The sequence below is a fragment of the Lacerta agilis genome, chromosome 11, assembly GCF_009819535.1.
Source record: "Lacerta agilis isolate rLacAgi1 chromosome 11, rLacAgi1.pri, whole genome shotgun sequence".
Classification (NCBI taxonomy): Eukaryota; Metazoa; Chordata; class Lepidosauria; order Squamata; family Lacertidae; genus Lacerta; species Lacerta agilis.
Genome location: NC_046322.1, coordinates 3,000,518 through 3,122,413, shown reverse-complemented (window position 1 = coordinate 3,122,413; position 121,896 = coordinate 3,000,518). Strand labels below are relative to the sequence as shown.

Genomic DNA, 121,896 nt, shown 5'->3' with positions numbered 1-121,896 from the left:
TAGTGAGGGAGTGGGGAGGGGTATTGCTCAGAAGGGTGGTGGGAATGGGTGATCAGCTGATAGGTGTGGAAAACCTGTTGACGACTCTTAACGGCTGTAACTATATTTAAGGATCTGGTGACTTCTGTTTCAGTGTATCTGAAGAAGTGTGCATGCACACGAAAGCTCATACCAGGAACAAACTCAGTTGGTCTCTAAGGTGCTACTAGAAAGAATTTTAGATTTTGTTTTGACTATGGCAGACCAACACGGCTACCCACCTGTAACTGGATATGGAGGCAGTGAGAGATTTTACTTTCTTGGGCTCCATGATCACTGCAGATGGTGACAGCAGTCACGAAATTAGAAGACGCCTGCTTCTTGGGAGAAAAGCGATGACAAACCTAGACAGCATCTTAAAAAGCAGAGACATCACCTTGCCGACAAAGGTCCCTATAGTTAAAGCTATGGTTTTCCCAGTAGTGATGTATGGAAGTGAGAGCTGGACATTAAAGAAGGCTGTTCTCCAATCAGAGCACTCTAAGGCCAGTGTTTCCCATTTGCCGGTGTTTTTACTACATTTTTAAAGATTTGCCTTGAGGGAGTCTTTAAACCTCTTGTTGACCACCAGCATTATGCTTTCCATGTTAAGTTCAGAATAGAGTAGTTGCTTTGAAAGACAATGTTTTATTTCCAAATATTTCAAGGTTAAGGTAAAAGGACCCCTGACAGTTAAGTCCAGTCACAAACGACTCTGGGGTTGCGGCGCTCATCTCGCCTTATTGGCCTAGGGAGCTGGCATACAGCTTCCAGGTCATGTGGCCAGCATGACTAAGCAGCTTCTGGCAAATGAGAGCAGCACACAGAAATGCCGTTTACTTTCCCGCTGGAGCAGTACCTATTTATCTACTTGCACATTGACGTGCTTTCGAACTGCTAGGTTGGCTGGAGCAGGGACCGAACGGGAGCTCACCCTGTCCCAGGGATTTGAACCGCCGACTTTCTGATCGACAAGCCCTAGGCTCTGTGGTTTCACCCACAGTGCCACCCGCGTCCCCTTTAGTTTCCTGTTAATTATATTGCTCTGAACGTGCACTTTATATCTGACTTTCTTTGGAAATATTTTGTTCTGCATTGTTTTATTTGAAGTTTTAATGCGTTGTAAACCGCTTTGAAATTTTTCTCCCTTTACAAATATAAAGCGGCATATCTTGCATTTGTTTAAAAAACAATAAAAGTTTGTATTTAAAAAAGCAGTATAGATGATGATAATAATAATAATAATAATAATAATAATAATAATAATAATAATAATAATAATAATAATAATAATTTCCTCCCTCCCCGTTTATGGCAACAAGCGGCCGCAGCCAGCAAACCGGAAGCGCCTCTCCAACACCTCGGCTCTCGCTCTTCCGCGTCGCGTCATCGGCGTCGTGACGCCACGCGTCGCCGCCGGCCGGAGAGGAGGGGGCGTGTGCGTGCGAGCTTGCGCGCATGCGCGTTGGGCGGGGAGACAAGATGGCGTCGCGCTGTTGCCGAGGCGGGTACGGAGAGGGGAGGCGGCTCGTCGTCGTCGTCGTCGCGGCCGCCGGGGACTTGTAGCTGGCAGAGCCGCGGGCGAGCGTGACGAGTACGAGTAGCAGCCGCAGCAGCCGTTATCCGGGGTGAGTAGGCCGGAGGCCGGGGCGGGGAGAGCGAAAGCGGCGGCGGCGGAGGTCGCCCCTCAGGTAGGGGGCGAGTGTCGGTGGGGCGACGCGCCTCTCTCCTCGCCGCTGAGGGGGGTGTGCGCGCGCGATTCCTTCTGCGCAGGCGCGCTCTGGCGGGCGGGGTTGGGGAGGCGAAAGATCCCCTCTCCCGGGTCCACTTAAGCAGGAAGGGATGAGCCCGGAATGCCTTCGCCGCGACCCTCGGGCGAACCTTTATCCCTGACAGGGGCTCGTGAGGGTGAGCTGGGTGGTCGCGAGAGCCCTCCTGGCTTGGAAGGTGCCGAGTTCGAGTTCTGGCCGACATCAAGATCGCTGCCCCCTCCCTCCCCGCCCCTGGGGTCTGAACGCCTGTGGCCCCAACTCCACCCTCGCGGCCCGGTTTGTCATCCTCAGGTGGCCCTCACTGAGCTTCATCTGTAGGTCTCAGGGCGGTTCACAGCATAGAAATACAAGATGAGAACACAAAAGGCATAATATATAAAAAACATAGCAAACCAACAACCCCCCCATACAATAGGAATAGGAAAGAGGCCAGCTAAGGAGTGTGTGGGGAGGGTGGGGTGAAAATTCGATCACTGAGGGGATCAGTTTTTCAAGGCCAAAGCAAAGTGGAGAGTTGTATGCATTTTTGTTCCGTTCTGTTCCATCCAGGCTGGCATTCCTTCTTGAATAGCAATAGGTGACTCATGTTCCTTTGGCTGACGGATGGGAATTGTAGGATTCAATCTACTTCACAGGGCTGTTGTAAGGAATGAAATGCTCCTGATTAGTCAGAGGCCTTCATGTTGCACGATTCTGCTGTGATCTTTAGAGCAGTCCTTAATGTAAGTGGGACCTACCAGCTCTTGGTTGTGTGAGTTGGAACAACTTGAGTGAGAGTTGCTTCCCTAAGGTGCCCTTGTGTGTTTGTGGCAGAGGGAGGGATAGAAGCAAACTGGTGATTTCCTGATTTGTAGCTCAGGCTCATCTTGGTGACTAGCATATTCCAGTTCTGGAAAAGATAGTGTATTTTGAGTGTTTTTGAACAGTGTAAGCTCTGTTTGAATGTGAGTCTGTTGGCTGTTGCAATGCAAATAGCAACAGAAGTTCCCTGTTCTGAAATCTCACCCTTGTTGGTTCTTGATAAGTAGTTTAAAGGAAACAACTCATTGGCCTCTGACTTGCATTTTGATAATGAGGGTGTACTTTGTAAGGATATTGGAGAGATTACCATACCGTTCTCAGAGCAGACTGTAGAGCAGGTGACTAAGGCTGCCTAACAGAGGAGGTGTTTATTTTATGGAGATATATTTGTCATATATATCCTGCCTTCTTCAAAATAGCTTAGAGCCGTAGACCAGTGTTTTAGCCCAGCTACATTTCCTTGAAGTAGAGAGTTCAAGTCTTGCTCCTTCCCTTTGTTGAGCTTAATTGCTGAATTGACTTGACTGTGTGGAACACAACACTGTCACTGTTTAATGTAGAGTACCAGTATTTCAAAATGTACATTTCTCTTGAAGTGAGGAACTGCATCATTTGACAGGCAATTTTTTTTGACTGGTTTGTTCAAAGCAAATATGTGTATTTATTTAGCAGTATATGCTCCTGGCTGTTTGAAAGGGTGGAGGGATAATCACTATCTAACTTGGTTGGCGTTGGACTTACAGAGCTTGTGTGTCTTGAGGGGGAAAAAATCACGTTTTTGACCGGTAAGATCCCAAAGTATATAAGCATTCTGTCATTTTAATGTGGAATCCTCTTCTCAAACATCCCAGGTGGAGTAGCTTCCTGTGTGAAAAATCTCTTGGGTCACTTTATTTATTGGAAACCTTGCTCCTGTTTCTGAAAATATTTATGAAAGGTTTGAAGAATGGGAGACTTCATTTTGTATGTGATATCCCCCAACTTTCATCCTTCAGTGATCCCCCTATATCTTGAGTAGAGCCTAGCATCACAATTTTATTACGTGCTTGGGAATAAGCACAGTTTTAACATGAGGTCTCCATGTAAAACATGCATGGGATTGTGCTGTAACTAATACAGTGGTACCTTGGGTTACGTACTTAATTGGTCCGGGGTGCCGTTCGTAACCCGAAAAGTATGTTACCCAAAAATCGTGCTTTGCTCAGAATGCACAGAACGTATGTGCGCCAAAAACACTTCCAGGTTACCAGAGTACGTAACCCGAAAATACATAACCTGAAGCGGTTGTAACCCGAGGTACGACTGTACTACTATTTCCCACTCGCTTCAGAATTGGGAACATAGGTCACCACCTTTCTCAGTACACTGTTGCAGGCTTTCATCCTGAAATCCTTCCGTCTTGTCTTTGGAATAGAATAATGCTTTCACTGTTCTCTGTAGGTAGTTTTGTCAGTTGTGTTTGCTAGGTATTCTGACTGGGAAGGGCTGCACAGAAAGGCCTTTTTCTGGCCTGGGGTGGATTCCAGTCAACTCAAAATACACATGTACTGTACTGTGAGAGACATGGATCCCAGCAGAAGTAAATAACTGTTTTCTAATCAATGTCCATTATCAGTGGAACAGTGTAGTGGTTAAAGTGTTGGGCTAGAACTGGGGAAACCCAGTTTCAAATCCTTGTTCTGGCCCTGAGCTCATTGAGAGAACCTGGGCAAGTCATACGCTCTCAGCCATACCTACCTCGCATAGGTGTTGTGAGCATAACCTTTGGGGGGCATGTGTGCTATCGTGAGCTCCCTCAAAGAAGAACAAGATTTAAAATTAAAAGACAAAAGAGAATTCAGGTGAGGAATGCTGTGCTCTGATTGGCTATAATAGGCTCTGTTCTTTTATTTTAACTTTTGAGTTTGCCTGAGGTGGGGAACTCTGTAGGTGATGACACCATTAATTAGTGTGCAGCTACAACTTCCTCTTACTGAGTCACAGTTACTTCATTTGGCGTGTTGTCTTCTCATGGGTTCCTTGCCAGTCCTTCAGACATAACCTTTTAAAAAATTAGCAGAGGTGATGATGAATGGGACTTTGTTTGGCACAATTAACATATAATATTAACAGGCTATATATGTACAGTATATTTAATTGATTGATTATTGCTGTTACATTCCATCTCTTACCAGAGGACCTCATGCTCACTTACATGGTACTTGCTCTCTCCATTTTATCCTCCCAACAACTCTGAGGTAGATTAGGCAAAAAGTGAGTTGCTTAAGGTCTCACAGAGAGCTGCAAGGCTGAATAGTGATTTGAACCTTGTGCTCTGAATCCTAGTCCAACACTGTAAACGCTGGAATACACTAGATTTCCAAACGATGGTTATTTGGAGGATAGTAAAGTCAGTGTTAGAAACTGGGATAGAAAAGCCAAGAGTCAAATGGCTTCTGGGAAATGGGTTGTGGGTGCCAAAACAGGATATCTAGTCCCCACTTTGGGGGTCTGCAACACTTTTTATTCATTATTTTGATAAGCATGAGTTAATATGCAATTCACTTTGGCATTGACACAAAAGTGTCATTGGTAACATTGGTAACATACTTCAGTTTTCAAAATACTCTACTCTTTATTGTTAAATTCCTTAGCATATTGTCTATCCTTAAAATATACTTTGAGGCTTCAAATCTCATACATTTCAGTAATCCTTGAGTGTCAGGCAGGTTCCAAAAATGGCACCCAGACGTTTTTAAGTGCTCACAAATGGAGAATCTTTTGGCGCAAAATGCGCCTGGCTCCCTGCTAATTTCAAGCCCTGAGTAAAGTTGGAGAAATGAATCTTCTCTTAAAACTAAGGTAGCACTTAGACCTGATGATAATGTGTGCAGCAATAACTTTTCACTTTACATTTATACAAGTTAGCCATGCAGATAAAGGGACGAAACACACTTGGTGATTCCAGCTAAGTCACACCTAGAGTAGACAAGTGCGTTGATTTCACTGGGTCTGTTCTGAGTATGACCCAATTTTATGCAAACATAAGATTCTTGCAAACTAAACAATGTACACTGCTTGCAATGCTGTTGCAATTTGATCTTCTGTAGAAAGTTTGGGGAATGCCGAGTATTTTGGCTTTCATTCTAAGGCTGGCATAATAAATAGCAAGCAAAAAATAATCTAAATCACGAGTGTTCTTTAACTTCAGATGTTAACATGTGTGCTGTCTTGTGACAGCTTTTGAAAGAAAATGCTGTCAGTGTTCTTCTGTGGGATGATACTTACTTTTAAAGATGTTGAGGAGCTTCAGGAATTAAAAGGACTCTGAACATTTTCAATCCTAACATTTTCAATCCTAACACTGAAGAAGGTATCTGAAGAATTGTGCATGCACACGAAAGCTCATACCAAGAACAAACCTAGTTGGTCTCTAAGGTGCTACTGGAAGGAATTTTTTTTATTTTTTTATTTTGTTTTGACTATGGCAGACCAACACGGCTACCTACCTGTAACTGAATCTTAACATTGTTTACCTGAAAGTAAGGTCTATTGGTGTTCAGGTGTAAATCTCCGTGATACCCTGGCAGCTAGGGCCTTTCCAGTTCTCCATGTGGGCAGTATTAAGTTGCATAGACATAGAGCAGGACATTAGAAACAGAGATGTAAAAATGTGTTCTTGTTGATGTTAAATCCTTGACCCGGTACAGAAAAAAAAAAAAAATCTAGCAGAGTGGGACTGGCTGATTGGTTAATGCTGGGTTATGTGAGTGGGTGCTCCCTGCTGCATTGAAATAGGCAGAGGTGCAACCTCTCCTGAAAAAACAAGCTATGGACCCCCTGGGTTGAAAGGTGGTGGAGCAGTTGCAGGCATTCTTGGAAGACACATATTATCTAGATCCTGCAGGGTTCAAAATGAGCAGGGAGCCAGGTGCATTTTGCCCCTAAAGATTATTATCCACTTGCGAGCACTTCAAAATGTCTGGGTGCCTTTTTTTGCACCTCAAGGATTACTGAAATGTACGTGATTTGAAGCCTCAAAGTATGTGTTAAGGATAGACAATATGTTAAGGAGTTTAACAATAAAGAGTACAGTGTTTTGAAAATTGAAGTATGTTACCAATACAGTGGTGCCTCGCTAGACGAAAATAATTCGTTCTGCGAGTATTTTCGTCTAGCGATTTTTTCGTCTAGCGAAGCACCAATGCAAATCGCGGTTTTCGCTAGACGGAAAAAAAATTTTCCCGTCTTGCGAGGCAGCCCCATAGACAAATTCGTCTTGCGGGGCAGCCTTTGCCTAACGAGGCATTCGTCTAGTGGGGCAAATTAAACATGTATTAACATTTTCTGCTAAAAATGTGATATTAACAATGAGTCACTTATGTGAATTAATTCATGCAATAATAATAAAAAAGTTGCTGACACCCCACCCCCACCCCCAGTGACAACTCAAAATTTTGTTTTGGCACCCACAACCCAGATCCCAGAAGCTATTGGGCTCCTAGCTTTTCTATCCCAGTTTCTACCCTGTTTCTCCTAAAATAAGACATGGCCATAAAATAAGCCATAGCAGGATTTCTATGCATTTGCGAAATATAAGCCGTTCCCCAAAAATAAGCCATACCCTGAAAATAAGCCATAGTGACGTGGTACCTCCCATTAAAACAGCCTGGAGAGGCGTGGCTATGCAGCGTACCGATGCAACACGGTTAAAATAAGACATCCCCTGAAAATAAGCCATACTGTGTTTTTTTGAGCGAAAAAAAATATAAGACGGTGTCTTATTTTAGGAGAAACACGGTAACACTGTTCAAAATAAGCCAGGTGTCCGGTGCATTTTGCACCTGACTATTGACCACTTGGATTTGATATCCCACTTTTCACTACCCAAAGGAGTCTCAAAGCGGCTAACATTCTCCTTTCCCTTCCTCCCCCACAACAAACACTCTGTGAGGTGAGTGGGGCTGAGAGACTTCAAAGAAGTGTGACTAGCCCAAGGTCACCCAGCAGCTGCATGTGGAGGAGTGGAGACACGAACCCGGTTCCCCAGATTACGAGTCTACCACTCTTAACCACTACACCACTGGGTGATGATGCCTGGATGCCAGGATGGTGCCTGACATCTCCACCATCTGGAGGTACATGCCTGGGGATCATTGCATCTTGACTGTTTTCACACACTAATAACACATCCTGTAGAATTCTATCAGTTATATTTTATATCACAATTAAGAAGTAGGAATAGACCAATATTTTTGTGGACTGTCCCTGGATCAAGTACAGTAACTTCTTTTTTAAGATCTCAAATCTCTTAACCTAGCTCAAGGTTGTCATCTCAACTAGCCAGATGTTTAACTTATAATTGATCACAGTCAGTACTAGTGATGTTAAATTCTCGATAATAATCTTTTGTAGAATATTAATGAGAATATTAGAGATTTTCATTTAAAATAGGAGAATACTCATTTTAATGCATTGAAAATGATATAATTAGTTAATATACATGCAGTTACAGGTGGGTAGCTGTGTTGGTCTGCCATAGTCGAAGCAAAATAGGAAATTCTTTCCAGTAGCACCTTAGAGACCAACTGAGTTTGTTCTTGGTATGAGCTTTCGTGTGCATGCACACTTCCTCAGATATACATGTTTATTCATGGGTAAACTTGTTCAGATGGCAACCAAAAACTGTACAGATACTTTTATTCAATGCGGTGAAGGTTTGATACAAGTAAATTCAGTAATAGACTATCTTGTGCTTCTAATAGCTCTAACACTTAATAACTGTTTGGTGACTACAACACAGCTTGATAAACAAAACTATATTCATGCATATAAAAAAGGAGCCATTAACATTAAATACCGGTATATTATCATATGATCATATATTTCAGTACTGTATGTTAGTCTCTGGTAAGTGGCACCTTCTACCATTGAATGGCACTGCCAAAACTGGCACTAAATAAAAATATAGAAACGTCAACTGTTTAAATCAAGGCCACCTCACATGCTGTTACACATAATTGTGTAGGCCTAGGTACTTTAAGTGTATAAAGCATTAAAACTAATTTCTGTTAACAAAAAATCACACTGTATGGCCATGGGTATAGAATTGCTAAGAATAAAATCATACCAAAATAGAAAAAGGCTATTGCATATAGTTGAAATATATACAAATTCAAATGTTCATCAAATTAAATGAATAGCATTTTTTAAACTAAAGAAAAAAATGTTTTCTGTAGCTCACATTTCAGAACTGCAAATGGTGAATGACACAATGCCCAGTAATGTAACTGGTTAAAAAAAATATTAATTACTTACACTGGCAATATCACAGCTTGACTTATTATTTACTAGATTTTTAAAATGTGGTTTGTAAAACTGGTTCTTACATTAGAATTTACAGTTTGTGGAGAATATTCTCTGGAGAATTTTCTGGCAGAGAATAGTCTCACCTCACAACACTAGTCAGTCCATCAATATGTCAACTAGACATTCCATTTTGGCGACTGTAACCAAGGAGCCATTTGGTGCCTAGCTTATATACAGTATTTGAGTTTTCAACACTGTTTGTGGGATCAGTTTCAGTTTATGCTGCCAGCTGAGCTTGATTCTCTCTTACATGGTTTATTGTTTTGTGCCATTTAGGTCATGACCCTTTGGGTGTAGCCCGTGTGTGTGTGTGTGTGTGTGTGTGTTTTCTCAAGGTAATAATCTTGCACATACTTTGAGAATGAGTTACTGAATCCAATGACAGACAGCAGTCACTTATTATGGTAGAAGACTGTTCTGCCCTGTAGCTGTGCTGTGTTAAAAATTGGACTTGCTTCTGCTGCCAGAAAGTCAGCCTGGATGAAGGCTGCATGGTTCTCTGACCCTTGTCCCCGTCATTGGAAGTGGGGGGGGGGGAGAGAAAGGCACAAATATTCTTTGTGTACAGAGAGAAGGCAGTGGATTGATAGGTGAACATCCTGTCTGTTCAACACCATCCTATGAGTAATTTGTATGAATGGGCAAAACTACCTTTTAATGATCTGGAAAATCTTTGGATGAATGAGAAGATGGATATTATTGCAGACTATCTTGGAGTCTTAAGTGTGAAGTACCTTTGTTACAAGGGGAACACAAGAAGACCGCAGCAGGGTTCGTTGTGCCTTATTGCAAATCTAAATTCCAGCTGCCTTTTAAAAAAAAAACTTTGGAAAAAAAACTTCTTCATGTGAGGTCACATCCTAAGCTTTCTGTTCCAGATTTATGTTGATTTTGATTGATAGCAGCATTCAACTCCTTTCTTGGGTATGCTTCCAGTCACTAGTAGACAACATTGGCACTGCAGCAGTATAATTGATAGTTGGAAAACTTTTTGTGTAGCCACAAGATTGAATTAATTTAGTCTCATGCTAGGTTCTTGAAGAAATTTGAATGAAGTTATTTGGGAGGATGTTGAATAGATTGTTATTCTGCTTTAAGCAGTTGCGATTGTTGTTGTTCAGTAGTGTCTGACTCTTTGTGACCCCATGGACCAGAGCACGCCAGGCACTTCTGCCTTCCACTGCCTCCCGCAGTTTGGTCAGACTCATGTTGGTAGCTTCAAGAACACTGTCCAACCATCTCGTCCTCTGTCACCCCTTCTCCTTGTGCCCTCAATCTTTCCCAACACCAGGATCTTTTCCAGGGAGTCTTCTCTTCTCATGAGGTGGCCAAAGTACTGGAGCCTCAACTTCAGGATCTGCCTTTCCAGTGAGCACTCAGGGCTGATTTCTTTAAGGATGGATAAGTTTGATCTTTTTGCAGTCCATGGGACTCTCAAGAGTCTCCTCCAGCACCATAATTCAAAAGCATCAATTCTTCGGCGATCAGTCTTCTTTATGGTCCAGCTCTCACTTCCATACATTACTACTGGGAAGACCAGTTACGATAGTGAGGTGAAATTTGCTGTGGGGTGGGGGCAGAAAGAATTCAGCTGTTCTACAAGAAAAACAAGCTTGGACAGTATATTGGAGCTGGTTTTCCTTATGCTTACCAAGAATGGCCTTGCATATTCAAATGTTTGAGAAAGTACAGCCCCATTAATTCTCCAAGTCACACAATCAGGGTTTCTTTCTTTACAGAATAGACAGAAGCTAAGGTCTCTTATTGAAACTACTGTTAGCAGTCATTTCTAGGTCATCTTTGTATCATGCAACATAACACAAACATGGAATAACTCTTGGAGATACGTAGTGCCCCAAAATTAGCTAGCTATTTTATCTGCTCATGAAATTTATAAACCACTTGTGTACAGCAAAAAGTATTCAATGCAAACGCTCTCTGTTATGCACTTACACATGTGAGTGCAAGTGCACACACAAGTAAGAACAATTAAGGAACAGTGAATTCATACAATAAAGCCCACAGGAATATTTTACTGAATTGTACTATTTTGCATTTATTCAGTGTACTTGGTACTGTTTACCATCCTGTTCAGGAGCTGATTTTGGTTCAATATCATGTTGGGGGGGGGGGCGACTGAGAATTAATGAGATAAGAGTTGCAAATCACATTGAAATGTTCTGTGGAAACCATGAATAGCCACAAACAACATGCTGGTGCTGGTGTACTGTATTGGCCATTCCAGTAAACTGCATATCATATTTGTCCAACAAAAGGACTTTTTATTTAACAGATTTATAAATAGCTTCACGGCCAAAGCTATTGAAACAGTGTACAATAAGATAAACTGCAAGTAATATACATTTTTAAAACAATTTTTAAAACAATAAAAACCATTGCTACAATTATAGAATTAATATTTCATTAAATGACTGGGTCACAGTTCTGGGAAGGGCTTCTTAAACCAAAATGTCTTCAGTAGCTGCCTAAACATCAAGATGCTAGGTGCTGGTCTGATTTTGGCTGGTAACTTGATTCCAGAGGCCTGGAGCTGCAACAATAAAACCCCAGCTTATAGTGCAAACCAAGTGCACCTCTGAGGCATGTGGTATTCTCAGCAGTGCCCCATCTGACAATATAGGGGCCAAAGTCATTTAGGTAACCTGATGCCAAGTTGTTTGCCTTGTACCCTTCATTTATTTAGGAGTAGAAATCCACTTAGCCAAGTGTTGTGCTTGGTTACCCAGTCTTAAGGGAAATACTGTTATTATATCACTACTGAGAACTTTGGGGGCTTATCTACTATGTAAGAGGCAGCTGTGCTGCAGTTTTTTCTTATTCTGGTCACCAATTTCCTGTGGAACAAACTTAAGAGTGGCTGGAACAGCACAGCCTTTGGTTCTCTAAGAACTCCAGTTGTCTGCACGTGGCCGTGAAGCATGGGATTTATTTTATGAAGTGAGCAGCCTATGGCACACTGGGCAGTTCAGTCAGATTGGAAACATTCAGTGGACAGGGATGGGAAGGAGGTGGCATGCAAGAACAGGGAAAGTATTAGCGGTGGCGCTGTGGGTTAAACCACAGAGCCTAGGGCTTGCCGATCAGAAGGTCGGCGGTTCGAATCCCCGCGACGGGGTGAGCTCCCGTTGCTCAGTCCCAGCTCCTGCCCACCTAGCAGTTCGAAAGCACGTCAAAGTGCAAGTAGATAAATAGGTCCCGCTCCGGCAGGAAGGTAAATGCCGTTTCTGTGCGCTACTCTGGTTCGCCAGAAGCGGTTTAGTCATGCTGGCCACATGACCTGGAAGCTGTACGCCGGCTCCCTCGGCCAGTAACGCGAGATGAGCGCCGCAACCCCAGAGTTGGACACAACTGAAACTAATGGTCAGGGGTCCCTTTACCTTTTTAATTGGCATCATTTTGGCCGGCAAAATCACCTTCCGCATGATGCCCACATCTTTTGTTGGGCCCTTTTGGAAAAAAGCTTACACAGATTACTTTCTATAGCAATAATAAAAGAGCCCTATGTGTTGAGACCCAATGTTTATCTGGTCCTGCGTTATTATTTTTTATTTTTTTACAACATCAGTTACCCAGCTATCATGCCTCTAGGAAGCTTACAAGTCAGGCATGAAAGCCACAGATCTCCCATAGCATTTGTGTCTCCTTCTGATATCTCCCTCTAGGTGGGTTACTGTTGCTTATTGGTGGATGAAATGTGCCTAGGCCCAACTATCGATAGTGTGATATCCAGGATCCTAGCCCTACTCAGCTCCATTTTGTAAATTGTTTGCACCTGATTTGTGTTTCCATTAAAATACTAAGGGAAAGAGGTCTGGTTAATTTAAGGGAACCGAGCATTAGCTTGTGATGATGTGTTTTGTCTGCTTAATTTTTTCTGATTTGCAAAAGCTGCTATAGCATGAAAGATAAAGGCTGGCGTATTATATACACCTCATTGAGGCTGAAGGTGAAAGATGGTAATTAGTATGGAATTGCATAGTTGCATGAAGACAATAAAAATGTATGACTTAATGTTCCCTGAACGAAATCCAATTACAGGTTAAACGTATAACAGAGAAACTGAAAATTAAATGCTCAATTTAATGTGTGAGAGAAATAGGCAAACCTATTTGGGCCTGCATGTGAGCAGGGAGAGATATACAGGTGGTAAAGGTAAAGGGACCCCTGACCATTAGGTCCAGTCATGTCCGACTCTGGGGTTGCAGCGCTCATCTCGCGTTACTGGCCATGGGAGCCGGCATACAGCTTCTGGGTCATGTGGGCAGCATGACAAAGCCGCTTCTGGCGAACCAGAGCAGCGCACGGAAACACCATTTACCTTCCCGCCGGAGTGGTACCTATTTATCTACTTGCACTTTGACGTGCTTTCGAATTGCTAGGTTGGCAGGAGCCAGGACTGAGCAACGGGAGCTCACCCCGTCACGGGGATTCGAACCACCGACCTTCTGATCAGCAAGCCCTAGGCTCTGTGGTTTAACCCACAGCACCACCCGTGTGGTACTTAAGGGCAAAATGAGGACTTCAACAACTGCAGGATTCCTCTCCCTGAATTTGCATCCAGCATACAAAGCAGGGTGGGGGTAAGAGAAGTTGCAGACAGATTACAGGTTAAAATCCACTCTCTTATCTGCCTCATTTCTCCGGAAGATCTCTTTCAGCCATTTAGTTTCACGTTGACCAGGAAACCAAGTATTGGCGCTATTCTAGAAGAATGCAACTGGGAGAAGAGTTACAGAGGGATAGTGGCAAGTGAGAAAAGGCTTAGAAGAGTGCTTCTCTCCAAGGACCCCAGGCCTTCTCCTTATTAGGTTTAAATATGCTCTTTTTTCATACAACTTTTGATTTATCTTTGTTGTCCCAAGTCTTCAGTAGAAGTACCACCAGGTTAGCCACCACAGATCTATGTATTAAAAATTCTATGGTTCATTTTCATTAGGTTTATCTTTATGAGATAAAGCCAATTTACTCCCTTTTACAGAACTGGGCTTTCCCATGGTCATGCAATGAGCTCATGGCAGAGGAAGGGCTTTTAAATCAGGGCTTGACCTGCTCTTAAGTCCTAACAAATCTACTTCAGGCATGCTGAAGTCACATTGTAGTCTAAAACATCTAGAGAGCTGCAGCTTGAGGAAGGCTGCTGTTCTTTCTAGACCACGCTGGCTGCCAAAAATACTGATTTGAATCAGGGTCCTAAGAGTAATGGTGAGGGATTTTGCATCCTTAGGAAATGCTTCACAAATGTTGTTGGTCTCCAACAGCATTATGTTCCATGTGACAGAGAGAGAGAAATTTGCAAGCACTCCATTTATATATACATGGATAGTCGCACCACTTGTCACAACAGAGATTTCTCCCCCTCTACCTTAAGGTCTGTGGTCAATGAAGTACAGCTGTTGTGACAATAGTGTGGAATAACAGGTACAGTCAATGAAAGATCAGATCAGAAGAATCTTTATTTGCAGTGTGGTGTAGTGGTTAAGAGCGGTAGACTCGTAATCTGGTGAACGGGATTCGCGTCTCCGCTCCTCCACATAGAGCTGCTGGGTGACCTTGGGCTAGTCACACTTCTCTGAAGTCTCTCAGCCCCACTCACCTCACAGAGTGTTTGTTGTGGGGGAGGAAGGGAAAGGAGAATGTTCGCCGCTTTGAGACTCCTTCGGGTAGTGATAAAGCGGGGTATCAAATCCAAACTCCTCCTCCTCTTCTTCTACTAGCCATAGCAGCAAAATTTTAAAAAAAATGTACTGAAGATAGTACAGAATATGTATACAAAATATATTTTAGAGGTTTACATCAATAATCAAATGATAGATCTTACTCTAATTGCCCCTGCTATATATATATATATATATATATATATATATATATATATATATATATATTGCAGTTTTTGCTCTCACTTGAAAGACAATCAATGATAGGTATTCTATAGTCCAAGTCCATGCTAAATTGGATCCGGTTTATAAGCAGTGCAATTTAGGAAAAATGGGGAAACTTGCTCCCCACCCTGTCCTGATTCATTCAGAACTGCCTAATTTCAGAGGAGTCTCCTGTTGAATCACTGTATAAGAATAGGTGTGGACATAACTCTGTTTCAGACTTGAATGTGTTGAGTCCTTTATACCAGAGAGAGTACTGTGTGTAGATGTGTTTGGGGTGTATTGGGTTTTTTAATCTTCATGTCCACTGTGGATTTATTTTAATTTATATTTATTAAAATTATATACCATCCTTCATCCAAAGATCAGAGGACAGCTTACAGCATAAAAATTTATTTGCTTAAAAGTGAATGTCTTTTGAGTTTACATTTTTGTCACTCGGGATATGGCAGGATAAAAACTAAAGAGTATATTCTTCTTTGCAGTAATACACAGAAAACAAAATGCCCAAAGGAATGCTGTGTCATTGTTCTGACACAGATTTCAATACAGTGGTCATTTCACATGACTTCACATTTTTCTTTCAGCTGAAGCCAAGTGGTTGTGCTTTGTTCATATCCCCAAAACTTTCGTTTTTTTGAGGGAGAGACTCCTTTTTCATAATCCCTGTTCAGTTCTAGCCTGTGTCATGCCCCAGTAATGTCAGGGACTTAACTCATCCTTTGATTTAGTTATGCCTCAAGTAATTTGGGGGAGGAGGGTGTTGCTGTTTCTATGTCAAAAATACTCTTCAGAATACAGTACCTTGGATTGCCTTTATGAGAAAGTGCCGCCGCCTCAGGTTTTCTGTTGCTGGTAAAGAATAGGAGCAGTTTCGTTGCAGCAGGATCTCCTCCAGGTAAGGCCAGGCCTTGAGTTACACAGATGTGTATGTGTGGAAACACTTTTGGAATACCCAGCACCTCTGTAAGATCAGATCAGTAGCACCCAGACTTGCAGATTTTGATCATACTGAAAGTGAAGCCTTCAGGCTTGACGTTTCCTCTTGTCTGCCTGGTGTAAGCTGTGTTGTGGAACTAGTACGTTTGTATACCCTTGGATGTTAGATTGTTGAAGGGGCAACAGACAGAACCTTGCTTTGCTGATAATTGATACTGACATTTGACAGTTTGTGGCGTAGAGGTTGTGCAGGGGAAAGGGCTGTTGGGTACAGATGGGGGGGGAGGTCTTGATAAACTGACACTTCATGGTTTCTTGCAGTCATTTCTGCTGGAGAAGCTGTGGATTTCCTGATTGTACACTAAAAGTTGTGCTAACATGCATGCACAAATAGCATAATTGGGTTCACAATATTTTTGGTGCAGAGTTTGGAGAGGACTGTAGTAAGGAATGGAGTAATAGCAATCTGAGCAGTCACAGTGACAAGTTGTTTCACAAACCTTCCATTGGCAAAGGAGGCACATTCTCCCCTCCCTGCCCACATAAGGCCCTCTCCTCAATTTTGTTTCTGATTCTCATAACCCATTTTTTAAAAAAACAAAAACTATGATAAGTAGGATCTAATTTTTGTGCCAGATCTCAGGTGTGTAGAGCACAGGGAACTCTGTTGATAAAGAAGGTTGTGTTACCTGTCACATTAAAAAAGCTGAACTAATATTTACAGGACGACTTCACTGGATGGAGAGTATGTGTTGGAGGTGTGATGATGCAAGGTCACTAATGCTGTTTCAAAATGTCTTTCAGATTCTAAATGGCTGCTCCGAAGTCAAGGTCCGACTTTCATGGTAAGTGAAATGTGTGTCCTTTGTTTCAGGTGTGGCAAGGGGAGGCTGTCTTTCTAGAGATAGGTTAGGGTGTTCCTAAGCATTTGGATAAGAAATATTGTGAAGGTATTCATGGAAGAGCTAGCTTCGTTGTTGTTTTTAAGCATTTACACACAACTTTTCAGGTATAAGGTGTCCCAAAGTGGTGTGCGTAATGTTGAAAATGAAACTGTGCCAACAAATAGATTTAAACAGCATTAAACAGAATAGCAGTATAAAGCTAAGTAAAGCCATTAGTCAGAATGAAGCATCTTGAAAAGTAAAGTTTAACTGGGTACTGTAATGATAACTGATGGTGACAATTCAGCTTCACAGGGGGTGAGTTCCAGAGGTTTGGCACCACAGCAAACAAGGCCCTTTTTTGGGTGGCCCCTACTTATAACAGAGTTGAGATCTGTAACATGAGATGTGGTGAGGATCTCTGGTCCCAATATAGTAGTATTGACTGGAAGGCATTCCCTTTTGACTAGGGACCTGACAATAGTAGGTTCAGTTTGGTCAGGGGTCAACCTAAAAATAAGCCATCTTCAGATAAGCAATTACGCTAGCCTTTAATGGGCAGCCTTAACTCGGAAGAAGAAAATGCAGCAGGTTGGAAGGCAGAGGAGAAAAACATGCTGTGCTCCACTTGGTGGTGGTGGGGTGATGGTTGTGCTTAGACACATAGCCCTTGTTGTGGTTTTCTATCCTGTGGCTCTTGCTGAACAGCACCCCCCCCCCATGTGATTTCAAGTTGACAATACAAAATTTCCACCTAAAGGAAGCTAATTATGACATAAGAGAGCTTTGCAGCAAGCACAGCTCTGGATAGTTCAAGCTGTGTCTCTGCATACAAAAGGAAGAAAAGACTGCAAGCTGAACGGCACAGATATCTTCCTTCTTTTGTCCTGCTTGTACAACGTACCAGGCATTCGCTGAGATAAATATTTTCCCCTTCAGTGAAAACACACACCTTCTGCCTCCCCGACTAATGTCTGTACTTTGCCTAATACCAAGTTTGAGTGATCGAATCCGCTAGCATATTAGAACTGCAAACCCATTCACTCTTCTGTTCTTCTGCCATAATTTGTTTGCTGGTTGATTTTAATCTGTTCGATTACCCGAGACCCTTTTAAATTTCTGAGATTGAACATGGGGTCTTCTTCTGCGAGCAAAGCACATGTTCTACCACTAATCTGTGCAGAAACTGGACTTATTGAGCTGTAGGACTCTTGTGATTGCTATCCTGTATCAGCTCTGCCAAGGGCAAATTCATTGGTGGGGGACGACTGTAACTGGAAACACCCTGAGAAGAAGGAATATGGCCATAACTGTCAACCTTTCCCCCTTTTTTGCGGGAAATTCCCTTATTATAGCATTGGGAAACAGCAGGGAGGGTTGACAGCTATGAATATGGCACATGTGCCTTTTATTTCAGGGACTTCCGCACCAGTTGTGCATTGTCACCTAGATGCATAATACTTGTTCAGGTGGCCTCTTTTGCACATAAAAAAAATCTGTACTAAGGTGATCACCGTGTATAAAAGGGGTGTGATGTAATTGACCAAGAGGAAGTAGAAAGGAGGAACTATTACTGTTCATTTTAGTGAAGTGCCCATAGTGCCAGATAGGTTCTTTGGGAAGTCTTCACACAAATGTCGCTCCTTTGTCCAAGAAGGTATTTCAGTTCTGAAGCGTTGTTGTTTTTCCCAGCAATAAGCATTATTACTTTGCGCCTTTGAGACCTAGCTTTCTCCCCTTTTTTGCATTCTCTTTGTTTTCTGTGCCTCCCTCCTCTGTTTTCCATAACTGACCAAGGCATACACTGCAAGTGCAGAGTATTGAGCAGTGCACACTGGAGATATTGAGTGGCTGCATGGCTATGGGGAAGGTGACTCTTGTGTTGGTTCTCCAGCATGTGAGTTTATGCAGGGTTACACAGGCCATTTAGATAGCAGCCAGTATGGGAGATTCCAAGAAGCTCAGAGCAGTTCCCACCTTGTTTTTCTTATTTCAGACCTGGACTTTGAATTGGGAAGCAGGTGCTCTCAGAGAGTAGACAGGATGGGGGCCAGATGTACCAATGGTCTAGCTTGGTGCAAAGCAGCTTAATACATCCAACATGCATGCACCTTACAAGCTGCATAATAAGGCCTGCTGATCCCCTGAATCTGTTGCTCTCCCCTTTGGTTCTCATTGGTTCTTCTTGTTTGCATAATACTGTACTATGAACTGTCCCTCCCCTGCCTGATAATATTGGACAGTGCGGCAATATGAAAAATAGACTTGGGATGCCAGCAGCTGTTGGAAGCAGGTGTGTGAGCTCAAGGTTCCTGGGAACCCCATTAAGCCCATCTCCCATCTATGGAGGCTGCTTAACTGAAGGCATCTGCTGCTATTATATAGGTGCCTAATACTATAAAACATGAACTTTCAAGCATGAAAATAGAAGGTGATTTCTAACTAAAACTGCTAGTGTGGTTATTTTTATCAGTGTTCAGGGAAATTGGGATGAAGGTTTTTGGAAGGCTTTTGCAGAGCCAGACACTGTGTCACATTTGAATTGAATATAAACCCCAACTTTCATTTGCTTTTCTGTTGATTTCAGACTTTAAAAGCCTTGCTGTTACTGGGGATATGGCCTAGAAAGGCGAAATGGGGTTGTATTGATTGACAAATGCAAGGTCACTGATGTGTTTCATTCCCTCTCATTAGGGACCTTCAGTTACCTCGATGACGTCCCGTTCAAGATAGGAGACAAGTTCAGAGCACCAGCCAAAGTTGGCTTGCCCATCGGCTTCTGTTTGCCTGACTCTCCACAGCTTGTAAGGGAAGCCCAGGTGAGATTTGCTTGTTTTGTACAGGGTTGCAATAGAAAGTCGTCTACAACTTGTGGAGGCTTCCTTCTGCGTAAGCATACTCTGGACTGTGCTTTTAGGTAACAGATTATTCTGCATTAACCTACTATCCACGATTAAAAGTGTTTCACTATGAACAACTAAAGCAGGCCCCTCTTTTGTTAATTGCACTGGAGCGACTGCTTCTGGTTCCCTTAAAATAGATTTGGGTAGTTTGTCAACACCTGCCCTGTGCCTGCTTTGATCCATCTCAAAGCCAAATAAGGAGAAGTAGGTTCTGAAGCAAGCTCAAGTCATCAATGCAACATCCACCTTTGTTAACCAACAGCAGAAAATTCTTATTGAAGATAAGGAAGAAGAACCGCTTCCCTTCCTTGGTTTAAGGGTGTTCTAAAAGTTGCTGGATAAAGGCTTTGTCTTCACAGCTGGTTGACATTGGCCTCACTTAACCTTTGCATACTGTAAGATAATACATTTAAGGGTTTTAATCCTGGTGAATGTTATCCAGTAACGCATGGGGAGTCTGCCTTATTATTTCTGTATAGTTTTTAAAAATATATCCTTGCGTGCTCTCAAGAAGCAAACAGCAATTTCAGGTCATTTGGAACTAACAACTCTGAAAGACCCTCTAGGTTTAAAAAATAAATTGTGGAGTAGTAAAAGGTTTTAAAAAGAGGGAATTATTTCTATTTAATAACTTAATATTTGGTTAATACTTAATAAAAGAGAAGTATACAATATTGAGTATAATTGATGATGATTATAATCAATAAATGATTGCATTTACTGGCAACCAGACTACTGCAAATCTGTGCTGATCCCAGCAGCTCTTATTTTTTCCTTAATGTATTTGACCATAAGGTTCCAGTTACGTAGCACTTCTTTATCACCCTCCTCCTTTTTTCCTAACATTGCTGTAGTTTAATCATTCCCACTTATCCCCATAATCTCATAATTAATTCTATTTTAGTTGGGCCTTGGCTTTTCTTCCAGTATGTGGCGTATAATATTCGGTTTGATTAGATTATTTAATTTCTGTGCCATTTAATATATTAACAAAATTAACAAAATATTACAGAAATACACAGTTGCATGTAAAATGTTACATTAATACAGTTACTAATACATATATAAATCAATATCAGTTCATTTTCCTTCTGACACACTCTTCCTCTCAGCCTCTGGGTTCTCACCCAGGTTTGAAACAAATTCTCAGCTCACCCATAAAAGTCTCACAACAAGAAGAGTTCCTGGAAACAACAGTCACCACCCTTGTATCTGTTTGTTTGTTTGTTTTCCACCCTTCACCCTAAGGCCACAGGGCAGGTTACAGCATTAAAAGCACAACATTTAAAACAGTTTAAAACCATGTACCATCTTTGGATGAACTATATAGCTTTCGTTGTATCAAAAAAGCAAACATTTTACAGGATTCATCTCATAGCTGTCAACTTTTCCCTTTTCTTGCGAGGAATCCTATTCGGAATAAGGGAATTTCCCTTAAAAAAGGGGATAGTTGACAGCTATGCTCATCCTGGATACAGTCTGTTTGCACGGTTGCCTTCGGACAAGAGATACAGAACAATTAAATCAAGAACGAATAGACTAAAAAACAGTTTTTATCGAAGAGTTATAACTACTTTAAATGCTGTAACCAAATGATATGATCTTGGGGAGTCGTGATGGATGGTATGTTTGTGTATGTGTGGCTGTAAATGTATAAATGCGTATATGTGGCTGTAAATGTGGGATGGCATTCAATTTCGTTGTACTATGTACAATGACAATAAAGTATCTATCTATCTAACCATTATTATTAGACTGTCTGTCAGTATGCTTTATATATACAGGTAAAACTCGAAAAATTAGAATAACGTGGAAAATTCCATTTATGTAAGCAGTTGTTTTCATTAGCTGCTGGAGTTTAATATATGAGATAGACTCAGGACATGCAAAGCGAGATATGTCAAGCCTTTGCTTGTTATAATTGTGATGATTATGGCATACAGCTGACGAGAACCCCAAAGTTGAAATTGTTAATTTGGGGTTCTCATTAGCTGTACGCCATAATCATCACAATTATAACAAATAAAGGCTTGACATATCTCGCTTTGCATGTCACGAGTCTTATCTCATATATTAGTTTCACCTGTATGTATTTATCATTCATTGATGTTCTGAAATTTGTTTTTAATGTTGTACACCCCCATGGGATATTTTGATATTTATTTGGTATATAAATGGAATGATGTAAGTCCTAAGAACATAAACCTCAAGTGTAAAGAGGTGCCCTTTCAGCATTCTCCAAAAGCAGGATATTGAAGGCGCAGGAGCATCTCTGTGTCTGGTACACTTAAAGTCTTCTGTGCTTCATGTTGGCTCTTGGTTCTGTGCAACATATCTTGACATCTCACGGCCCGTAATAGGTACAGGCAACTGTGGTGATTCTTCTCTCCCACCCTGGCCAAGCTGCCATGTTAGCATAGGCTAAAAAATTTTTGGGACAAACTGTGGAGTGCTCATCCTCAGTTTGATAGTAGGTCCCACATTGCTTATACACTTAGCCATGTCATTAGAGGTTACCTCTCTCTCTCTCCCCCCCCCCCATTCTTGAGAGAGTGTGACATTGCCAATTCTCCTTGGTGTCTCAGCAGCCTTTGGTGTCATTGCTCACAGTAGCCTTCTGAAAAGGTTCTTGAAATTGGAGGCATGGTTCCTCAGTAGTTCCATTCCTAATTTTGCAGGGTTTGATTTCCAAAGGAAGCTTTGGAGAAGATGTGTTTGCCAGCATAGTTCCTGCAGCTCTTTCTTACCTTGTTGTCTTGCGTTTTCCTCTCCCCGCAGTATGACTTCTCCTTGGAAAAGAGGACTATTGAGTGGGCTGAGAACATTAAACGAATTCAGGCTGCCCAGCAGGAGGCTGAGCAGAAGGCTGAGGAGGCCCTAGCAAATAAAAATGCAGCCTTCGAGGAGCAGAGGCAAGCAGGCTTCCCGGACAGCGGCTGCCCAGAGAACGCCGTGCCGCCTCCCATGAACCCCATCATGGCTAGCCTGCATCACAACTACATCCTCATTCCTACCCCTGCCAATAGCAGCACCGCAAAGCAGAAAGTTCTGAGTCCGCCCCATGCGAAGGCTGATTTCAACCCAGCAGATTTCGAGTGCGAGGAAGACCCCTTTGACAAACTGGAATTAAAAACACTCGACGATAAAGAGGAGCTGAAGAACATTCTGCAGCTCCATGTTGGTACTCCGGGGCCAATTGTGGCCCAACTTCTAGACAATAGCTTGCCCAAAGTAGCACCCGAGTCTGTATTACAAGACCAGGAGGTCTTGGCGTCCTTGGAAAGGGCCAGTTTGGACCTCAAGCCCCTTCACAAACCAAACGGTCTTATCGCTTTACCGCAGCTGGGGGGTTGTGAAAAGATGTCCCTGTCTTCCAAAGTGTCCCTCTCACCTGTGACGTCGGTGAGCAATATCAAGTCGCTCTCCTTCCCGAAGCTCGACTCGGACGAGGGCGACTTGCAGGCGGCAAAGCTGGCGAGCACGTTCCCCGGCACAGCCTGCCTTCGCAACGGCACCCTCCTCAGCTCGTTGCAGAGCAAAGCCAGCGAACTGAATGGGCATCATCTGGCTGGGCTCTCTGACCTCAGCGTGGATGGTGGCCCAGAGGCACAGACGTTGCCCCCCACGTCCAGACTGCCTTCCCTGCCCAGCTCAGTAGCATGTACAGATGAAGTCCCAGTGCTCACCACAGCCACGGTGGTAAGTTCCTGCGCAACTGAAAATGTTGCTTTGGGATTGGAGACCTTGATGTGGGCAGGGGAGGGAAAGGCTGGGTTGGGCCGCAGCTGGCTAAAATAACCCAAATCATAGTTACATGCCTTGTTGCCATTCTGTTGCTGTTGGGGTGATCAATGCGTTGTATTGCATGGGGGTCTACGGCAAGTCTTCTTTCCTGCACCTAATGCCCACAGGTTCCCTTATGTTCGGTATTTTTGTGTTTTTATACTGTAAACTGCCCTGTGATCTTAGAATGAAGGGTGTTATAAATACAATGCATAATAAATTGATGAAAGCAAGTGTTCCTGCTGCAAGGCATGCAAGTGTACACCCCTTCCCTCCAAGGCAGCTATTCGCCATTGATACTGCTTGGCTAGCTTAGTATTTTTGCAGAACAAGCTAGTGAGGGTTGCTCTGGTTCAGATTTAGTTGGCAGCGTGGCTGAATGTACAATCTGGTGCATTCCATGGCTTTCCCTGGGGATGGCTATGCAGTCTGTACCAGGGTGTGCGATGGATACAAATTTTTAGGAAGCTGGGCACCTTAAAGCCTAAAATACAGGCGTCCCACCCCCCCCCCAGTTATGCAGGGGTTACATTCCAGGCCCCCGTATGCATAAGTGAAAATCGAGTCAGTGGGTAGCATCCTCTTAAAAGCCTCTAAACACCTGTCTGTTCCTGCTCTCCAGCTCTCACCATACAATTGTCTCTTCAACTGGAGTTGAAGCTCTGGGCCTGGTTGGAGGACACGTGGAAAAGCAGCTGCTGCTCCCATGCATGTGTCAGCTGCTAGGCAGGGAGGCTGAGCAGCCTTTAAAACGCCCCGCTGCTCCTCAGGTCTCCTTGGGGGTTCCTCCACCTTCACCGAAGTCCTCTTTGGGCTCTGGGGAGGGTGTCCTCACAAGCTACGAGGACTCTCTAGCTCTCGTGCCATTTCCTGGTTTGAATCTATTTTTTTATTCCCTGGCGTCGCACGTATACGTGGTCACGCATGATTCAATCATGCTGTTGTGGACTAGGGCCCTTTTCAATATGAAGTTGGTTCTAGCATATGAAAACTTATTATACCATAATAAAATTGGTTAGGCCTTAAGATTCCACAAGACTTCTTTTCATGTAAAAACAAAACAAAACAAAACTTGGCCCCTTGGAGAGGGCCTTGTCAGCATTTGCCCAGCAAGCTGAAATGTTGCAGTGACGAGTATATTTCCTAGTACAGATTATCCTGGTTCCTGGCCTGTGTGGATTAAGCATAATCCTATTGCGCATCCTGGAAGTTATTTTTACAAGGCTTCTTCCTATGATGAGTCTCTGAAATGTGAGTTCTGGGTGTGCAGGTATGAGAGTTCATCCGTAACTTTCAATGCAGCGGAGTCTCTTGTTGGTTCTTGCCTTAGTTGTTACTTCTCCTCTGTGTTTTCTTGTTTAAGGAAATCCCTTTAAAGGGAATCCTCCTTTTTGCAGGACCTGCTTTTTCTCCAGCTGCTTATCTCCAGAGTGTAATTGATTCTGCCTGTCTTACTGAACTTGCTGGCATGGCAAAAGCTGGCAGTATGCCTAGCTATACAGGGGCTTTGTCTAGTTTACACTGAACTGTGTTTGCCTTTAGGGAAATCTTGAAACAAGACAGTCAGGTTGGGAGAGTACTTGGTCTCCATAAATGTGTTCCCAAGTTAGTTCTTCTAGGTACGCTTACTACTTTTTTATGGGTTTCCTGGCAGGTAAATGGCAAATACGCCAGCTTATTAGGTTTTTTTTGTTTTACATTGGCAGACTAAACACGGTTCCCTTTCCTCCCAAATGCTGTCATTCAAGGATGAATTGATTTCAAGAAAGCTGACTTTAATAGCTAAGGATTAAAAAGCACAATGCAATTTATTGATAGGTGCCCATTTTGAAAACTATATATTCCAACAAGTTGCTCTGCAACTGGAACATACCAGTACTTGGAAATAGGGCTGGGAGATATATCAATATATCTTCTTCTTTCTTTTTTTTGCCTTGCAGATTTTTTGTTTATTTGTTGGTGAATTACACAAACAAATCCCACAACACTGTTATCAGGAGACAAAGGTTAAAACATCTTTGAGTACAAAGCAGCATAGGGAGTTACATGTCGAGCAGAGCTAACAATGTATTGTTCACTTGACATTCTAGCAGATTTCCAAAGCCTGAGGTGGGATTGTTTCAGGGGTGGAAGTTAACATGGACACAGTGGTAGAAGAAATCCATAGAAATTCTCTTTAATAGAGAAAATAAGCTGGCAAAGTCCCTTCATGGTTGGAGTCTGAAACTATATCATTTTTTTAAAATTAGAAAATTTGTTAGGAAAAAAAATAGGTACAGTGAAATTGTATATACTGAATCACAGCCATGTTATCACAATTTGCTTTCAATATATCATCCAAAACCGGTTTGAAGTTCTCGTTGTGATAACTGTTTCATAATATTTGACCTGGCAATATATCATGAATTGCAATGTGTGTGAGGACTGTTATCATCAGCTAAACATCGCAGTCGACCACAATGTCTGAAATAAGGGTGGAAACTGCTACTACTTAGGGGTCTAAAACAAATAAATGACGATATTTTCAGTCACCGCCACTGCAACTGCTACCACCTCCCAACGCTGCCACTGTTGAATGGTTCATTATTGTTTCACAAGATGTGTATCTCTTTAAAGGCCAGGGTAAATATCAATGACCTAGTTTTACAGCTGTGAAGCAGTATAGCAGGTGCTGTTAAGTTGTGTTAATTAAGCTGTGTCAGCAATTGGGTATAGTATAGGGGTCCCCAAACTAAGGCCCAGGGGCCTGATGCGGCCCAATCGCCTTCTAAATGCGGCCTGCGGACGTTCCAGGAATCAGTGTGTTTTTACATGAATAGAATGTGTGCTTTTATTTAAAATGCATCTCTGGGTTATTTGTGGGGCATAGGAATTTGTTCATATTTTTTTCCCAAAATATAGTCTGGCCCCCCACAAGGTCTGAGGGACAGTGGACCGGCCCCCTGCTGAAAAAGTTTGCTGACCCCTGGAATAGTATATAATAAAGAGCAGTGTGTACCTCTCTGGTGAATGGGTCGATGGATGGGTCATACTTCTAGATTTAATGTAAGAGGAGTTCTGTTTTTGTAATTAAAGCGAAGCAAAATATATTTTTGCATTTCTTCATTGTTTCCTGAATGTGTGGTCTCCCCAGCACGCTTTCTGCAGCGCAGTTAATCTGCTAAATACGCAACAGCCACGAGGCCTTGCAGGCTGTCTCTGCTACTGCTGGCACACCCAGATTATTTGTATTCACTATGACTCACCGCTGTACTTTGGATTGTCCTGAATATCACAATTTGGTATCCAAGCCCAAAACCATGAATCCTGTTTGGATGTATTTTGGCTTGCCTGCTGGTGAAACTGTGTAGTGATTGATATCATCGTTTATCCATTTTAGATCCCTAAGTAGTAGCAGTTGCCAGGACATTGTCCTGTTCGCCTCTGAGTAGTTCCTTCCTTATTCCAGATATCATGATACAGTATATCGATATATCACGATATTCAACTGGTGATAGATTGCGATACTGAAAACCAATATTGCACAGCCCTACTTGGAATTAGATTGTGTCTTAAAGTTGTTTTGTTTTGTTTTGGCTATACACCTTGTTTTATTTTGAAGTCACAATGATACTTGGTAATTTGGGAGAATTTGCATTTATTAGAAAACAAAGAAATTATTTACATGATGGAACAGAACCATCTGAGCACTTTTTGTGGAATGAAAACTTAATGATAATGCAGCAAGATGAACTGTTCAGTCCACGTATTTTCCAAGAATATCACCATCTCTAAATATGAAATAGTCCTTGTCATCCAGTACAACTTTTGTTCCACCATACTCCGGAAACAGAACCTTCTCACCAACATTTACACTAACTGGACGAGTGTCTCCCTCCTTGCTTTTAGAGCCTGTTCCAACTGCCACAACAGTGGCTTGTAACACTTTTCCTTGTGATTTTTCTGGAATCATGCCTCCTTTAGTTTTTGTCTCAGCTGCACACCTTTCCACCAATACACGGTCGAAGAGGAGAAGAAATTTTTAAAATGCCTGTCCTGCCATGGCGCACACTTTACAGGGGCTCCTGCTCCCACTGCAAGGACTCCTTGCACCCCAACCGACCCACAGAGCTAGCATGCGCGGCATTGTGTCTTAAAGTTAACACAAAGCAGCCTTGTGTGCAAGTACTTGCCTGCTGGAGCAGGTCACAAGGAATTCCATAGCAGCAAGCGAGTGGGCTGGAGGAGGGAAGCCACCTTGCTTGGCTTCAGTGCTTGACATGGAGAAAAAGGAGCTTCCTTTCTCAGGCCTGCATGGAAATGCAACAGGCTGCTGTAGGGGGAAGGGGTGGGTGGCTTTATCCTTTGTAGCAGCATACGCATATCATTTTGTTCTAGTCCCCAACAGGGACTTGCTTGCCATGCATTTGTCATTCTGGTTTGGCAAAGGTATGAAATCAAATGTTGCCGGGAGGGGCTGTCTTTCTTGGGCTCACCCCTTTCTGAAGTAATGAGTCTTGCTGTGGCTTCCTGTCCAGTTATTAGCAAGGCCGAGATTAGCTTTAGACATGGGGGAACCTCTGGGGCTCTCATGTGGTTCTCGGAGGAGCTGTGCATGGAGCCCAAAAGTGCTTACCTGTAACTCTCCACCTCTTGTTCTTGAGCTCTTGACCATTACTTTGCCCACAGATCAATCACATTCTATTATTGCCCAATGGCTCTTAAGGGTTTATAGGAAGACTTCTGCATTGACTTACATTGAGACTGCAGCATCCCAGTTTCTCTCTCTTCCTGAAGGAGGTTTGTTTCCCTCTTGTTCAACTAGGTAACTCACCAAAGTTTCCTGACGTCTCAAGTGCCCAATACCACCAGCTGTGCAAAACGGCCCGGCGGCTCCACATATATCAACATCCTGCAGGCCCTTTCCTCTAGTGAGCGGCAGTGTGTTGAAACTGTTGTCAACATGGGCTATTCCTACGAGGATGTCCTGAAAGCAATGAAGAAGAAGGGCCAGAACATAGAACAGGTAAGAGGAGTCTTTTCCCTGCTTAAGCAAGCCAGGAAAAGGAAGCGAGACTGGATGAAAGCCAACTTTGGCCTTAGTTTGGGTTTTGAATGGTAGATGCTCTACAATGTCTGAAAGGATGTGGGTTGTAGAGCCTTGCATCCTACGCATCTTGGTAATACTGGGACCAAGAACCACTGGTGCTCCAGGAGGGGAAGGGGGTGCTTAGGGCAACAACTAGCCACAAAATATTTTCAGACCTTAAGACTATGGCCATATTAGTTTGCTTTTATTACGTCTGTGATAAGTGTTCTTTGTAGCCAATTGGACTTAAAACAATCTCTGAATTGTGGAGACTGGGAGAGGGCATTATAACTCAGTGGTAAATCTCATGTTTTGCTTGTAGAAGGTCCCAGGTTTAGCATTTCAAGCCAAAGGAACGAGGGTGCCAGAGATTGGTAAAAAAAAAAACTTATCTAAATCCTTGGGGAGCTGCTGTCAGTCAGAGTAGGTTCTCCTGGGCTAGATGGAGCAGTGGTCTGACCTGAAATAGCTTCATCTCTTTGTACTCAAAAAATACCAGTGCAGGCGTGATTTAGCGTTGCCCAAACAGGTTTGTTTGTGCAGCTTCTCCCTCCTCTTTAGCTTTTCATGTGGATAACCTGCCAGTAAGACCCAGTGACAGAAACACCTGATAAGCTTCAGATAATTGTTAGAAAAGGGTTGTTAGTGGGATCATGCTTGTGGAGTGACTGCCTCAGTTCCTTTCTGTCCTGTTCCTCCTTGTAGGTCCTTGACTACCTGTTTGTCCATGGGCAGCTCTGCGAGAAGGGCTTTGATCCACTCCTTGTAGAAGCTGCTCTTGAAATGTATCAGTGTTCAGAGGAGAAGGTGAGTTTTCAGCTGCTGGATGCGCAGTGGTGCTGTAGAAGCACTCCCGTGATCCAGCTTAATCATGTGTGCTTGGCTTGCTAATCTTACTGGTGCTGCTCTTTGACTGTCAAATCCTCTGGCTTGTATTCTGAATATCAGGAGCAGTTGTCTTGCACTTGTGACTCTTTCGTTGTAATCATCCTTTGGCTTCCCGCCAGCTTCATCCCAGGCTCAGGGTGGAGCTAGGTTCTGGTGCCTTGCATGACAACATCTGAGGAAAGGAGCACCACAGTAGAAATCCTGTTCCCCATTTCAGAAACAGGTGTACCTTGTGCTCTAGCTGGAACTGATAATAACCACTTCTCACCATCTGGGTCTTAAGTGTGACAGTGCTGGAACCAGGAGTACCCCAGAGACCATAGTTCTGTTCCATATGAGGGAGTAAGACTCCATCAACAGGCACCACACCCCAATTCTTGGATATGAGAACCACCCACCAGGAGTGCTTTGGTCTGGTTAGGATGCAGCTTCAGTTTGTCACCCTCATCCAACCCATTGCTACCTCCAATCACTGGGTCATCTTCAATAGTGGTTTCATTTGGTTCAGATGGTAACCACTGGCTTCATATAAATTTATCTTAGGTGTGTAATGCCCAGGTTGCTAAGAACTGTCTAACCTAGGAGATCCGTCTGGCTCTTACTTAATGTAATTGTATTCTTAAGTGTCTTCTAATTGCTTGGATGCACATTCTTAAATGTCATGTCTTGGAAGTTCTTGCATGGGGCTCTGTGCTTTTCCGTGGCTACTCCTTACTGATGGAAGACTGATCCAGAGATGCTTAGTAGGATATAATTAATCTTCCTTCCAGATGGGGATCTCTTCCTAGCATGCTCTTAAAGATGTCCTCTTCCTTCCCCCCCCCTTTTTCATAGACAACAGAACTTCTCCAGCTAATGAGTAAATTTAAAGAAATGGGATTTGAATTGAAAGACATTAAAGAGGTTTTATTATTACACAACAATGACCAGAACAATGCACTGGAAGATCTAATGACCCGAGCAGGAGCCAGTTGAAGAGTGCGGGAAGGAGCACAGACATTGATTGCCCTGCTCACCAGACCCTTGCCGCAGCCATCATGTGGCTCTCCCTGCAGGCATTGGAAGGAGGACAACACCGCAAGGATCCTGCCTTTCCCAGATGCCGAGAGAGCTGGGGGAGCAGCTCCGTGGGCACGCATCACTCCAGGATGCTATTCCCAGCGGAGAGACCCCAGCCCACGTTCTTCGATTAAAGTTTAAGTGTCCTTTCCTAAGTTTCTTTTTTTTGGCTCGGCCACGGAGAATCTTGACTGGTGTTGTACATAGTCAGACCAGGCTAGTTGTATTTCTCCCCATCCCACTCCCACGTCTTGCACTGGACTCAGCCTGGCTCTGAAACGAACAATGCTTCGGCTCCTTGAAGCTGCTTTCATTTGTGCGTCTGCTTCTACTGAAAACATTTGACCCTTGGTCATGATTAACACGAGTCCACCTTTAGTGCAATGGAATTTCGGTTTTATTTGGTGGAGGGGGGAGGCTTTGGTTGAAGGTTAGCGTGTAATTTAAGTGTGACACTGGTTCTGAAACTGCCTCTATGCATACAGAAAAGCTGCATTGCTTCCTTTTCTGGTGTTTTGGCCCTGGCTGCCCACACGCTCTGGCCAGTGTGCTTGAACAGATATGTTCTCAGAACAGGTAAGCTGTGAAACCCCACCTGGACCCCTTGCCCACTGGCTGGTTTCTGAAGTCTGAGGAAGAGACTTATTATTATTATTATTATTTAGGCAGAGACCCATCTGGGAACTCAGCTACTCCATTAGTTTAAAATAAATACAGTGTGAAATTGGAGGTCTGTCTTTCAAGCACTTTCTTTTTAATATTCACTGCATTAGTTCCTTTTTTTCCACACTGCTATAGTAATCATTAATCTATTAACATCTAGTAATAGAAATCAGACTTTTGGTTTTGATAGTACAATAGTGTATTATGTTGTACATGGATAAAAGATCTAAATACATGAAAAATATAAGCAGTCTTGATATTTGGAGTAATTTGCTAAGTATTTTGGTTCTGCAGAAAGAGATACTAATAAAACCTTAAAATGTGGCTGGTGGTCTCCTGCTCTAGAGCTTTAGCGGTAGGGAAAAGAAACGGAATGAATCTGGAATGGTTCTAAATCTCTGATAACTCTAGCACATCTTGGTGTCTCAGGTTTGGAAAAACGTTTCTAACTCTCCAGTGAACATCCCTGCAGTAATCTCTCTTCCCCCCCACCCCACCCCCCACAGGTCACTACATAGACTTCAGCAAGTACAGTATGAAAATACTTTCAGCAGCCTGGATCTTGGGGCCTGTCCCACACAACTGGGGCAACACCCCACTACCAAACTTTTCCAGTGCCTAATTTGAGTTCAGTTAGCAGCCATCTCGGTAGAAGCTATCTCCACTACTATAAGGGATAATGGAAACAATAGTAGAATTTATCTATGGAGTTCATAATTCAATTTGGGGACATGCTGTGTTGTCAGTGACCCAAGCAGCAGTGACTCTGTGATTAGGATGTTGGAATTGGTTTTAGATGTATCAAGTCACTTTGAGCAGAAAAGGAGCTATATCTCATGCATAAACTACCACCCCCAGGTATAGAAGGTGAGATCTGATAGTGTGTCTGAATTTTGACTGTAAACAAGCACTCGGTGGATGAATCTGGAGCAGAGCCCTGTGGCTGACCATGTTTTTTACACAGGTAGGTAGCCGTGTTGGTCTGCCGTGGTCAAAACAAAACAAAAAATAAAAAAATTCCTTCCAGTAGCACCTTAGAGACCAACCAAGTTTGTTCTTGGTATAAGCTTCCGTGCACATGAAAGCTCATACCAAGAACAAACTTGGTTGGTCTCTAAGGTGCTACTGGAAGGATTTTTTTTATGTTTTATCATATTTTTACACCCGAGTTATAATGCAAGCCCTTAACTACCGCTTTCCTAATGACAGCAGCTTGGCTCTGGCATTTCAAGGGAGGGATCAAACAGCTTTGACAAGAGACACTTCATTACTAAATGCAACAGAATCTGAGGTGTGGGTTTTGGCGGCAGAACCAAAGTAAGTTGCTGCTGATCAAGTGCTCTGTCTGCATCTGTTAAACTTAAGAGAGTCGTGTGGATCCTGCAGCCACAAACTGCTGCAATGGTCAGAGCACAGGGAAATGTGATTTGCTGCAGTGTGTGTGTGTGTGTGTGTGCGTGTGTGTGTGTGTGTGTGTGTGTGTACTGGCAGAAAAGCCTTTCTACCATTTCCTCTCTTGAGGGAGGCCTCCGCTGCTGGACAGTTTACTTGAGTTGTGTTCAGGATGTTGTCAGCCTCTCATATCTGCAGCCAAAAGCAGCTACTGATCCTGTTGCACATCAGTGTTTGTTTCTGACCAGCAGCACTAGCAGCTGCTGCTATTTAGCACTTCTGCCATGCTGTGAATTACTTTTGCATTCAAACCAAATTACATTTTATCAGAATACTGAATTTGACACAATTTAGACCTCTCTGCAAGTTTTGCTCAATTATCTTTTTACTTCAATTAAAAATTCAGTATAAAAGCAACATGCATAATATTCTAAGTGAATTCACTTTAACCTACTGACTCTTAAAACAAAGAACTCTTAGAAACATGTCCATGTATTGTAGTGCACAGCTCTTGTGTAATGCCACTCAGCTAGATTCTCGACCATTTCACTAATTGGTTAAGTTGTACCTGAAAAGCAGGAACTGTGTCCCTGCTGGGTTTATACCTGCCAAGGAACGTACCTGCACCAGGACTTAATGCCATGTGCACATGATTTCCTTTACAGGAGAGAGCAGTGGAAAAGGTCAGTCAAAGAGCTGCTTCTGCTGCTCTGTGACATGGTTAGTTGGTGCTTGGTATGTGGGAAAGGGAATGACCGATGTTGCAGTAAGGACAGTGCTATGACCCCTGAACTGTTGTGTTGAAGTCACAAAGGTCAAGCCAGAACGGGGTGAGATTGGGTTGTGGCATCTATTGGCAAGTGAATACTGATGCTACTCTTGTGAAATACAGGTACGCATGTAGTCTGGAGGCACCACCCAAGTGGCAAATATTGCTGCCTGACCGCTAAGCTTCCAACTTAGATGAATCCTGGGGTAGAACAACCCTGTTAATGGATACAAAGCCTATCTTTCATAAGCGATGGGCTTGGCAGAGTAAATCTCAACTCCTGACATCTCCCTGACGCATGGAAAGAAACAAATTAAGAGCAGCTGTAGTGATGTGCAGCACTGCGTTCTCCAAGTAAGGCAAGGTTTTAGAGGAGAACTGGCTCTTGCTGCCCTCTGCTCTTGTTTGGGGTTTCAAAACTTCCAGCATCACTTTCTGTGAATCCTTTTAAATTTTGTTTCTCTCCACCATCTTGGAAAAGCTGCCTCCTCTCATTCACAAGATGGACTAGTATGCTGCAAAGCTATTGTCCATAATGTTTGCATCCTCTTTGGGGCTGCTACCATAAACCAAGTATTCACTTAATTTTTTTTTAGAAGCTGGATTGAGTTCTGTTCATTCAGGCTAGTGCTGATGGCTTGATAAAAGTGGCTTGGTTCTGGCAAAAGTTTCTGCTTAGAAATCCTGTCTAGCGAGACAAGAGAGCACCAATTTCACAGAACTGTTAGGCACATTATGTTTACGACAGTCATGTAAAGGCTTCAGGCACCATGTCACCCTGCCTTCCCACTTGCAGTCTGACGGCTTGCTTCTTCCAACCCATCTTCACGAAGCTCTTGAAGGTCATGTGTGGAGCAAAGTGATCCCCACCCAGGCTTGACTGAAATCAGCTGCTGTTATTTAATTTAGTGCCTGCGCTTCACACTTAAGGTCCCAGAATGGGTTACAACAATATAAAAGACAACATCAAAAACAGTTTTAAAGCTTACAGTCAAAAAAAGATGCAACCGTAAAAGAAAGTGAATCCTGAAAATAAAATGCAATTTTAAAAAGAAAGGGTAAAACTAAAAATAAACCTTTTTAGTTAGTGTGCAAGCACCTGATGAGCAGATCGCCAAGGCACAAGTGTAAATGCTTGGTAAATATGGCTGAGGGGAGATAACTACAAGAATGTGAACTCTGTGTCTCTGATCTGTAATGCTGATCAGCGGGTCCACTGGCTCTCTTGATACTTTAGACACTCCAGGCTGCCAAAGCAGCCTAGCCATACGGGGCTTTGGTAGTAGATAGTACCTCTTTTTCAAAGGCGACACTACCTGAGAACAGGACTAGTTCTGATTGCCCACCTGCCTGGGTTTTCTATTGTTTTTTGTCAGTACCCAAAACTGCCATAAATGTGAAGTTGCCTGAGTGATGGCAGGAGAAAAGGGATCACTTTATCCACTTCTCAAAGTCTTGCCACAGTGGTCAAGTATTTAGATGAATGGCAGAGCACACAATCTGGACTTCCGCTGAGTTTATGCTGCCAAAGTTAAGCCTTAAGTCTTTAAGCACACGCCGTGTAGAAGACCCAAACTTTTGGAAGTCCTCACTCTGTCTTGAGCTGCTGGTCACTGAAGGTGAAATGCTTCAGCGCATTCCTCACCCATGCTGCTATTTCATAGGGAAGTTGTCTGGTGCCGTCCCACTTGCAGGAGCAGCTAGAATAGGCTGCAGCTGGCTTCGCAATCTTTGGATGCATTTGGATTTCAGCGCCAGGATTGCATCTAGTTGTGCCACAAAGTCCTCGAAATCCTAGCAGAGGGAAAATGTAAGGAATAAGGATGAGTGTGCTAAAGATCATGAACTCTACAAGTGAAGGGTGTTTTTAGAATCAGATTTGCAAGTTGCTTGCCCGGTATTTTTCAATGTTTGCTGAAGGGGCTCACCTTCACAATCCCAGCAGACTGCACACAGTATGCATCCCATGCATCTCAGCAAGAGATGATCCTAAACACGGCTGCGGGGGGGGGGGGACTTTAAAGAATATTCAAACACAACTCACCAGCTCTGACATCTTACTGATCAAGCCCTCTTCCTGGAAACAGAGGGCTGCCATTTCATCCAGCTGTTCCTGATGGATTTGGAGCACAAACTGCCTATTGGGCACAATTAAAAATAAAAACCCTGGTAACAAAATCCTCAGTGTTGCCTCGCTGCAACTGTCAACTCTCAGATTTGGCCTGCAAAAGCTAAACCAGCTCGCCAGGCCCATTCTGCAGCCATCCTGACAAACCTTTTTCTGGAAAAGGGGAAAGCTAAGGCCAGACAGTATGTAGCCTTTATTTAGTGTTTGAGCATTCAGAGCACGTCACTCTCATTCTCAGTAATTCTGACAACCACCCAGAGTCTAATTGTCCCTATACTGCAAATGACAGGTTGTGAGACCATGGGTTGCCTAATGTTGCCTGCAAGGTTTGAAGTGGGAGCTTCTCCACAGCTCACTCATATTTTCATAGTTGTTGCACTAGAAACACGGGGTTGTTGCTACAGAAATGGCCGTGGCTTTTGCTCTCTGCAAAGGACATAGCCCTCTGATCTACTCGGTGGCTAAGATGTTTTTCTACCAGCTGCCAACCACTAAATGGGGAGTGGGGTGGGGGATAGAATCCAGAAAACTCACCTTCCTAAAGCTTCCTTATACTGGAGTGAGCTTGGAGATAAATCCTGTGGGCTAGAAGAATTCAATGTGTTCTTGGAAGACCTGGTGTTCACCTCTTTGGAGACAACCCCTGAATCCTGTTCTGCATCGTCTGAAGGTGTGTCCATAAACACATTCTGAGAAAATCCATTCTTAAGAAACTCCATTTCGTCACTACTGAACGTCAATTTGAATGCTTCCTGCAAATGGCCAAGTTCCAGTTTCCCAAATGCCAAGCTGGGCTGCGGTGTGATGCTCTCCCCAGGGAATTCCTTCTTCCCTGAATCATTAGAGATGGAGAGTGCCTTTGAAATGGAGGTTTTCCTCCCTGTATCGGTATGTTTGAGCTGTGTCATGGACTTGGAGCCATCCTCTTCCCCCAGGCTGAATTGCCCTGAACAGCTCAACGAGGCAATCATGGTTGCTTCGGTGTCTGCATCATACTGTGGGCTAGTCACATACTCACTGACCTGCAGGTTACTAAGGAGCAGGGTGCCCCCACTGTCTCTGTGTGGGGAGAGGAGATCCACCAGGCCTCCATCTCTGGGCGAGTATCCACAAATACAACCATACAGTTCACTCAAGCCCAAGGGAGAAGAAACCTTTGGGCTCTGACAAGGCTGCGAAAGCCACTCAGCCTTGGCTTGCGGTGAAAGCACCAAGCCAACTTTTCTCCTCCAATTACCCGTTTCATATAGACTGGGCGCAGGGGATGCTTTTTCCCCATGAAGGTGCCTGGTGCCCTCATCCAGTTGCTTTCTGGGGCCAAAAGGTTTCTTTTCGACCATCTCCTGTGGAGCCTTTCCTTGCTGCTGGTGGGAAGGGTTGTCTTCTGGATTGCGTGTTGTCAAAGTGTTGAGAAGGGTTACAGCCAAAGGGGTCATCTCTCTAGCAGCAACATCCACCGAAAAATCCAGAGTCCCACAAAGGCCTGCTCCTGTTTGGAGATGGTTTTTTCCTGCGGTTCTTGAAAGAGGACCATGTCTCCCTTTGAAAGAGTCTTCCATCAGGCTGCCCACAGCACAGCTTGGGGATCCCAAGGTATGAGTTGGAGGTGGGCTTTGCATAGCATTTTCTGGCCCAGGGAATTGTTCACCAGAGCAGCTAAGAGGTAGATCTGCGCATGTGAGCTCTTTTTGCCCCAGAAGCGATTCTTCGGTGCTTAGCCTGTCGCACACAGTCTTGTCTTGCGAGCAGTAAGGCTTCTCTGGCACGTCATTCTTTGGAGAAGAACTGCCTGCCGAGGTGTCCTCTGTGCTCCAGTCCGGCAGACTGCTGTTGCCTTCCTCACAGCTCATGCAGGCCTCCTCCGCCCCTGGCAAGGCTGTGCCTTTACTCTCAAGCTCGCACGGTTTGAAAAGCAGGTCTTGCCCGCCCTGGACTTCCTGCCCTTCAGCGCATTCTCTCTGATGAAGGAAAAATGAACCCCCCTGGCTACATTCCCTTCCGGCTTCTGCCTCCGGCTTCCTCTGGCTTGGACCGATGGAGAAGGAATCCTCGCTGAAGTCGCTGTCCTCCAGATCCTCCAGTTGCATCGTCTCGTCACGGCACTGGGGAGGAGATGCCAGAGCCTGGCAAGGGGACTCCTGCTTCACTCTGATCTCCTGAGGCATGTACTGGGCCAAGAACTTCTCCAGGGGTTGGTAGTTCAGCTTCTGCTGCAGAATAGGAGGCTGCTGGAACTGCTGGTGGTAAAGGCGGAGGTGTTGCTCCCGGTCTTTCTGGTGGGGCGGGAGCCTTGTCCATGCTGCAGAACACTGCTCTGCAAACACTCTCCTGCCTTCCTCCGTGCGGAAGGATGGTTGGTCCGTGTCAGCAAGGGAAAAATCAGCTCTGGAAATGAGCTGTTTCTGCACAGGTTGGGCTTTCAGGCACTTAGCTCGAGGTCTGTCTGCTTGGCCGCTTTCTCTTCTGGACCCAAAGTCCTTCCCAACGAGGCTGTTCCCAGGATGCAGCAGTGAGTCTTCTGTTGTCTTTTTGGCTGCTGGTCCTGCCCTCGGAACGCCTTTAACTGGGCTGGTGCGGCCGAGCCACAGAGCACCAAAATGACCTTTGCGGGCCTGTCCTTTTGGGGTAGAAGAGAAAGGAGGGTGCAGCGGGTGAAACGCCAAAGGTGAAGCCTTCACCTTGGAAGCTGTAGGTGTTGGGGGGTGCTGCAACCCCAGCTTCACTTTCTTAGGAGAGCTCTTTTCCCCACCTTGCATGCCAAGAGAACTCTGAATGCGCTTGGGAGATGCGCTGCCTGGCGTTCGCCGTCGGTGTGTGACAGGTGTGCAACATTTCATCCCTCTCTTCAACTCTTTCACCCTGGGAATGAAAAAATGGACATTAGGGAAAGAAAGCCTTTCAAGCCCAGATTTTATTATCACATAATGCCTAGAATGTCTCTAGTATTTACAAGAGTTCAGGGCCCTTCCGATACATTATCTCCTTGCAGGCCTTACAGCAACCATGCAATAAAGATCATAGCCCTCTCAACACAGCCACTTGCTCCGTTCTGAACTGGAGGCTCCACAATTTGTAGTGCAGCCCATTAGCCACAGTACCAGACGAGCTCTTTCTGCAGGCAGTTTTAAGGAATATTTATCCTGCTGCAGTTCCATCAGAAACAATGGCTCCACAAATCTTTCATATCAAGATACACGAAGGTGGAACCCAAATGCCCTTATTTAGTTTCTGCCTAATTTCTTCATCAGCGAATGAAACACATCATCTTCTGGGTTTCTTTCTTAGGAAGCTCTTCACAGGGCAGAGAAAGAGTAGCAGGACCCAATATGGGGTAGGAGGGGGGATACTTTGCCAGAGGTCTAGACAGTGGGAGAGGGTCTCTTTGGTGGCAAGTCAGAGGGACAGGACAGAAATGAGACATAAGTTAGCAGTTGTGCTTGAGGATATTGCTGCAAGCTTTATTCCCTTCATTTGTGTCCATTTCAGGTGTTCAGATCTTGTAAGATCTGAGGCTGAGCAGAAACAGAAATCTTAATCTATACTGGTCTAGGCCCTCTGCTACAGCAGGTCAAAAGCACATAGGAGAGGATTTTGGGGTGAGGTAAAGTCACCCCTAATTGGACCCCCACGCATTGGGGCTTGCGGGGTAAATGGAGATGTTGTCTCTGGTTGGGGCATAGATGCAGAGAGGAGGTAACAAGACTGACTCGCTAGGCACTTTCCATCTCTCTCCTGTCAAAAGTTATATAAGGGAGAATCTGCATATGCTTTGGGGAAATAGGAATCTGGGTGTTTGGTTACATTCTTTTAAAAAATAAATGCTGCTTCCCTCTTTTATTATTATTTAATGTTTGATGTTGTATTGTTTTCAATTCGGCTGGAAGCCGCCCAGAATGGCTGGGGAAACCCAGCCAGATGGGCGGGGTATAAATAATAAATTATTATAGATATTAACTCTTCACTGGCCCTGAATATTGCCTCTCTTTGGGTCCTTTTGCTTCCTTCCCTGGTTCCAGTTCCCAGTTTTTGCTATGTGTTCCAAAGCCCTCTTAATTCACCAACCAACTCTTCTCTTTAAAATTCTTCAAGATCTGAGCTGCAGCAACGCTCTTCCCAATTCCCCCTGCTGCTCCTCTACTGTCACTAGGTCCTCACTGCTGACTTCACCTCATCTAACTACCAGCCCCTTGCTACAGATTGTATCACTTCATTATTTTGTGTTTGTTGTTTTTTTGTCTTCTTCTTTCTATGGTGATCACTCGTAGCCGAGTAAGATGGTTTTCCATGAAAACAGTCTAGACAATGAGTCCGTAAGTGACTGTGGAGGCCACAGTTTCCGGGCGGTAGTTGATCACAGTGAGGGTTTGCCAAACATGCCTTCCTCTTAGCACGTTTCTCCTTTTCATCCTGAGTCTGTGCTTCTTCAAAGTCCACACCACCTTTGGTAAAGGCTGTTCTCCAGTTGGAGCGCTCACAGGCCAGTATTTCCCAGTTATCAGTGTTTATGTTACATTTTTTAGATTTGCCTTGAGAACACCTTTAAACTTATTTTGTTGTCCAATGGTATTTCACTTTCCATTCTTAAGTTGGGAATAGAGTAGTTGCTTTGGAAGACAATAATCAGGCATCTCAACAACATGACCTGTCCAACAAAGTTGATGTTGAAGAATCTCTGCTTTGACACTGGTGATCTTTGCTTCTTCCAGTACACTGACATTTGTTCGCCTGTTTTGCCAAGTGATGTGTAAAATTTTTCAGAGACACCATTGATGGAATCTTTCAAGGAGTTGGAGATGGTGTTTATAAGTGGTCCATGTTTCACAAGCATACAGTAAGGTTGGTAATACAGTAGCTTTGTAAACAAGCATTTTGGTTTCCCTGCGAATGTCCCGGTCCTCAAACACTCTGCACTTCAATCGGGAGAAAGCCGCACTTGCAAAGCTCAGGTGATGCTGGATTTTGGATCAATGTCGGCCCTTGTGGAAAGATAACTGCCCAGGTAGGTAAAGTGGTCGACATTTTCCAACGTTACACCATTAAGTTGGATTTTTGTTTCTTTGTACAGCACCCAGCACACTGTCCTTTGTCAACATAGGATTCTTCAGCTTTGCCCTCACTGACACCCATTGCCATTCCTTGGGGGGGGGGGGGCGGGAAGGGCAGGATTTGGCCTAGTCAAGCATCCCCAACAGAATAGTGCCATTCAAGTAGGAAATCTGGAGGATTTCTAAACATGGTGGGGTGCAAATTTAAAGAAATACATATACATTTATAACTATCTGTTGAAATCTCAAGAAATGTCTTTTCACCTGCTTCTTGCAATGGACCAAGCCACAGTCAAGCAAGTTAATTTGGTTAGAAATATTCACTCCACCAGTCATTTTGACCCACTAGCTAAATACAGATTCTAGCATCTAAAACAAGTTCAAGACTCCAATAAATATCTGAGCTGCATTTTTGTTTATGTTTCTGGATGGCAGCCCAGCTTTATAGACATCTTTATCACTGTGCGATTCTTGGTAATTTCAGTGAAGCTTGCAGTGTAAAAAGTTCCCGATGGATTATGCCATTCATCTTGTTTCCCATAAAGAAAAGAAGCTGGCAGCGTAGCTCAGATCATAAACCAAGGCTGCTCATCAGTTTAAACCATGGATTGATGGTAAGGCCAGCAACTCATACCTTGGAACTGGAGGGATGGAAGAGCTCAATCTTCAACCCACTCTTGACAAGAAGTGACAGTTAAAGATAGGAACCAGCAACACATCACCTTATAAGTGAAGCTAGGCAACAAAAGGTAATATTTGCATCCCAACTGCACAATCTCACTGGGCCCAGGAGTGATTCCAGTGAGTCCATTTTGGCTCAGTGCCACCACTTACCTGTCTGCATAGCGCAAGGTGTTTAAGGTGTGCTCAGTCGCAATGTGGCTGGGGGAGACATTGGCTATCATGCAGGTCTTGGAATTGCCAACGAAAGAATCTTTCAGGACCTTGAAGGGAGAGGGATGGAAGGCACATCTTAAAGCTCTTTAGCCCAAACACATTTTTAAAGATTGTTGTTACCCACCCTGAACTAAATAAACGATGGTAACTGCTTTTCAAAAGTTTGTATGCTTATATCTCACCCTTCCTCCAAGGATCTCAAGGCAGCATACATTTATTCCCCTTTCCCATTTTATCCTCACACCAACCCTGTGAGGTAGGCTAGGCTGAGAGAATGTGCCATGAAGTGAACCTGAGCCTTAGCCTGATATGTACACTACTCCTGACCTCAACAGGATGCCTGGGATGTAAGGCAGCCAATCCAAGGTTTCCTCCCGCCATGGAAGTCCAAACTATCTTGGGGAAACGGTTTAGATGGAATTTATTCCAGATATCCAAGGAGACCACATTGTATTTTGCAACTGTGGGGATCTGGGATTCTGTCAGGGAATGTACAGCATCCTCACAAAACTACAATTCCCAGAGCTCACTGAGGAGGAAAAAGCCATTTGAGAGTTTAAAAACAGAGGAAGTTTAGAGCACAGAATGGTAGTTTTCCTGTAACTTGAACCCATTCATTAATGTTGCTTTTCTTCCCATCCGCAAACCCTGGTTTTCAGATCCCATCCGCTTGGGCCTTACCTGAGTGAGTTTGCTTTGCCTGAAGGGAGTGTGAGCGTGTTCCTGATCCAGGGCGCGGATGCACTCTTTCAGCTAGAGAAAGACAACAACAACAGGTGGCCTCACACAGTGAGTGAGTGTAAAAATGCCAGCACACAGGGTTGTTTTTTTCACAAAACCACACTTTGCTCTATAGCAGAGGCTCTCAAAATATTGGATGGGCCTTTGCAAGCAGAGGGATATTGTCAGTTCCTCCCTGGCTCTACTCAAGGTTGCAGTGACTGGAGCAGGCATCAGAGTAGCAATCTTTAGGTCAGTGACCAGTGCTTGGGACCATGGAGGAACCGTCTGTTTCTTTCCCCAGTGGTTTTTTTTGGGGGGGGGGGGCTTATGTTATACGCCCATTGCCCCTAAAAACCAAGGGCAAGAAGGAAGGTTGCAAACTTCCCTTTTCCGTGTTACATACCTAGAGAGTCTTTCCTTGGCATAAAAAAGCCCACGAATACAGCATTTCATGATTTCTGCTCTCACTATGTGACCATAGACCTCTGTTGAATGAGGCCACTGCTTCATTTAGCCTAGTTTGGTCTCACTGACAGTGACTCTGAGGAAAGGTTCCCCCCACCCATCTTCTCTTTCAGCAGGTTTATTTGCAGCTTCTAGGGTGAGACCCGGTTCATAATCAGGTTCTGAGTCTTCTTAGAAGGTTCAGGATTGGTCCTTTTGACTATGCAATGTAGCCAATGAGATTTGGCAAAGTGATAACATTCTGAAGCCAAATCAACGTTAGGGCAATGCATCCTGTCCTCATTCTGGCACCTTCTGTCTTATAAAAAAGGGGGGAGAGAGAGAGAAAGAAAGAAACAGTACCCAGCAGGAGCAAAGAGCATCACTACTTTATGTCCATGGTGGAGGGTTTTTGGAAGTCAAAAACAGGATGTGAAGTTTGCGAGGGCCCATTGTGGCTCAGTCTTAAAAGCCTCCTATTCCTGCACCAGCATCCAGATCTGGTACTCTACTAAACACAAGCGGCCCTGCACAGAGTTCTCACCCCAGAGACAATTCCATCTCCTAAAAAAAATCACCGTCAAATAATAGGAACTGTATTGCAGCCCTTCAAATAATCTCAAAAGAAGCGCAGTTCACACCAACTTACAGCCAGAAGACTTTGATTTATTTCTGCACCTTCCATTTTCGTCTGCCGGTCGGAGTCCCTAGCATCCGCAGCTCTCTCGCTCCCAGCCAGGTCAATGAAGGAGATCCTGGAAAACCAAAATCATTTTAGTGCAACCTTACCCATCTTTTAATTAATTAATTAATTAATTAATTCTTCCAGCGGGTCCAGAGCGAGGTTTTATCCTCAACACCTAGAAACAGGCTTGCTTGAAGCTATTTAAGCCAGCTTTTCCACCTTCACTGCTGCTGCCTTTGGGCCTCCCTCCTACTGTCACTTAGCGACAGCCATTCCATCAGGCTACCTGAGCCATTTCCATCCCCAACCAGTCAACATAAGAATGGTAAGCCCTAAGTGGCTTGTGTCCAAGAGAGCCTCCAGCACCAATCTTCCCAGTCAGCAAGATCTACGGTATGGGACCGAACCTTTTCCATGTTCCATCTGTAGCTGGGGGGTGACTACTCAGGAGAACAGAGGTCTTCCTGATGGCTGAACTTAAATGAGGGAATACCTTGCCCACCGAGCTGCATTTTGCTCCCTTGTTGTTCCCTTTTTTTGGCCGGCTGGTTAAAACTTTCCTACTTCGACAAGGAAATTGTCTCGCTAGGCTTCATTCTTGCTGTAAACCACCTTAAGTGATGCAAGTACACTGGAGGGGTTAGGTGTACATTTTTTAACAAGCTCTTCACCAGGAGTTTCCCATGAGCAGAGTACACTCTCCACATGGCGGCTGCATTCTGAGAAGAGGCCTGCAAGGCTCATTGCAAAGTCTTGGAGGCAGAACGGAACATTTCCATCTCTTTACTGCTCACCTCCCAAACACTCTGTTTGCTGGGTCCTTAATCTGAATCTGGATAATGGCATGGGAACGGGAGGAATCCGAGTTGACTCCAGTTGCCCCGGTACTGCGCTCTTTTCCTCCTTTCAGAATTACCTGGAATGAGGGAGGAGCAAAACTAAGACTAGGAAGCCCCACATAAACCCCACAGTGAAACTGCATATGTACCAGTACAGTCCAACCAGCCCCAGATGACTCAAGAAGGGAGACCACACCACTCATTCAGAGAGAGGCAAAATTCACAACATCATTGGGCATTTGGGAACTTTATAGTCTTCACATTATATTAATTTGTCTTTTTATTTTTATGCTGCAGGAACACAGCATCTACTTATGCCATCTTTTGTACATTACACATACCCTGGTTCTACTCTCTTTGGTTTGGTTTGGTTTGGTTTGGTTTGGTTTGGTTATTCCATATTTAAGTTGTTTCATCTAGTGTTTTATGTTTTTACCTCTATATTTAAAAGCCCCCCAAAAAATTTAAAAAATTTAAAAAGAGAGATAGGAAATTCAATGTCCTTGCAACTTAAATGTCTGGTGGCAGGTAATCCCCCCCCCCCATTATTTCCTTCCATCATCACCAGCATTGCCACAAATCCAGGAGGCAGGTATTTAAGCCCAGCAACTTGTGAAGTCCTCATCTCTGCCACAAGGTCCTTTCATATGGCCCATTTATCACTATCTGAAAAACTCATTGAAAATCCTACCCATGTGCAACAATCACTCACTGGAAATGAGCAAAGCAAAATGCATTCCGTTAAGGCTGGACATAAGCTGGACAGTTTCTCTTCTCACCCCCCTACCTGAAACTATACATTCCAAGCGTGCCAAAGGATTTAGTGAGCCAGAAAGTGAAGAGGCACACAATCAGTTCAGTGCACTGTGAAAGGCCAGCTTGCTCATCTGTCTCCGTAGCCAACAGCAAAGAAAATACTGCCAAAGTAAACAGCTGGGCAGGCGGGGGCAGATGGGTTGCACAGCAATTTCAATTTCTGATCAATAGAACCAAAGAAGGAATTGGTGCCAGGGCCGGGACCCTCATTGTTAAAATTTTGCAATATCATTTCTACATCTTTCGCAGTGCACAAAGTACTTTGAAGCTCCTATCAGCACAAAAATATTGGGGGGTTGGAGGAGGGAGAGAACAACTGCACTGTTTGAAAGCTGAAAGAACCAAGTCGTGGAAGTTGCTCAGCAATGAAAACTGTTTGTTGTAAGTTTGAGGCAGGATGGGAGGCACTGCAGAACAGGATGGCCCAAGTAAATAAATAAAATACCCAGAACTCTTAACTCCAACATGGGGAAAGAAATTATTTAACATGTCATTAACTGGGCTCAGAGATGATGAGGCCAATCTAAACCATATCTAACTTTTGTTTTGGTTCCTTCTAGTACGCCGTATGTTTTTCAAGGGAAATTCATTTTTTTTTAAAACCTGCAAGTCTTAAGAATCTAACAAGGGGAGAGAGAAGAAATAATGTAATGAGAGCCCAGGTATGTCCAGTATTTACCTTAAGAAAACGCTTAACGGCCTCGGTCCAGTATACCTGAAGGAGCGTCTCCACCCCCATCGTTCTGCCCGGACACTGAGGTCCAGTGCCGAGGGCCTTCTGGTGGTTCCCTCACTGCGAGAAGCCACGTTACAGGGAACCAGGCAGAGGGCCTTCTCGGTAGTGGCACCCGCCCTGTGGAATGCCCTCCCATCAGATGTCAAAAGAGAACAACTACCAGACTTTTAGAAGACATCTGAAGGCAGCCCTGTTTAGGGAAGCTTTCAATGTTTGATGGACTACTGTATTTTAATGTTTTGTTGGAAGCTGCCCAGAGTGGCTGGGGAAGCCCAGCAAGATGGGCGGGGTAAAGATAATAAAAAATTATTATTATTATTAATGAGAACAATTGGCCACATGCACTCAGTACACATCCTAAAACATCTACTACTCCTTTGGGTAGTGAAAAGCGGGATATCAAATCCAAACTCTTCTTCTTCATCATCTAATGACCATTACATGGGGCACAGTGGTATTTCCATGGTACCTGCACCCCCAAAGCTTAATAAAATGTGTACGTTTGGGTGGTCAGAATTACCTCTAGTAGCAGGCTGACGGTGTTTACTAGGACTTCACGCAGCCCAACTATCTGCACAATATGCTTACTGTCTTCCCTTGCAAAAAGCCTGGGGAGGAAACCACATAGATTAGTTGCGAAAGTGCTTGGGGAAAAGGTTCAACAAATGCCCATTTTTAATTTTCAAAACATGAAATTTACTTTTAACCCCCACTTCCAAATAGAGCCGATTACAATAAGCACCCATTAAATAATTCAATGTAACAACAATCAGAAAAACAACAGAGTCCAAGGAAGGGGCAGCGGAACAAAACTCAAATTACAGAACACCATAATGCTAATTTTAACCATAAGCTCTGGAAGACACATTATTGAGCTGGCTCCTCAACAGTCACAGGATGGGTGCCATGTGGGTTCTCTTGGAAAGTGTGTTCAAGAATCAAGCTATCATTAGACAAAATGCCCAAAATGACGTGCTTTCGAACTGCTAGGTTGGCAGGAGCTGGGACCGAGAAATGGGAGCTCACCCTGTCGTGGAGATTTGAACCGCCGACCTTCTGATTGGCAAGCCCTAGGCTCTGTGGTTTAACCCACAGCGCCACCCATGTCCCCTTATGTAGAAATGGATCCCACCATGAACAATGGAAGGTAAGGCTCAACAATTCCACGTCCCCATCCTCACCCAACCCTGCCAACAGTGGGATAGCACCAGCTGCCCTTGAAACACACAGCCATTCACGGGAAATTGGTTTTATTTCAATGCACCGTCCACCCCATTCTGAAGCAGAATTGATAGCTGAAACTTCCCAGCGGGAGCTCCTCATTTCATTTCACACTTGAAATTGCAGGGGCAGCAGACACTGCTGAGTGTATCAGCTAGAACAATCAGGAGTGGGGGAATTAATTTATGTTGATATTTAAATTGTCATCTGCCTGTTGCAGAATTAATAACCCAGAGAGATGATTAAGTGTTTGCAGTCCTCCATGCCCACAGAGCCCCCACGAAATAGCGCTCTCGCCACCTCTCCGCTAGAAAGCACTCCCTGTACCATGCAAACATCAACACATCCCTCAGGTCACCCTGTCAAAGGAAGGACAAAAGCTGACATGACTGAGCCACACAGGAAATGTCTCCATTCTGGAATTTACTGAAAAGATAAGATCGAGTTACAGCAGTTGCTAGAATGGTCACACACACAAAAGGGGTTGGGCTTTTAATGCTTTTTACTGAACAAACTGTATCAGTAACTAATTTTATGGGAAGGAGGGGTCAGGCTCCATCGCCCCCTTCCCTCAGTATGAACTGACAGCAAGCCCTGCTGTGTAGCCCTGGCAACAGAAGGAGCAGTAGATACTTCTCTGGGGGCAGATTTGGCTCTGGGCGTCCAGCTACCAACTCCTAAACTGCACACTTATGAAACCACAAAATCAAAACCTCCTCTTTTAGGCAGAATGAGCAAGCTGCACAGCTCTTGGGACAGGACTTTATTGTGCATCCCTTCACTAAAAAAACAACAATAACCCACTTGTCCCCAGATTTCTCTGTTCCGAGCAGCTCTAATTCTGTTCAGCTATATCTGATTTACTGCACTTGGTTTCAAAAGCTGTACTCTTGGATTTTAAGCACCTCTTCCTTCCATTTAGCAGGTCATAAAGCTGTCCACAGTAGATCTCATAAAAGCTGATCCAGACATGGAGGTCTTTTCTAGTCTGAGATGCTTCTAATTGCCTGAAGATATCGTTAGCAGCCAGGGCGTAGAGTCCTGGGTTTTGGTGAGTGCCAATCATAGTATAGGTCTTGCCAGCACCCGTCTGCCCATATGCAAAGCAAGTGGCGTTGCCGCTGTAACAAAAGAAAGAGAACCATCTTTTAATATAGCAGCTTCTATTAGCGTGTAAAAGACTATGGTAAAACGCAGACACTGAATGCTTGCCCAAAACTACTTCTGTGGGATAATCAAATGTGGAGATATGGAAGCAGCCTCCAAGAGATCTCCTGGTGTCCTCTCACATCCTGTTTAGATCTGTTGCACATAAGACATTCTCAAAAGGCTTGACTGTAGAGAAGGCAACAAAGCATATGGAAGAGCCATCAGTGGGGAGAATCCTGTACAGAGCTGCTATACAAGAGAACCACCATAAGCTACAAGAGCTAAGCTTTCCTGCATTCAATACTAATGCAGTCCTCCACCTGGTGGGCTAACCGGGGCAAGGATGGCACCCTTTAAAACAGTCCCCTGGACCTGCTTGCCCTGGTTTTGATTCCTATCTTGCATGTTCCCCAACACAATGGCTCCATTAGGAGCGGCTGTCACTCCAATAACAACCTTCCCAGCTGCCTCAAAAAACACTCCTGCATGATGCCTCTGTGGCTTGGGCACAGCATGGGGCACTCTCCATTAAGCTGGCGCCATAATTGATTATGTTTACATTATAATGGTGACAAAAAATGTGGAGTTTAGTCTTTTGTGATATTCAGCTTGGCCCAATAGTCACGTCTACTAATCAGAATAGCCAGATTGGAAGATGGAAAGAAGGTATTTGGTCTTTTTCCTTCCTTAAATATGAAACCGTCTTGTATTGTTGTGTATGTACAGTTGAATGGTAAAGATAAAAATACTGATATAGAAGTTGTGAGCAGTATTATATCTGACCTTTCTCAAGTTACACTCTGATTTAATATGGTTGCATCCTAAAAGTACCTTTGTCTAGTTGACTTTGTCCCAAAAGTCATAAGGCTGAAAACAAAATGTAACTGTACTGGTGGGTTTTCCTTATGTAGCTGAATACCAGTTGTTGTTTTAAGTAGCAACATCAAAGATGCGAGGGGACTACACTAAATTGGTATAGTTAAAGAAGCAGAGACCAGTGGCACAAGACAATGACCTTGCAATAAATATTTATTCTACTTACACCAAAGAAGATTGTCTCTTCTTTGTACCTTTATTTTATTTTGCAGAGCAGCAGAAATCCAGATTTGAATCCCTGCTTAGTCATAATGGAGTCTTGGAAATCGGCACCATCAGTAGGGCACCATGTTTACTGCCCCTGGCCCAGCTTATCTATCATGATCCACCATGAACATTTGGGGTATGGCAAGAAATATATTTTAGGTGTGCCCAAGGTACAATCCACAAAATGCTTATAACCCAGGTAGTATTACTCAAATCTCTCTGTCGACTTCTCTGGCATCAAAAATTAGTGGGCTGCACCTCCGGCTGATGACACTCAAGTCTGACACTCCATACTGAGCCTTGTTTTGAAACAGCATCTGATATCCAGAATGGCCACAAGAGGCTGCTATTTTTCTAGCTGAGTGAGACAGCATTAAAAGAAGCAAGCCTTAGTTTAACAAACAAATTGGGACATCAGAGCACTGGTTTTCGAGCCCATGAGCTGATTTGATTCACAATAAAGCAGCAGTAACAACAACCACCACAAGTAGCTACTGTAATCTCTCAAAAGCAGAGTGGGTATAGCCCATGAAAGTTCATGCCATGATACATACATTAGTGTTTAAAGCATTAGTGTGGTTTTTTAACCATTAAAATAAATAAATTCTGATCATTCATTGTTACAGAAGTAAGTACAAGTCACCATTACTTTTCAAAAGCTACACAACATTTCTCTAGAGTGGTTGAGAACACAGATGGGGAGGTGACACTCCTCCTAAGTCATGTGCCTGCTGCAGTGCTCCAAGATTTCTATACCGCCCTTCATCCAAGGAGCAAAGTGTGGTTTACAATATAAAAACACAAAAATATGTAACATGGTAATGCAGAAGATCTGCGCTGCCAGCCTGAAAGTCAACCACCCACCCCATTATACTTCTGTGTGCTTCTGCAGTTCCCCTTCATTCTGTGGGGCTTTGGCATGATGCCATATTTGGTTTTATTGTTATTTACATTGTTAAGGAGATTTCTATTCCCCCCCCCACACACACATGAAACACTTCATATGGGACTATCCTTGAAAGGGTGTTAAGAAGCAGCACCTGGACTAGAACTGGTGCCTAGCTACTGGCTGCAAACAGTCACAGGATGCAAGAACATTCATACTGAAGAAGCACGGCTGGTTGCTGGTTGGTTTCCAGGCTCCATTCAAAGTACCAGTTTTGATGTTTAAAGTCCTAAGTGGTCCAGCGAAAAGCTTGCTTCTGCAGCTGCCAATGCAAATCCTACATCAGACCCTCTTTTACCACTTAGTATCTGCTAGAATGGCATTCCTTAGGAAACACTTCCCTAAGTGGGTGCCCATCACAGCAATTCCATGAAAGTCTTCAAGACACCCATGAAAATGTTCCGGCCTTGGGGTTACAATGGTGGGAACAACTGAGTTATGCCTGTTACTGATTTTATACCGGATGCCCTTTTTCACTACACGTTTTGTTTTTCTTGTTTGTTTTATGATTATTCTATTTGATTATTCACCTTTTAAATTGTGAGCTACCTTACCAAGTGGCAGGATATAAATCTAAATAAATAAAATGGAAAACAATTTTTACTTTCCTTCTCTTATCTGCTCATTTATTTCAAAATGACACATAATTCAGATATAGGTGTGTGTGTGTGTGTGTGTGTACCATCACCAAAAGAGAAACAGAGGAAGAAAGGTGAGCACCATGAAAACTTCAATAAACATATATAAACAACGAAAATGTTCATAGGGAAAGGATACACAACACCCTACCCATTGAAAATGTGTTGAATGAGGGGATGGGCGGTCTTCATGTACACATCCTGGTTGGAACAGGCCTCCCCAAAGACTTCATCAAAGTAAAACACATGCTGCAAAAAGAAAAGGGATATTTACACAAAAAGGAATTCCACTCCTTTCACCCACCCATGATGATAAAATACACAGCTGTGGATGTGAATCCCATTCAAAGTGAAACCAGGAAGCTCAGACCCCGCATAGCCAAATCCAGACATCATGCAATCACCATCAGCCAGAGCAAACTAATGGATTCAGCAACTGTACCAAGCAAGTGTCACTGGAAACAAAGCTGTGAGCAGAGCTAAAATAAGAAAGGGAGGAGGGAGGGAGGGAGAAGAGAATACTTCATCTTGCCTTAAGCGAACAGGTATACAATGATAACATGGAATGATGCAAAATAAAAGTTAAGGTCCAAAATCAAGCCGTGGATTCTTGCTGCTGAAAGGGAACTTCCACTACCAAATTCTGATGTATTTTTTAGGCAAAGGAAACTAGGAAACTAGAAAGACATTTCTAGGAAATCCTCGTTTCACAATTTCAGAAGTAAAACTTCCTGCACTTAAGGCTTCTTCATCTTAAGCTGTGTCAGTAGGCACAATCTATGAGGAATTTTTATTTATTTGTTTGTTTGGCAAGAGCCCCACTGAATTGAAGCACCAGGGGCATGTGTGTACATATCATGCTGCTCTGCAGACTGGTTACCTTCCTGCTGCTGTCAATCGGAATGAGAATTTGATCTAGGCAGCAGAAGGTACCTGGGACCAAGAGAGAAAAAAGATGCAAGACTGTTAGTTGAAAAATCATTAACCACAGAGGGGAAGGAGGGCAGAGGAAGAGAGAGCATAGATCATTCAGAGAGAACTGGAGCACTGGAGGCCTGTGAGAACCTTGCTCTCTAGTACAATGGAAACTGGGGGAAAGGGAATTCACTAGGCTGGCAGCCCAGTTCTGTTGCCTTTGTTAAGCACAGGCGCCTCAGGCAGTAATCACAATTTGCTCACTTTCCAACCAAAAAGAGAGAAGACAATGCTAGGAAACACATTTAATCTTTAGAAATACCCATTTCTCTTTTGGGGGGAGGGTGTAAATCAGAGGCAAGTCCAACAGAATTGCAGAAAAGTTTCAAGCAAGAGAAATTGCATGTTTATCAGTCTAGATAAGTAAAAAGTTTGGATCATGTCATCCTTTTAGCACCATTTGTAATGTTATTTGGGGAGTGTTCCAGTACTGGCCTGAGATTCCTCTCCTCGCCACCCGCCAATCACAGGTTGTGGCTCATATGTGGCAGGAATATCTCTCTAGAGCACAATATGGCATTTGGAATGTAACTTCCACTGTACCATAGGCATTCACACCAGAGTGATTCGTGAAACACTGTTGTGCAGTATGAGAATATAATACAGCAGCATTTAATTATTATGCAATCATTTTCTGGTAATGTCAAATTCCCTGCTGCTATAAATGTAATAGGTATCTAAAAGGTAAAGGTAAAGTACCCCTGGATGGTTAAGTCCAGTCAAAGGTGACTATGGGGTGTGGCACTTTTCAGGCCGGGGGAGACGGCGTTTGTCTGCAGGCAGTTTTCCGGGTGACGTGGCCTGTATTACTAAACTGCTACTGGTGCACAGAGGACCGTGACGAGTGCCAGAGCGCACGGAAACACCATTTACCTTCCCGCTGCGGCGATAACTATTTATCTACTTGCACTGGTATGCTTTCAAACTGCTAAGTTGGCAGAAGCTGGGACAGAGCAATGGGAGCTCACCCCGTCGTGCAGATTCGAACTGCTGACCTTCCGATCGGCAAGCCCAAGAGGCTCAGTGGTTTAGACCACAGTGCCACCCATGTCCCAAAATATCTAAAATAAACAAAGAGTATAGGGGTCCATGGACATTGGAGGACACCTGCCCCTTTGTTGGCCTACAATACACTGTAGTATTCTCCTACAGACTGCAGTATTGTTGCAATGCTGCTTGCTTGCTTGCTATCACTGCTGCAACTACGCTTGCTCCCTTTCAGCTTCCAGGAGCAAATCAAGGTGTTGGCTTCAACTTTCAAATTGTTATTTCCTACGCCTGAGATCAGTGACATCCATTAAGGTAAGACCCCAGGGACTAAAGCAGTCATTCAGATTTCTGGAGGAGATCCTTCTCCACCTATCAGCAAGCCATTGCAAAAGAACAAAGACACCCTCTCTCATAAGCAGCTTCTTCTCTCACCTTTCCTGTCTCTAAAGCCTTATCCCCTGGGCCTATGGAAGTCCATGCAAAAGTTCTCATTTTCAAAAAAGAGCTTAATATTCAGTGAATAGGGAGTTGATGAATATTCTGGATTTAACTGTTTTCACTGTTTTGTATGCTCAGGTTTAGTTTCTCTTTTTTATTATTATAAAAGGTAATTTTTTGGAATACAGATTAGTACTCCAAGTTCTGCTGTGGGAAGTTGTTGTTTTATATTCTCTTTGACTGTAAATAGATCAGTTTGATACCATTACTGTTTAAGACATGATACAAGATTACAAGATATAAGGAGCCAAAATACTGCAACCTGCAAAATGTACTGGCTGAGGTCAACAGCCTCCTTCTTCTCATGGAGCAGGAGGGTTTCTTTATCTTCTACTGTGATGATATTCACTTCCCCACGCCTCTCTTCTCTTAAGCCAAGGGGACGCTTTCGAACGCACACACGGATCTTGTCAGTCTCAGTCCACGGAGTCTCCTTCTCAGAACCATTAGGTCTGGGAACACAGGATGTCAAAAATGCTAAATTTGCAATTTCAAAGTCAGCCCACGCTATAGAAATTTATATGTGTAAATCAAATGTATGCACAATGTATTCCTAAAACAGTATGTAGGATAATTGGTTGCAGAATTATATTTATTTTGTAACTTTTAACTTCCCCGCATGTATGAAGGAGAGAATTACATTGTTCCATGTAAAGGAATACAGATAAATGGTTATTACCTGGTACAAGAATGAGGCACTCCATAATTATAACCTGAAATATGAGCTACTCTTTGTACAATGGGGGCTTCGACATCCCCTAGAAGAGGAGCATTATCGTTCGATGAACTGATAGCTGGAATGCCCAGTTTATGTTCTGTCCATGTTGCAGCAGCAGCATTCAAAGAGTCTTTCCTAGGTCTTTTGTACTCAGCTTCGTGGCTCAACACTGCAGCTAAATCATCTTTATCTTCATTTACAGAGCAGTTGGATAAGGCACACAACTCAGGCTCAAGCTGTTTCCTCCCTCCATCTCTTTCCTCCGAGAGGGAATCAAAGTGCAGTTGTCTTCGAGGGCCACATCTAGTCGCCTGAGGCCGGAGGTAGAGAGCACCTGTCTGAAAATGCTGTTTTTTCCTCATTGCTTCCTCTTCTGCCTGCAGCATTTTGATTATTCGAATGAGCTGGAAGAGGCGCTTGCGGTCCCTCATGTTATGCACCCCCAGCTTGGTGTAATCTTTCATGGAGACCGTGGCAAGTTCATCAATCCTCTGAAAGCCAAGGGCACTAAAATGGGGAAAATATTTCTCAAGCTCTGCTTCACAAAGGCAATCGTATAGACAGGAGGCCATCTTCTATTCAAGGTCTACTAAATAAAGCAAAAAAGACAAAGCGAAACATGTCTATATGAAACAGTGACTTTTTAAAAAAAACAACATGAAAACGATCCATTAAGGACAGCTGCAACAGAGCATCTGCTTCATGCTAAAGGGCTGGCTGGAAATAGGGCAAAGATCCTGCAAAAAATGAATCAGGGTCTTGCAGCAGCAGTGCTCACATAGCAGAGTTTACTGGTGGATAGTGCCTTACCATGGAAAGTTTTATTCATATTTAAATTATTTCTAGACATGAAAATAACACTGCCATGAGTACCAGCGGAGATGGAAACCCCAGGTTCAGATCCCCATTCATCTGTGAAGCTATCATTTCAGTAATCCTTACATCAACTCTGTCAAGTAGGCCAGTAATATTGCCATCCTATTACAGGCAGGGAGCTGAAGAACAGTGGCTTAGCGAAACTCCCCAGTGAGCAAACAGCTGACGAGATTGGAAACAGAAGCCTTCTGGCTTGCATTTCATTTCCCATTAGAAATGTGCACCTGCCAACCAGACAAAAGTTCGTGGTTCCAACAAAGTGGCCTCTACTCCACAAAAGCAGACACCATTGAAATCTAGGAATCTGCCTTATTCCAAGTGAGAATGCTGGTTCATCTAGTTCAGTATTGTCTGTAGTACACTAACTGGGAGCAGGAGCTCTACTACTGACACTTCCCATAAAAATTAGTGTTTAAGGTCCCACAAGACTCGTTGCCATCTTGCTCCAGCCCACTAAACATTGGCAGACACTCTGGAAATGGCATTACACAGGCTACTTCACTATATTTAACACGTTAGGAATTACTAGGCTCGTTTCTGTTTGTTGTAAATGGGTTTGGTTCCCCTTTTTACTCTGATTGCTTATTAATTTTTAGATTTTTAATTGTCTCGTCGTTATTACTGGATTACTGGTGTACCGTATTATGATTGTTGTGTGTGCTTTGAGTAATTTAAGAAAAGTGGGAAATACATGTTTAAAAAATAAATAATAAATGAAAGGAAAATAAATCAAAGAAAATAAATAATTTTCTGCTTCAAAATTTAATTACCTAGTTTTGACCCTGTTTAACCTGCCCTTAATCATCATTCCTCCCAGAGCAGCTTATGGCATTTACTGGAGCTAAGAAATACAGAGAGCAGAGAAAGGAAACTCTGGATATCCAGGGTGTATCAGTGCTTTCATCAAAAGGTATTCAGCAATGCTTCTCATTGTGAATGAGCTGTGCTCACCTTGTCACTCTGACAAAATTAACAAACAAGTGACTTTAAAATCACAGCTGTATAATACGAGTTTATGAGGAGAATGGAATCCTGGAGCCCCAAATCTATCCATCAAACTCATGAACCTAAGGCAGAACAGTGCCTACTTCAAACACAAAATGTATAATAATGAATATTGCTTCTTTTTCTCCAATGAACTTATAAGTAGATCTTCTTAAATTGTGACCTCCATTCAGGAGCCTTAAAAAAGCACCTCTAATGAAGTATTGCAGTGTGTAAATAGAATCAGTCAATCAATCAAGTCAGACAGTTAGTCATACACAAATATTCACAGTATACGATAACACTACTGTACACTGAGAAGCACATACTAGAACATGCAATCACTTACTTGCGGCTCCCGGCTTCTTACACTTGCAAAGTATCTACAACTAATGCTACAAGCTGCAGAAATGGACTCTACCAGCTACAGAAAGCAATGTGCCTAAATTTAGATGTGCCTCTTCCAGGCCAACCATGTGTCCCAAAGGCTCCCCACAGCTAATGATCAAAAGGCAGTGAAATGGATATGGACAAATTCAAAAGGTCATCATGTCACAAAGACAAAGGGGTGCCTGCATTTATTAATATATTAAAAAGGTTCTCCTCCAATCTTAAGTGTGCTACTGCTGCTCTGGAAATCAAATAGTTTCACTCCAACCTAAGTGTATTTAAGATGAGCAACTATACACAATTTCAAGTTTATATTTCCCTTTTTATTGTGCAACATTTGATTATTATTATTATTGAGAAAATCTTACAATCTTGACGCACTAAGTAGGATTTTATTCATATTTATTTCAAGCTAATGACACTTCCCTCTACCTACATCCAGGATGCATTCTTATAAAATTATTTGATAGAAACTCACAAATCCCCAAACAAAACTTCAATTTGTTTCTTGGTGGAATTTCCCTTTTGATCAAACAAATGCTGAAAGCTTCGTTTGTCAACCGATTATGATCTCAGTCACCAGCAATTCAGTGTTAAAGAAAGAAGACTTGCTGGAAGGAAAGCAAATTGTTAGCTGAATCTACTGAAATCAAATGCTCTATTGTTTATTTAAAATATTTTCAGGTCACATTTCAGAGCAATCATTTTGAGGGCTTTTGGGGGGGCAATTTTTTTTTTTTTTACAATCAAGTGGTATATAAATTTCATGCAATAAATAAATAAATAAATAGCCTCCTCAAGGTGGGTTACAAGATAAAACAGAATACAGCAAAACATAATAAAAACAGCAACAAAAAACAAAACTAGCCCCAAAATGTCAAAATCCAATAACAAAGTGAGACTGAAGCAATCAATCCAACAAGCGCACCTGAAAAGATGCTTTAATACTATCCTGTGCACTTGGGAGGCCAGAAACCTGGGCAAAAGGATGATTAAACATTACTGGGGTGGTGGAACAAGTTATGAAGAATAAGGCTAAAACAACCACTAGTTCAACAACATGTTTTTAACTACCCAGAAGGCAGAACCACTTGCTACATGGGAGGGATCTCTGGATGATGAGATGCAGAGAGCACTAGCCACATAATTTTTAGTTTGCATTTAGGAAAAATAAAAAAAATGGTAAGTAAGAAAATTCACCTGAACTACAAGAATACCAATTTTTGACGCAAACACTGTGGTTTTAAGACCCAGTACTCTGCATACAGAAATCAACAGGATCTGCTTCAAACAAAGCATAAGAACAGGCTGTAAAAACCCACCTTTTCCCATTCTCTACATGTTTATTTCACTTATTTATCTTGTTTATGCCCCGGTGCCTCATGAATTAGACGTTTTAAAATGTTAAGCTACATCTAGAAATTCAGCAGCTGAGTTTGAACGATCATGCCGCCACCTACCAGGGACATAAGAGAATTAATTCTGAGCTACAAGCAGAATCAGGTCAATTTATTATGTAAAAAGCATGTTTAAGAAGCATTCTACCCTGAAGCCAATGGCAGGATTCCCACTGTTCACAATTCAGCTGGACTGCAGCCACTGGATTTTGTATTCTAGAGCAGCTAGCCATCATGGGTCAGGTTTACTCCAGCCTATTAATCCAACATGTTGCATTTTTATCCCACCCATCCTCCAAGGGCCCCAGAGCACTATACATGGGTCTCCTTCTTCCTCCATCTATTCTAACAACCACCCTGTAAGGTAGGCTAGGCACCAGGGTCATTCAGCAAATTTCATGGCAGAAAAGAATTATGATTTTATGCCCAAACACTATCTGTTATACAACAGTAGTTTGAAACAATGGTCTGCAGCCTCATCTGTTTCCTAACTGTTGTGACCCTCACTTACAAACGTAAAAAGCGTTTCTCAAAAGCAAGTATTTATTACCAGCTACACAGAGGAAAAAACAGTGCTTTAAAATAATAATTTTAAAAAGCTACATTCTTATCTTCAGTGCCACCTGCTGGTACAGAAGGGGAAAGCCACTTATCCCATCACGCAAATACAGTATTGTATTGCCCATGAGGCAATGATATCCACATAAGTACAAAAGAGAGAAAACCATGGCCTCCAGAAAAAAATCACTTTAAATTTAATAATGCATGCTGAATATCATTTACACCTCCTGCGCTCATACATTTCCCACAGGAAATTCATTCACAGGAATAAATGGCACCAGGGTGAGGATCTGGGTTAGGGCGTGGGGAGGAATTTGCTGCTCAGATTTAAATTTCAGCTTCACAAGGGGCAGCTGTTGCTTTCCATTCTGCTCTATTTTACTCCAGTGCAAAGTGGCCACAGGGCACATAGCGGAACAACAAAACCAAGCAGAATATTCTTTCCTTGTTCAGACACAGTGAAATAGCTCCACCACATCCCCTTCACAAAGGAACTCTATTTTGAATCTTCTGGTACTCTATCTAAATGACAGATTTGTAGACTGGGGGAGAAGAAGAAGAAGAAGAAGAAGAAGAAGAAGAGTTTGGATTTGATATCCCGCTTTTCACTACCTGAAGGAGTCTCAAAGCAGGTTTAAGGATCTGGTGACTTCTGTTTCAGTGTATCTGAAGAAGTGTGCATGCACACGAAAGCTCATACCAAGAACAAACTCAGTTGGTCTCTAAGGTGCTACTGGAAAGAATTTTCTATTTTGTTTCAAAGCAGCTAACATTCTCCTTTCCCTTCCTCCCCCACAACAAACACTCTGTGAGGTGAGTGGGGCTGAGAGACTTCAGAGAAGTGTCACTAGCCCAAGGTCACCCAGCAGTTGCATGTGGAGGAGTGGAGACACGAACCCGGTTCCCAAGATTACGAGATTACCAGTACACCACACTGGAGGGAGAAATGCCTGTGGGCAAGTGGTATGCATGTGCGTGGACACCACCGGGCACAACCCTGGTTGACAGGAGCAGCCGAAAAGCTCTCCCTATATGATCCTTCCGGCTCTAACCTGGCACCCAACCAATGAACCCAAGAGGGCATTCCCAGCATTAGGGAGCATGACCACCATTATATTAAAAGGGGTAGCGGAGATATATACAGTGGAACCCCGGGTTACGCACACCCCGGGTTGCGGATGTTCGAGTTAAGAACGGGCGCAACCCGGAAGCGTTTCCGGAGCGCGCGACCCCCGGATGCGCAGAAGCGCTCAAATCGCGCTACTTCCAGATTTGTGTGTGTGTGTGTTCGGGATACGCACACCCGTGTTACGCACGGCGACCCGGAATGGAACCCGGGGTTCCACTGTATTCTGCCTCACCTAATGGTACCCTGGTGTACTCGGAGATGGGAGTGGGAAGAGAAGAGTATTACCAATACAGTTTTATTGCCCGTCTTCAACTGCACAGATGATCATAAACTGTTGCCCCTTGAAAGGTGGCAATGGAATCCACAAAGTAATATTGTTTGCTTCCCCTTCCCTTAGCATATCAAATATTTTACACCCTTGGTGGGTGGGTGTATGTGTGTCTGCCTGTGCAAATCATAGCAATCCAGGATCTCTCTAATCCATTCATTTTTCATTTATTTTTAATCTCACAAACTCTACTCTGTGCTTTTAAGTTCTTCATACTGCCTACATAAATAGTTCTGCAAAACTGAAAATGCTAATAAAAGTTTTATCAAATAAAAATGAAAACACTACCTACTTTGTAACTGTAGGTAAAAGCTAGCCAGTTAGCATTACTCTTTCTCACCACTAATTTCAAATACAGCAGCCTGATCCATTTCCTGATCATTCTTTTACATTAATTTTAGCCTGATGACCTCAGTGAAAAAGCCTCTGCTCCACAGCCGATGTAGGACAACTGCTGTAGACAACAGCTGTTGTGGTTCCTGGAAACTTCTCATTTTCCTGGTACGTGAATAAAACAAGTCTGAGTTATAGTGGGCAGCTAATCATTTAAAAATTGCACGCGATTCTTTCCTGCAAGGGAAGCTTTCAGAAATCCAAGAATGCTTTCTTCATTATGTTTCTATATAAAAGGAAACCTGTCTTTACACAGTTGAAGCTATTATTGCTTCATTCCCTGTGCTTCAGTTGCCATGTTAATGGTTTCTGTTACATAGCAACCAGCTTCTTCCTTTCGAGTTATAGAAATGATAGGAGGGAGGAAAGCTGCCTATACTTTACCAAGTTCTTGTTCCAGCTCAGGGGAGAAAGACATTCCAAAGCTCCAACAGGGCTTTTAAGCTATGCTGCAATTTGCAGCTCATAGCAAACGAACAACGGAGAGGGTGCAAGGAACATTCTGCCTTTTACTGAGTTTGCCCACGGACAAAGGCAGCACCGAGTATTCAGACTGTAGGGCAAGAGGTATCAAGGGCAAGCAAAATCCCCTAAGTGCACAAGTGTCACACAACATCCATTGGGATGAAAGGATTCATCTTATGGTCACCAGGTCCAAATCTCAGCCCTGAAGCAGGATCCTCTCAAACTCTGCCATATTTGTTGGCTGAGGAGGGGGACGCCTACTGCCACACACTAGGATCAATGTGCATCTTCCCGACAATCAAGCTAAGGTGGAGGGAGGCCTGAATGCTTCAGGACAGAGCACAAGTCCTTTTGGCATACAAAGAAACATCCACTAAAGTACCGTATTTTTTGCTCCATAAGACACACTTTTTTCCTCCTAAAAAGTAAGGGGAAATACCTGTGCGTCTTATGGAGCGAATGGTGGTCCCTGGAGCTGAATTGCCCAGGGGCCAAAAGCAGATTGTGCTTTTTATTTTACAAAGAGAAAAGGGAGTGTTGAAAGGACCCCGCTCAGCAGCTGATCAGCAGGAGATCGGGAGAGAGATAAGAGTCCCCGGCTCCCTTTCAGCCCCGCCCTCCTTTGTTGAATGTGCTGCAGAGGGAGGTTGTTTGTTTCCCCAGGACATGTGACTGGCTGATTAGATTATCTGTCTGAAAACAGTAGAAATGGCTCCCTTTCTTTAAGATTTTTCAGAAATGTGAGTTAAACCCCATAAAAATGGGGCTTTTCCTCTTTGCTTTTCCCCCTTTGCAAAAGGAGCTTTGCTTTTCCCCCTTTGCAAAAAAAGCTGCAAAACATTTAGCTGATCCTCAAAACAAAAACAAAAACAAAAAAAACCCCTAGGGCTTTTCCCTTTGCAAAAAAAGCTGCAAAACTTTTAGCTGATTCTCAAAAAAGGCCTTTTGCCTTTGCAAAAACAGCAGCAAAACCTTTAGCTGATCCTCCAAAAAAAAAAAAAACCCCAAACCCCAGGGCTTTTCCCTTTGCAAAAAAAGCTGCAAAACTTTTAGCTGATCCTCAAAAACAAAACAAAAAACAAAACAAAACAGGGCTTTTAGAGAAGGAAAACCAGAAAAATATTTTTTTTTTCTTGTTTCCTCCTTTAAAAATGAGGTGCGCCCTATGGTCCGGAGCGTCCTATGGAGCGAAAAATACGGTAAATCTACTTGGGAGGATGCATAGCAGTATACTGCTTGGAAGACTGAAGTGATGTGTTACTGTAATGCCAAAGGGAATTTAGAGGAGCACCAGGACACAATGTGAATCCTAACAAGATAAACTGGTGAACAAACAGATTGGGGAATTCATTCACCACATACTGACCTTTCCTATTTCATGGAAAACACTGATAGAGAAGCAGGGCACACTCTGAAGCAGCACAGGGGTGGAGAGATCACTCCCTTTCTCTGGCTTTCCACCAAGGGTGCTATGATCCCACAGCTTTACCATGGCCCTTAAAATGTGAACCAAGGAAGTGGGACATTCATGGAGGTGCCAGATCCTGAGCCCTGGATCTTTTGCAGCAGGCCCCAAATCTCCTGCTGCTCCCCTCCCATAACACATTCTCTCCTTCTTATAGGGCAGCTCAGCACACTGCAAAACATAGCGCTGGTGAGACTCCCAGCAATAAGCAGGAATAGGCTTAGTATGGTATGCCAGTATAGCCAACTGTGCCACACAAAGAATTTGGCACAACAAAGTTTAAAGCACATGTGCTTACAGCATCGCTTTCAAGTATCTGCAAGGCCCATCCCCAAAGGCAGCTGCGTTTTAGTAATTCCTGGGCATGTATAAAGCACACAGAACCATCAACAGAATGACCACAGCATAGAATCCACTCTCTATCTTTAGGCTGCAACAAAGTACATAAGACTGCAGCCTAGAAGATGCTGAGGAGAAAGACTCAGCCTGTTTTCTTTTCCAAATAGGAATGCATTATCCGATACAAGCTGAGGTTACAAGAAACAATGCCTCAGCCCTGTTCATTTCCAATTATTGTACAAAGATGTACCTCAAAATGAGGTCAGTCTCATAGAAGCAATGTCCCATCTAGGACAAGGCAGCACCTGTTTACCCAAAATTCACACATCTTCCCCCCCCCACCAGCCCAATTTGCATAGTTGCAGCTGGTGCTAGCAGAGCTTTCCCCATGCTACAGGTGAAACTCAAAAAATTAGAATATCGTTGAAAGGTTAATTTCTTCCAGTAATTCAACTTAAAAGGTGAAACTAATATATGAGATAGACTCATGACATGCAAAGCGAGATATGTCAAGCCTTTATTTGTTATAATTGTGGTGATTATGGCATACAGCTGATGAGAACCCCAAATTAACAATTTCAACCTTGGGGTTTTTATCAGCTGCACGCCATAATCATCACAATTATAACAAGCAAAGGCTTGACATATCTCGCTTTGCATGTCATGAGTCTATCTCATATATTAAACTCCAGTAGCTAATGAAAACAATTGCTTACATAAATGGACTTTTCCACGATATTCTAATTTTTCGAGTTGCACCTGTACAACCTTGCTCAGTGTTGAGAGATTGTGCAGGAGCAATGAATTGGGAAGAGACAAGGCAGTTATACCCTGCTGTTTCTCTTAAAGGGGTGATGAACCTATTGGCCAAGCCACACCCACCACATATGACATCAGGTGTGGGGCAGGTAAAGATGAAGCTGGGCAAAAGGGAATTTGCAGACCTGCAGGCACAGTGCTTTGCAAGCACCAACAACCAGCTGATCAGCACAGCCTGGTGCTTTACAAGTTCTGGTAATCAACTGATCATCTGCACAAGTGAAAACAGATTACCTGACATCATGGTGACTTTGTCCTGCCAGCCATATCCAGCTCCCTATCCCTGCTCACGGTGGCATAAGTGTTTCTCCCACGACTCAATTCCTGCTCTCAACAATGCTGTGTTAGGTTACACAGAGGTTGACCAGCTACAAAGTATACTGTACTTCATGGGGATCTGAACCTGGGTCTCTGTGACCCCTCTAACCACTTCCCCCACCACCACCACAAGGCAGATAATAGCCAAAACCTAGGCATCTTAAGGAGTACTTTCTCCCACATAAACTTGCCCATGAATATAGGTTCTTTAAGGCCTTATTTGTATCCAGTAGAAGCGGAGTGACAAAGACAATGACTAGTGGCAGAGCCTTCTTTGGGGTGATGCTACCATCTCTGCAATTCTTTCCGCAAGGAGATCTGCCAGGCAACAAGTTTGATACCTTTTTTTCTTTTCTTTTTATATTCCCAGGTCTTTCAGAACTGCTGATTTTCATTCTCTTCCGAATTTTGTATTTTTCATACCATCCAAGCCAGACTGCACTTTCATCGTTATTTCGGATTTTCTGAGTTTATCGCTTTAGGCAAGCTCAGATTTTGCACAAAATCCTTCCTGGACTGAAAAGCGGGCTGCCAGACTCTAGGAATACAAGGAGAAAAAACAAAAACAAAAACAAACCTGCAATCAGGCTTTCACTGAAGATAAACGGTGGCACCAGAGATACCTGCAACGAGCATTACCTGCTGAAAATTGATGCCTCCAAAATCTTGCCAAACGTTATGTGAGGGGGAAAGCAAGGCGGCCTGTCACTCCTTTCAGATCCGAGGTCGGTTCCTCCATGCCCCACTTTAAAGCTTTTAAACTGGTTTTAAAACAAGGCCTGGTTGCACATTTAAATAATGACTCAAAGGCCCAGGAAATCCGAAAAGCGCGTTATCCTAACTGGGTTGCACGAAAATGCGGGATCCGGCAGGTGAAGCGCAAAACCAGCGCCGGCCTCTCCTGACTTTCCTCGGGAACTTCTCACAAGCGGAGGCCCAAAACCGCCGCTAGGCCTCGTGGAGGACGCTCCCGCTTCTACGAGTCCGTCGCCATGGCAACAGGGTAGAGGTCGAAGCTAGCAGAGTGTGGGGCGGGGGACCGTGCGGCAACTGGGCCTGTTTCTCCGTGTCTGTTCCTGCTACGGATCTTCCGCCGCGCGTCTCCCCCACCCCCCAGATACGTCCGACCCCCGCTAAGGACTCCCTCAGGGTGCTCTAGCACCGCTCCGGCCGCCCGGCTAGGCCGCGTCTCCATGGCGACGACGCCAAGCCTACGTTCAAAGACTCGCGCCCATATGTCGCGCCGCAAGACGTCACCTCAAACCGCCCAATAGGACGTTGAGCGGGGGGTGGGGAGCCAATTGGAGAGGCGACCCCCAAAAAAGGCGGGAAGCGGGTATCCTAGAGGCGGCACTCTTCTCGCGCGTCAGCGTCTATTGGCTGTTCACGCAGCATAAGACGGAAGCGGATGCTTCTTTGCTATTCGTCCGGCGCACGTCAAAGGCGATTAAAAAAAGTCCAATAGTGCTTCTATCCTGACGTATTGCACCGCCTCCCGATTGCTGATTGGATTCCGTAGTCCCGGCGGCGGGTGCTGTTGCCCAGCATCAGCCACGTGACTTCCCTACTTCCGCTACCTGCGGGTTGTGATTGGGCTGAGGCCGGTGGTGGCTGAAAGATTGGCAAGCCTGTCGCCCAATGGGGAAGCCCCTTTGAGTGCGAGCTCTGGTGAGGGAAATTTCCTTCCCATTCGGGCTGCCTCGAGGTGAGGGAAGCGCTTACGGTTGGGTAAGTTGGAGAAGCTCCCAGTCAGCGTTCGCTTGGCCGCCCTGGAAGAGGCCGCGCGCCTGTCCCCCCCTCCCCTGAGCTGCTCCTTTTCCTGCTTCACGTAATCAGGCTATTCTTTCAATACCTTAAGAAATAATAATAACAACCCGACATAAGCCGGTTATTTAAGAATAAACACTCCTAATGATTCTCCGCACAATCTGGTGAATTAATAGCAATAACTCCTCTAGATCTCGTGCTTCATATCTCAGTAACAACAACAGCACTGCATTCTCGTGTTTCATTAATTGGCAGTTATTCACCTAAAAGTTGTTATTTGCTCTCAATATCTTAGTAATAATCCTGTAAGGAGATAACAGAAACCCATGGGGTTAAAGCATCATTCTCAATTTACGATGGGATGGAAGGTTCGCAGGCCAGGAAGGACTTTGTAACAAATTTATTGTCAACTGCACGAATTATGATAGCTAGGAAGTGGAAGGGGCAAGCAGAATATAAAATGGAAGAATGGTATAAAGAGGTGTGGGATATAGCTATTAATGATAAATTATCATGGGACATTAAGGTGGGGAATATGCAGGAGAAATGGTTTTGAGGAGATATGGAGGGTGTTTGTAGAATTTGTACTGTTAAAACGAAAAGGGGTCAAACCATCGCAAGAGGTGTTGAAATTTTGGGAGGTTGGATAGTTACAATGGAATGGTCTTGGGGGTAGGGTGTACATTTTATTTATGATTATCAAAATAATAATTCTTGTGCTCTACATAATTTGTTTACTTAGTTAATATTTGCTTCATATCTTAATGACTGCTTTTTTTGCTCTACACAATTTTGTTATATACTTAAATAATAGCAATGCTATTGTTAGTAATCACAGCAACGTTGTTAATCAATATCTTAATTATGGTAATATTGTGGATCGTAGAATTGTAGGGTTGGAAGGGCCCATCCCCCACAATGCAATAAACGTTTGCCCAATGTGGGGTTAGAACCCACGACCCTGAGATTAAGAGTCTCGTGCTGTACTGACAAGAGTACACTGCAAAGTAATATTATTATCAGTATCTTAATTACCAATAATAATTACCAATAATAATCACAGTAAGATTGCTATTAATATCTTAATTACAATAATGATTCTAACAATTACAATATTATTGGTATTTGGCATCTTAATTGCAATTATATAGTTAACAGATACGTTAACATCTTTATTACAGTAACAACAGAGGGTGAAATTTAATGTTTTTTGCGATTGTTCCACCAGCACAAACATTTCTGCTTTCCAGATGGCAGGATCTCCCCTCTCTTCCTCTTGCTGGCCTTCTGAGGGGGTCTCCCAACCCTCAAGAGTGGATTTGGGGGAGGAGGGAAGCCCAATTGGGCTAGTGGGAGACCTTGCACTGGCTTCTGCCAAAGAGTCATGCAACACCATAACTAACTGAGGTTGTTACACCATAAGCTTTTGCAGATTACACTTCATCAGATGCATAATGTATACGTTAGGATTGCCATATTTCAAGAAGTAAAAACCCAGACAGTTGTTGAGCCCCAAAGTGGTTGAGTTTTGGGGGATTTTTATTTTAATTTTTTTTGGACTTGTCATCAAAGCCCGGGCCTGAACCTGAGCCTCCAGTGCACAATTTTTTTAAATTAAAAAAAGGACTTTTGGTTTAAAATGAAAAAAAAATATCCCCGGATGGCTAGGTCCTGGTCCCCATCCCCCCTGAAAGAGGACATGTCTGGGATTTCTTGCCTGTATGGCAACCCTAGTACAGGTACGTGGTCTTGGGAATAGTAATCAGTGATATCAGAGGGAAATGGAAATGCAGACCAGTGATAAGTCAGTAAACAAATTAACAGTGAATGTTCAAGGTTAATAGTGTAATTATAATCCCCTGTACTTCTCTGGTTTTCATTTCCTTTTGACCCCACTTTGTAATTGCACGTACACAACCCTTCCAACGATGTCAGTATGCATGCCTTCAACTCAGTATAGCACTTCCTGGATCTGATTAAGTGAGCTGTTTATGCCACGTTAAAAGTTATTAATGTCTGCAAGGTGTTGCAAGACTCTGGTGTTCTGGCTGCAGCAGACTCGCTCGTCTACCCCTCTGATCTAAAAATTGTTCAGTAATCATGATTTGCCATCATAGTTGTAATGCAGCTTGAGATGGAAGCAGCATGGATTGATTGCGACCAAGGCAGTTGAAAGCAGCAAAATGAAGGAGGGGGACTGACTTAAAATACATAAAAATACTGACTTTAAAAGACTATCTTTCCATTAGGACTGCGCCAGCCTGGTGCCCAGAGAATGGTGCATGATATGGCAACTCACATGCTTGTTAGGGATAATCATCACCTAAAATGATGATTTAAACATTCTGTCATCATTCCTGTACCTAAGAAGCCTTCCATCAGTGTGATGAAGAAGAAGAAGAAGAAGAAGAAGAAGAAGAAGAAGAGTTTGGATTTGATATCCCGCTTTTTACTACCCGAAGGAGTCTCAAAGCGGCTAACATTCTCCTTTCCCTTCCTCCCCCACAACAAACACTCTGTGAGGTGAGTGGGGCTGAGAGACTTCAGAGAAGTGTGACTAGCCCAAGGTCACCCAGCAGCTGCATGTGGAGGAGTGCAGACACGAACCCGGTTCCCCAGATTACGAGTCTGCCGCTCCTAACCACTACACCAAACTGGCTCTCAACGATTATAGACCAGTTGCTTTAACATCTGTGGTAATGAAAGTATTTGAGAGACTAGTGCTGGCCTACTTGAAAGACGTTACTGATCCCTTGCTGGATCCTCTGCAATTTGCTTATCGAGCTAATAGGTCAGTAGATGATACAATCAACATGGCATTGCACTACATCCTGCAACACCTGGATTCCTTGCGGACCTATGTACGAGTTCTGTTTGTGGACTTTAGCTCAGCTTTTAATACTATTGTACCATCTAAATTGTTTTCTAAATTAATTCATCTCAATTTACCTGCCCCTGTTTGCCGATGGATATACAGCTTTTTAACGGACAGGAGGCAGCAGGTGAGGTTGGGGAAAATTATATCGAGCAACAATACCATCAATACCGGTGCTCCCCAGGGGTGTGTCCTTTCCCCACTTCTTTTCTCTCTATACACAAATGAATGTACCTCAACTGATCCATCGGTTAAGATCTTGAAATTTGCTGATGACACAACAGTTATTGGGCTTATCCAGGAGGACGATGAATCTGTGTATAGGCGGGAAGTAGACCATCTTGTTTCGTGGTGCACCGAAAATAATTTGGTACTAAATATCCAAAAGACAGTAGAAATGGTAATTGATTTCAGAAGGCACTCTTCTGTTCTGCCACCACTTTCCATTCTTGGTAACATGGTTGTAATAGTAGAGTCCTTTAAGTTCCTGGGCTCCATAATTTCTTATAACTTAAATTGGTCAAGCAACATCAATAGTATTATTAAAAAGGTCCACCAGAGGCTGTATTTCCTGCGTCAACTAAGGAAATTTAAATTGTCCCAGGAAGTGTTGATTCAATTCTACAGAGGCATCATTGAAACTGTTCTCTGTAATTCTATAACAGCTTGGTACGGTACAGCCTCTAAGAGAGACAAGAAAAAGCTCCAACGAGCTGTAAGAATTGCAGAAAGGGTAATTGGTGTTAGCTTGCCTTCAATAGAGACAATTTATGCTACCCGAGTAAGGAAGAGAGCAGAGAGAATTGTAGCAGATCCTTTACATCCCGGTCATCATCTGCTTGATTTACTTCCATCTGGACGTCGCTACAGGACTTCATATACAAAATCGGCCAGGCACAAGAATAGTTTTTTCCCTTGTGCCATTAAATTGTTAAATTCGTAGTTGTATAGCTTAAGGGGAGGTAAAATATGGGTGGGGTTTCTTTACTTCTTTGTATTGTGAGAGGAACAGTGTCTGTATGTTTACATTGCAATGTAGCCGAAACAAATTCCAAGTATGTTGGAAAATGTACTTGGCCAATAATAAATTATTCCTATTCCTATTCCTAAAAAACATTAATCGCAACTTTAAGACTGCCAATCTTGCCTAACATCTTATTTGCTGTTGGTATCTGTTCGTTGGCCACCTCATGAGAAGAGAAGACTCCCTGGAAAAGACCCTGATGTTGGGAAAGATGGAGGGCACAAGGAGAAGGGGACGAAAGAGGACGAGATGGTTGGACAGTGTTCTCGAAGTGACTAGCATGAGTTTGGCCAAACTGCGGGAGGCAGTGGAGGATAGGGGTGCCTGGCGTGCTCTGGTCCATGGGGTCCTGAAGAGTCGGACACGACTGAACAACAACAACATCATCTGTTCATTGTTACTAATGAAGCCCAATCCAAATAGGACTGAGGCACTGTAAGTGGGTGGTTCCCTAGACTGGATTGATGGGAAATGGCCTGCTCTTGAAGTAGTGGGTATGTAGAATGGAGATGCTTCTGGATCCGTTGCTGTTGCTTGAGGCTCAAGTGGCCTCAGTGGCAAGGAGTGCCTTCCATCAGCTTTGGCTAGTAGCCCAGCTGTGCCCCTACTTGGACAGGGACAGCCTGTTATTTCTGCTCTGGTAATCTCTAGTTTAGATTACTGCAGCACGTTATAAGTGGGGCTGCCTCTGAAGATGGTTTGAAAATTTCAACTCATGCAGATTTTGGCGACCAGGCTGTTCACCAGGACAAGATGGGGTTTTTTGCATCGACCCTGGCTCGACTGCACTAGCTACCAATTAGCTGGTTTTGACACAAAGCCTTAAAACAGTTCAGGACTGTCTTGAGGACAGCCTCTCCCCATATGATCTGACCCAGACCCTGTGATCATCATCTGAGACACTTCTTTCTGTGCCTCCTTCAAGAGAGGTGGAGGATGGCAACACTAGAATGGGGCTTTTCTATAGTGGCTCCCCATTTGTGGAATGCTCTCCCCAGCGATGCTTACCTGCCACCTTCGTTATATATCTTTAGGCTCCAAGCAAAAACATTTCTCTATAACCAGGCCTTTGGCTGATTAGCATTCTATGACCTTTTCAATACGTTTGTGAGAGGAGTGTTATTGGTTTGTTTTTGTTTTATAATGTATTTTGTGTTTTTATGTTGTGATCCGCCTGTGCTCTTTGGATGGTATACACATCTATATAAATAAGAATGTAAATAATATTGGACTTGTGAGGACAAACTGCCAACCCCAGTTATTCAGTCCCTGAATACCCCAGATCCTCCTGTTCCAATCAGGGCATTTCTGAATTTGAGTAGGAAGCTCTTTAGGAGGATTCTTAGAACTTAGAAGCCCCCGTCCCCAAATCAGGAACTATGTGAAATTAGGAAGATGGTTAAGAACGATCAGCTAAACACTCAAAAGCAGACTTCCCCAACCTTGTGCCCTCCAGATGTTTTGGACTACAACTCCCATATTAATGGTCAGATATGGAGTTTCGCAGTGACTCACAGCTCTAGCCTCTCCAGTCCCACCCAACCTTACTTTGACTCACTGCTGGACTATCCCCACCACGAGTTTGCACTTACTAATAATACCTCTCATTTGTACTTGTTCTGGATAGGACAATCATGTCATTGAGAGCATGTGGCTTGATTATCTTCAGGAAGCTGCGTGAGAAATCGTCTGCTTCCGCTGCTGGGAACAACATTGAGTACCTTCTCCTGCAGACATCCTATGGGTCTCATCACTGGACCCCTCCGAAAGGTGCGTCATAGGTTTTTATTGTATCTAGCGACTTCAGAGAGATTCTCAACAGGGCTGTCAACTGATCAAGGAATTAAATCATCTGTATTTTAAGACAAGTGCATGCTTTTCTTGTATTTTGCAAGTGAATAATAATAACGCAGTTGACATAGTGTGATGCACGCCGTTCCACTGTGACTTCAGAAGTCGTTTTCCATTGACTCTTGAGTCTTCTTTGGACTGTTGCTTCCTGGAAACTGATCTTGGAGTCGCTGTGTTACTGATAAGACTCCTTGGCTGGCTGTTTATGATATTTCAGGGCAGGAGCTCTGGCTTAGGCTTATTTATGTTGCCTTTGTTATTCTTAGACCCCATGTGGCTTGCTGTGTTTATATTTCTGTCCATAATATATCTGTGTGAAAGCAAAGGCTGACTTTTCTCAGGGAATGCTAAAGCTAGCTTGAAAATAGGCTATATTTATACCTGACTGAAAATGGGATCTTTGTGTTAGAAATAATGCTGTAGCTGGCAAGGATAGCTGCCTTCGCCAGATGTGCTTTCCCCCATGTTCAACTCACTTTTGGGGCCAGGCAATACCTGGTTTTCAACACCACAATATACCGTATTTTTCGCTCCATAAGACACACTTTTTTCCTCCTAAAAAGTAAGGGGAAATATCTGTGCGTCTTATGGAGCAAATGGTGGTCCCTGGAGCTGAATTGCCCAGGGGCCAAAAGAGGATCATCCTTTTTATTTTACAAAGAGAAAAGGGGGTGTTGAAAGGACCCCGCTCAGCAGCTGATCAGCAAGAGATCGGGAGAGAGATAAGAGTCCCCGGCTACCTTTCAGCTCCGCCCTCCTTTGTTGAATGTGCTGCAGAGGGAGGTTGTTTGTTTCCCCAGCTACATGTGACTGGCTGATTAGTTTATCTGTCTGGAATAATCTGTAGAAAAGGCTGCCTTTGCTTTAGAAGCTGCAGAAATGTGAGTTGAACCCCATAAAAACAGAGCTTTTCCTCTTTGCTTTTCCCCCTTTGCAAAAAAAGCTGCAAAGCTTTTAGCTGATCCTCAAAAAAACAGGGCTTTTCCCTTTGCAATAAAAAGCTGCAAAACTTTTAGCTGATCCTCAAAAAAACAGGGCTTTTAGAGGAGGAAAACCAGAAAAATATTTTTTTTCTAGTTTCCTCCTCTAAAAACGAGGTGTGCCCTATGGTCTGGTGCGCCCTATGGAGCGAAAAATACGGTATCACAAGCTAAACATCACAGTACCCTGATATATAACAGTGTCTGAAATATGGATAGAGCTATGTAGAGGCACTGGCTAACCTTACGGTTTTTCTCATATTGTGATTTTTGCATAGCAATCCCACACATTCATAATATATTGCTAGGTAAAAAAATATGATACTAATATCATGATATGGACTTCAAACCGGTTTTGGATATATCAATATATTGCCCAGCCCTACTCACCTTCCTCAAAATAACTTTTAAGTGTATTTTATGGCAGTGATACTCCTGTTCTTGCACCGGTGACCATTGCAAACCTTAAACTCAGGGGTGACTAATCTGTGGCCCTTCAGATGTTGCCAAACTACAACTCTCATCGTCCCTGACTCTTAGTCCTCCTGGCTGGGGCTTTTAAGAGTTGGCATCCGAGATGGCTGCAGGTTGACCATCACTGCCTTACTATCTATTGATCTATCTAATCCATCAATCTATCTATTTATTAGTTGTTTTATCTTGCCCAGGGCAACCCAGAGTGACTTACAACCAAACAGACAGGCAAAACATCCCACTTGAATACATTAAAACCAAGAGGGGGAAAAATACATTAAAAACATATCATCCAATTCTAAAAGGCCACCGCTTATGTGCTGCTAGTTAATGTTTCAGTGAATAAATGGCTTAGATCTGACACACCTTAAATACGATCTCTTTACTTGTGACCCATTTGGCCTTTGCTGTGTCGGTTGCAGACAGCAAGTATGTGAAAAGGAAATGGTGGGCCTGCAGAAAGTCCCCGTTCTCTTTATTTATAGACAGCACCTAGCATCATAGCTGTCAACTTTTCCCTTTTCTCGTGAGGAATCCTATTCGGAATAAGGGAATTTCCCTTTAAAAAAGGGAAAGTTGACAGCTATGCCTAGCATGTTTGGGGATTTTTATAAACTATGATGCAAAGCCCCCAACCCCTAGTTAGGGCGCACTTTCTCTCTGCACATGCAGCAAAGTTGAATTTTCGTTTTGGAAGTATTGCCAGATATGGAAGGTAGAGTGCATGCTTTGCACACAGAACCATCCTAGCCTCAATCCCCAGAATCTCCCATTTCAAAAAAGGATCATGTAGCAAGTGCTGGGAAAGACCCTGGAGAGACATTTCTGACTGTCAGAGTGGAAAAGAATTGAGCTGGATTGGCAGATAGTCTGGTCTGGCGCAAGGCAGCTTCCTCTGTTTAGACTGGCCTTTGGTGCTCAGATTTACCAGTAAATCTGGAAAGTGTTAATTTATAATGGTACTGACTTTGCTTGCTACCTGCCCAAAGCCCTGAGGATGAGGCGGTATGTAGCTAAATATTTTGGGGACACATTAAATGCAGCCACCTCTGCAGTAAAGCATGTTGATGTTTGGAGCCAACCACAAAACACTTTCTTTTTCTGTGACAACATAAAAAGTACTCTAGAACCAAGTGTCAGGAGAAGATAAGAAGCAGAGCCCCTTGTTTTTGCTTTCCTGAAAATTCTGCTTTCCTTTCCTCGTGTCAGGCCACGTTGATCCTGGGGAAGATGACTTGCAGACTGCCCTCCGGGAGACGCAGGAGGAGGCTGGGCTGGACTCCACTCAGTTCACCATCATTGATGGGTTTAAAAAGGAGCTGAACTACACAGTGAATGGCAAAGCCAAAACCGTCATCTACTGGCTGGCTGAAATGAAGGACAGCAACACGGAGGTCAAGCTCTCATCGGAGCACCAGGCCTTTTGCTGGCTGACCCTCAATGACGCTTGCAGGCTTGCAGAGTTCAAGGAAATGCAAAGTGCCTTTAGGGAGGCACACAACTTTCTCTGCTCCAAAGGCTGAATGCTCCAGGGGATGCAGGAGTGGGGTTTTGTTTTTTTTAACTGAAAGTTTAACTGACTATTCTTTAAAAAATAAAAGCAGAGAATAATGGGGGTGGGGGGGATGCGAAAATCCTAAATATGCACTTTAATTATGTCAAGCTACTTAAAGCATGGATGCTTCCATCCCCCCAAATTCTTAGAGAGGGATGTTTAGCGTGAGCAGAATTCAAAACAGCCTCTATAAGTTATATGCTAAGCCTTTACACTGGTAATTGACAATTGGCGAAACAGGGTCTGGATGCAACCTACAGTTTGTGGCGCTCAGTGATGTTCATGGAGGAAAGTTTTATTAAGGACTGTTAGCCACACTAAGTGCCAGGTTCAGAGGCAGCCAGTGAATAGTAGAGAGACAACGCTCGTCAATGTTGTGGCTGCTTGTGAACTTCCTAGAGGCATATGTGTGTCACTGTTGGAAACAGAATGCTGGTCTAGATGGACCTTTGGTCTGATCCAGCAAGGCAGTGTGGGCTTCTCACACTGTTTAAGCATTTGTATAAACTTGTAGCAGCAGCAGGGACAAATCAGGCACATATGAGAAGCCCACACTCAGCCCTCACAGGCTGAAGTCCTGCAAGGGCCACAAGCAGCTTGCCCATATGTGATACAGAGAAGGTTCACATGGGCAAAACCTAGCCATTTTCCAGACCCCCAAATCCTTGTCTTAACGCCTTTGTGGACTTCCATCGTTGCCTTTGAGCCAGGGCTGGTATCGTGGTTGGAGTGTCAGGCTAGGGCCAGGATTCAAATCCTCACTCAGGCACAAAGCTTGCTGGGTGTGACGTTAGGCCACTTGCTGTGTCTCAGCCTAACCTACCCCGCAGGGATGTGGTGAGGATAAAATGGGAAAGGAGAGAACCACGTACGCCACCTTGAGCTCCTTGGAGGGAAGAAGGCAGGATATAAAAATAATCGGCATGATCACTCTGCTACACCTCTCCCCCCCCCCTTCTGACAAAGCATAGAAGCTCAAGAGCATGCTAATGTTCCTGTGTTTGGCACATACAGTGGTACCTCGGGTTACGTACCTGATCCGTTCTTGGGTGCCATTCGCACCCTGAAAAGTCCGTAACCCGAATGGTGATATCGCGCTTCTGTACATGCGCGACCAGCGCAGAACGCAACCCAAAAAAACGCAACCTGAAGCAATGCAACCCGAGGTATGACTATGTCCTCTCAGCGCCAATGCTACTGCAGTTCTGCAATTTGTCCAGAGGTCCATCCATTCATCCCACAGTTCAGGTTAGGTCTCGCCTGTAGGCCACTGGACTCCACTTACCGTATTTTTCGCTCCATAGGGCGCACCTCGTTTTTAGAGGAGGAAACAAGAAAAAAAATAATTTCTGGTTATCCTCCTCTAAAAGCCCTGTTTTTTTTTAGGATCAGCTAAAAAGTTTTGCAGCTTTTTTGCAAAGGGAAAATCCCTGGGGTTTTTTGAGGATCAGCTAAACGTTTTGCAGCTTTTTTTGCAAAGGGAAAAGCCCTGGGGTTTTTTGAGGATCAGCTAAAAGTTTTGCAGCTTTTTTTGCAAAGGGAAAAGCCCTGTTTTTTTGAGGACCAGCTAAACGTTTTGCAGCTTTTTTGAAAAGGGGGAAAAGCAAAGCTTCTTTTGCAAAGGGGGAAGAGCAAAGAGGAAAAGCTCCAGGGACCACCATTCGCCCCATAAGACGCACAGATATTTCCCCTTACTTTTCAGGAAGAAAAAAAGTGCATCTTATGTAGCGAAAAATACAGTAGTTCACAGCGAGTTGAGGAAAATCCATGTCAGGAAGAGAAAAGCCCTTGTACAGTGATCACACAAAACTAGCATGTCTCATGATAAATTCTCTGTGTGCGGATGTGTGTGTTTTTTGTCTAAATAAATAAATAAATAATCCCCACTCAGGTTTAGTCCTTTATTTTGAGCGTTGTTTAAAACAAGCCACTTGAGTGAAGACAGAGGGCGCCAGGCTGGAGTTAGTGACATCCGGAACAATCGAGCTGGGAGCAGCAGCATGCTCCAGTTAATATCTGCCGAAAGTGACTAGGAATGTGTGTTGTGCACAGTAGAATAATTCAGTTTCTTTTTTATTTTATTTTAAGGATGTCATTGTATCACTATGGTTTTAATACTGCACACTGCTTTCGGGAGCCACAGCTTGCCTTTGAAAACTGGACATGAGTAAATTCCTTAAGAACAACTGACTCTCCCTTGTGCATCCTCTGTTGCCCGAGGGGCCGCTCATCACTCAGCTTTCCCCTCAAACCTCTTTTTTCTTGAGCAGCCTTCTCCAACCTGGTGCCCTCCCATAAGTTTTGGGCGCTATCTCCCAGCAGCCGTGGCCAATAGTGAGTGATAATGGGAGGTGTGGCCCTAAGCATCAGGAAAGCACTGGGTTACAGAAGACCTGGAGAGTGAAAAACTTCCAGGCAAGGAACTAACATCCTTGCATCATTCTGTAATGCCTGGTATGTCCTTATTGGAAGCTAAGCCATAGCCAAGGAGACCCGTATTTGTTAGCCTCCCAGAAAGGGCCGTGTTAGCTGAATGCAAAGTTCTATATATAGCTGCATTCTAATGCTCCTTCGCTGCTTGCAAACAAGCCGCTTGCCCTGGGTGAGTAAAGATTACCCCAAGGTGACCTTGCACAAAAAGCTGGTTCTTGTTTGTTGCTGCTGTCCTCCTCTTTTAGGTCCGACATGGGCACACATATCCCAACCCTTTTCTCCGGTGTTGTCTCAGGCTAGCCACACCCAGAGTGGACTGGGAAAAGCCCTTTGCAGTCGGACACTAAGACGCACAAGGACCTGAACTGTGATGCAAACAATCTCCCAAGGTTGTCCTTTCAGAGGCTGATTTCATACTTGCAGTTCTGAGGTTGACTGGTTCTAATGGGAGGACTGTACCACAGTGGCGTGAGATGGGAAGGTGCCATCTTGACATACCTGCCACCCACATGGGGGTGGCAGATATGCTTGATAACTAACCTGCCTGATCCAGAATTAGATTTCATGCAAATACATCCCCTGTGCGAGGACCGTACCATCTCAGAGCAGCAACCACAACCTAGCCTAGCCCCTCGGCCGTTTCTTAATGCAGGCAACCCCGGTTGTACATTTTGAGACAAAGCAAAGAAGCTCTATGCCTTGCTGCGTAGCTGTGCAGTGCAAATGTGATTATTAAGAAAATTATCTCCAGGTGACCTGCTTTCTTATCAGGACTGTTAGTCTAATGAAATACAGCAGGCTGCATGGATCTCGGTCAAACGAGCCCTGCCAGAAACGCTTGCTTTGAAAACAACAGAGTCGGCGCCCATCAGGTTCAGCATATTTGATAGTTCATGTTGTCGAAGAGCGGCGTGACGGTCCCGTCCTTCCACTCGATCAAGATTTCGCCATGCTTCAGTGAAGGAGTGGGGGATGCTGGGATGATCTGCCCCTTGGGGCTGGGTGCCCTAGGTAAGGGTGGCCGCTCCTCATGAACCACGCGGCAGCTCTTCCAAGGAGACAGCTTCTGCTTCCGCTTCTTCCTAAAGCAGGAAGCGCAGAAGGTTATGCTTTGAAATTACTGAGAGATCCAGAAGGGTATTTGCACAGTACCTGTGAGGCCTATTGGGCAACTGAATGTCGCAAGTAGCAACTTGTACATTCTGCGGGGCCAATTTAAGGCAGCCATGAAGTTAAACTGATTGATCAGTTTTGATCCATTTGAAAGATAATGATAATTTAATTATTTGTACCCCGCCCATCTGACTGGGTTTACTTAAATTCTGATTATCAGGGCAGCAGGCTTGGTTATTTTCAAGGCAAGTTCTAACTAAAAAATGAGAGCTCTTCTTACACTCCTATGAAATAAAATAAAAATTCCTTCCAGTAGCACCTTAGAGACCAACTAAGTTTGTTCTTGGTATGAGCTTTCGTGTGCATGCACACTTCTTCAGTAACACTGAAACAGAAGTCACCAGACCCTTACATATAGTGAAAGAGTGAGGAGGGGTATTACTACAAACTCTCAACTCTTTGCAACCTGGTGGTTTTGGTCACTTAGAGTAAACTGCATAATTTTAATTTTATTCTATTTTATAAAATGCATACACCGCTCAGCTTGTTTTTAAAAGAAAAGCCCTCACAGTAGTTTGCAAAATAGACAATTATCAAGAAGAATGAATAACGATTTAAGATTGTCAAATGAAATAACAACACAAGTAACTCGCATCTTACACGAGGGTTCAGTTCAGGGAGTCCACATGTATATGCAAAAACGTGTAGAGCCAGGAACCCTTGGAACTGGTCCCCCTGAGAGACTTTGGGGAGGCAGTGCAAGGACTCTCTGGTGCTGCCAGGGCCCTCGTGCCACCTTCCAAAAACTGGTTAAGCCCATGAGTGAAGCTTTGTGCAGGTAAAACAAATAACGAGAGTGGGTTTCCTCCACTCTCCATTCATTCATTCATTCATTCATTCATTCATTCCCCTCACCTGTGCAAAACTGCAATCATGCAAGTAAAATGGGTGAAAGATGTGAGTTACCTGTAGACTAAAAGCATTAAAACTCGCACCAACTTTCTGGGTAGTTTGTCTAAACCCTGTTTTTAGCAGGTGCCGGAAAGAGTGCAGTGAAGGAGCCTGCCTGATGTCAAGAGGCAAGGAGTTCCAAAGTCCCACATTAAACGATCAGTTTCTTACAAATGAGAAACAGGTAATAAGTAATAAAATGTAACAGTGTGAGCTCTGCAGATCAAAGTGATCCAGTGGGTGCACCTAGAGTAAGGCGTTCTGGCTTGGTATTCCTATGGCGCTTTGCAGAGCTCAACTTACAGCAGAGGAGGCAGAATCTGAAACCAGGGCCTTCATGACGCAGAGGAGAGAAAGAGGAGCAAAACAGACTTTGCAGGTGAGAAGGCAACACTGTGGGATGAGTGGGCCTCTTACCTGTTGTACCGGATATTGAGAATGAGGATTGTCACTCCCAGGATAAAGGCCAGCGGGCTCAGGGCAAGTATGACCGTCTTCCAGTTGGTCCCTGAAAGTGCATTGCACCCTGTATGTTTAATTACATCATTCCTGTGCTCTTCCTACATCTCTCTCCTGTATTAGCATCTTAAGGCGGTTTCCTCGTACACGTGGGTGGGTGGGGAATCTTTGGGGAAATGGCCTGCCTCTCCTTCATTGGAGGTTCTTAAAAAGAGGTTGGGTTAGCCATCTTTAGCTGTGATTCCTGCATTGCAGGGGGTTGGACTAGATGACCCCTGAGGGTCCCTTCCAACAATTCTATGATTCTGTGAAATTGCAGCAGGGGTTGGGTAGAAGGGCTCCCAGACTGTTCTCCCAGAAAGCTGGATTGCTTAGATATGGGGGAGGCGGAAGCAGAGAGTCAATGAATGGATGTGCATTACAGAGGAGAATGGGTGCATCTGAATGTGTGTGTAAGAGGGGCGGATGCCCCACCCACCACTGAAATACAGACCCTGGAAAGTCAGCTACGAGGGTGTGTGGCTCTTGCCACTGAACTCACTTGGCATTTCAGGGTACAATGCCTTTGCCCAGGGAGGCTCCACTAAGCTCCCTGTCGAATCCAGTTAATCCTAGCACCATCCAGGCCAGTGGCTAATACCACATTTTGTGTTTGTGAATTTAATACGGACTTTTTATTTTTTGTTTCAAAAGTATAATAATTACGGTTAACATTCAATTTTCCAATCACTATCCTCTTTTTTTTTTTTTGCATCAATCACAGACAGCATGTTTAATGGCCAGGGATGATGGGAGTTGTGATCCACAGGTTTCCTTTTTTTTTTTGCAAACATCTTTTTATTTTTCATCAAAAAACAAAATACTAACAAAATCATCATAAAAGATTTACAATATTACACAAACTCCGCCGAGTTTTTGGACTTCCTTCCTTTCCTTCTCTGGTTTTCTAATTTTACATCACTCCCTCGCTTTACCTTCTTTTTCACATGTTTTGTTTTCTTATTGTTATCATATCTATCTGTATTTTTTGTTCTGCTGCAAGAATACCGTCAAACCTGTAAGTGCTTTCAAATTTTACAGTCTTTCATATAATCTAAGAATTTACCCCATTCCAATTGAAACCTTTGATCTCTTTGCTCTCTTATTTTTCCAGTTAATTTTGCCAATTCTGCATATTCTACTAATTTCCTTCGCCAGTAATATTCGTGCTGCTGTGGTGGCATATAGGAAGAATCTTTGATCTTTTCAATCTCTTCCCCAACTAAACCAATCAGGAAATTTTCTAATCGCTATCCAGCCTACCTGTAGATCGGGAAGCTGCACCCTTCCTCTGATGTTTCTTATGAGGCATGTGCCTTTCTGGCAAGGAGAGAAATAGGGAGAATGAAACTAAAGGATCCGGAGCAAGAAGAGAAAACCTCATGTTCTTCGCTCGCCTCTGCACCTTTGTTTCCAGATTTGTTGTCACTGTAGAAGTCAACCTTGGGGTGGGCTATGGACCTGGCTTCTTCAGGCCAAAGGCATGTGTGAATGAACCCTCCTCCATAAAAAAAAAGAATGAAAATATCCCTGCACATAGAAAAACAGTATGTCAGGGGAAAGTGTCCCAGTCTAGCATTCTCCCTGGCATGCTAGTTTTCTGTGTGCAGGGATTTTTGTTTTGTTGTTGTTTTGAATGGAGGAGTGTTCTCTCCTGTGAGATGCCACATGCAATTCACCGGGTGTAGATTGGCCATTTCAGCAGGAACAAGGCCGGGCGACCCCAGGTAGGTACTGTGAGGAGGGCAAGAAATCACACTAGGGTGACCAGGACTCCTGCTCCTATAATAGTCGGTCTGAAGGAGGTGCAATTTTAATCGGCCCTGCAGTGAAAATATATTACAGGTATATTAGGGGAAATCGCTTTCAGAAATATGTATATCACTCAAAACTGCGTACAAAAATGTGTTTACTTGCGAGAACTTTGCACTAAAACGCTGGTGGATTTTCACAAGAGTTTTCAAAATCAGTTTGCTCCAGAAATGTGGAGAACCGAAATTAAAATTGGAAAGATAAGAAACGGAGAGAAATGCAAAGGGCAAGTCCTTCCATCCCTATTGCCTGCAAATGGCAATAATGCAGTAACTCTGAAGAAGCATTGCAGAGCAACGAAGAGAGCGAAATTATGTGTGGAAGGTCCAGTATAAATCCACCACGAATTGCACTATTGACATGTCGGAGGACGCTCCCGTTAAAAAACATGATAGTCTAGCGCAGCCTACAGAACCCTACGCCCTGGTGAGCTAGGTTTTTTCACAAGCAGGGTCATATTTACAATACAATTGCACCTTACATGCATGTAGCTTGCACAGTTCCAACCATACGTGGGTGAAGGCAGGCTGGTTGAAATTGCACAAGTTAAGAAGAGCTACCAACAGTCGAAGAACGGCAAATGAAGTTGATGAGTATATGGAACTCGCAGAACTGACCGCGAAACTCCGAGACCAGAGGGAGGAGAAGGTGCAAGAAGATTGGAAGAAATTTAAAGACTATTTGAAAAGACGTGAAAAGTTAGAAATTTGAAATTGATATCAGTGGATATAATAGGCGATAGTATAAAATGTTAGCTTAAAATAGGATATAAGTAGGTAGAATTGTGATTTTGTGTAATTTTGTTAAGAATAAGATTATAGACATAAGATAATAGACAAGAATTAAGATTAGTCGTGAAAGAGGAATTTAAAGTGGTTATAAAGTTACTACAGTATATTTGAAATGAACGCAGAAGAGAGGATGTGAGGAAGTCCCCCAAGTAAGATCTAAATAAGATTAGAATAGCTAAATAGATGTTTGGTTGTAAGGTGTTTTTTTTTTTTAAGTTATGTTGTTATGTATCGTATTAGTTTGTGTTTTGTATTTGTATTTTGTATGTTTTTTTGCATTTTCTCTTTTAAAATACCAATAAATTCTCATTAAAAAAAAAAGAAATTGCACAAGTTAAATCCAAGCAAGAAGGACAGCTTAATGCCTCTTTTTTTCTGCTGAATTTTGTGCTGCGTACCTAAAGGAGCGTCTCTACTCCCAGCATTTAGTCTGGACACTGAAATCCAGCTCTGAGGCCCTTCTGGCGGTTCCCTCACTGCAAACAGTGAAGTTACAGGGAACCAGGCAGAGGGCCTTCTCGGTGGTGGCGCCCTCCCTGTGGAACGCCCTCCCGTCAGACATCAAGGAGATGAATATTCGATAGACACCTGAAGGCAGCCCTGTATCGGGAAGCTTTTAATGTGTGGTTTTCCGCTGTGTTCTGTTGGAAGGTGCCTAGAATTAATGCTTAATTCAGAAACATCTAATTCAGTGCCGGCCACTGGCTTGCATGGCTTTGAAAGAGGATTACTCAAACCCATAGAAGAGCACGCGTCTATCCCTGGCTATTAACTGTGGTGCCTAAATAGAACCTCCAGGTTGAGAGGCAGTCTACCTCCGAGTACCAGTTGCTGAGGAGAGCTGTTTCCTGCAAGCCCTGGAGGATAGCCCCCTGAGCCCTTGGGGCCATTTGCTTTATCCTGCCTGGGTAGCTCAGCTGGTTAGAACACGGTGCTGATCATGCCAAGGTTGCAGGTTCGACAGATGGATATTCCTGCATTGCAGGGGGTTGGACTAGATGATCCTCAGGTTCCCTCCCAACTCTCCAATCCTGTGGTCCTTTGTTCTTCGGGCTGAAGTCACCACCCTGCTTGTACTCACCGTCATCTGCTTCCAGGATGACATCTTCGTTCTTTGGAAGATTGCTGGTGATATTAGATTCATCATCGATGGCTGGAGATGTGGGTCTGGTGTCTATAAAGGAGGTGCCGATCTCTGACAACGCAATAGTTTTATCTGGTAGGTTGGGGGGGGGGCAGAGAGGGTGGGATATGAGGGCAATCCATTTATCAGGTGCAGCTGTCATGTCACAAAACAATGAGCAAGCTTCCAGCTCCCCCAGAGTTCTTTTTCAGGCCAGATACCGGTAGTAGGCAAAGCCAGGGGTTGGGGTTGAGAGAGATGTCCAACGTTGTGCAAATGTGTCTCCCCTTTCTCCTCCTCCCCTCGCATGCAGCCCCCCTCAAATCTGCTCCAGGGGGTCCCCAAACCTCTGGAGCAAATTTGGTGGGTTTGCTGGCATTGGTGAGAGAGGAGGGTAATTTCATCCCCCTGCGAGGATTCTAACTGTGGAAATTTAATTACCTAATTAAGTAACAGGTAGGTAGCCGTGTTGGTCTGCCATAGTCAAAACAAAACAAAATAAAAAATTCCTTCCAGTAGCACCTTAGAGACCAACTAAGTTTGTTCTTGGTATGAGCTTTCATGTGCATGCATGCATGTATCTGAAGAAGTGTGCATGCACACGAAAGCTCATACCAAGAACAAACTTAGTTGGTCTCTAAGGTGCTACTGGAAGGAATTTTTTATTTTATTTTGTTTTGACTAATTAAGTAAGTAAAGGTAAACGTAAAGGGACCCCTGACCATTAGGTCCAGTCGTGGACGACTCTGGGGTTGCGGCGCTCATCTTGCTTTACTGGCCGAGGGAGCCAGCATACAGCTTCCGGGTTATGACTAAGCTGCTTCTGGCGAACCAGAGCAGCACATGGAAACGCCGTTTACCTTCCCGCCAGAGCGGTACCTATTTATCTACTTGCACTTTGACGTGCTTTCGAACTGCTAGGTTGGCACCAGTGGGAACCAGATGATGGACTACATGGTCCATTGGCCCAATCCCACAGGCTCTTCTGATATTCATATGTGTTTGTTCCTCACGATGCAAACAGTTTCCTCATGCATTGCTGCGTTTAGCTAGCTGCAGAAATGCAGCACTGGTTCTAAGTGCAATAACCGCATTCAGTGGCGAGGCGGAGAGAGCTCCTGGTTACGGGTGGCAGTGGTTTTCTGCAAGTAAATCCCTCTTACCTTACCTTCGGGAACCCACACCAGGGGGTCTACAAATTCCTCCACTGGGACGCTGAGCACAGGGGCCACTGCCAGGTCTGCAGCACAGACGATCTCCTCAGTTGCTTTCTTCCACCTGCTGAACTTGTCCTTCTCTCGGGCGAGGAAGGCCTTGTGTCCCTCCTGCTTGGTGCTGAGGTGGAGCCCCAGGCCTTGCAGAGTGAGGTGGCCTTTCCTGCTGCACACCCAGGCTTGGCGCGCCCTGTCTCCTCCGCAGGACTCCAGCTGAGCAGGTGCAAATTCCTGCGCTTTGGGGACAGTCAGGCACAGCCCGGTCTTCCAGTGGACGATGGCCCGGGTGGCGGCATCCCAGGTCCAGTGGTATTGCACAGACTGGGGCTTGCAGTCGGCCAGGCCAACCCTTCCGACTTCGTGGGACGAGGCGTGGATGCATTTTTGCAAACGGGTGTTCCTGATGAGGAAGCCATCGCCACCCGGCACTGGGGAAGAAACATAGAATCATGGAGTTTAAAGGGACTCCCAAAGGTCATCCAGTCCAACCCCCTGCAATGCAGGAATCTCAACTAAAGCATCCATGACAGATGGCCATCCAGCCTCTGCTTTAAAACCTCCAGCGAAGTGAGAGTCCCGAGGGAGTCTGTTCCAAGCAACTGCATTGCATTTATACGCATTGCCACAGAATCACAGAATCCGAGGGTTGGAAGTGGTTCCCCAAGGGTCATCTAGTCCAACCCCCTGCAATGCGAGTCTGCTATATGTATTGGACTACAACTCCCATCAGCACAGCCGTGTTTGTTGGGGCTGATGGTAGTTGTACCCCAAAGCACCCAGAGGGCACCAGGTTGGGAAAGGCTGCCGCCTACGGTGTTTCTCAAACTTGAGTCGTTCCCCCCCCAGCTGTTGTTGGACTACAACTCCCAACTTCCCCTACTAGCTAGGAATGATGGGAGTTGTAGTCCAACAACAGCTAGGGACCCAAGTTCGAGAAACGCTGTAGGCATATGGCATCAGTTGGAAGGAGATATTATTTGTCACTCTGTCCACTATCTCCAGGGTGGCACACAGGGGAGGCAGGGCTGGGGGGCAGGGAGAGAGAAGCCCACCTGCCTGCCTGCCTTCCAAAGGGAGGCTCCTTTTGCTACAGAGCAAACAGCAAGCCCTGCAGAACTTCCTGTCCTTTGCAAGAACAATCCCTTATGTGGAGGTACCACGGCAGGCCAAAACAACGGATCTGCACTATAAACAGAATCCAAGTTGGGGAACAGCACACAATAGATTAAAGGATTGTTTTCTTAAAGGAAACCTGATGTGCCTGATGTGCATTCCTCTCAGTTTTTGGATTTAGAAGGAAAAGAGGAGCTTTTTTTGTTGAGGGTTGACTGAGGTGATGTCTCAACCAGTCACTGAAAATGGAAAAAAACCAGGCAGAGAAAGTGGTCCCATTTCATCTTCTAAAAATGTTTCCATACATTGGTGCCATCCTGCGAGGGCATGCCTGGGGCAGCCTTCCCCAAGCTTGTGCCCTCCAGATGTTTGGAATACACCTCCCCTCAGCCCCAGCCAGCAGCAGAGTTTCGGTCCAAAACATCTGGAAGATGCCAGGGTTGGGAAGGTTGCCATTAGGGATTTGCAGCTACTGATAGACAGCCCTGGTAGATTAAAACGGATTGCTGGCTAATATTTTGCTAATATTTCCTTGCTGAAATATGTGCTTGCTAAAAAGAGGGAAAGTAACCAAATGTGAGGCCAAACTGTTTGATGAGATTTGGGAGCAGCAGGGACAATAGTATAAAACTGGTTGCCTTGATGAAACATTCACAACAAATATTGCACAAGGAAATGGGATCCAGCAGTGAGGTGTATGATAGGAAAGTTGAGATCTGGGATACTATTGAAACATTGGAAGAAGAAAAAACATCTGCATCATCTAGCATGAAGAGATAGTGCTGTGTGTGTGTGTGTGTGTGTTATATTTGTTGATGAGTGTGTTTTGTATGTTTTTAAATAAATTTTTGAATGATGATTGAACAGAACAAAATAAATAAATACATAAATAGCAGAAAAAAGAGGGAAGGATACTCCAGAAACATCCGAAGGGCTCCATCCATTGCAGATTCTGCTACATATTACGCCAACCTGGTATACTCCAGATGTTTTGGATGACAACTTTCTCCAGCACCTTGTGGTTCAAAACATCTGGAGAACAGACTGCATTGCTGACTACTGCACAGGATTGAAGCTGACGCTAAGAATAAGCCAGCTCTCTCCTTGTCACCCAGAAAGCACCCAACATTTGTGCAATGCTTACAACAGTTAAATATCCCAGATTCCCCTTTCCAAATCAGCAGAGCTAAAATACACGTGAGCGCTTATTTATTATTTGATAACCTGCAAGGTCCTTGAGACTGAACACAGTGGGAGATCCCATTTTGTCCTCACAACTTTCTTTTGAGGTAGGCTACACTGAGAGCTCGTGATTTCCCTAAGGCCGCCCAGTGTTTCATGGGGGCTGAACTCGCACAGATTTTAGGTGAACGTTCCCTGGTCCAACTGCAACCTCCTATTGATTTTGTTGCGCAGCATCTCAAAGATTTAGGGTGTGCGGTCTGCATATTCATGACTTGCATAACAAAATTTGTAGGTCCCAGAATTCCTGGAACAGTTTTGTTGCTCCTTTTCAAATAGCCTTCAATGGTCAGCTAGCTGGACACAACGAGAGAAGGGTACATTTTTTAAAAAAAAAACACCTCTCGTTGCCAGGAGAATCCGTTTCACAATCAAAACAAACACAGATCGGCCAGCGAAGGCGAACTGAAACACTGTGCACGCAGGGGAAGAATTTGTACGTAAAAATAATAATCTTATGGACAAGGAGGGGGGGAAAGGGTGCAAAGAAGGAGCAGCAAAAGCAAACTTACCCTGAAGCCAAGGAAGGAAGAAAGTCCAACTCAGGCTCAGTTTGAAAAGCTTCATTGTCTCCCAAGCGAAAGAAACTGAGGCGGGTTATAGATGGGGAGAAGAGCCTTTGCAAAGGGCAAAGTGAACTGCGAGGTTGGAGTTGCTTTGCCTGCCTTTCATCCAAAGGGAGGAACAGGATGCGACACAAGATGAAGATGCAATTTAAGGAAGCAAGTTCTGTCTCTCCCGGCCAGCACCCTTTAGCACCCAAGATAGCAGCAGGGTGGTGATCCCAGGGGAAGTGCCGTGAGGAAGCCCATGTCCGTCCTGGCTTTCCCAGCCAAAAATTGCAAAAAGGGCTGGCCTGCTTTTCAACAAGCTCCTGTTGATGGAAGAAAAGGGAAGCTTTCAAGAAGCACAGAGTTCTTCTTCTTCTTCTTCTTCTTCTTCTTCTTCTTCTTCTTCAGGCAGGGTGATGGTGGGGGGAGAAGAGCACCTTCCCGCCTGGGGGGCAAATTATGCCCTCAAAGGATATAAAAATCTGTAGCGCCGTAAATGCAGCAGCAACGTGGGGAGTGGGAAGGGAGAAGCGACAGGGCTGCTGGGCTCCGTTCTTTGCAAGTTGTGATTCCTGAATAGGGACAGAGAATTCTAAAGAACTCGAGCTGTTGCTGGTGAGGTCACTGCTGGGAACTGGAGGGGAGCCAAAGCATCCACTTCAGCCCATCAAGGAGAAGGGGAGGCCCCTGGGCTCCCAGATTAGGACGTTCCCTTTCACTGCGGATCCTCTTTTCACACTTAGAAAGTCTGGGGCGTTTGCACGAGAACTTAGGAACCTGCCCGTACTGAAGTGTAGCTGGGTTCCCACGAGGCAAGGCACAGCAATAACAGCAAGAACCTTTATTGAACTACATAACTGGGAAAACAGGGGCAAAGCAACTGCTTATATACACTTCTGAAAGCCTGGGCCACTCCCACTCCCAATGTGATTGGCTGCCTAAACTTCCAAGCTGCGAATCACGACTCACGAGCTCAAGGGCCAATGGCAGAGGCCCAAATCCTTAAAGGTTCTCTGATTGGACATCCTGTATCGAATCAGAACAAAGGAGCTCCATACTCAAGCTCAGGCAAACACAGACCACTGAATACATAACACGTGTGCTGGGGCCCATCCAGTCTGGTCCTTAGGGCCATCACTCAGTGGTAGAGAGCACCTGCTTTGCTGCAGAAGGTCCCAGGATCAATCCCTGGTGGCATGGCTGGGAAGTCACCCTGCCTGAAATCCTGCTGCCGGTCAGTGTAGACAATACTGAGCAAGATGAACCAGTGAATCTGGCTCTGTATAAGGCAGCTTCCTCCTCATGCTCCTATTGGAATCAGCTCTGTATTCAGAACAATGAGGACTAGAATCTGTGCTTGTTTTTAAAGGAAAGGGCCATAGCACAGGGGAAGAGCATAGCACAAATACGTACACACTTTCCACTTACAAATGCCTTTTCGTATGTATATTTTGGTTTCGCGAAACTCCAAGAAGTGCCAGCAGTAAAGGACAGCCGCGTTTCAGTTTGCATGTTGCAAATTAAGTAGGTTCACCAAATATATCCTCCATCGCTAGCTGCAGCTGTAGAAAAATTGGAAATCTATTGAGAAAGTCCTCCCCCCCCCACCCCAAAGCAGAAAGCGAGACTTTTGAAAGATCCTTTGCTTTATTCCTCAGCGTCCTTGTATTGATCTCCCCGCACCTGCCTTTGGCTAGCTGTGCTCTTTTTGCTGCAGAATGAAAGACGTTCTTTCCATTTATTAACCTTTTATATTAATATTCTGGTAGTGAATAGTGTAAATTAGATCAGAGCTGTGGCATCATGAAGCCACAAAAGGGGGGGGGGGAGATTCCAGGAGGAAACTTTGGGTGCTTCAGAAAAGGCCATTATCATGAGATCTGCCCTCCCCATGAATGCAAGTTTTGGGGTGTTTTTTTTTCAGCTTTCACATACCATTATTGTAATCAATAATGTATTTTTACCTCCCTCATTTAATCCAGATTTACCCTTTCCAGTAGAAATCCAGTAAGTTTTTTTAAAAAAATAACTGTGTTGCCAACAACTCATTTGTAACAGGAAGTATTCAACCCCCGTCTGAAAGCATCCTCTATCGAGGAAGAAGTTTTTATGCTCCTCAAACTTCTCCAGACCATTTTTCCCCACTGTAGTTTTTATTGGGAACCATCAAAATGTCTCTCTGAATAAAGAGTTTCCTCAAAATTCAGTGGGTGCCACAGTCACTTGCAAAGATGTCCTTTGCGCGGGGGCCAGGACGCAGTGTCATTTTCTGCAACCGGCGTTCCTTCTCTCTTTTGCAGCAAAATTCCTGAAAGAAGGGCAAGAAGATACCCCTGAAGTTTGAAGGGCACAGGGGGTGGGAACCATCCTTCTCACAGGGGCTAATTAATTTGTAATCCGTTCTGGAAGTCCGTTCCAAAATCAAAGCGTTTCAAACCCAAGGCGCGATTTCCCATAGAAAGTCATGCAAAATGGATTCATCCGTTCCAGACTTTTAAAAACAACCCCTAATACAGCAATTTAACATGAATTTTACTATCTAACGAGACCATTGATCCATAAAATGAAAGCAATAATCAATGTACCGCACTATAAAATAAATAAGACGGTATTGTAGATGATAAAAATTAAAATTATTATTATTTCCTTACCTGCACTTATGATAGTCATTGTTTGGAGGGGGGGGGGCTTTTATCCATTTCTGCAGTCACACAATCCATCCATCCATCCATCCATCCATCCATCCATCCATCAACCAGTAGCTGAACTGGGTTCCACACAGTCACAAAAACAAATTAACCGAAAAAGCTCAAAAACAAAAAGGCAAAATAAATAGTGAAAGCAAAAGCGCCAAACTTAATCTGTTCCGGAAATCTGTTTGACTTCCAAAATGTTCAAAAACCAAGGCACAGCCTCTGATTGGCTGGAAACAATAGCCGACAGTCGCTTCGGAACACTTCCGAGTTTCCGGCATTTGAGAACCAAGATACCACTGTAGAGGTTTCTAAAAACACAGTGGGGTCACAGAGCAGTTTTTAAAAGCAAGGGAGGACCTCCCCTCTCAAAAAACTATTGAATAAAAAAGGGGGGGGAATTAAACTGGATACAAATGATAAAACCAAAAATTAGCCTTTCTGGATCAGGGCAAAAGTGCATCCACAAGATGCTTAACTAGTTGGGCCATTGGCCTGATCCAGCAAGCTGTTCCTAAGAAGTGCTTCCTTTTGACTGACCTGTGTTATAAATTCTGCAGGCTGCCTTCAGACCAAGGCTGCAGTCCTATCCTATATACAATTATTAAGAACTTACACACTTTGGCACAGCGGATTTTACCTGTGAGTAGATATGCCCAGGATTGCACGGAAACTTCCTTGTGCTCGATTCTCATTGAAATCAACGAGACTTGACTTTTCCGCACTGATTTATATGGGGCCAAATTCCAAGCCATTTCCTGGATCCAGCCCAATATTTTTGTTGTTGTTCAGTCGTGTCCGACTCTTCGTGACCCCATGGACCAGAGCACGCCAGGCACTCCTGTCTTCCACAGCCTCCCGCAGTTTGGCCAGACTCATGTTGGTAGCTTCGAGAACACTGTCCAACCATCTTGTCTTCTGTCGTCCCCTTCTCCTTGTGCCCTCCATCTTTCCCAACATCAGGGTCTTTTCCAGGGAGTCTTCTCTTCTCATGAGGTGGCCAAAGTATTGGAGCCTCAACTTCAGGATCTGTCCTTCTAGTGAGCACTCAGGGCTGATTTATTTAAGAATGGATAGGTTTGATCTTCTTGCAGTCCATGGGACTCTCAAGAGTCTCCTCCAGCACCATAATTCAAAAGCATCAATTCTTTTGCGATCAGCCTTCTTGATGGTCCAGCTCTCACTTCCGTACATTACTACTGGGAAAACCATAGCTTGAACTATACGGACCTTTGTCGGCAAGGTGATGTCTTTGCTTTTTAATATATTTGAACACATATATTTTTATATATTAAATATATTAACTATATTTGAATGCATAACTCCAAAGCAGCATTAACTATGCTGCATGTTGTGCAAGCAAGCAGACTGTTCCAAGAGTTTCAGGAAATTTTTTGCAGTCGGAGATGGATTTCCACCCGGCTGCTCCAACTGTCAAGTCGGAACCTACTTTGCAACACAGAATTAGCAGAACACAAGAGGGTTTCATATGGCCCTTGCAGAAAATTTAGATTGAAATGCATGGAGCTTAATAAACTTTAATCTTGTACATCAAGAGTTTCCTCTCTTGTTCTCGCGTTGGTGCCTTCATGCAGCCTTCACTCCCTTAATCTAAATTGCCTTTCCTCCGTTGCCACCTTCAGGAACCAAGTTCAATTGCAGCTGCAGAACTTCAGAAACTTTTGTGACCGGGTGGTACAGTTTGTGCTCTGGTTGTTATCCAAGGGCCCCTTCAGCCAACCTATTAATTGAGCATTCATCTCAATTTTCTTGCACAAAGTATACATGGAGGTTAGATTATATCTGGTCTTTATTTAGCATTCATTCTTATTTGCGTTCAGGTCAGCTAGCATTCTTTCTGCATTCACCCTGATTTGCTTGTGGGGCGTTTACCAGACTTTTTGCAGCTTGAAAATTGACACGGTAATGCATTGAGAAATATAAAATACACAAATGACTAACAGGAAGGCATGTAACCACTGAGCAAGCAAATCAGGATGAAGGCTCATTAGGTGGAATGTTACAGGTAGGTAGCAGTGTTGGTGTGCCGTAGTCAAAACAAAATAAAAACAAAATAGCACCTTAGAGACCAACTAAGTTTGTTCTTGGTATGAGCTTAGGGGCCTCAAAAGTCTGCAATAAAGCATTTTATCATAGAATAATAGACTGGATTAGTTGGAAGGGGTTCCAAGGGTCATCTAGTCCAACCCCCTGCAATGCAGGAATCTCAACTAAAGCATGCATGAAGCCGATGGCCATCCAACCTCTGATTAAAAACCTCCAAGGATCTTTTAAGCAATTTTGTTAAAGGTTTTCAACCTAATATATCATAAAATTGAAACTAAAATAAAGAGAATTTTTTGAAAAATCAGAAAGAAGAAAAAAGAGAAAAAGAAAAGAAAATACATTAATAATAATAATAATAATAATAATAATAATTACTATTACTACTACTACTACTACTACTACTACTACCCCACCCATCTGGCTAGGCTTTCCATATAACAATCCTCATATGATCCTCATAAAACACAAAATTATAAATATATCTATGTCGCACTCAGTCAGCATTTTCTCTTAATCGTCTCTGTATGAGTTGAATCTTCCCACCTCCCACCTGGGGGGAGAAGAAGAAGAAGAAGAAGAAGAGGAGGAGTTTGGATTTGATATCCCACTTTATCACTACCTGAAGGAGTTAACATTCTCCTTTCCCTTCTTCCTTCCCCCACAACAAACACTCTGTGAGGTGAGTGGGCTGAGAGACTTCCAAGAAGTGTGACTAGCCCAAGGTCACCCAGCAGCTGCATGTGGAGGAGCGGAGACGCGAACCCGGTTCCCCAGATTACGAGTCCACCGCTCTTAACCACTACACCAGGCTTCCTCAGTCTCCCACCCTGAGAAGATCCACTCTGACCTGGCTCTCATACCAGCTCTTCTCTCTGTTAGCTCCTTGGACATATCTTCATTTATCACAAATATAACTTTTTAGTGTGTTAAGTCATACATCTAGTAATACAGCTAGAGAGCCATCAAAGATCACACAAGAAACCCAATCCAAGAGAAAAGAAAGGGCTATCACATCACTCCAAATCTTCAGAGTCATTCATGAAGTTGAACTGCCGCAGAGAAAATTATTGCCAGTGCAGTGAGTGGCAAAGCTAAGACATCTCAAGGGCAGCTAGCAAGGTATGAGATGCGGCCGCCAGAGGACTCCCCTGCCTTCGGAGAGAACATCAGCCTGCTCTTGTGGCTTTTGCACACAGTTGTATGTCTTCGCATCGCCTGGTTTCCTACTCCTGGGGCCTCTCATTCCGAAGCAATTTCTTTGCTCCCTCTGGCTGAAAAACCTGGCCGAGGCTTCGCAGGGAGTTGTGCCATCTCTCACTGCCCAGGGAGATATCCTTGCGTAATAACCTTCCTTGGTCAGCTGATCGCCTCATCGAGAGTCGAGAAAAGCAGCAGGATGCTGGCTCCAGCAGGGGTTGCAGCAGCGGCAGAGAAGTGTTGCTCCCGGTCACCAGGATTAATTTATTAGGCTCGTTTATTAGCTTGGCTGAGATGTGTTCTGGCACTGAAGAGTAGTGATCTGAGAGAGAGAGAGAGAGAGAGAGAGAGAGAGAGAGAGAGGGCAGAGCTGTTTTTAAACACAGTCTTTATAAAGCTGAGAAAAAACATTTGCCACTGCAAGGGCCGCGCCGAGCAACCACTGGTCGCAGCTATTCAATCTGTGATATTATGGAAGCTCAGCTGTTCTGTCGCCAAGGAAAAGGAGTGAAGTGTCAGAAGGAAAATGGCTCCGAGACAAAACCAGTTCTTCATTCCTCTCTGGAGTCTCAGACATCCCGGCAGAGTTATCTTGGAAGAGCTGCGCTACTGGCAACAGGACTCATCATAGCTGTGGCCGTGGGCTGGCATTGCTACACAGTTCCTCCTATGAAGGCAGGGAGGTTAAAGGTGAAGCAGGTGGACCTGTGGCAGGAAGGCTTCACCATTGAAAACCGGGATGGAGAAGAGGTCTTCAGGATGGCCTTCCAATCAGGCGTCCTTGACCTGGAGACTTGTTCTAAGGGAGGGGGAGTTTTAAGCTGTACAGGTACAGAAAGTGGGATGTACAGTTTCGTCATCCAGACTGTCAAACCCAACGAGGCGGTGACGTGCTACATCATCCGCTGGGAAGAGTTTGAGGCAGACTCTGCGGTGGAACACAAAATGTTCTGGGGGGACAGCCACTGGTATGGAGGCTACGAGATGAGCAAACAGCAATGGCCAATCAGGCTACCTGGAAGCCAAGAACCTGCGCCATTTGTGACTAGTGATGTCTATTCTTTCAGGAACAGCTTTGGGGGCATCTTGGAGAGGTATTGGTTGTCCTCCAAAGCAGCTGCCATCAAGATAAGTGACTCTGTGCCCTTCCACCTTGGGTTCAACGCTTCGGAAAGGTCCCTCGTCTTCCAGGCCAGGTATAAAGATTCTCCATATGAGCCGTTGAACGAGCCCTTCCCACAGTTGAGTTACCATGTCTGCATAGGTTCAGACATTACCTCTGTCCACCGGTACATGGCCCAGGTCCATTTCAGGAAACCTTTGAAGGTGCCCTCAGAAAGGATGTTCCAGTTTCCAATCTGGTCAACATGGGCCATGTACAAGAAGGAGATTAACCAAGAGAAAGTTCTGGGATTTGCACAGATGATTAAAAAGCACGGTTTCAAATACAGCCACGTCGAAATTGATGACATGTACACGCAGAATTATGGTGACTTTGACTTTGACCCTTCAAAGTTCCCCCGAGTGACAGATATGTTTGAAGAGCTTAAGAAAGACGGCTTCAACGTCACCATCTGGATACACCCTTTTGTACATAAAAGTTCCCCAAACTTTGAGGTGGGAATAGAGAAGAAGCTTTTTGTCACGGAACCACAAGGGACACTCCCTGCCATGGTTGTGTGGTGGAACGGTGTGGGCGCCATACTGGATTTCACCAACCCTTCGGCTAGAAAATGGTTCCAGAGACACCTGAGGCAACTCCGCACTAAGTACGGCATCTCGTCCTTCAAGTTTGATGCCGGTGAGACGTGCTACCTTCCCAAACAATTCCAAACTTTCCGTACCTTGGCAGATCCCAGCATTTGGTCCCGGCATTATGCAGAAATGGCCATTCCATTTCACGAGCTTGCAGAAGTCCGAGTCGGCTACCGATCCCAGCACATCTCTTGTTTTGTCCGTATCATTGACCGGGACTCAATTTGCGGGTATGAACTTGGACTGAAGTCCTTGATACCTACGGTGCTGACCATTGGCCTCTTGGGATACCCTTTTGTGCTGCCCGATATGATTGGTGGGAATTTTCTCCCTAACAAAACGGAAGGTGCTGTCGACATCCCAGATCGGGAGCTCTACATCCGATGGCTGGAGCTGTCGGCCTTCATGCCTTCCATGCAGTTCTCCATCCCACCGTGGCTTTACGACAAAGAGGTCATAGACATCGCCCTGAAGTTCACCAGGCTCCACGAGTCTTTGGTTGCCCCCCTCTTGCTGGAGCTGGCCGGGGAGATCACCGACACTGGGGACCCCATCATCCGGCCCATCTGGTGGATTTCTCCCCACGATGAGGCTGCACACAAGATCGATTCCCAGTTCCTCATTGGGGACACTTTGATGGTGGCTCCCGTCTTGGAGATGGGCAAGCAAGAGCGAGACATTTACATCCCAGCTGGCAAATGGCGCAGCTACAAAGGGGAGCTCTTTGAAAAAACGCCCGTTCTTCTTAAGGACTACTCTGTCCCTTTGGATGAAGTGCCTTATTTTGTTTTGAATTCTTAAGCTGCCTTGGGGCCAGGGAAAGGCCTTGGAGGAACCTCGTCTCTAGCCTTCAAGGTGACTTTGACTTAATCAGTTTATCTTAAAAGAGCAGCTCTTTCTTTACAGAGATCTTTTTTTAAAAAAAATGCTAATATATTCTCATTACAGACCAAATCTGGCTTTTAGTTCTGCTGAATCTGTGCAGCTCGCAATCTTTTTATCTCACTCTTCCATGACGGGGAAGGGACGTTATCTCCCATGTTGCAGAAGGCGAAACTCAGGACCAGGTTAATTCATTGACGTTTTGTGAGTATGGAGAGGCTTTCGATATCACGGTCGAATTCTACACACAGATGTGCGCGCACACACTGCAACGGGGGTCCTTTGGATTGATTCCCCGCAGAGGACCATGCAGTGACAGCATCATGGAAAATAGATACGGGCATTGCAAAGAAAGGTCTGTGAGTTGGCCGCTTCTCGCTAGTCAAAGCAATTTCTGTCATGAGCTGCAAAAACAGGGGTTTCCTACGCCAAAAATTATCCAAATTATGCATTGTGGAGTTTTGGTCTTTCAGAATAAATTAAGCATGCACTTTTGCACAATAATTAGCACCACTAGATGGAACCGAGGGCTCGTTCCCTTTTGTGCCATACGGCTTTCCCCTTTCCCACTCTTTAGTGATAGATCAGAACAAATGTCAATCCAGGGAAAATCTGAATTGCCTTTCCTCCAGTTGACTTGCCTTTCCTCCACGCTCCCCACCAAGCCCGGTGGATGATGTTGTTGTTGTTGATGATGATGATGATGATGATGATGATAATAATAATAATAATAATACTTTATTTATACCCCGCCCATCCGGCTGGGTTCCCCCAGCCACTCTGCCTGCTTCCCTGTAACCTCACATCTCGCAGGGAGGGAACCACCAGAAGGCCCTTGGAGCTGGACCTCAATGTCTAGGTTGAATGACGGGGGTGGAGGCGCTCCTTCAGGTATACTGGGCCGAGGCCGTTTAGGGCTTTAAAGGGCAGCACCAACACTTTGACTTGTGCTCAGAAACGTACTGGGAGCCAATGTGGGTCTTTAAGGACAAGAGAAAGAGTGCTCTGCAGAATCCAGAAGAATCTAGCAAGGGCTGAGGTGGAGCCGAGCGATGGTTGTGGTTAAGTCTTGGGTCGGATAGCAGGCACAAGAAGCAGGAAGGGATGGGGCTTGGCAATGCCTGTCCCTTGGCAAGAAGAAAGAAGGCGTTAAGACGTGTTTGGTGAACCTGCAGCCCTCTAAGTGTTGTTGGATTATGACTCCTGTCACCCCACCTGACCATTGGGCATGCTGGCAGGGGCTGATTGGTTTGAGTTCGACAAGGACTCTGCAATTCTCCATCCTTGCCTTAAGTGTCCTTTGGGTGCTGAGACACCGGCAAACCCTGCCTGGCCAACTGCAAAATGTTCTCTGTTATGTATTGGTTTAATACGCATACAGGAGTTTCACTGCTAGTTCTGTAACTACCTTTCCCGCTCCAGGGTGATTCAAACGGGTGCTATTGGTTAACTTGTTGGCACAATTTGGATCCTGACTCTGATTGGGTCCCGCCAAAATCTAAATGTATCCTTTCCCCAACTCCTGTTCCTGAGAGTATAAAATGAGCTCACCCTTTCCCTCCAGTCAGTCGAGTTCCTACTGCAACAGGGGCGTCGCAGGGGGGGCGGAGGGGGCGGGGGGCCCCCGGGCAGCACCCCTGTTGGGGTGACACATGGGGGGCCAGCCCCGCCCACTGGGATTTTTTTTTTAAAAAAATTAGGTTATTTTCGGCACTGCGGGGGGGGGGAGCTGCAGGGGCGGCCAGCGAGGAGGGGTGTCACCCCCCCTCGCTGGCCGCCCCTGCGGCTCCGCCCCAGCAGCGCCGAAAATAGCCCCCCCTTGCAGCGGCGCAGCTCGGCATGGAAGCAAGGGGCGGGCCAGCGAGGTGGCCCGTCCCTCTCCCTGCCCTGACTTGCGCTGCGCCAAGGGAGCCCGGGCGGCAGATTCAGGAGTCTTTGCGCGCTGCAAAGACTCCTGAAGACGCCTCCGCCCGGCGGCATAACTCCTTCTTGCCGCGGCTGCTCGTGCCTGCGGAAGCAGCCGCGGCAAGAAGGGGTGCTGCCGCCGGGCGGAGGCTTCTTCAGGAGTCTTTGCAGCACGCAAAGACTCCTGATTCCGCCGCCCGGCACCCCCGGGGGCGGGGCATCGCATGCGTCATGACGTCATGACGCCCGCCCGCCCCGCCCCCCAGGGGTGTCTCTTGGCTTCCCGCCCCCAGCAGCCAAGGGGCTAAGAACGCCCCTGTACTGCAATAAAGGAGATTGTTCTTGTTAGACTTGACTCCTAGCATATCCTTGCTAGCATGCTGAATCACTGTCCAGAGCTGATTACACGAAGAGGTGAAATCATAGAGACACTGCACCCACGACTTAACATTCTCAATGAGGTCTTGAAGCTTTCTCCTTTGAACTGAGCAACGCTGGTGTTTTCCAAAAGCTACAGTCTGTGTCAGGGCCTGTATTTAATGTTCCAAGGGTTGGACAAATAGAGGTGTATCTGCTAGAAAGAAAGAAAAAAAGGCCAACGCAAATACAAGGTCGCTGCATGAGTGGCATGCTGACAGACGTGGCTTGAAGGGAATGCTATTGCAAACAGTACAGAGGGCAGGGCCAGAGAAAGAGGTTTCTTGCTTTCCTGTATGTAACAACCAAACCAAACCAGTCTGGCCTGCTGTGCAGTAGCTGCCTATGTTTCTGTTATCAGGGAATGTATCAAGATACAATAATAAAGTAACTAACTAACGGCAGAGAGATTTCATTGCATAGTTTTATGTACAACAAATTCAGGTTACAAGTTCGACAAATTCATGCAGGAGAGGGCTATTGATGGCTACCAGCCAGGATGGAATATGAATGAATGAATGAATGAATGAATGAATGAATGTCCAGTAGCACCTTAAAGGTAAAGGGACCCCTGACCATTAGGTCCAGTCGTGTCCGACTCTGGGGTTGCAGCTCTCACCTCGCTTTATTGGCCGAAGGAGCCAGCGTACAGCTTCCGGGTCATGTGGCCAGCATGACTAAGCCGCTTCTGGCGAACCAGAGCAGTGCACGGAAACGACGTTTACCTTCCCGCCGGAGCGGTACCTATTTATCTACTTGCACTTTGACGTGCTTTCAAACTGCTAGGTTGGCAGGAGCAGGGACTGAGCAACAGGAGCTCACCCCGTCGTGGGGATTCGAACTACCGACGTTTTGATTGGCAAGCCCTAGGCTCTGTGGTTTAAGCCACAGCGCCACCCACGTCCGCGTGAGTAGCACCTTAGAGACCAAGTAAGTTTGTTCTTGGTATGAGCTTTTGTGTGCATGCATACTTCTTCAGATACTGAAACAGAAGTCACCAGACCCTTATATGTAGTGAGAGGGTGGGGAGGGGGTATTACTCAGAAGGGTGGTGGGAATGGGTGATTGGCTGATAGGTGTGGTAAACCTGTTGACGACTGTTAATGACTGCAATTGGTCTTACAGGAAAAGCAAGGGGTGAGATGGCTAAAAATAGCTGTATTGTGTATAATGAGATAAGAATCCAATGTCTCTATTCAGACCAGGTCTCTCCATGGTTTTAAGTTTGGCAAAGGGACCCCTGACCATTAGGTCCAGTCGCAGACGACACTGGGGTTGCGGCGCTCATCTTGCGTTACTGGCCGAGGGAGCTGGCGTACAGCTTCTGGGTCATGTGGCCAGCATGACTAAGCCACTTCTGGCGAACCAGAGCAGCGCACGGAAATGCCGTTTACCTTCCCGCCAGAGTGGTACCTATTTATCTACTTGCACTTTGACGTGCTTTCGAACTGCTAGGTTGGCTAAGTTTGGTAATACAGTAAGTTGCAATTCAGCAACTTCTCTTACCAGTCTGTTTCTGAAATTCTTTGGTAATATGACAGCTACTTTGAGATCTTGTATAGAATGTCCTGGGAGATTGAAGTGTTCTCCTACTGGTTTCTCTGTCTTGTGATTCCTGATGTCAGATTTATGTCCATTTATCCTTTGGCGTGGGGACGTGGGTTGCGATGTGGGTTAAACCACAGAGCCTAGGGCTTGCTGATCAGAAGGTCGGCGGTTCGAACCCCCGTGACGGGGTGAGCTCCCGTTGCTCTGTCCCAGCTCCTGCCCACCTAGCTGTTCGAAAGCATGTCAAAGTGCAAGTAGATAAATAGGTACCGCTCCGGCGGGAAGGTAAACGGCGTTTCCGTGCGCTGCTCTGGTTCACCAGAAGCGGCTTAGTCATGCTGGCCACGTGACCCGGAAGCTGTACGCCGGCTCCCTTGGCCAGTAAAGCGAGATGAGCGCCGCAACCCCAGAGTCGGACACGACTGGACCTAATGGTCAGGGGTCCCTTTACTTTACTTTATCCTTTGGTGTAGGGTTTGGCTTATTTGTCCAATATAGAGAGCTGAAGGCACTGTTGGCATTTGATGGCATATACAATGTTAGAAGATGAGCAATTAAATAGTCCTGAGATGGTATGTTTGATGTTGTTGGTGTTGTGTATTGATTCAAGGGTTATCATATCTGATTACTATTGTCTGTATTCACATTAGGGGAAAGTAACTGCCTTCCTGTTCCAGAAGGAACAGCTACGATTGGTTCATTCAAGTTGCTGCATTTGGATCCTCAGTCTTATTGGTTCCCACCAAAAGGCAGCTTTGTGTTTGCTTGAGATTGTTCCCTCCAAAATGTATCCTCTACTGTCCCTATAAATGTAGCATCCCTCTCCTCAGTTGCCCAGCCTTGTTTGTCTGAATAAAGAGTGTTACATGAAGAAGCTGTCTCCTGCCTGCTCTGTCAGAGCTTAAATCACTTGCTGAGTCATGATCCCCACGTTACAACAGTTGGGGCCAGTGATGGTGTTGTCTGGGTGTATGTGGCAGCGAAGTTGGCATCTGGGTTTATTACAGACTCTGCTCTGCCTCCATGAACAAAGGCAACCATGCTTCTGAATCCCAGTTTCTGAAAACCACAGGAGGGGAGAGGGGCTGTTGGCCTGTTGCGGTTGAATCCTGTTTGCTGGTTTCCCTCAGCCACTGTGAGAACAGGACGCTGGATTAGATGGGCCATTGTCCTTTTCTTATAACTGCAGTAAAATGCTTTTGTTTTGTTTTTTAACGAAATAGAGGTATATAAATATTTTGTATATATAAATACATGAAAATGTATCGGACCAACTGTGTAGGTGATGGAAATTCCAGACAGGTGGGAACCTCCACTTTCTCGATCTCATAATGAGGAGAATTCTTCCTTTTTCTGTGTCCTAGAGACAGAGAGTAAGAAGTCGATGCAAACACATCATTTTAAAAAAGTGGTGGGTTTAAAAAACAAAACAAAACTGAAGACAGAGTGTTCTTTCTGGCATCTTCCCGCTGGCTCTGAGAAGCTTCATTCTTCGTCTCGGAGGGTGAGAAGTGTGTGGGGTGTGTGTGGGAAGAACAGCGAAGTCTATTTCTAGTTTGAAGAGCGGATTGGAAGCACAACAAGACATTCGCACCATGTTGGTCGTCCTGGTTCCCCCATCTGGAAGCCTGTCTGCTCCATTCCCAGGCTGCAAGCGGCAGGAAGGTGATTGACGTAAATGTCAACTGAAGGCCCAGCCCCCTTGTTGCCAGCTTATTGCGTAAGCCCCACTGACATGAAGGGGGAGCTTTGCAGTCGGGCTGGATGCAGATATATAGGCAATTCTTAAAGCCACCTTCACAACTTGGGGCCTTCAGATCCATTTAAAGCTTATTCAATACACATTAAAAGTGCATGACCACCCCCCAAAGCATGCTGGGAGGTGTAGTTTATTCAGAGGGCTGAGATTTGCTAGGAAACTCCCATTCTCCTCAGAGAGCTACAGTTCCCAGAGTTCTTGAGGAGGAAGGACTGCTTGGGAATTGTAGCTCTGTGAGGGGCATAGCAAATAGCAATAGCTGCTCCCCGTTTTTGAAAATGTAGTGCCTTGCTATTGTACCATAAGCTCTATATGTTTTAAGTGTGGTGTAATGGTCAAAGTGGCAGAGAGACCAACCTACCTCACAGGGTTGTTGGGAGGATAAAATTGGGGGTGGGGAACCACTGTTAGCTGCTTGGAGGAGAGGTGATATATTGGTTCGTTGGTGTTGGGGTGTGTGTGTGTATGTGTTTGACAACACTTAGGTGGAATCTGCACACATATAAGAAACGCTGTGAAAAAATTTTTAAGTTTTGAAAAAGCAATTGAATTTTGCATAGCTCACTGTTGCCATCTTGTGTCACATTTCTACATTGCATTTTACATTTAAAACGTTTTATTTGCAGCTGTATAGCTGAGTCCTTAGTCATCATTTCTGACTAATATAGCAACGTTTGCAGCAGAGCCTCGGAATTATTCAGGATTAAGATGAGGGTCCACTTGGGTCCAGTCATCTCCCACATATCCTCTAACATGTCCCAGAGGCAAATGAGGATGCATATCTTTGGCGGGGGCCACAATCCTGTGCGAATCATGTGACCCCCCCACGAGAGCACGACCCCCCCAAAATACGCATCTTTCAGGGCCATGAACACCCCCCCAAATGGGATGTCCTGAATAAACAGGGGCAGTTAAGGGGTCTGCTATCACATCTTGAAATGCTGTCTCATTGTGAGAAGAGTTGAAATCACCTATTCCTGCAACATTTTCTCCTTGGTCTGCTTCTCTTCTCTAGCCCAAAATAACCCCCAGTGATTTGGCCGGGGGGGGGGGTAGCAGTAGGGAGGGTGCTTGGGTAATTTATTATATTTAAGGACCAGAATAGATGCAACATTAATTGTGCAATTCCTTTGCTAACTTGATAAATACAGAACTGTTATTTTTTGTGAGTACACAGAAGCAAATGATTAGCTTGCTGGTAGCTGCATGAGAGAAGGGACGCGGGTGGCGCTGTGGGTTAAACCACGGAGCCTCTTGGGCTTGCCGATCAAAGCATGTCAAAGTGCAAGTAGATAAATAGGTACCACTCCAGCGGGAAGGTAAACGGTGTTTCCGTGCGCTGCTCTGGTTCTCCAGAAGCGGCTTAGTCATGCTGGCCACATGAACCGGAAGCTGTACGCCGGCTCCCTTGGCCAGTAAAGCGAGATGAGCACCGCAACCCCAGAGTCGTCTGCGACTGGACCCAATGGTCAGGGGTCCCTTTACCTTTACCTAGCTGCATGAGAAAAGAGAGCGAGTGAAACGACAACCTTTTACTTGCCTAACCTTTTATTTGCTCTATAAAAATAACAATATTTTAATATAAAATAACTGGTAACCGTGCCGGTCTACTTGAACAGAATATTTTAAGATCTATTTTTTCTAGAACACCCTACATCCTCAGGGATATGGGGCCATTGCATTTAATACCATAAAAGCAGCACAGAAATACATAGGATCTGTAAAATCAATAGCTTTATTGGGGGCAAACTAATGCTCACAATGCCATGTGCAGACTTCTGAGCTATACAGAACTCACCCCCAGGCTGGATATTGAAGACTGTGGTGTTTTTTTTAAAAAGGGGAAACTGATGCTTCTGAGAGAGAGTGTGGTGTTAACTGTTAAGCCACCCTCCGCAAATTGTTTCAGTCTTAAATTGTATTTTGCAGCCACGCAGCCTGATCCTTGGCATTTTTTACTTGGAACCACAAAGCCTAGGGCTTGCTAATCAGAAGGTCGGCGGTTCGAATCCCTTAGACGGGGGGAGCTCCCGTTGCTTGGTCCCAGCTCCTGCCCACCTAGCAGTTCGAAAGCACGTCAAAGTGCAAGTAGACCACTCCAGCGGGAAGGTAAACGGTGTTTCCGTGCGCTGCTCTGGTTCGCCAGAAGCAGCTTTGTCATGCTGGCCACATGACCCGGAAGCTGTCTGCGGACAAACGCCGGCTCCCTAGGCCTATAGAGCGAGACGAGCGCCGCAACCCCAGAGTCGGACACAACTGGACCTGATGGTCAAGGGTCCCTTTACCGTTAAGTAGACCCACTGGGTTCAATGGCACTCATACCCAAATAAGTATATATAAGATGGCGGGTATTCATTGGTAGCAAACCCCTGTGAATTCGACAGCATTAATTCCTAGGAATCCTGTGCAGATATTGGATCGATAAGATGGTAATGGGGAGTGTTTGCAAGCCTTAACTTGGTTAAGAATAAGAAGCTGTTACTGAATTAACTTGGCCTGTGTGTCCAGATTACTTAACCCCAATAAAAAAGGCATTATTGCTCTTTGCTTAAGTTTGTAACCCCAGGCAACAGACCTCTTTAAGCCAGTTCTTTTAGCCTTGTTTATTACCTCTGATTTGCACAGCACTTTTGTGTATACACAGTACTTTACAGTTCATACCTCATTAATTAAGGAAACCCAAGGAACGAAAAGCTGAGCTCGAATGCAAAGCATGCTGCTCGTTCCCGTGATGCATTAAAAATAAATAAATTATTTCCTACAGCAACCTGGCAGCAAAGATATGTTTTGCTGCTATCTGGGAGCAAGGAACACGTTTTCGCATTCCGGATTAACGTTCCCCTCGGGGGGTCTTCTATAATGAATGAGGTGCAGATGACAAAAGGGCTTTGTGTGTGCAGAAATCCTGAGGGGATGCTAAATAATAAATACGGCTTTTAAGAGGACGGTTCCGGAAAGGCACACCCGTTGCTTTTGCACCAAGCCAACTTTTTGCACAAAGTCGGACATTGGTCCACCCAGCTCAGCATTGCCTGCACTGATTTCAGCAGCTCTCCAGCGTTTGAGACAGGACCGTTTCCTGCCTGGAGGTGCCCCGGATTTAGAGGAAAGGGCTGCAGCTCAGCGGTAGATTACAGGTCCCAGATTCAATCCCTGTGCCTTCTCAAGATAGGGCTGGGAATGTACTGTGCCTGAAACTGCAGAGCCACTGCCAGTCAGTGCTTGATGGTCCAGTGAGCCAGTGTGGTGATTAAGAGCGGTGGACTCATAATCTGGGGAACCGGGTTCGCGTCCCCGCTCCTCCACATGCAGCTGCTGGGTGACCTTGGGCTAGTCACACTTCTTTGAAATCTCTCAGCCCCACTCACCACACAGAGTGTTTGTTGTGGGGGAGGAAGGGAAAGGAGAATGTTGGCCGCTTTGAGACTCCTTCGGGTAGTGATAAAGCGGGATATTAAATCCAAACTCTTCTTCTTCTTCTTCCAATGGTATAAGACAGCTGCCCATTTCCTTTCTCTTGAACCTTGGTCTCAGTGCCCACTCTGCTGCTGAGCTATGGTAAAAGGTAAAGGTAAAGGACCCCTGGACGGTTAAGTCCAGTCAAAGGCGACTATGGGATTGCGGCGCTCATCTTGCTTTCAGGCCGAGGGAGCCGGCGTTTGTCTACAGGCAGCTTTCTGGGTCCTGTGGCCAGCATGACTAAACCGCTTCTGGCGCAACAGGATACCGTGACAGAAACCAGAGAGCACGGAAACACCATTTACCTTCCTGCCGCAGCAGTACCTATTTATCTACTTGCACTGACATGCTTTCAAACTTCTAGGTTGGCAGGAGCTGGGACGGAGCAATGGGAGTTCACCCAATCGCGAGGATTCGAACCGCCAACCTTCTGATCGGCAAGCCCAAGAGGCTCAGTGGTTTAGACCACAGTGCCACCCGCGTCCCTTGCTGAGCTATGTAGAGTCTCCATATGCAATAAAATTGTTGTTGTTGTTCAGTCGTTCAGTCGTGTCCGACTCTTCGTGACCCCATGGACCAGAGTACGCCAGGCACGCCTATCCTTCACTGCCTCCCGCAGTTTGGCCAAACTCATGTTAGTAGCTTCGAGAACACTGTCCAACCATCTCATCCTCTGTCGTCCCCTTCTCCTTGTGCCCTCCATCTTTCCCAACATCAGGGTCTTTTCTAGGGAGTCTTCTCTTCTCATGAGGTGGCCAAAGTACTGGAGCCTCAACTTCAGGATCTGTCCTTCTAGTGAGCACTCAGGGCTGATTTCTTTGAGAATGGATAGGTTTGATCTTCTTGCAGTCCATGGGACTCTCAAGAGTCTCCTCCAGCACCATAATTCAAAAGCATCAATTCTTCGGCGATCAGCCTTCTTTATGGTCCAGCTCTCACTTCCATACATTACTACTGGGAAAACCATAGCTTTAACTATACGGACCTTTGTCGGCAAGGTGATGTCTTTGCTTTTTAAGATGTTGTCTAGGTTTGTCATTGCTTTTCTCCCAAGAAGCAGGCGTCTTCTAATTTCGTGACTGCTGTCACCATCTGCAGTGATCATGGAACCCAAGAAAGTGAAATCTCTCACTGCCTCCATTTCTTCCCCTTCTATTTGCCAGGAGGTGATGGGACCAGTGGCCATGATCTTAGTTTTTTTGATGTTGAGCTTCAGACCATATTTAGCGCTCTCCTCTTTCACCCTCATTAAAAGGTTCTTTAATTCCTCCTCACTTTCTGCCATCAGGGTAGTATCATCAGCATATCTGAGGTTGTTGATATTTTTTCCGGCAATCTTAATTCCGGTTTGGGATTCATCCAGTCCAGCCTTTCGCATGGTGAATTCTGCATATAAGTTAAATAAGCAGGGAGACAATATACAGCCTTGTCGTACTCCTTTCCCAATTTTGAACCAATCAGTTGTTCCATATCCAGTTCTAACTGTAGCTTCTTGTCCCACATAGAGATTTCTCAGGAGACAAATGAGGTGATCTGGCACTCCCATTTCTTTAAGAACTTGCCATAGTTTGCTGTGGTCGACACAGTCAAATGCTTTTGCGTAGTCAATGAAGCAGAAGTAGATGTTTTTCTGGAACTCTCTAGCTTTCTCCATAATCCAGCGCATGTTTGCAATTTGGTCTCTGGTTCCTCTGCCCCTTCGAAATCCAGCTTGCACTTCTGGGAGTTCTCGGTCCACATACTGCTTAAGCCTGCCTTGTAGAATTTTAAGCATAACCTTGCTAGCGTGTGAAATGAGTGCAATTGTGCGGTAGTTGGAGCATTCTTTGGCACTGCCCTTCTTTGGGATTGGGATGTAGACTGATCTTCTCCAATCCTCTGGCCACTGCTGAGTTTTCCAAATTTGCTGGCATATTGAGTGTAGCACCTTAACAGCATCATCTTTTAAAATTTTAAATAGTTCAGCTGGAATATCATCACTTCCACTGGCCTTGTTGTTAGCGAGGCTTTCTAAGGCCCATTTGACTTCACTCTCCAGGATGTCTGGCTCAAGGTCAGCAACCACATTACCTGGGGTGTATGAGACCTCCATATCTTTCTGGTATAATTCCTCTGTGTATTCTTGCCACCTCTTCTTGATGTCTTCTGCTTCTGTTAGGTCCTTTCCACTTTTGTCCTTAATTGTGGTAATCTTTGTACGAAATCTTCCTTTCATATCTCCAATTTTCTTGAACAAATCTCTGGTTTTTCCCATTCTGTTATTTTCCTCTATTTCTTTGCATTGCTCATTTAGAAAGGCCCTCTTGTCTCTCCTTGCTATTCTTTGGAAATCTGCATTCAATTTCCTGTATCTTTCACGATCTCCCTCGCATTTTGCTTGCCTTCTCTCCCCCGCTATTTGTAAGGCCTCATTGGACAGCCACTTTGCTTTCTTGCATTTCTTTTTCATTGGGATGGTTTTCGTTGCTGTCTCCTGTATAATGTTACGAGCCTCCATCCACAGTTCTTCAGGCACTCTATCCACCAACTCTAAATCCTTAAACCTGTTCTTCACTTCAACTGTGTATTCATAAGGAATTTGATTTAGATTGTATCTTACTGGCCCAGTGGTTTTTCCTACTTTCTTCAGTTTAAGCTGGAATTTTGCTATAAGAAGCTGATGATCTGAGCCACAGTCAGCTCCAGGTCTTGTTTTTGCTGAGTGTATAGAGCTTCTCCATCTTTGGCTGCAGAGAATATAATCAATCTGATTTCGATGTTGCCCATCTGGTGATGTCCATGTGTAGAGTCGTCTCTTGTGTTGTTGGAAAAGAGTGTTTGTGATGACCAGCTTGTTCTCTTGACAGAACTCTATTAGCCTTTGCCCTGCTTCATTTTGAACTCCAAGGCCAAACTTGCCAGTTGTTCCTTTTATCTCTTGACTCCCTACTTTAGCATTCCAATCCCCTATAATGAGAAGAACATCCTTCTTTGGTGTCATTTCTATAAGGTGTTGTAAGTCTTCATAGAATTGATCAATTTCAGTTTCTTCAGCACTGGTAGTTGGTGCATAAACTTGGATTACTGTGATGTTAAAAGGTCTGCCTTGGATTCGTATCGAGATCATTCTATCATTTTTGAAATTGCATCCCAGTACAGCTTTCGCCACTCTTTTGTTGACTATGAGGGCCACTCCATTTCTTTTACGGGATTCCTGCCCACAGTAGTAGATATGATAGTCATCCGAACTGAATTCGCCCATTCCTGTCCATTTTAGTTCACTGATGCCTAGGATGTCAATGTTTATTCTTGCCATCTCATTTTTTACCACATCCAGCTTTCCAAGGTTCATGGTTCTTACATTCCAGGTTCCTATGCAATACTTTTCTTTACAGCATTGGACTTTCCTTTCGCTTCCAGGCATATCAGCAACTGTGCGTCCTTTCGGCTTTGGCCCAGCCGCTTCATCAGCTCTGGATCTACTTGTACTTGTCCTCCGCTCTTCCCCAGTAGCATGTTGGACGCCTTCCGACCTGAGGGGCTCATCTTCCAGCGTCATATCTTTTATATGCCTGTTGTCTTTGTCCATGCAGTTTTCTTGGCAGGGATACTGGAGTGGCTTGCCAGTTCCTACTCCAGGTGGATCACGTTTGGTCCAAACTCTCCACTATGACCTGTCCATCTTGACCTGTCCATAGCTTCCTGAGTAATTCAAGCCCCTTCGCCACGACAAGGCAGTGATCCATGAAGGGGGCAATAAAATTATATCCATGAAATGGGAGCAAGGTGGTGGGGGGGGAGAGGAATCTAGCTTAAATTCAGTGCAAATCCTATTCCCATAGGATTTACAATTCTTGTAAGTGATGTATTGGCTCAAGATGACCAACCCCCAACCCAATGTAAAAATGAGCCTGGCTGATGGATCAGGCCAAAGGGGGTCTCATCCAGCCCAGCATCCTGTTCTCACAGTGGCCAACCAGGTGCCTCTCTCTGGAAAGCCTGCAAGGAGGACCTGAGAGCAACAGGATTCTGCCCCCTTAGGCTCCTGCAATATCCTTTTTGATGTGAGGCAACTGCTGTTTTGCCTTTGCGTTGACTTTAAAAAAAATATGCACCTGAATAATTAATCTCGGCAGCAAGTTATCCACAGCAGATCTGCTTATTAAAGCAGTTCAAATCTCTCCGCTAGGAAGGTGTTCCTTTTCGCAGTTCCCTTTGTGGAAATATTATAAAGAAAAGCCTTGTCACATCATGTTTCCCTAGGTACCTGAATCAGCAAGAGAGGCTTTTCCATGATGGTGAAATGTTGCGCCGTTAAAGTTAGCAGAACTGTGGTGAAAATGGAGCCCTGAAATTCACCCTTTTGGCTTCCTTCTCTTCATAGCAACAGGCAGTTTAGCTGCCTTAGACCAAGCCAGACCATTTGTCTATGTAGACCCAACATTGCCTGCTCTGGCTGGCAGCAGCTTTCATGGCAAACAGAGACTAATCTACTGCCCAAGATCCTTCTTCGCTAGAGATGCCGGGGACAGGATGTGGGATCTTTGGGAAAAGGATGTTCTGCCACTCGCTTGCACCCAAATGTGGTGGTACCATACGCTGGCAACTCATCAAGCCCCATATTGTCCACCAGGACTAGTGGCAGCTCTTTGTGGTCTCAGGAAGGGAAGTGTATTTCCCAAGCCTGCAATCGGACCCTCCAACTGTCTTGATTATCCAGGGACGGTCCCGGAATTACAGAAGCCATTACGGTTTCTGATTTGATCCCGAAATGTAACTCTTTTCCTTCACTGGAGAAACGTTGGAGGCAATGGAATAGGACGTTCCTATTTTCATCGGAAAATTATGCTGAAGGGGGGTGGAATAAGATGTCCCTATGCTTCATTCTTTTATTGGTGGGCTATTTGAAAATGAGACTGCAGTTTTAATTTTCAATTTGTATTTTAATCTGTATTTTAAATTGATTGTTTTTATGTTTTTGCTGTGATTTTAATTAGTGTTAGCCGCCCTGAGCCCGGTTTTTTGGCTGGGAAGGGCGGGGTATAAATAAATTATTATTATTATTATTATTATTATTATTATTATTATTATTAGAGAAATGTTGGAGGCTATGCAATTTGAGAACCTTTGAAACCAGCCTTCCTTAACCTGCGTCAGCCCCAGCCAGGACTTCCTCCTTTGCCTTGCTCTGAACTTAATCCTGCATTTGGAGGAGGTAGGTTTCATCTTAAGGGCACGGGGAGATTGGGCAGAATCCTGTTTCATGTAAGGAAAAAACGACAAGCCTTTTCTCCAGAGACAAGAGGGCAGTTCTCTGAGCAAAGGAGGCCTCTTACCTTGGCAGGGCACAGCAGACACTGGAGAAACGATGGGGATCGTTTGCAAGTTTCAAGAATAGGCGTCAGGAGCATTTTCCAGACGAGGGGCCACTTTCTTATCTGGGCAGCCTCCCAAGGGCCACATGGCAGTGGTGGGTGGGGCCAAAGGCAAGAGAGGGCAGGGCAATTGATGTAAATTTTACCTACAGCTGACTGGTGTCCACGCACCTGCACGTCCCCTCTAGACAGCCAAGAGCAGGGGTCCCCAAACTAAGGCCCGGGGGCAGGATGCGGCCCAATCGCCTTCTAAATGCGGCCCACAGACGGTCCGGGAATCAGCGTGTTTTTACATGAGTAGAATGTGTCCTTTTATTTAAAATGCATCTCTGGGTTATTTGTGGAGCATAGGAATTCGTTCATTCCCCCCCCCTCCAAAATCCGACCCCCCACAAGGTCTGAGGGACAGTGGACCGGCCCCCTGCTGAAAAAGTTTGCTGACCCCCCCCCCCCCGGCCAAGAGGCATCACCAGAGCTCAATGATATATCCCGCCCAGGCAAAAACATTCAAGGAGGGTATGAAGTAAGAGCTGGAAAGGGCTGTGGCCTGAGAGGAGGGGGGTTGGCTGTGGAGAGTCCCAGGGGCCAGATAAAGAACCACATTTGGCCCCCAAGCCTGAGATCCCCTTCCCCTCTTCTAGAATCAACTACCTCCATTGTGAATCCAGAACCCTCTGGCTTGTTCCTTAGAGATCTCAGCAGCAGGTGGTGCGATGGGTCAGCCTGTGTGGCTTCTGACATGGAGGTTGGGGGTTCAAGCCCACCCAGCGGTAGCTGTGGGCAGGATTCCTGCATTGCAGTGGGTGCTACTAGATAACCCTCTGGGTCCCTTCCAACTTACCATTCCGTGACTCGATGAAGGTCGTGTTTTCTATGGTTTGTGTGAAAAAGCTGTATCTCAAGCCTGGGTAAGTTATGAAACAGCAGAAATGCAGAGACACTCGCCCATACAGTTCATATTCACTGCTTTAAACTGGATTGTCCCTATTTGACAGTGACAGACTGTACGTTAACATATTATTATTTTTTTTTTAAAAAAAATGAGCTCAGGTGAATCCTTTTTTGCCCTGGAGCTGAAATGAAACACTGTCAGGGTGAAGAGAAATGCAACATTGCTTCCTAGCAGCTCTGCAGTTCAATTAGCAAAAGACACACATTTCTGTCCTTGGATGATCTATTGGGGGGTGGGGGTGGGGGTGGGGAACGTTTTCCAGCTGCGTGTGATTTATTTTTATTTTGAAGGGCTCTCTTTCAACAGAGAAGTGTCAGCTACAGAGGCGTGTTTTGGGTAGGAACCTCTATGCAGGAAAGGCAACCATCACAATCGCAGAATCCGCAGAGCACTTTAAATGTTTGTGGCCGTCTTTCTTTCTTTAGGGGAAAAGCGAGCGATGACTCCATCAGCGAACACGTGTTGCTTTAAAATAAAACAACAGGCCATCTGCCCAACTTGCAAGAGATCGGGCTGAGATGCCCAGACTCCTAGATCCTTTTCACATGTACTGCTCTCAAGCCAGGTGTCACCCATCCTGTATTTGTGCCTTTCATCCCCCCCCCCTAAATGTAGTACTTTACATTTCTCCCTGTTAAAATTCATCTTGTTTGCTTTGGCCCAGTTCTCTAATCTGTTACGGTCATTTTGAAGTGTGATCTTGTCCTCTGGGGTATTAGCCACCCCTCCCAATTTGCTGTCATCTTATATTCTTATAGTTCATATTTCCGAGTTTTTCATGGTTTTGTGTATTTCATATTGGGTTATTATTTCCGTGATTGTCTGTTGGTTTTTGCGCATTGTATGGGAAGCGGGCAGCCCTGTGAATAAGCAAGCACAGTACCCAAAGAACTTTAGCTTATGTCCTCTCTTCTTGCTGCATCAAGGAAGCTCCAAAGTTATCAGACCAAAAGGAACCCATCTAAGCCCAGCACCCTCTTTCTCACGTGCCCCAGAGGGAAGCCTGCAAGCAGGAAATGAAGGCAACAGCCTTCTACCAATGTTCACGGCTCAGCACCCAGAATTCAGAGGTACTCTGCCTGGACATGGAAGTTCCACTTTGCTGTCATGACTAATAGCCACTGTTAGATCTGCATAAAAGTCTCATCTCTTTTAAAAGAGATCTAAGTTAGCGGTCAGTCCCCGCCCCCACCATGTGGCAGTGAGTTCCATAAACCCAAGTGAAGGGTTCCTTTATGCTGCCCTGAATATCCAGCTAATAGGTTCCTCTGCATTCTGTTTTGCTCCTGGGCGCCATTCCCCATTATCCTCGGCAGCACAGAACCTCCTTCCCCTTTTCAGGGTTCTGAGCCCTTCTCCTTTTAAAAAGCAAAATACGTAGCTTGAGAGGGCGTCAAAACGGGAGCAAAGGGACCTTAAGATGTCTACCACTCAGGGAAGAGGGCAAATCATAATACGGATTGTCAATTTCCCTCCAAAATGGCAGTCACCAGGGTGCAATGGGGATCTGAGTGGGAGCTTTTGGAGAGCAGAGACCCCACCCCTTAAAAATTCCTTACTGCAGTTGACTATAAGGATAAGGACCCCCCTTGTCAAATCCTAATGAAAACAACAGAACACCAAGGTCACATTAGCTTCAGTTTGCCTTCCAGAAGGAGAAACCACGAACCTGCCCATTTGGCGCAGCATCACTTGGGAGCAGGAAGAACCAATTTTATTCCGTGTCCTATTAGCAAGTTAACAGTAGAGCTTTGATCCCCCCGCCCTGCTCTCACCCTCCCCTAGCTGCCTCTTTGAACACACAAGAGTCACGTGGGCTGCCAACAAGAGCTTGCCGTGTCTCTCGTCTGGAGGAGTCTGGCGATGCTCCTCTTCTTCCTGGGAACCGTTGGTGAGTTGAAAGTCAATCCTTTATTGGCAAGGGAGCTGCATAGGCACCTTTGAAAATAACCCCGGAGGAGGCGCAGCAGCAAGAAAGGGCTTTAATTCCCGATCCACACCTCTAAAACACACCTGTTTGCTGGGGGAGCAAGCATGCCACCCATATATTATCGGAGATTATTATCCTTTTGGGGAGGCTGAGATGCCCGTCCTGTTCAAAAGCCCCAGAGCTGAGTAACCAGCCCAGCCTGGTAACTAAAGGCCTACGCAACATGATAAGCCAGCCTCATCTAACACCAGACGAGGAATAGATGCGTATGTGTGTGTGGATATCTGTGCCTGTAATAAACTGAAGTTATACCCTTTAGGAAAACCTCCCCAGTTATTTCAAATAGTAGCTTACCGCACTGTAAAATATAAGGCTAGTTGTGCTATAGCAACCCTGAACACCTCCCTATCTGGGGAAAGAACCCCTTCCCTAGTAGGGCAGGGATCCCTTGCTCATAGCTCAAGGTTTTCCCTTGGCTCATATTTGGAAAAGCTATAGGCAGGGAAGAAGCTTCCCACAGCTTAAAAGAAAGATCCAGTCTGGACGGTCTGGCTAACAGCCTGCTACGTGCACCCAATCCGAGGCACCAGAGACTACAGATGGGTTTGTAAATAACCGCAGCTGGCATTGCAAAGGCCCCCAACACCCACATCGAAAAATGGAATAAATTTGTTTGGGAGAGAGGTCAATGTGCAGTTATGGGCCTTGCGAGGGGAGACCGGAAAGACCGTTTCCTCGAATGTGCAAATCCCATGCCATTGTTATCCAGCGTTTCTAGATCACAAGAACGAAGCTAGATCTTTACAGCATATGCAAGGGACAAATATATAGCCATTTCCAGTCTCCCCCCTTTCTGCCTCCTTAACGGATTAGAATTATTCATTGTTAATATTCCTAGAATAAGGCCTGTTTGACTTTCACTAAGCTTCAAAGCTGGTGGTGGCAGCAGCAGCTGAAGGCGGTTAGGACACCCAGACAAAATAAGCTACTTCATCCAAATCGACAGGATAATCCGTCACCAAGGTGGGTGTCTTTTCAAAGAGCTCCCCTTTGTAGCTGCGCCATTTGCCAGCTGGGATGTAAATGTCTCGCTCTTGCTTGCCCATCTCCAAGACGGGAGCCACCATCAAGGTGTCCCCGATGAGGAACTGGGAATCGATCTTGTGTGCAGCCTCATCGTGGGGAGAAATCCACCAGATGGGCCGGATGATGGGGTCCCCAGTGTCGGTGATCTCCCCGGCCAGCTCCAGCAAGAGGGGGGCAACCAAAGACTCGTGGAGCCTGGTGAACTTCAGGGCGATGTCTATGACCTCTCTGTCGTAAAGCCACGGTGGGATGGAGAACTGCATGGAAGGCATGAAGGCCGACAGCTCCAGCCATCGGATGTAGAGCTCTTGGTCTGGGATTTCCACCGCCCCATCCGTCTTGTTGGGAAAGAAGTTCCCGCCAATCATGTCGGCCGATATGAAAGGGTATCCCAGCATGCTGATGGTCAAGACGGTCGGTATCAAGGACTTCAGCCCAAGCTCATAACCCCAGACGGAATCCCTGTCAATGATGCGGAAGAAGCAGGAGATGTTCTGAGACTGGTAGCCAACCCTGACTTCCGCTAGCTCGTAAAATGGGATGGCCATTTCCGTGTAGCGCCTGGACCAAATGCTGGGGTCCGACAAGGGGCGGTAGGTGCTGAACTGTTTGGGAAGGTAGCTGGTCTCTCCCGCATCAAACTTGAAGGAAGAGATGCCGTACTTACTCCGGAGTTGCCTCAGGTGGCTCTGGAACCAATCCCTGGCCGCAGGGTTGGTGAAATCCAATATGGCGCCAATCCCGTTCCACCACTCGACCATAGCAGGAAGCCTCCCCGTCGGCTCCTTGATGAAAAGCTGCCTCTCTATGCCTACCCCAAAGTTGGAGGAATTGTAGTTTATGAACGGGTGCGTCCAGAGAGTGACCTGAAACCCGTCTTCTTTGAGTTTCTTGAACGTCTCCGTCACGTTCGGGAACTTGACCGGGTCGAAGTCGAAGTCCCCGTACGCTTGCGTGTAGGTGTCGTCTATCTCGATGTGGCTCCAGTTGAACTTGTACTTTTTGATCTTCTCTGCAAAGCGCAGCAGCTTGTCCTGGTCGATGTCGTTTTTGTACAAGGCCCAGGTCGACCAGATCGGGTACTTGAAGGCGTTTTCCGAGGGGATTTTCGAAGGCTTGTAGAAATACTTCCTCACCATGTACTTGTGGATGGAGGTCACGTCGGAGCCGATACAGACACGGTAGCTCAGCTCTGGGAACGGCGGCTGCCCCAGCGGAGGCTTGTAGGGGGAATCTTTGTACCTGGCCTGGAAGACGAGGGACCTTTCGGAGGCGTTGAACCCGAGGTGGAAGGGCACGGAGTCGTTGATCTTGATGGCGGCCGCCTTGGAGGACAGCCAGTACCTCTCTAGGATTCCCCCAAAGCTGTTCCTGAAAGAGTACACGTCGCTGGTCACAAACGGCATGGGCTCCTGGTACCCGGGCAGCTTAATGGGCCAGTGCTGCACGCTCATCTCGCAGCCCCCGTACCAATGGGCATCCCCCCAGAACATCTTGTGCTCCACCACGGTGTCCGCCACAAACTCCTCCCAACGGACCCGGTAGCACATCACCGTGTCTTTTGGGGTGACGATCTTGATGAAGAAGTTGAGCTTCCCTTTGTCGGTCCTGGTGCAGGTTAGATTGGCACCCTCCCTGGAGCAAGACTCCAAGTCAAGGATGCCCGACTGGAAGGCCAGCCTGAAGACGATCTCCCCGTCCTGGTTTTTGATGGTGAAGCCGTCCTGATGGAGGTCCATCTGCTCCGTCTTCAGCCTCTCCGCCTTCCGAAGGGATGACACATAGTAGCACCAGGCCACCACGGCTGCGATGAGCAGGATGAGGCCGAGCACGATGGCCACTATCATGGGTTTCAGCTCCTTGACCGGCTTCTGCTTCACGGGAGTGAAGTTCTCTGGCAGAAACGAGTACATGGCCGTGTCTTATCTGGAGGAGCTCTTTCCAAAACAGAGACTGTGTCACCTTATCTGCAAAGGTCGGGGCGGTGGGGGCTATATAAATATCTGTCTTGTAGCAAAGGGCTCTCTGCCCTCCACCCCTTACGACCCGGTGTCTCTCATTGAAATAAGGGCATTTGTCTTCATTAGAATACACACCATTTTCTTTCCGGTCTGGTCCAATTCAATGCCAGAATGCAATTATCTGGAAGACAAGAAGGGGGAAAAGAGGGAGAATGAGGAAAGGAGGCCAGGAAAACGATGGAGCGAAAACAGGGGCCCCCAACCTTTAAGGACACATTTCAGAATCGAAGAACAAAAGACAAATACCACCGAATTAAAACATGTTCGGAATCGCCTCCCACTCCCCACAACAGGCACATCAGATATATAAAAAAACAGAAAAACAGGCAATCCCAAAACAATCCACCTCAAAAGCAAAAACAAACCCCCCATTTACAACTGAATAAAAACTAAAAACCGTGAGGGGCCAGGAGCCTTGGTAGGTGCCAAGACCATGGTGCCCACGAGTGCCATGTTGAGGACCCCAGATTTAAATGTCCTTTACTTTAGTGTATCCACTGGTGGCCTATTAAGTTGGCCTGGCTGTCTAACCACTGGGTTTTATGAATGCAAGGCCTCATAACCCAGTGGCTGCTTTTGTCAGCTGAAGTTACAGGTAGGTAGCCGTGTTGGTCTGCCATAGTCAAAACAAAATAAAAAATAAAAAAATCCTTCCAGTAGCACCTTAGAGACCAACTAAGTTTGTTCATGGTATGAGCTTTCGTGTGCATGCACACTTCTTCAGATACACTGAAACAGAAGTCACCAGATTTACAGTATGTCCATTTATCCTTTGGCGTAGGGTTTGGCCTGTTTGTCCAATATAGAGAGCTGAAGGGCACTGTTGGCATTTGATTGCATACACAATGTTAGAAGATGAGCAATTAAATAGTCCTGAGATGGTATGTTTGATGTTGTTGGGGCCAGTGATGGTGTTTTTAATGGACATAAATCTGATATCAGGAATCACAAGACAGAGAAACCAGTAGGAGAACACTTCAATCTCCCAGGACATTCTATACAAGATCTCAAAGTAGCTGTCTTAATACAAAGGAATTTCAGAAATAGACTGGAAAGAGAAGTTGCTGAATTGCAACTCATTACCAGATTTAAAAACATGGAGAGACCTGGTCTGAACAAAGACATTGGATTCTTATCTCATTATACATGACAAAGCTATCTTTAGCCATCTCACCCCTTGCTTTTTCCTGTAAGACCGATTGCAGTTGTTAACAGTCGTCAACAGGTTTTCCACACCCATCAGCCAATCACCCATTCCCACCACCCTTCTGAGTAATACCCCTCTCAACCCTTTCACTATATATAAGGGTCTGGTGACTTCTGTTTCAGTGTATCTGAAGAAGTGTGCATGCACACAAAAGCTCATACCAAGAACAAACGTAGTTGGTCTCTAAGGTGCTACTGGAAGGAATTTTTTTAATTTTTTATTTTGTTTTGTCAGCTGAAAATACCTGGTGGTGTTTTTTTTTGGGGGGGGGGGAGGGAACACCACAGCAAGGGAGCCAATGGCAAAGATTTGCTTCCATGTGGCTGGAACACCATAACCCCCCCCACTCCGGAACACATACACACACCTGTAGTGGCAACTGTCCTGATGCCTTTATGCCTGAATTTGGCACAACACATTGCCTTTTATGTAGGTAATGCAAATCCTGGAATGCCCTCCCCACATATTTGCATTAGAGGACAAATGCAGAATTCTCCTGTTTGCCTGTACGAATGAGAACTGCTCCCTTGAGCTTCGGAGACAGGTGTGTTCCCGTCTCCAGTAACAGGGATCCTGCAATCCCTGGCCTTTAAATCCTGTTCTGCACAAGGCTGCACAAAGGCACAACATTTAAATGTGGGGCCCTCCAGGAACGCTCCCCCCCTTTTTACTGTGCATTGCTGGTGATTTGTGCTCAGGATGGTGTCGGGGCAGTTACACGCAAGCAAACCCACTTTCAATACTGTTTGTTACAGGGATACAGTCAGTAGGTGGGAATTAGAGGAGGGGTCGGCAAATTTTTCCTGGCACGCAGGGGCGTAGCAAGGTAAATTGGTACCCGGGGGCAAAAAAATTTTTGTCACCCCCCGCCACAGACATGGGAAGGTCAGGTGGTACCTGGTGCGGAAAATTTCTTGTCAACCCCCCCATTGATTCCCCCCCGCAAAAAATGGTTTTACGTTATTTCATATTTTCTTACAAAGGAATAATAACAAGTAATAATAATAATAATAATAATAATAATAATAATAATAATAATAACTTTTATTTATATCCCACCCTCCCCAGCCGAAGTCGGGCTCAGGGTGGCTAACATCAGTTACATAACATTGGTATGAAATCAAACAATAATTAAATTACCTCCTAAAAACATATCAAAATCAAATTAAAGTCTAATTAGATGGCTTTCCACAGGGTTAGGGTTGGGAACAGTAAGTGTTCTCTGAACTGAAATTTCAGCCTTCATGACATAGGAAAACAGCCAAGTGAACAGCTATTTTGGTGGTGGAGAGTCAAGATATTAACCGATATGCATGAAATTTCATATATAGCTATATAATCCCTAGTATAGTAAGATAAGACCTTCGGAGCAGGCATTTTCAAAAAGAAATTCAATTTCCCCCCCAAAAGTTCTTTTTTTCAAAAAAAAAAAATTTTTTCAAAAAAAAAATTCCCTTCGTAATTTGTCACCCCCTCCATTGTGGAACCCAGGGCGGCCCCCCAACCCCCCTTTGCTACGCCCCTGCCGCCACGGGCTGGTCCACTGTCCCTCAGACCTTGTGGCAGGACGGAGAAGTGGCACGGGGGTGGGAGCTGGAAGAGGAGGCGAGGGGGGCAAGTAGTCCTCCTCCCCACCCCCCTAACCCCAGCCATTGCACTTACCTTCCCTGGGGCTGCCACCGCCGCTTCTCGTGGGTAGGCAGAGCGAGCTCGTCCACTCTGCTCTCTGGCCCACAGAAGCACCAGGGGGACGGCAGCAGCGGCGAGGCGGAGGGAAGATGAGCGGCGTGAAAGGGCTGGCTATGGACAGGGGCTGCATCAAATGGTGCTCAGCCCAGCCTCCTTCCTCCTCTAGGCAGGGCAGGGAGAAGCCAGGAAGAGGGAGGGAGGAGGAGGCAGTGCCGCAATGTGTGGGAGGGAGGGGGGGGAAATGAAATGTCGCAGGGGGAGAAATGGCGCAGCCCGAATGAACAGAATCCCCATGCCGATCCACGGACAGTTCACAGGCCAGATCCTGAAGCCAATTGGGCCTGATCCGGCCCGCGGCCCTTAGTTTGCCGACCCCTGAATTAGAGGGCGTCAGACTTCAACTAAGCCAGGGGTCAGCAACCTTTTTCAGCCGGGGGCCGGTCCACTGTCCCTCTGACCATGTGGGGGGGCCGGACTATATTTTGGAAAAAAACATGAATTCCTATGCCCCACAAATAACCCAGAGATGCATTTTAAATAAAAGCACACATTCTACTCATGTAAAAACACGCTGATTTCCCGGAACCTCCGCGGGCCGGATTGAGAAGGCGATTGGGCCACATTTGGCCCACGGGCCTTAGGTTGCCGACCTCTGAATTAGAGGGCGTCAGACTTTGACTAAGTTTTGGTCCGGGTGGAGAAGCTTGCCAATGGCAGCAATGGAGCAGAGCTTTCTCAGGGAAAGAGGGCGGGTCCTCCTTTGCCAGGGGTCGGATTGCACTGAGTGTGGCGGCTTGAACCTGGTGACCTCAGGGGTCCCTCCCTGCTCAGTGAAGTAAAAGGAGGTGGCCTTGAGACGTCTGCTGCAATGAAGACAGCTGCTGCGTTGTTTGCTCGCTCAGAGCCAAACCGCTGTTCTCAGCACCTCCATGAAGCCGTGCTAATTAATATCTTACCAAGGGTGACGCTAAATAGGGATCACAAACCTGCAAAATCAGGTTTCATCTTTCGCTGGAAGAGGACCGCGTAACCCCGAGGGAGGTTTCAGGTTACGGCTGGCATTGGGAGCGCCTCTCCCACTCGCGATGCTGTCATTGTATCCAAATGCCGCTGGTCAGAGAAGCAAGTTATTTTTTGCTAATAGACCCTGGGGCCTCTCTAGGGAATATTTCTAAGGGGCAGCCGTCCTCCTGCCTGCCTCTCCACACTTGCTCCTGCTGCTGAGAACAGTAAAAAGGTAAAGGGAGCCCTGACCGTTAAGTCCAGTCGCAAACGACTCTGGGGTTGCGGCGCTCATCTCGCTTTACTGGCCAAGGGAGCCGGTGTTTGTCCGCAGACAGCTTCCGGGTCATGCGGCCAACATGACTAAGCCGCTTCTGGTGAACCAGAGCAGTGCACGGAAACGCCGTTTACCTTCCTGCCGGAGCGGTACCTATTTATCTACTTGCCCTTTGACGTGCTTTCAAACTGCTAGGTGGGCAGGAGCAGGGACCGAGCAACGGGAGCTCACCCCATCGTGGGGACTCAAACCGTTGACCTTCTGATCAGCAAGCCCTAGGCTCTGTGGTTTAGACCATAGCGCCACTCGTGTCCCTGCTCGGAACAGTATCAGCTGCCAAAAGATGGGCCTGCTAATCCCAGTTTCTGAGATGGAATACCCAGCCACAGCACTTGGCTGTTTCCCCCTCGCTTTGGCCAAATGCAGATGGCATGGGTCTAGGGAAAGGGTCTGCTGCCATTCTGTCTCCAAGGCAAGATTTCTACGCAGAAGGGGACTCGCGAAGCAGGTCGCTTGACTGGATACCTGAGTCAAAACGTAAGCCCCATGTACACTAAACATTTAAAGCAGAATAATAATAATAATAATAATAATAATACCCCACTCATCTGGCTAGGTTTCCTCAGCCACTCTGGGCGGCTCCCAATAGAACACTAAAAACAGAATAAAACTTCAAAAAAGAAAAAAGCTTCCCTAAACAGGACTGCCTTCAGTTGTCTTCTAAAAATCAGATAGTTGTTTATTTCCTTGACATCTGTTGGGAGGACGTTCCCACTGGCGGAGGAAGGGGGGACGGGGGGAGCGCACCGCCCACAGCACCACGACCCCCTGGGACGCCCCCAGGATGCGTGCCATGCCCCTGCGGGCAGCGTGCCACACCCCTGTGGGCAATGTTCCATGCCTCCGGGATGCGCGCCACATCCCCTGGGATGCGCACCAGCCACGCCCACGCCTGCTCTCCACTCCCGATGGTGGAGCATGAAGCTCCACCACTGGGTGTTCCACAGGGTGGGCGCCACTACCAAGAAGGACCTCTGCCTGGTTCCCTGTAACCTCACTTCTCTCAGTGAGGGAACCGCCAGAAGGCCCTCGGAGCTGGACCTCAGTGTCCGGGCTGAACGATTACCGACAACGATTGTCGTGAACTCTGCATTGCTGTACGATGTTTCAACTGTTTTGGCAGCATGCAGTTTGCAGCTCTTGCAATCTCCCAGGGATTCCAGACCATCTCCATGTGCAGAAACTTCCCTAAACAGGGCCGCCTTCAGTTGTCTTTTAAAAGTAAAATAGCCTTGACATCCACTGGGAGGGCATTCCACAGGGCAGGTGCCACTACCGAGAAGGCCCTCTGCCTGGTTCCCTGTAGCGTTGCTTCTCACAGTGAGGGAACCGCCAGAAGGCCCTCGGTGCTGGATCTCAGTGTCCGGGTTGAACGATGGGGGTGGAGACGCTCCTTCAGGTATACTGGGCCGAGGCCATTTGGGGCTTTCAAGGTCAGCACCAACACTTTGAATTGTGCTCAGAAACGTACTGGGAGCCAACGTAGGTCTTTCAAGACCGGTGTTATATGGTTTCGGCAGCCACTCCTAGTCACCAGTCTAGCTTAATTGCAGTTTCCGGATCACCTTCAAAGGTAGTCCCACATAGAGCGCATTGCAGTAATCCAAGCAGGAGGTAACTAGAGCATGCACAACTTTATACACTTCTGGCTTCCCCCAAAGAACCCAGGGAACTGTGGTTTGTTAAGCAGGCTGAGATTTGTTTGGAGACCCCCGTTCCCTGAACAGAGCTACAATTCCCCGGAGGGATGGGTTAACAGTCTGTTCCTCTCCCCAGGGAATTCTGGGAACTGTCCAGCAAAGTCACCAGTTAGCTGAAGCAGGGAGAGCGATCATAAATTTGGGTGGCGGAAAATTGCAGGCTGGACCCGAAGATGATTTGATGAACCACAGCCATACAGAAAAGTGCAGAAAAGTAGCTGCCCCATCAAGCGCACCCAGCAGCACGGACTAAATAAATCTTTTCATCCCTTTAACTCCTAGCTTTTCAGTTGTTTTCAATAATGGGATTATGGGGGCATTAGAAGAGATTAGCCACAGCAAGCGGCAGATTTAACCAAAGGAAGCATTCAGCTGCCAAATCCCAGC

The 121,896-nt window shown here is 45.0% G+C and overlaps 6 protein-coding genes and 1 pseudogene across 9 annotated transcripts; 3 read left to right on the top strand and 4 right to left on the bottom strand.

Moving 5' to 3' along the window:
* The first annotated feature begins 1,490 nt into the window (after positions 1 to 1,490).
* Positions 1,491 to 31,350, top strand: UBAP1 (ubiquitin associated protein 1). Of its 2 annotated transcripts, XM_033163747.1 has the most exons (7): positions 1,494 to 1,646; positions 16,583 to 16,623; positions 19,357 to 19,481; positions 22,344 to 23,264; positions 28,153 to 28,353; positions 29,122 to 29,223; positions 30,139 to 31,350. In XM_033163747.1, exons 2-7 carry the CDS (start codon positions 16,590 to 16,592, stop codon positions 30,277 to 30,279), a joined length of 1,524 nt encoding a protein of 507 aa, XP_033019638.1. In that variant the 5' UTR covers positions 1,494 to 1,646; positions 16,583 to 16,589; the 3' UTR covers positions 30,280 to 31,350. The 2 variants fall into 2 exon arrangements, with proteins under 2 accessions (XP_033019639.1, XP_033019638.1); XM_033163748.1 differs by lacking the exon at positions 29,122 to 29,223 and having other exon boundaries at positions 1,491 to 1,646.
* LOC117054724 lies at positions 26,919 to 27,390 on the bottom strand (annotated as a pseudogene).
* Positions 31,351 to 34,076: 2,726 nt separating the features above from the next.
* On the bottom strand, positions 34,077 to 63,920 carry KIF24 (kinesin family member 24). Of its 3 annotated transcripts, none has more exons than XM_033163843.1 (13): positions 63,822 to 63,920; positions 53,680 to 54,307; positions 53,263 to 53,452; positions 50,689 to 50,786; positions 47,627 to 47,842; positions 46,021 to 46,108; positions 43,904 to 44,025; positions 43,074 to 43,179; positions 41,939 to 42,010; positions 41,195 to 41,304; positions 35,850 to 38,174; positions 35,232 to 35,325; positions 34,077 to 34,981 (listed from the first exon to the last, which is right to left on the bottom strand). In XM_033163843.1, exons 2-13 carry the CDS (start codon positions 54,288 to 54,290, stop codon positions 34,841 to 34,843), a joined length of 4,173 nt encoding a protein of 1,390 aa, XP_033019734.1. In that variant the 5' UTR covers positions 54,291 to 54,307; positions 63,822 to 63,920; the 3' UTR covers positions 34,077 to 34,840. The 3 variants fall into 3 exon arrangements, with proteins under 3 accessions (XP_033019734.1, XP_033019732.1, XP_033019733.1); XM_033163841.1 differs by lacking the exon at positions 63,822 to 63,920 and adding an exon at positions 63,524 to 63,702; XM_033163842.1 differs by lacking the exon at positions 63,822 to 63,920 and adding an exon at positions 63,524 to 63,702 and having other exon boundaries at positions 53,680 to 54,304.
* A 999-nt stretch (positions 63,921 to 64,919) lies between these two features.
* On the top strand, positions 64,920 to 73,732 carry NUDT2 (nudix hydrolase 2). The gene is made up of 3 exons (XM_033164506.1): positions 64,920 to 65,010; positions 70,476 to 70,618; positions 73,363 to 73,732. Exons 2-3 carry the CDS (start codon positions 70,483 to 70,485, stop codon positions 73,674 to 73,676), a joined length of 450 nt encoding a protein of 149 aa, XP_033020397.1. The 5' UTR covers positions 64,920 to 65,010; positions 70,476 to 70,482; the 3' UTR covers positions 73,677 to 73,732.
* A 2,165-nt stretch (positions 73,733 to 75,897) lies between these two features.
* Positions 75,898 to 86,809, bottom strand: LOC117055261. The gene is made up of 6 exons (XM_033164716.1): positions 86,511 to 86,809; positions 83,598 to 84,071; positions 82,388 to 82,522; positions 79,967 to 80,023; positions 78,623 to 78,713; positions 75,898 to 77,223 (listed from the first exon to the last, which is right to left on the bottom strand). The coding sequence occupies exons 1-6, from the start codon at positions 86,563 to 86,565 to the stop codon at positions 77,016 to 77,018; spliced, it is 1,020 nt and encodes a 339-aa protein (XP_033020607.1). The 5' UTR covers positions 86,566 to 86,809; the 3' UTR covers positions 75,898 to 77,015.
* Positions 86,810 to 93,039: 6,230 nt separating this feature from the next.
* LOC117055221 (myogenesis-regulating glycosidase-like) lies at positions 93,040 to 95,107 on the top strand. Its single transcript, XM_033164638.1, has one exon. It carries the CDS (start codon positions 93,176 to 93,178, stop codon positions 95,060 to 95,062), a length of 1,887 nt encoding a protein of 628 aa, XP_033020529.1. The 5' UTR covers positions 93,040 to 93,175; the 3' UTR covers positions 95,063 to 95,107.
* A 17,502-nt stretch (positions 95,108 to 112,609) lies between these two features.
* MYORG (myogenesis regulating glycosidase (putative)) lies at positions 112,610 to 115,681 on the bottom strand. The gene has a single exon (XM_033164167.1). It carries the CDS (start codon positions 115,464 to 115,466, stop codon positions 113,430 to 113,432), a length of 2,037 nt encoding a protein of 678 aa, XP_033020058.1. The 5' UTR covers positions 115,467 to 115,681; the 3' UTR covers positions 112,610 to 113,429.
* Between the last annotated feature and the right edge of the window lie 6,215 nt (positions 115,682 to 121,896).

Coding starts and splice junctions, on each gene's coding strand:
- KIF24 (XM_033163843.1), bottom strand. CDS start 54,290: ATGGCCTCCTGTCTATACGATTGCCTTTGTGAAGCAGAGCTTGAGAAA. Junction 53,453..53,679: donor GTGCCTCATTCTTGTACCAG/GTAATAACCATT, acceptor CTGTGTTCCCAG/ACCTAATGGTTCTGAGAAGG. Junction 34,982..35,231: donor TCAGTAAGATGTCAGAGCTG/GTGAGTTGTGTT, acceptor TCCCTCTGCTAG/GATTTCGAGGACTTTGTGGC.
- LOC117055261 (XM_033164716.1), bottom strand. CDS start 86,565: ATGAAGCTTTTCAAACTGAGCCTGAGTTGGACTTTCTTCCTTCCTTGG. Junction 82,523..83,597: donor CCTGGTGTGGGTTCCCGAAG/GTAAGGTAAGAG, acceptor CCAACCTACCAG/ATAAAACTATTGCGTTGTCA. Junction 80,024..82,387: donor CATCCTGGAAGCAGATGACG/GTGAGTACAAGC, acceptor TCTCCTTGCCAG/AAAGGCACATGCCTCATAAG.
- UBAP1 (XM_033163747.1), top strand. CDS start 16,590: ATGGCTGCTCCGAAGTCAAGGTCCGACTTTCATG. Junction 16,624..19,356: donor GTCAAGGTCCGACTTTCATG/GTAAGTGAAATG, acceptor CCCTCTCATTAG/GGACCTTCAGTTACCTCGAT. Junction 19,482..22,343: donor AGCTTGTAAGGGAAGCCCAG/GTGAGATTTGCT, acceptor CTCTCCCCGCAG/TATGACTTCTCCTTGGAAAA.
- MYORG (XM_033164167.1), bottom strand. CDS start 115,466: ATGTACTCGTTTCTGCCAGAGAACTTCACTCCCGTGAAGCAGAAGCCG.
- NUDT2 (XM_033164506.1), top strand. CDS start 70,483: ATGTCATTGAGAGCATGTGGCTTGATTATCTTCAGGAAGCTGCGTGAG. Junction 70,619..73,362: donor TCACTGGACCCCTCCGAAAG/GTGCGTCATAGG, acceptor TCCTCGTGTCAG/GCCACGTTGATCCTGGGGAA.
- LOC117055221 (XM_033164638.1), top strand. CDS start 93,176: ATGAAGGCAGGGAGGTTAAAGGTGAAGCAGGTGGACCTGTGGCAGGAA.